At 38.4% G+C, this 144,179-nt stretch overlaps 2 long non-coding RNA genes and 1 other non-coding gene across 3 annotated transcripts; all 3 read left to right on the top strand.

Annotated features, from left to right (window-relative positions):
- The first annotated feature begins 40,004 nt into the window (after positions 1–40,004).
- On the top strand, positions 40,005–120,466 carry LOC132345185 (uncharacterized). Its single transcript, XR_009494378.1, has 3 exons — positions 40,005–40,327; positions 92,718–92,855; positions 120,436–120,466. It is a non-coding gene; the product is annotated as an uncharacterized lncRNA (long non-coding RNA).
- Positions 120,467–122,398: 1,932 nt separating this feature from the next.
- LOC132345094 (uncharacterized) lies at positions 122,399–142,135 on the top strand. Its single transcript, XR_009494222.1, has 5 exons — positions 122,399–122,509; positions 124,665–124,886; positions 126,345–126,406; positions 140,454–140,710; positions 141,930–142,135. It is a non-coding gene; the product is annotated as an uncharacterized lncRNA (long non-coding RNA).
- LOC112446515 (U4 spliceosomal RNA) lies at positions 134,042–134,178 on the top strand. Its single transcript, XR_003034521.1, has one exon. It is a non-coding gene; the product is annotated as a U4 spliceosomal RNA (small nuclear RNA).
- Positions 142,136–144,179: the final 2,044 nt, after the last annotated feature.

Below are 144,179 nucleotides of genomic sequence, written 5' to 3'. Positions count from 1 at the left end.
GTTCCAGAGTTCTGCTCCCTAAAATGATCTGATTGTGCCAGTATACATTTTTTTTTCATAAGAAATAAAATGGAAATCGTGATACTTTTTAAATATTCCTGATGTTTTTATTTCTTACATACATATGTTAGACTAAAACAAAGTAATCTTCATAGCCACTGCTTCAACACTCCTACTTATCTGAAACCAAGTTGATAACAAATTGTTTCACTCTCTATTAAGCATAGTGAAAGCGGAGAGACATCACAGTAATCTTCTAGAACTAATAAATGACACCATTTGTGCGTCTTTTCTCTCTAGCACCACACTGCCCTTGATTTTTAAACAATTGCCACTCTTTATTCTTTTCACAGTATCTAATGTTTCTCCTCTTAAGTTTTGTTTCAACATTGATATTTCCACATTCTTTCTGAGAGGCACAAAGCTGCAGATGATATAAATAACCTCACATAGATTTTTTGGATCAATCTCAAAAAATAACTTCTAAAACTCTTAAACTGCTGACTACTTTTATTTAGTCTTCAAGTGCTGATAGATGAATGATAAATCTATTTAAAGATAATTATTTGGCTTCCACATATTCCCATTGATGTTAATAGATGTTTAATTATGCACTGTGAGCATAGAAAACAAGGGCGGGCAAAATAAATGTTGGCATGTTCTCTATTTCTTTGTGTATTAATCATTGGTGGTACATGCTTTCTTCTCACAGTGTCTTGCTCTGTGAGTTTGAACTGCTTGTTCAGTCTTTCACCACAAAGCTGAGGAGAGTTTTATTATTTCTGCTTCTAAAGAACAAACATTTTGAATTTTGGTACAGTCATAAGAATACTGATTAAAAATGTTTTCCTCTCTGTGAATCATGAGCTGATTTTTAAAAATCCAATTATTGTTAAAAAATCATGGATGGACTTGGAGAATATTACGCTTAGTGGAAGACAAATACTGTCTGATATCACTTATATGTGGAATCTAACAAAAACACTAGTAAGTAAAAGAAAAAAGAACCAGACTCACAAATATAAAAAAACAAACTAGCAGTTACCAGTGGGGCAAGGGAAGGATGGGAGAGGCAAGATAGAGGACTGAGAAATACAAGCTTCTGTGAATAAAATCAGCTAAAGGATATAATGTAAAGCACAAGGAACATAGTCAATATTTTGTAATACTTATAAATGGAATATAACCTTTAAAAATTGTGAAAAACTATACTGTACAACTGAAATTTACTTAATATTGTAAATAAAGTATTCCTGAATAAAAAAAAAAAAAAAAAAAAACCTTAAAAATCTCTCCTTAGAGACTATATTAGAATATGGGTGTTATCCTATAGAGATGTTAAATGGATATGTGGCATTTCCCAACTTCAATATCAAGTACAAAATCTTTGTTTTTCAGAAGATGATTTTCAAATGCCTACAAAGTAGCTTGACAAAAAAAAAAAAAAAAGATAATAACACCAATTTAGGAACAAAAGATACTCCAAAATTGCTTGGTTGAACTTCATGAAATTCTTAAACGACAATCATTAACTAAAATATTTTTCCCTAGTATTTGTAGTATGCCCAATAAGTCAAAATTTTTAGCTAATTTAAATCAGTTTGAAATCAGTTGTCAGTTAAAATCAAGTAGTCAAATCAACTCAGAGGTTTGCTTTCATCATTATAGGAGTAGGTCATAATAGAAAAGTTGCTAATTCTGCACATGAATAGACTTTTAATTCCATGATACATCTGTATCTATAAGCAGAAAATAAACTGGAAAATATTTTAAGCATGTCATATGGCTCAATAGTGAGGTAATAGCGCATCAAGTTCCTCTGTCCAGGGATCTCCTGGGCAAGGATACTGAAGTGGACCATTTCCTTCTCTAGGGGATCTTCCCAATCCTGGAATTGAACCTGTGACCCCTGAGTTGGCAGGTGGATTCTTTACCACTGAGTCACCAGGGAAGCCCAAGTCTTAAATATCCGTATGCAAAATTAAGGACCATTTACCAAAAGGAGGTTTTATGACCTTTCAGTGTCTTTATATATTGAGGACAAATTGGGTAGATGGTCAGCTGATTATTCAGAGAAAATGACTAATGTGTCTGGACATGGGAGGAAAAATGGACAGAAATGATAGTCAATAACCTAGGTGCAATCCACCAGCTAGGTCTCATAGACTCATTTCAATATATATTGTCAGCTCCGAAGGCAAAGCTTCTTCACACAACATATATATTATTTATTTTGAAACATGGAGATCCCTAGCTGCTCTTTAAGGGGAAACTCCTCACATAGTGATAGAAAGACACCTGGGCTAAGCATGCCCAGCGTGCCAAGGCAGAGATGCCTCAGAATGCAATAAAAAATAGAATCCCTTCTTGGTTCCTTTATCTCTCCTTTGTGTTAAGTCTATTTGATTTTGCTACCAGTGTGGCTTATCATGTTCTGAGTGCAGTGAAAAATAATTCTGTGAATCTGTGCTCAATGTATAAAGGAGGTTTCAGACCAACAAGGGCAAAGGCTTTTCCCCCCTCTCTCCTGTTTTAATTGTCTGAAAGATATGCATAAACTGTCTAGAATGACTATAAGAAGTGTGCAAAGAAAAGTCCTTGTCAAGTGTTCTTCTCTTTGGTATTTTCCCAGGGATGGACAGTCCAGAGATAAAGGGGAAGAGGGGAGCCTAAAACACATCAATCCCAGAAATCTCTGGTAAGCAGTAACCGAGGGCAAAATAACGTGAGCAGACTGACATAAAGTGAAGCTACCTTGCAAATTTAGGGTTCAGTTCTCTTTGCCCATCTCTAGTTAAAAACCAAACAATTTTTTTCACGTAGCTTCCAATTGCAGAGCCTGTTGAAAACTCATTATCTTCAAATAGGATTACACTCCGTTAATATGAGAACATGCATATTACAATATCTGGTAAAAATCAAAAGTTCCAATTTGCTCACTACATGTAAATCCAATTCAAAATATTTCCATAACATATATCTGCTGGATGTTACACTATTTGTGTGTCACTCCGGAATGGATTAACTCCATGACAGGCTAGGCTCAGTTTTTCTGCATTTGGTGTTTTTAAACAGTTTATATTTGTTATCATATCAAAGACAGGCTTGCAGTTTTCAAAAGGAAGAAGAGAACACAGCGCCCAAGGCTCCTCCAGCATTACATTTCTTATTCCATTTTATCTTTCTTGGTTTTGACTAATGTCAGTAACAGCTACTGGTAATAAACTGCTTGTTACAGCCTGCTGTTGCCTTGAAGCCTGCCTTTGATACATTGTCAGCCAATCGGAAGCATTTCCTGATTACATTTCCAAATTGCTTGTTTATTGATTGAGAGTTAATAAAGCAAAAGACAACTTTACAGCTTAAATTAAATGAAAGTTTCCTTTGATGTTCAAATTATCCAATCAACCAATATACAGTGAAATGTAAGCATTTGAAAATTTTATCTGAAAAGAAGTAAAAAAAAATGTATGAGATAAATGGATCTCAGTATAGACATGGTGGCTAAGTGCTAATGAAAAATATGTGCAACTTGGCATACTGTGATTTCATTTATTTCCCAGGCAAAGGAAATGATGTTGTTATTCAAGCCACCCCACTTCCCAAACCTGAACAAGGAAAAGTACTTCTCGGGTGTCTCTTATTTGGTTGGCAATAATTTCTTAAAACTGGAACCACTCTAGTAAATGTAATGAATTATATTAAGCTTTATGAATTTACTAAAGTTCTGACATTTAAAAATGGTAACACAATTTGGGCTTCCCAGGTGGCTCTACTGATAAAAGAACCTGCCTACTAATGCAGGAGACATAAGAGATGAGTGTTTAATCCCTGGGTTGGGAGGATCCCCTGGAGGAGGGCATGGGGACCCACTCCAGTATTCTTGCCTGGAGAATCCCATGGAAAGAGAAGCCTGGTGGGCTATACAGTCCATGGGGTCACAAAGAGTCGGACACAACTAAAGCGACTTAGCAAGCATGCACAACACAATTTAGATACTATCTTTTGACTATCATAGTTGTGGCTGTTTTGATGACACAGATAGCCAGCTTGTCATGGAAAAGAAGTTGCCCTCTTCAAAATTTTTAGTAGTTTTTGACATTCCTTCCTCAGTGAGCCAGCAAGCCCTTATGAATGTAAGGAGGAATCAGACGTTTCTGTCAATGATGAAAATAAATAAATATTACAAAGGTTTAACAGTGTCATGACTCACAGGAGACCAGCACTTCATCATGTGTGACCTATAAGCTGCATGTTTGATTAGAGAGAAAATAGGGTTCCTTGAGATCGTGGGTAAAGTTACAGAGAGAGATTTTTTATTTCTCTTGATTGTGTTAAATTACGTGAAAAGAAAAGTAAACAAAATTGTATAAGCAGTGTTTTAACAAATCTGTTAAGAAAAAAGAGGAAAATTTAGTCAAAAGTATGCAAAGAAATACAGTAAAATATTAACTGGCTGTTTAGGGGAGATAATAAAGGTGTGTTTTTTTTGGTACTTGTTTTCTTTATTTCATTATTTTTTTGAAATAATGAACATGCATTATACTTAAAATGGGGGAAAAACATTCATTTAAAATTGAAGTTAATTTCAAAAAATGTCATTTTCTTAGCTGTTTCTTCAATAGTGAAATGCTTTGGTAGTTAAATAGCTTGGGAAGCTTTGGATATGTTACCTAGATGTTTGAAATTACATGCCAGATATTTGAGCTTCTTGCCTGTGTTGCTGCTGCTGCTGCTTCCTCCCCCTCCCCTTCCTTCTCTCTTCTTTTCCTTCTCCTTCTTAATCCAAACTTCTCCAAAGACAATTATTCAGTCTATGTTATGTTTCTGGATGGCCTAAGAAATGTTAATCAGCTGCAAAAGAAAAGTGACCAGTGTCAGCCCTTGACTGACCTCCATCAATCCAGTCATTTGCCACAGGCAGTCTTCAAGATGCAGTGTGACCACGTCTCACCTGCTTTAAAACTCCAGCTGTCTCTCTCTATAGGGCCCTGCAGAGCCTGCTTCCAGACCTCTCAGCCTCTTCATTGGCCACTCTGGTCCCTCGGCTCCAGCAACAAGGGCTTATTTTGGGTCCTCTTATTGCAGAAATTTACTTCTGTCAAGTTCACGCCTTTAGAATTTCACTCAAGAATTTCTTCTTCAAGGAAGCCCTCCCAGACTTTTAGTTAACTTTAGGGTTCTATGTTACTTGCTGTCAAAAATTTTTCTGCCCTAGCAGTGGCACTGTGTAACTGACAGATCTGCAGAGCACAATGCCTGGCATAAAGTAAGCCCTAAATAAATGTGTTCAAGGAGTTAAGGAGCCATAAGTGAGAGAACAAGTGAACTAATTGCTTAACAAAGCTAACCTCTATTCCTCTAGACATTTTCCTGAAATGTATAGAATGATTCTGGAGAAGGCAATGGCACCCCACTCCAGTACTCTTGCCTGTAAAATCCCATGGACAGAGGAGCCTGGTAGGCTGCAGTCCATGGGGTTGCTGAGGGTTGGACATGACTGAGCGACTTCCCTTTCACTCTTCACTTTCATGCATTGGAGAAGGAAATGGCAACCCACTCCAGTATTCTTGCCTGGAGAATCCCAGGGACGGGGGAGCCTGGTGGGCTGCTGTCTATGGGGTCGCCAGAGTCGGACACGACTGAAGCAACTTAGCAGCAGCATAGAATGATTCACATAGAAAACTTCCATTCAGCCATTCATTAGTATTTTCTTGAGTATTTAGGTGCAATGGAACACTTAATTACTGTAGGAGATGAAAAGATGGATTTGAAATGGGTTTTGTTCTAGGAGTTCATAATATGAATCAGCGTTTTCCTTTGTCCAGGTCAGTTGATCTTTGATCAAAGCATGAATGGATGCTTGAAAGTGGAACTGTGCTTCCATTTCAGTAATTGTGTTCGTAATACTATACATCCAATTTTGTACCAAACTCAAGAATTTTCATCTTCATTTCTCTCTGCCATTTACTCCCCACCTTCTCAACCTCAGAAAACCTTTAGCAACCCTGACAGCTTCCCTCCAAAACATGTTTTAAACCCATCTAATTCCTTCTGTTTCCCCTGCAGCCACCTGTCTAAGCAGTGCCATCTCTTTGTCCCTGCTGGGCTCCCACTTGCCTTTGCTTCTTTGTGTTATGTTTGCCACCCAGTCAGCTAGAGTGATCTCTCTAAACAGGATTCTCATTAAGTCATCTGCCTGCTTATTGTCCACATGCCTTCACTTTCTGCTTGTGAGCTCCAGTGCCCTGCTGTACCTGCCTGGTCTAATCCCATGGCTGTCACTCTCCCTCTCCATCATGGCTGCCAGCCAGCCACAGACCAAGCTTGTCCCCACATAAGGGCCCACATGTTTCCTCACATCATTTCACAGGTGCTGGCTTCTCTTCAGTCAGGTCAGAATTCACAGTCCAGCTCTTTCAAGAGCCTTGTCTAGAACAGCCAGCCTTCCCCACCCCCCCACTAACCTGTCACCCTTTTGAATTTGCTTTAGAGCATTTATCACTATCTAAAAATAACCAGTTTATTTGTTAATTTTTTAGAAAATTCTACTTCTCCCTTGCTCGCTGCTCCTTGACTATAATGTGCCCGCTGTGTTGTGTGTGTGCTGTATACATATTGGTTGAAAGAGTGAGGAAGTGAATGAATGAAGAGCCTGCACATTCTCAGCAGGTCTCTCTTGGTTGGTATTTGAGATTGAGCTATAGCCTGACTTTCCTTACTGCCTCCCTCCATCACCCCCTGCCCTGGTCATCAAGTCACCTTATAAGTCCTACTGGTTCTGTGAAGCCTTTCCCAACAGTCTAGTCTAAAAACATCATCCCCTTTTCCGTTGTATATAATTTATTATCCAACCCTGGTTACTTTTGAGAGTGAAAGGAGGCATTATGAGCACTTGTGCAGGGGCAACCGGCGTACACTGGGATGGTCCGGGAAAAACTAGGCTATATGATCGCTCTTTATTTGCCATTTGCTTTATTCTTTATTGTTACTTACTACATTCAGATCAGTAGTGCCAAGCCCTTCTTTTTCTCTGTTGCATTATGTCATTTACTTATTTGGGGGAAATTTTCTTAAAAGAGATTCTCTTATGCATCATACTGGATCTGATGATTGTTATCATCAACTAATTTCAGAAAACAAAAGACTATTCTTTTATATAGAATCCTAGGGCAAGCCTTGGACCAAGTCATTAAATCCTACAACTGTTCCTATAGTCAGGTGACCCTGTGCAGAGGGCTCAAGACATTTTTAGTTAGTTGAGTACTAAGAATTCATTGGGATTGCCTGGGGGCTCAGACGGTAAAGAATCTGTCTGCAATGTCAGACATCCTGGAATGCAAAGTCAAATGGGCCTTAGGAAGCATCGCTACAAACAAAGCTAGTGGAGGTGATGGAATTCCAGCTGAGTTATTTCAAATCCTAAAAGATAATGCTGTGAAAGTGCTACACTCAATATGCCAGCAAATTTGGAAAACAGTAGTGACTACAGCACTAGAAAAGGTCAGTTTTCATTTGAATCCCAAGGAAAGGCAATGCCAAAGAATGCTCAAACTACTGCACAATTGCACTCATCTCACATGCTAGCAAAGTAATGCTCAAAATTCTCCAAGCCAGGCTTCAACAGTACGTGAACTGTGAACTTTCAGAAGTTCAAGCTGGATTTAGAAAAGGCAGAGGAATCAGAGATAAAATTGCCAACATCCACTGGATCATCGAAAAAGCAAGAGAGTTCCAGAAAAACATCTATTTCTGCTTTATTGACTATGCCAAAGCCTTTGACTGTGTGGATCACAACAGACTGTGGAAAATTCTGAAAGAGATGGGAATACCAGACCACCTGACCTGCCTCTTGAGAAACCTATATGCAGGTCAGGAAGCAACAGTTAGAACTGGACATGGAACAACAGACTGGTTCCAAATAGGAAAAGGGGTATGTCAAGGCTGTATATTGTCACCCTGCTTATTTAACTTATATGCAGAGTACATCATGCGAAATGCCAGGCTGGATGAAGCACAAGCTGGAATCAAGATTGTGGGAGAAATATCAATAACCTCAGATATGCAGATGACACCACCCTTATGGTAGAAAATGAAGAACTAAAGATGAAAGTGAAAGAGGAGACTAAAAATGTTGGCTCAAAACTCAACGTTCATAAAACTGAATTTCAACATTTCAACATTCAGAAAACTAAGATCATGGCATCTGGTCCCATCACTTTATTGCAAATAGATAGGGAAACAATGAAAACAGTGACAGACTTTATATTTTCGGGCTCCAAAATCACTGTAGATGGTGACTGCAGCCATGAAATTAAAAGACGCTTACTCCTTGGAAGAAAAGCTATAACCAACCTAGACAGCTTATTAAAAAGCAGAGACATTACTTAAGCAACAAAGGTCCATCTAGTCAAAACTATGGTTTTTACAGTAGTCATGTATGGATGTGTTAGTTGGACTATAAAGAAAGCTGAGCACTAAAGAATTGATGCTTTTGAATTATGGTATTGGAGAAGACTCTTGAGAGTCCCATGGACTACAAGGAGAACCAATGAGTCCATATTAAAGGAAATCAGTCCTGAATATTCATTGGAAGGACTGATGCTGAAGCTGAAACTCCAATACTTTGGCCACATGATGCGAAGAACCGACTCATTTGAAAGACCCTGATGCTGGGAAGTATTGAAGGCAGGAGAAAGGGATGACAGAGGATGAAATAGTTGGATGGCATCACCGACGTGATGGATATGAGTTTGAGTAGGCTCTGGGAGTTGGTGATGGACAGGGAAGCCTGGCATGCTGCACTCCATGGGGTCACAAAGAGTCAGACCCAAATGGGCAACTGAACTGAAGAATTCATTATTTTCTTAATTTTTATTTTTGTGATATAAAGGGACTTTCTCTTTTGGCCATTTAACTATCAAAATTATAAGTGTTGACTTTCTGGTGGCAAGGGTTGAAATTAAAGTAGACACATTGGAATTTGTTTATGAAACTGTGTATTTTGTATTACAGTAGGTAGTTGTAATAATTCTTATACTGGATAATTTATAAACCATTATTATAAGATGAATCCAAAAATAAGTCCAGTCACCCTTGCTTCTTAATCATGCATTAAGAACTGCAGTGATAACAATTAGAAGTATTTTGAAAACCAAATTTTCAAAAAATGAAAATACCTCTGAAGCTCCTGCCAGTACTTTCAAAAGCAAAATCTCAAAGGGAATATAAAAGTTAATGTGTTAGTACTTGTATTTTTACATACACTTTTTCGGATGACTTTGAAACTCTTTAAAAGCATTATCTGATAAAAGAATTGTTCTAGTTATTAGAGAGTATATATTGAATGATTTAACTCCCATATCCTCTCTTTTTATGGTGGATCAGATTTGCTGATCTATAATGGCATTTGACGTAGTGTATGTCTGTCTTGAAGTTGTCTGAATGCAAGAGAAAGAAGTGATGATGAAGAGTAGAAGGAAGAGGATAACAAACACCTTAAAATATTTTCAATGTACAAGACAGTGATCTACGCATCTTACATGTCTTAAATGATTTCATAACACAATTCTCTGAGGGAGAGTCTATTATTATCTCCATTTTTGGATGAGGAAACCGAAGCCTGGAAAAACTAAGGGACTTGTCCAAAATCATACAGTTACTAAGTGATAGAATTCAGATTCAAGTCCAAGTTTGTCGGGTGCCAAGTTCTATATGCTTTTTATTATATCACATTCATTCCCAAAGAAGTTTAGACTTAAATTCCTTATTCAAAGGCAGTGTCATCTAGAAAAGCATATTACCACATGGATCCAGAGAAGGAGAGTGTAGTTAGATACTATGAGACTGGCTAAGCTCCAGGAGATGGTGAGGAACAGGGAAGCCTGGCATGCTGCAGCCCTGGGGTCTTAAAGAGTCGTACATGACTTGGCGACTGAACAACAACATCTAGATTGTACTCAGCCCTTCAGTTTGTAAATGTTTCATGCCACAGTATGTCATCTGAGATGACTTTGGCTGTAATTAACAGAATGCCTGGCAGTAACTTAGACAATGGGGGCAGTTATTTTCTTTTTTCTTCTTTGTCTTTTTTTTCTTGGTCACACAGCAAGAATGCTAGAAGAAGGTGGTAACAGTAATGGTTTGGCAACTCCAGGATTCCAGAGTGCTGGTTGTAGAATCTTACTTCTTCTCATGCTCACATGATGGCTGCAGTGGCACCAACAAAATATCCTCACATGACAGCAATTAAAGGAGGAAAAATAGGGATTTCTTCTCAGTTCCTTCCCAGAATCTCTCTTTCTGTGAGAAAGGAAAACATTCCCCAGAAGCACCCTAGAATATTTCTCCTTTGTAACTCATTGCCTAGAAGAGTGTCACAATAGCATAATGAGTACTTGGCCAAAGGATTAGCTTAATTGACCAAATCAAGATTCAGACCCTAATGCTGGGCACAGTGATATCTGAAAAACTTTGGTGTTCCTTGTATAAGATAAGAGACCAGAAAAGTCTGCCCTATATTTGCTCCTGAGAACAATACAACAGGAAAGGCAGAGAGCTACTATTTTATAAATGATTGGAAGAGAAGTTGTGACTTGTCCAAATTTGTATATACAGGATCAAGATCAAAGTTCAACCCAGAATCTCTGGGCTACTTCAGTGGTTTTCAAACTTAGTGCCTCAGGTTTCTACAAAAGTTTCATTAGAATGTCAATTTAAAACTCTTTATGTTTTTTTAAATGTGATTAAAAATACAATGCATGTGTAATTTTCTCATATATCAAAAGTTGACACAAGGAAATCCCTACCATACAAACCGTGTTAGCTTGTGCTGTCAGTTAACTCAATTTTTTGTTGTGATTATTTTCAACCTTGGAGTAAACCCCCTCGTACCATCTAATCATGAAGTCTCCTGGGATTGTTCTGTAGTCTATTAAAAGCTATTTGTAACCATTTGTCCATGTTAATCTGGATTTTTTTCATTACTGGACAACCACTATAAGGTAATCAATTGCATGTTGACAGTGATCTAAGACTACAGCACGTGCAAGCAAATTTGAAATAACCTCTAATTTGAAGTTGTTGTATGTATCAGAACAGCTAAATTATTCTCTTGAACTGACTTAACTCTCTCTCTGAACCCTGCTTACCTCTCTAGCCACTTTTCCCTGGCTCTCCCCACTTCAGAAGCATCTGCTTCAATGCTGGGGAGACTTTTCTGGCCCCAGAAGACTTTCTCACATGCCATGCCCTCTAGCAAGCATTCTTCTTGGTATTCCAGTTAAATGATACTTTGTTCCCTAACCTCTCCATTGAGTTTCACATTGCTTATGTACACTTATCATTTTATAATTATTTAATCCAAGCTGTCTTTTCTGCCAGGCTAAGAGCTGTCTGTGTGTAGCAACCATGGATGTGCCATTCACATCTCTCAGCACAGTGAAACCTCCATAGATGTAATCAATTATTTTTGAAGGAATAAGTGCTACATGTATAAACTGAATTTAGATGGGATATTGATTAAAAAGCGTAAATGAAATTTTTTTCTGTTTTTTTAAGGAAAAACTGATTAGATCGGAAGATGGCAAACAGTGAAACCCACAAATGTATTAACATTAAGTATACAACTAGATGTAAATTTCCATATATATATATATATATGTGTGATTAAGCTCCATCCACATGAAATATAAAGCACTTTTAGCACCCCATAGCTTTCCTAGTAATCACCCTAGTCATTTGTTGTTCAGTTGCTGAATTGAGTCTGACTCTATTTGCAACCCCATGAACTACAGCATGCCAGGCTTCCTTGTCCTTCACTGTCTTCCAGAATTTGCTCAGACTCAATTCCATTGAGTTGGTGATGCCATCCAACCATCTCATCCTCTGTCAGCTCCTTCCCTTCCTGCCCTCAGTCTTTCCCAGCAGAGTCTTTTCCAATGAGCTGGCTGTTCGCATCAGATGGCCAAACTATTGGAACTTCAGCATCAGTCCTTCCATATTCAGGGTTGATTTCCTTTAGGATTGACTGTTTTGATCTCCTTGCAGTCCAAGGGACTCTCATGAGTCTTCTCCCACACCACAGTTGAAAAGCATCAATTCTTTGGTGCTCAGCCGTCTTTATGGTCCACCTCTCATGTCCATACATGACTACTGGAAAAGCCATAGCTTTGACAATACAGACCATGATCTTAGTGTTTGAATGTTGAGTTTTTAGCTAGCCAGAGTTTTCCCTCTCCTCTTTTACCTTCATCAAGAGACTCTAGTTCCTGTTTGCTTTCTGCCATTAGAGTGGTATCACCCTAGTCATACTCACACCCTGTCATCCCATTCCCAGAGGTAAACACTGTTCTAAATTCTCTCCCCATCAGTTGGTTTTTGCCTGTTGTTAAATTTCATATAAGATTTTAAGTATGTACTCTTTGGGGATGTTTTCTTCCACTCAACATAATATCTATGAGACTGTCCATGTCATGTGTAATGTTTTGTTATTTTAATATGTTCTTTTGTATAAATATACTATGGGCAGTTCTCAGTTTCTTATTGATAGGTGTTGGGTTTTGTTCTCAACTTAGAGCTATAATGGAAACAGATAGAAAGAACACTCTTGTAGAGGTCATTCTGTGGACATTTGACAAAAGAACTCTGTTTTTTTCCACCCATCCTTAGAAGAAAAAATTGAATCCCCGTATGCTCTATTGATGTTCTGAAATATCTTTTCAATTCTTAAAAACCAAAAAGAAATAGAACAGCATTAGATATTACTTTAACAATAGAGGAAAATCCTAATTGAAGACTGGGGCAGAAGTTAGCACCCTGTCAGATATAGAAAGAAAAAAAGAAAATCTAATGAAATGGGAAAACTAATTATAGATGGTAATGTACCTAATAAAAATGTGTCCACAAAAAATGTATACAAAAATGTTTATACTAACTTTATTCATAATAGCCCCAAACTGGAAAAAAAACAGCAATTACAATCTTCAAAAGATTCTGCACAATTTATTTGGGGAAACATGTAAGATTCTGCTATCCTGAGAGTGTATCAACAATTCCTTAATTGTCCTGGATTCTAATAATGTCCTGCATTTATATAGAACTTTAAAATGACAAATTTCACATATATCACATAGCTAATAACTGGCAGAACAGGAACTCCAGTGCAAGACTTCTGATGCTAACTTTAGTGTATTTCCCCATCACATCCTGATTACACCTCATCAGGAAAAGCAACACTCCACATGATTACTTATGACAAAGTGTATTTAATTTTTAACATTTTTAAAACTGGGTTTTCTACTTTGGAGGGTTTTTCTAATTAGAAATAATTAGTTGTGTGTGCCTTCTGATCTACCCTTGTCAGTGAGTCCCAACCTTTCCTAGCTCATGCCTTGCCAATCACCCTATTAAAGAGCTTGTTTCTTGTTCACACACACTTTTCTTTTCACTAGGAAAGAAGTTTCTTCTTGTTTGTCAATTAACATTCTGTTATTGGTGTTCTCATTCATGGTAAATTCAGCCGAGCAAAAAACTACAATCATTTGTATCTTAGAAGATTTCTCAGAGCTTTTAAAATGCCAGTGAACCTGGTAACTATACAAAGAGCAAGCTAGAGTGACTATGCTTCCTAACTATAGCATTTAGAAATTTCTAGAGAAAATATTGGGGAAACTCCTTTCTAGACTTCTGTTGATTATCTCTTGAAAGCTTCACTTTAAACCAAGCCATTCCCACAAAGCTTTGTTAATTGACTACCTAGAAATTCTTCCAAAAAATGATGTTTATGAATGGTAAGGACCCTGTGTATTATATCCCCTTTCCAGATAGATTTTCACCTTGACTGGAATTATCAATACTAAACTGAAAATGACTGATGTAAGCTCAGACACTAGGCTGGCAGAGGAGAAATATGTGGTGGGGTTGGGAAGAAGCTTAAGCCAGAGCTTCAGCTGCTAAGGAGTAGAGACCCTGGAGCCTGGCTTGGTTTCTTTTTAGGGCCAGAGGTGTGTGCTCAGTGCAGAAAATGGTGAGAGACATGAACTTGCTGCGGTTTTGTCATCCTAAGGAGCAGCACATAATATTTATCTTTTCATCTACTTTGACTTGAACCACCAACATATTCAAGCTCTCAGGAGGGAAAATTGCTTTCTACTCTCATCTGTGTAGAAAACATTTTTTCTAAGCTTTCAGTCAGGGTCATTTGGATGACAGAATTCAACTGCAAATAGTTGTGTTTATTTTTATCAGCCATGAAAAATCACTCTTTATTCCGTCTGTAGTTTGAAATTTGGAGTCATGTTCATTTCTGCAAAAATGTATTACTTTTTTTTTTTTCCACTGATTTGTTCTCCCCTCAAGTGTGAAAAGGTTCTACTAGTACCTGTAGAACTGAGCTGGGTTTTTTCCCACTTTGGTTCAATTTGACATGCTAATTCCATGTTGATATATGTTTTAAATGGATATGTTATTGCCTCCTTAATTTAGAGTTGAAATAATTTCTTATTCCAAACAGTTTAATTCTAGATATATTTAAAAAGGAAGGAAAACACACAGCCACTAAAAATGAAATCATTATCATTTTATTTTAAAAGATTTTACAATCTGGGCATTGGGCTATAGAATGACTTTTATACTTTAAAAATACATTTTTGAGTATTCCAATTTCTTCAAAATGAAGATGCTGCATTCATATGTGTAAAATACATTTTACACTTGTAATTATCTTTGTATCTATTCCACCTGTTAATATTTTTGTTTCCAAAACAAGAAAGTACACTGAGAGTGATTAAACAGTATGTAAATTATATGAGTTTGGAGTCAGTTCTATCCTCCTGTTTTATGACACTAATTATTTCAAGTAGTGTGAGTGGCAATATTAACAACAGTTTTAATAGTCTGGAACAAGACCACTTAGGATTAAATTCTGGTTCCACCCCTCAACCAGCTCTAATTTGGGATTGGTTATTTAATTTCTTTGGGCCTTAAGTTTCCTCATCTGTAAAAAGAAGGATGCTTATAGAACCTGTTTCATATCTCTACTCTAAGGAATCAGTTAGGTTAATACAGATAGTGCTCTAAAAAGTTATTCTACATAACGAAAGTCAGTAAACAACCTGTTGTCATCAACATTATTTAAAGGAGGCAATAAACAAACTGGTCCGGTTATATGACCAGATAATTTATAGACTGGAGAACTCAAGAATAAACATTTGAAAAGATGTTAACCCCCACTTCTAATGATCAGGGACATAAATATAGAAATAACAGTACCATTTGTCATGCATCCAATTGATGATAATTTAAAAGTCTGAAAGTGTCAGAGGATTCCAGAAAACAAATTCTTACATACTGTGAGTAGGAGTATAAATTGGTGCAGTCACTTTGAATTGTCAAACAGAATTGAAAATGCTCATAGTTTACAATCCAGCATTTCTGCTTGGAAGTATATATCTACTGGAGAAAACTCACACATAAGCACAAAGAGTTAGGTGTAAGAATATTTATTATAGCATATTTCTTAAAAAAGGGAGACGATCTATATGTCCACTAGTAAGGGAATATATAAATACATACATATGTCATGGACTTGTTGCTGTTTAGTTGCTAAGTCATGTCCAACTCTTTTGCAACCCCATGTAACCTGCCAGGCTCCTCTGTCCATCAGATTTCCCAGGCAAGAATACTGGAGTGGTTTGCCATTTCCTTCTCCAAGGAATCTCCTGACCCAGGGATTGAACCCATGTCTCTTGCATTGGCAGGTGGATTCTTTACAGCTGAGTCACCAGGGAAGCCCATCATGGATTACTATATAGTCATTTAATAGAAATGAATTGGTGGGTTTATACTGAAAAACCTGAATGAAATTTATGGCCAACCCAGTATTTATAGTACAACATGGATCTGTCTCAAAATAGGGAATAGACAAGTTGCAAAATGATATACACTGTATAATATTACTTATGTAAGTAAATAGTCACACAAAACTATACTATGTATTGGTAACAAATCATTTTGAAATTTTGTAAGTTTAATTATTCAGTGAACTGGGATGATACACACCAAATTCATGGTTGTATTGTTTAGGTAAAAGGAGAATTGGAAATGGGAAGGAAAAAGGCAAAAAAGAAAGGACTTAAATTTGTTTCCTTTATTAAAAAGGCTTGACATATAACTATATAAATAAGGTTAATATTTGACACTTCTTGGTGGTGAGTACACAGGCCTTTATTGTATATGTCTCTGAATATTTCTGTATTTTAAAACTTTCTCAAAATGAGTGTATCTAGATGAATGTTTAAAAAGATACTCTTTCCCCAAAAAGACAGATACTATAAAAATGTCAATTGATTATCAAAAAGGGAATAAATGACTTGTTATTTTAAATTAATAAAGATGTTGAAACAGGCTGTTTGGTGAGATCCTTAAGATCAAAATCTTGCTTTATTCATCACTGTACCACTTAGACCACAGCACAGTACTTGGTATATGTAGGTTGGTGCACATAAATTTCATTCAGGTTTTTCAGTATAAACCCACCAATTCATTTCTATTAAACCACTCCAAAGTTTTACATTGTTAAACTTTGCTGTTTGATATTGGAATACATCCTTAGATAAATGCCATTATGTTACACGTCATTTTTCTCGCTTTATTTTTTTTACTAATGACTTATTACTTGCTGTTTATTTTACATTTATTTTAGACTAGGGAAATGATGTTAGCCAAAAGCAAATTTGAGTGATTTTCTTATTTGAGTTCAAAATGGGTCATATAGCAGCAGAGACAATTTGCAACATCAATGCTTTTGACCCAGGAGCTGCTAAGGAATGTATGGTGCAGTGGTGGTTCAGTAAGTTTTGCAAAGAAGATGAGAGCCTTGAAGATGAGCACAGTGGCCAACCATCTGAGGTTGACATGACCAATTGAAAAGACCGTTGAAGCTGATCCTCTTAAAACTGCAGGAAAGTTGCTGAAGAACTCAACATCGACCATTCTTTGGTCACTTGGCATTTGAAGCAAATTGGAAAGGTGAAAAAGCTTGATAAGTGGGTGCCTTATGAGCTGACCAAAAGTTAAAAAAAAAAAAAAAATCCTTGTTTTGAAGTGTTGTCTTCTCTTATTGTACGCAACAACAAATCATTTCTCAACCGGATTGTGACATGAGATGAAAGTGGATTTTATACAACTGGTGATGACCAGCTCAATGGTTGGACCAAGAAGCTCCAAAACACTTCCCAAAGCCAAACTTTTTACTACAAAATGGTCATGGTCACTGTTTGGTCTGCTGCCTGTCTGATCCCCTACAGCTTTCTGAATTCCACTGAAACCATTACACCTGAGAAGTATGCTCAGCAAATTAATGAGATGCACCAAAAACTGCAAGGCCAGCAGCTGGTATTAGTCAACAGTTCAGTCGTTCAGTCATGTCCAACTCTTTGCAACCCCATGGGCTGCAGCATGCCAGGCTTCCCTGTCCATCGCCAACTCCTGGCGTTTACTCAAGCCCATGTCCATTGAGTCGGTGATGCCATCCAACCATCTCATCCTCTGTTGTCCCCTTCTCCTCCTGCCTTCAATCTTTCCCAGCATCAGGGTCTTTTCAAATGAGTCAGTTCTTTGCATCAGGTGGCCAAAGTATTGGAGTTTCAGCTTCAGCACAGTCCTTCCAATGAATATTCAGGACTGATTTCCTTTAGGATGGACTGGTTGGATCTCCTTGCAGTCCAAGGGGCTCTCATGAGTCTTCTCCAACACTACAGTTCAAAAGCATCAATTAGTCATCAGAATGGGCCTAATTCTTCTCCGGAACAACACCTGACCTCAGGTCACACAACCAGTGCTTCAAAATTGAACGAATTGGACCACAAAGTTTTACCTCTTCTGCCATGTTCACCTGACCTCTCACCAACTGACTGTCACTTCATGAAGCATCTGGATAGCTTTTTGCAGGGAAAGTGCTTCCCACAACCAGCAGGAGGTGGAAAATGCTTTCTAAGAGTTAGTGGAATCCCAAAGCATGGATTTTTATGCTGTAAAGATAAACAAACTAATTTCTTATTGACAACAATATGTTGATTGTAACAATTCCTATTTTGATGAATAAAGATGTTTTTGTGCCTAGTTATAATGATTTAAAATTCATGATCCGAAACCACAATTAATTTTTAACAAACCTAATAATAAGTTCAAAAACCCTCTATTAAAATATCCTGGACTATTATTTATCTAAGATATAAAAAAATACTCATTAATTACTAATGGAAAGAAACAATGAGATATCATTTTAAATATGTTAGCAAAAATTTAAAATGACAATACCCAGTGTTGATGGAGATGTGGGAAAACTAGCAAACTCACACATTCCTACTGACAGTTTGAAATGGAAAGCACTTTTTAGAGACAAAATGTTCCTTAATCCAGTAATATCCAATTTTTGGAAATATATTCTAAGGAAATAATCCGAAGGTGAAAAGGACTATTATGCTTATATTTACCATAGGGTTACTTATCACAGAAAATGAGAATCAGTGCAAATGCTTGCTAATCACCAAGTGGCTAATTAAATTATGGTATAAAAAAGTATTAGAATATTCTGTAGCTATTAAGACAGTAATTATGAGGGTATAAAGACAACCCAGCTGAAACATCTGATACTCAATTTTTTGTTAAAATTGACTCATCTAGTGGTTATAAATATATGGGGGAAATTTATGAAATTATGCTAAATGAAAAAGCAGGCAATGAAAAACAATGTATATGTTCCTCATATGAACTATATAAAAATCATCTATGCAGACACCCAAGATGAGAAGAGAAAATTGGGGAAAGTATTTTTCCCTAATAGTTAAAATCTATTTTTGTAGTGTTTTAAATAAGAAAAACCATTTTCTGCTATCAGAATGCCTATTGCATATCTTCTGTCATGAAATCCAATATGACAAAATAAGAATGCTCTTAGTTGACAGTTCAGCACTTAATATGAAATATAAAAATGGACAGAATAGCTTATATTTACCTTGAAAATATACTCTAATTAAATCTTAAGAAAGAAAAGGGTTTGGCTTCTCTCAAATGATTTGGGCATCAGTTTATGACACAATAATGTCAAGCTGGCAATTGTAGTTGTTACTCGTGCCTTCAGTGTGTTTGGTTACATTTTTAGAAATCAGTACCTCTAGTTTTTTTGGAAAATGTGAAAAATTTTCTACGTGGAATACCTCTCTTCTCAATTGTTTAATTTGCTTATTGTGCTCCACAGAATACAAATGTGTCTCACAGACAGTTTCTGTCATGAAGTTCCAAAGTTTTGAGGTACATTGGCTAATGGGGCCAGAGAAAGACATGATTCTTTTCAGCATAAATATGATAAATAATATTAAAATACTAGGGGAAATGCTCTTATTTATGTATTTTGTGAGATCACTAAAGAAAGAATTATGTTATCCAGTATTAACCGAAGTAGAGAAATGAGAGAGGAAAACATATGCTTTATACTTTATATATAAAGTATATATACTTTATATATATATATAATATATATACATATATATATGTATATATATTATATATATATATACAGAGAGAGTGCAATGGAGATTTTCAGAAAATGTCATCCCCAGATGCTGCCTCTCATTTGCGCATTACCTGGGAGAGCATCGTGCGGCCGCATATTCTCAGCTGTTGAATGTGTTCTGCTCATTTTCCAGTGGGGAGGATGGGTTTAATGCGTTCTCAGCGGTATGTACTTTTGTCATTTCCGCTGTTTCTGTTTACCTGTCTTCTTGCTTGTTTATTGTTTGCACTTAGATTGCCTTGTAAGTGGTTCTGAGGGTTGTGGTGTGAATGGACAATACTCGTGCAGCCATACGCTTTACAAGTCTCTCTCATTTCGTTTTTACACTGATCTGTGTGGGGGATTCATTCCAGCTTACCCCTTTTCTTCAACTTGATGACATTTTCTAAAGAGCCATGCGTATTTAAACAGAATATAAAGGATATGGGTGTTCTTTTCTCTAATCAACTTTATTGAAACCTGCCGTTAGATTCCCAAATCCTTCCCCCAAAAGTTAAATTCTAATGAGTGATTTTGTCCTCCATATTTAAAACCAGTTCCTCTTTCTACTCACATAAAAAAAAGACAGTGTGAGTTCAAGGTCTTGGGCAAGTCACTAAACCTCTTTTTAGGCTCATCTGTAATATGAGAGAATTGGATAACACGAGTCCTATGGTTCAATGAAAGTTCAATGATTTCCAAAAACCTTCTACTTCATGAGCTTTCCAAAGAATAGCTGACTTTGAGAGATGGTGTTTGGTGAATAAATACTTAGCAAACAGTTGGAAGACAGACATGGGAAACAACCAGAGCCCTGGTTATATCAATAGCCATGAGCCATAGTAATGATTTTGGAGGGAAGCTCAGCAAAATGCTAATTTATTTAATAAATATTTAATAGCATATTATTTCAATAAATAAATTAGTGTTTACACAGTAAAGAATACAAATGTCTTATGCACACATTCTTGACTCACTTCCATAGTCCTTCTTGGGAATTTCCCAAAGAATTTTTTTAAAAAAGATCAAAATATTTCTGTTTAGAGAAGTTTATGATTGGTGGTTAAACCTATAAATAATCCATTGGTTTGTCCCTCCTATTTGAGAATGTTTAATCATCTTTGATATTTGCTTAAAATTAGCACTCTTAAATGTACATTTGTATAAAATCTCCAAAATCATGAAAGATTTATAATTTGGAATGTATTTGGATTATTCTCTAGTTAATCAGCTGGAGAAAAATTAGGCGTGCTGTAACTAGAACAATTAATTGAATTGATCTGAGTGTTATAAAAAAAAGGAAAAAAATTCATGGCATGCTTTGATTCCTTAAATGAAACTAAAAGCCTGTTCACTATCACAGAATTGATGTGATAAGAGAAGCCATGTGTATCCTTTTCCAGAACCCAGGTTCATAGTTGAAGCACAGATGAGAAGAATGGGGCAGGCTGCGGGGGGGTGGGAGTTGCTCAGGAGTGGTGCTTGTTATTAAGGCTATCGTTGTCCCTTTATGTGCTTGTGTAGATGAACTCATGAAAGAGTCAGTTATCATTCTAAGAAGTGTGATGAAAAACTGTCACTTGCCATTCAATTCAGCAACTAGATGTAAATGCTGATTCTAGTGGTGTATAGTGGCAAGGCCCTACCTGCCAGGGAGAGGCGACAGGCTGGGTGGGGAGGGTGTAGGCATGCCAAAGTAGGCCAAAGAGCGGTGTGCGCCAGACACTGACATACCTACAAATGGATTGGGAGTGAAGCCAGTCAGGTTGAGTGTGCACAGTCATGACACACTTCTTTCCTAAGAGGACTCTCATTTGTTCACGCGTCCATGCTCCTTGTGGCCATGCTCTTTAGGGGAGGTTTGAAGGATCGCTAGCCCCTTGTGCTGCCTTTTTCTTTTGGTTCACTGAGGCCTAGGAATACCAAACAGTTTGTGTCAATGAAGTACAAGACCAAGTTGGCTTGAGGATGGAGTAGGATGGCGGTGGTACTGGTGTTTCTGGGAAAGGATTTCCGCAATAGAGTTCCTTTACTGCCTTTATTCCTGCAGGATATTGAGCTGGGCATATCATCTCTGCTTCAGGCAACGAAGTCTTGTGAGTATACACCTATTGTAAAGTTAAGGGAGTTGTACACAAGAATCATCCTGCTCAGTTTTGCCTTAACATGGTCTTTTTAAAATGATTTTTATAAGGTCATGGATTTTCTCTTCTTGACTTCATGGTGAGACATATGTTGATATAGTTGCCATGTGAAAGAGACATTAAATACCTATAGAAGTAAAAAAAAAATTGTATATTGTAAGTGACTTTTTTTTTCATCTCAAAGTAAAAGAAAATATACCTTAAAAAAATCACATAAAAAATAAAATTATTTAAAATTAAAATTGAATCCTACCAAGATGGAGTAAAACTAACTGTGCTTCAAAGTTTTGTGACTGTTCATTCAACAGCAACTCTCTGATTCCAGTAATCCAAGTGCCTGAAGACATAAGAATTAGACAATTTTTTATTATAGGAAGTAAACTCTCAAGTACAGAAGACACTACTGAAAATATATGAACACTAAGTTACTATTAAACATACAAAACATTTCCAAGATCTTTTTGTTGCTGACATATACATAATACTTAATATAATCTAGAAAACCATTGATTTTTAAAGGCAGTATTCTTATTTTGAAACTAGCTATAGTTATTTCCATTTCTGTACATGATTTATTGCTTAAATATACCACAGTTTATCCATTCTAATATTAATGTCTGGTTAGATTATTTCCATTTTTGGCTACTACAAATAGTATTACTCTGAGCATAATTTTGCACACATTTGCACACAAATACACATTTCTGTTGGGTATTTCAGATGAAATTGAATCCTCAGGTTAAAATAGTTCTTACTAAATATTGCAAAGGGGCTATACCAATTTACTCCCTTACCAGCAATGTAGGAGAGTTCCATTTGTTCTTTATATTGTCTTCCAAGTTTTGCACAGTGGCAGTATCATAGCCAGTCTGGTTTATCTGAGGCACAATTATTGCTAATTGAAATCTGTATTGTCTTTTGAACATGGATACCATATATAACATCTTTCAGTTTATGGCTTGAATTTGTTTTTCTTTTGATAAATATAAAATGTGAATTTTAATACTGTGTAACATCAGTGTTTTGCTTTATGGTTAGTGATTTTTGTCTGTGCTGTGTCAGAAATCTCTGCCTCTCAAAGTTCAGAAAGATAAACTCTTATATTGTCTTTTAGAAATTGCATTGTCTTACCTTTTACATTTAGAGCTTAAAAATCTGTAATTTATTTTTGACCATGATGTGAGCTAGGGAAGAATCCAAGTTTGATTCTTTTCCATATGGATATCCAATGACCCTAGCATCCACCTGCAACGCAGGAGACCCAGTTTCAATCTCTGAGTTGGGAAGATCCCCTGGAGAAGGAAATGGCAACCCACTCCAATATTCTTGCCTGCAGAATTAAATGGACAGAGGAGCCTGACGGGCTACACTCCATGGGGTTGCAAAGAGTCGGACACGACTGAGTGACTAACACACACAGATACACATCCAATGATCCAGTACCACTTGTTAAAAAGACCACTCTTTCTCTCACTGCACTGCAGTATATGAATCAGTGACTAAATTTGGACAGAAAGACTATTGGAGTCTATATTCTGTTCCATGGTAAGTTTGTCTAAGCTTATCACTTTCTCATACCGCATGCAGCAACATAACTCTAGTTCAGTTCAGTTCAGTCACTCAGTCGTGTCCGACTCTTTGGGACCCCATGAATCGCAGCACACCAGGCCTCCCTGTCATCACCAACTCCCGGAGTTCACTCAGACTCATGTCCATTGAGTCAGTGATGCCACCCAGCCATCTCATCCTCTGTCGTCCCCTTCTCCTCCTGCCCCCAATCCCTCCCAGCATCAGAGTCTTTTCCAATGAGTCAACTTTGCGCATGAGGTGGCCAAAGTACTGGAGTTTCAGCTTTAGCATCATTCCTTCCAAAGAAATCCCAGGGCTGATCTCCTTCATAATGGACTGGTTGGATCTCCTTGCAGTCCAAGGGACTCTAAGAGTCTTCTCCAACACCACAGTTCAAAAGCATCAATTTTTCGGCACTCAGCTTTCTTCACAGTCCAACTCTCACATCCATACATGACCACAGGAAAAAACCATAGCCTTGACTAGATGGACCTTTGTTGGCAAAGTAATGTCTCTGCTTTTGAATATGCTATCTAGGTTGGTCATAACTTTTCTTCCAAGGAGTAAGCGTCTTTTAATTTCATGGCTGCAGTCACCATCTGCAGTGATTTTAGAGCCCCCCAAAAATAATATTTGGTATATGAGGTCTCAAACTTTATTTATTTGTTGTTGTTCATAATTGTTGGTTGTCCTCATCCCACTTATTTCCATATAACTTTAAAAATCACCTAATTGAGACATTACAAAACAAACACTCATAGACTTAGAGAACTCATAGATGCAGAACTTATGTCTGCAGGAATAGTTAGGGAGTTTGGGATGTTAATGTATGCACTGCTGTATTTAAAATGGATAACCAACAAGGACCTACTGCACAGCACATGGAACTCTGTTCAATGTTATCTGGCAGCCTGGAAAGGAGGGGAGTTTCAGGGAGACTGGATTCAGTGTATATTTATGGCTGAGTTCCTTCACTTCACTTGGAACTATCACGACATTGTTTGTTAATCAGGTATACCCCAGTACAAAATAAAAAGTTTTTCTTAAAAAATTACTTCTTTGACACACAAAAAAATGTTGCTAGGACTTTTTCTATTAGACTAAGTTGAATCTATATATTACCATGGGAAAAAATAAAATTGTTACACTAGTAAGGCTTCTAACAGGCTTCCCTGGTGGCTTAGATGGTAAAGAACCTGCCTGCAGTGCAAGGCTTCTAACATGGAAATTCATACATTTCCATTAATTAGATCTCCTTTAATTTTATTCAGTAATGTTCTGTGGGTTTTTTTGTAGATGTCTTGACAGTTGCTAAGGTTTATTCCTGGAAATTTGGTGGTTTTTTGTTATTATTTTAAATGACGTTATTTTATTTAATTTTTATATTATAGTTTATTTACAGCATTGTGTTAGTTTCAGGTACACAGCAAAGTGATTCACTATGCATATAGCTGTCCTTTGTCAGATTCGTCTTCCATATAGGTTATTACAGAATATTAGAGTCCCCTGTGCTATACAGTAGGTCCTTATTATCTATTTATATATATATATATATATATATATATATAGTGTGTGTGTGTATATATATGAACTCCAAAATGTTAGTTTATCCCATCAGTGTACCACTTAGTTTAATTGTGTTATTCAAATTTGCTAGACACCTAACACTTCACCTTTTTTTTTTTTTTCTGCCTACCTGTTCTATCAGGTGGTAAGTGGACCAAAAATCTGCTGAAAGTTTTCTGGCAAATGTAGCTTAGGAATAGAGAAACAAACTAGGAAACGTCAATTAGTTCTCCTAATTGAATCCTAGGCTATAGATTTTCAGAGCCTCGCACTCTGTCCTTATTTATTAAAGTGGTAATTTGTTTCCCATTTGGCTAATATTCCCTGTGTCTGAGCTCCCTTGATGTAAAGCCCTAAAAGGGAAGATGGACAGTGAAACACTTAAAGATTCTAACCTCTCTGTCCTCCAGTCCGCTCAACATTGTATTTGTAAGAAATATTTCTCAGTTTTTCAAAAGATGTCATTCTTGGGTGTACAATATAGTTCTCATTAAAAGATACTTAAAAAGACAAACATTTTTGCAAAATATTCATTGTTGTCTTTGAAAGTATAGATCATCAATATCTTATAATATTATAAAGTTCTTATAATATGAGCTACTCTCTGTAGCTGTGTACATCTACTGTATTTTCAACATGGTTAATGAAATGAGCCTTTGAAAATCCTGTGTACTAATGCAAGTTGATGTAAAGATCAACAGGTTAATAGGATGTCAGTCCAAGCCCATACATTCATCTGAATATTTGTATTGTTCTCAGAGGTTTAATGGAGATCAAGATGTTCTATTAACATCAAGTGGTATCACTTCAAAGGAATGGCCTTTCTGGTTATTTCAGTTTGTGTACCTCTTCTCTCTCAAAGAGTTATAAGAACTCCCTGGGCTGGCTCTCAGGAGGCTCTGTTTGTTTGGTAACAATGATATTACTTGCAGATAAATCTGTATAAAGCAGCATGCTGACAGTGTTCAACATTCCAGATGGCAGTTTATGGGAATGTCTTTAGGGATTTTATCCACACAAGGAGTTTCCAAAAGAAAGCACACCAAGAGGTGGTGGAGCAGGCTGGGATAGGTGTCACAGCTGATGCTGTATGGCGTGTGGGGCGGTGAGTGAGCATCACAACCCAGACCTGTCTTCATTTCCCAAAAGATGCTGTCAGCACAATAAGATGCTAGATGCTGAATATGAGAAAACTTGCATTGGGAAGATTCAGGTTTGACAAATTTAGACATGTGGACTGAACAAAACAAAGCTGGTTAAATGTCTAAAGAAGGGAGAGCTAGAGTGGCTGTTACTGAGAGAACACAGAAAGAGACACGGAACTCATAAATTCACACTGTGGTTAAATATCTCAGTTATCCCAATATTCTTGTTGTTTAGTCATTAAGTCATGTCCAACTCTTTTGCTCCCCCATGGACTGTAGTCTGACAGGGTCCTCAGTCCGTGGGACTTCCCAGGCAAGAATACTGGAGTGGGTTTCCATTTCCTTCTCCAGGGGATCTTCTTGACCCAGGGATCAAACCTGTGTCCCCTGCATTGGCAGGTGGATTCTTTACCACTGATGCACCGGGAAGTCCATACCAATACTGTTAGATGGCAAAAGAAGCTGGTTTATTTTTATTTCTTTTCTTCATAAACAATGTTTGTGAGGGCTTTTCCCTCCTCTTGTTTAAAGTAGGTTATATTGATTGTAGAAAATCAGGAAAATGGATAAGAGTACAAAGAACATAAGTTCACTGTAATCCCCAGAGAGGAGCACAGTTAGTAGTTTGCAGCACATACTATCAATCTTTTCCATGTAAATACATATGAATTTAGGAAGCCATTGGTCACATTATACACAAATGTACCAGATATAAGGCAGTTTATTTCTCCTGTTTTCATCCCTGTTTGGAGCCCTCAGCTTTCTACCTTGCCTGCACCACAGGTGGCAAGAAAATTGAAAAAAAAAGTTAAGTCTCTAAGATTTCTTTTCCATTGTCCAGCTCGTTTCTGATTATCTTATTTAAAACCACATATTTCCCCATTACCTTCCCCCCATCCTGCTTTTCTTTAATTTTTTCCCATAGCTCTTATCAGTATCTCACACATTATATATTTTGCTTATTATTTTTTTCTTTCCCAACTAGAGTGTAATTTCCAGAAAGAGAACAGATTTTTAGATTTTTTTTTCCTCAACTTTCTGCCCAGCACCTGGATCAGTGGCTTTTACAGAGCAGATCCTGAATCCATATTTGCTGAATAAAAGAATGAATGCAGAGCCATGGTGGGGTTTGGCTTCCACTCTCTATCCTCTGGACCTTATGTGGTCTTTTCTGCTCAAGTGGGACTTTTCTTAAACCTTTGTCCTGATCTTGGAACCACAACCCTCAGTTCAGTTCAGTTCAGTCGCTCAGTCGTGTCCGACTCTTTGCGACTCCATGAATCACAGCACGCCAGGCCTCCCTGTCCATCACCAACTCCCGGAGTTCACTCAGACTCACATCCATCAAGTTGGTGATGCCATCCAGCCATCTCATCCTCTGTCGTCCCCTTCTCCTGCCCCCAACCCGTCCCAGCAACTCTTCACATGAGGTGGCCAAAGTATTGGAGTTCCAGCTTTAGCATCATTCCTTCCAAAGAACACCCAGGACTGATCTCCTTCAGAATGGACTGGTTGGATCTCCTTGCAGTCCAAGGGACTCTCAAGAGTCTTCTCCAACACCACAGTTCAAAAGCATCAATTCTTCGGCAATCAGCTTTCTTTACAGTCCAACTCTCACATCCATACATGACCACTGGAATATCCTCTTATTTCAGGCCCGAACTCTTTGAGTCTTCGTCTAGTATCAATAGGTCTATATTTGGTCTCTGGGCAGGAAAACCTCAAGATCCTCTAGAAGCTATCGACAGGCCCTGGTAGAGATGGCAGGAGAGATTGTAGCTTACCTAAAGCTCGTTTTCTTCTCCTCCCTTGGCCAGCTTTGCACTCCTGATGCTGTGCCATTTAGGTCACGGAAAGAAACTGAGGATTGGTACTTTGCATGTGTATCTTATGATCATCTAAAGCTGTGCCATCCAACAAGTCAATCACCTGCCACTGGCACCTATTAAATAGTTGAAACATGACTGGTCTGAATGAAATGTCTTGTATGTGAAGGATACAGGATACACGTCAAAAACAATGTAAAAAAAAGTCAGTGAAAGGGTTACTCAGTCATGTCCGACTCTTTGTGATCCCATGGACTGTAGCCTGCCAGGCTCCTCTGTCCATGGAATTCTCCAGGCAAGGATACTGGAGTGGGTAGCCATTCCATTCTCCAGTGGATCTTCCCAACCCAGGGATCAAACTCAAGTCTCCTACATTGCAGGCAGATTCTGAGCCACCAGGGAAGTTCAAGAATACCAGAGTGGTTAGCCATTCCCTTCATCAGGAGATCTTCCCAACCCTGAGATTGAACCGGGGTCTCCTGTATTGCAGGCAGATTCTTTACCATCTGAGCCACCAGGAAAGTAAAAAACAGAACTGTCAGCTAGCTCATGAATAATATTATGTTGATTATATGTTGAAGTAATAATAATTTGGTTGACTTGGGTTAAATAAAATGTACTATTCACATTAATTTCACTTGTTTCTTTTCACTTTTTCATGTGGCGACTAGAATATTTCAAAGTAGAGAGGTGTAGCTGGCATTTGGGATCCGTGTGATGTTTCTCTTCCTGACACTGTTTTAACCAGCTCCCTCCACCAGCTGCTGAGGTGGGAGAAAGCAGCACCTACCCTGACCTCCATATGCTCTCCCTCTCCCCTCTTTCTCAGGAGACAGTTCAACTCAGGACAGGGCAGGGCCGGCCTTGGGCTCTCCTTCTCCTGTGGGTGGCATGGCCAGAGGCTTTTCTGGGCAAAAGAATCATCTTCCCTAAATTTATGGAAAATACTATGATTTAATTTTTTGGCTTGATCTTTATTATGCCAAAAGAATGCAGAAAATTCTTTTCCTTGCCTTCCCATGAAGCCTGGCTTTAAAGTTTTATTGTCTTTGACAGTCAAAGTTTTGTAGTAGCTCAGGTCTTCCAGCTGGTATTTGCCCTACCTCTGAAATACCCAAATTGTGTCCTCCTGCCCTTTTCTTTTCTTGATGGGAAACCCATATATATACATAACATATACATATATATAATATTTATATGAAATATATATGTATAATATATGAATATGATATCCTACAGTATTACACAAAAAATACTGTCATTATATCAATATTATTCCACTTTTTACCTAGTGAGATTTTTGTAATCTGAATTTTTCTCTCTAAGATTGTAACTTGAGGGAAGCAGGATGGCCTGGCAAGGACAGGATGTAAAAGAATATCATGATTGTCAACAAAAAAATTTCTATTTATTCCATTTACATCTGTGATCCCCTTCCTCAGCCCACCCATGATAGGAAATCTGATTCTTCACTATCCCTACCCCCTCAACCTCCCCCATCTACAGTATTGCTAGTGGAAATAGCATTCCAAAGCTGTTGACCCAGAAATGATTTGTTTTTGCTTGATTTGAACAGCTCCCGAAACTCTTACCAGGGCTTCCCTGGTGCCTCCCTGATAGCTCAAATGGTAAAGAATGTAATGCAGGAGACCTGGGTTCAATCCCTGGGTTGGAAAGATCCCCTGGAGGAGGGCATGGCAACCCATTCCAGTATTTTTGCCTGGAGAATCCCCATGCACAGAGGAGCCTGGCAGGCTACAGTCATGGGTCACAGAGTTGGACACGACTTCAGCAGCTGCAGCAGCGGTGTGTGTCCTGAGGGTGCGCCGCTTCACTTTGTGCTCGTAAATGTTCTCCTCAAACCACAGACACTTTAGATGGTCCATGTGCTTCCTGCAGTAAACTCTCCAAGCCGTGGAAATAAGTTAGTTCATCTTTACCTTCTGTCAGTGGAAATGAAAAATTGAGTGGCAGTGGAGAGGGGCCCAGGGGAAAGGGAGCTAGCCTTGGAACCATGGGTTTGAGTAGAACATTCTAGTCCTGGTCTAGGGACGAACAGGACAACAGCAGGGGTCCAGATTTCTGGCTACAGAGAGGAGCATGAGGAGGAAAACAGAGTCTGGTCAAGTGATGCCGGCCCTGTTCTTTCCCAGGGTGCCTGATCCTGTCTGCCAGTTCACCTGTGAGTGAGGAGCAAGTCCCCTTTCTTTCTATCAAGTAAATACATAAAAAGTGGTTTGGACAGAAAGTAGAACACTTCTCAGGGCTGCAGGGAGGGAAGTAGGGAAGAGAAGTTACTGTTTAATGGTCTGGAGTTTCTGTTTGAAATCATGAAAAAGTTCTGGAAATGGAAAGTGGGGAGAGTAGTGGTGGTCACAAAACACTGTGAATATACTTAATGCTGCTGGGCTTAAAAATTGATAAGGTGGTAAACTTTATGATATATATTTCTTAGCACAATAAAAATTGTATATACATATATGTGTGTGTATCTGTATATACGTACATACAATGAATTCTATAAAAATAAAAACATTAATGTGGTTGAGATTCATGGATTGCAAGTGCTAAGTGGGCAAAAACTGGACAACTGCTTATATGAAAGGAATGGAGATGGCAGAGGAAATGTCACAGGAGGAAAAGATGCAGCAGATGCTCACAGCAGCAGCACAGAGGAGCTGACAGACAAGTGACCCCTCGGAGAGTCCAAGCTGAATGACTAGAGGAGCCTCCTCCCATCAGAAATATTTAAGTCAGTAATTTGCAATTGATTGAGTAAAGCCTGAGAAAAATGCACGCACTTTGGCAATAGGCGGTACCTGTAACACTTCAGTGTAGGAACTTATTTTAAAATGAGCACATTGAAACTGTCTAATAATATCAATACCAGCTGTCTCTGCAGCAAGAGTAGTTTTGTAACACAGATTGGTTGGTTTCAAGCCTAGGAGGCAAGAAACCCAAGTTCCTTTGGTGTCTGACCCATATCTCACACCTGTGCAATGGTAGTACTTATGGCTCCCATCTCAGGCTGGGGCATGAATGAATTCAGCTTCGTTTGACAATAATTCAGAAGGTGGTGCTTCTATACAAGTGTACAATTATTAGATTTCTATCTCCAAAATATAATTGGCAGTGCATGCATCCAATATGGCTCTATCAGTAGACAACAAAAGATAAGGTAATAATGTAATGTGAACACAGAAAATAAGGAGGAATAGTAAGATTACCTGGCGAAAAAATATTGACTGAGTTGATTAGAACATATGGCAGAGAAATTGTATCCTTTTATTCAAATAGAGTGTTTACTATGACAACCTCCACACCAGCCAATAACTCCAAATAGCTTTAGGAGATATGTTGTGGAGGGAAATAAGTTCTCCTTCTGTGGCTTTATCATGGAGTCAGTACTACTGTTAGCCAGAGGCGGTCCTGGCCTCATAAATACAGAACTTTTGCAGGATAGCGTTGTCTCCATACATGAGCTTTAGAAGGTTGTCAAGGACATAATCACTTGACAGAAAAATTCCATACTACAAGTACCAACTTGCCCAAGTACTCCCAAGGCTGCCAGCTATAAAATATGTTGATATAAAACTGCCAATGCTGGCCAAGGCATGCAGGGAATCATTCAGACACGGTGTTGGACAAGGAGCATATAAAGACTGACATTCTAAATTGGACTGGCCCAATCTGGGAGCACATTTCACAGCTTCCCCACTTTGAGTGGAACAGTCCTAAAAGTGCCAAAAGGGAACCTCAATTGCCTGCAGTCCTGCACATGTGATCCTAGAACTACTGGGTGGGACCTGGGAAAGCCTTGTTGTATTTTCCTGGTGCTTGTTATTAGCATCATTCCTTTCATCCTCTAACACTTCCCCCCCCCCGCCACCATCATCCTCATAAAAGGCAGGAATCTCAGCTTGGGTTTAGGCTGTTCCTACTCCTCCTGTTTTCAGTTCAGTTCAGTTCAGTTCAGTCGTTCAGTCGTGTCCGACTCTTTGCAACTCCATAAACCGCAGCACGCCAGGCCTCCAGGTCCATCACCAACTCCCGGAATTTTCCAAAACTCACATCCATCCAACCATCTCACCCTCTGTTGGCCTCTTCTCCTCCAGCCTTCAATCTTTCCCAGTATCAGGGTCTTTTCTTTTTTTTTTTTTAATTTAATTTTATTTTTAAACTTTACAATATTGTGTTAGTTTTGCCAAATATCAAAATGAATCCGCCACAGGTATACATGTGTTCCCCATCCTGAACCCTCCTCCCTCCCCATACCATCCCTCTGGGTCGTCCCAGTGCACCAGCTCCAGGCATCCAGTATTGTGCATCGAACCTGGACTGGTGACTCGTTTCATACATGATATTATACATGTTTCAATGCCATTCTCCCAAATCTTCCCACCCTCTCCCTGTCCCGCAGAGTCCATAAGACTGTTCTATACATCAGTGTCTCTTTTGCTGTCTCGTACACAGGGTTATTGTTACCATCTTTCTAAATTCCATATATATGTGTTAGTATACTGTATTGGTGTTTTTCTTTCTGGCTTACTTCACTCTGTATAATAGTCTCCAGTTTCATCCACCTCATTAGAACTGATTCAAATGTATTCTTTTTAATGGCTGAGTAATACTCCATTGTGTATATGTACCACTGCCTTCTTATCCATTCGTCTGCTGATGGACATCTAGGTTGCTTCCATGTCCTGGCTATTATAAACAGTGCTGCTATGAACATTGGGGTACATGTGTCTCTTTCCCTTCTGGTTTCCTCAGTGTGTATGCCCAGCAGTAGGATTGCTGGATCATAAGGTAGTTTTATTTCTAGTTTTTTAAGGAATCTCCACACTGTTCTCCCTAGGGGCTATACTAGTTTGCATTCCCAGCAACAGTGTAAGAGGGTTCCCTTTTCTCCACACCCTCTCCAGCATTTATTGTTTGTAGACTTTTGGATCGCAGCCATTCTAACTGGTGTGAAATGGTACCTCATAGTGGTTTTGATTTGCATTTCTTTGATAATGAGTGATGTTGAGCATCTTTTCATGTGTTTGTTAGCCATCTGTATGTCTTCTTTGGAGAAATGTCTATTTAGTTCTTTGGCCCATTTTTTGATTGGGTCATTTATTTTTCTGGAGTTGAGCTGTAGGAGTTGCTTGTATTTTTTTGAGATTAGTTGTTTGTCAGTTGCTTCATTTGTTATTATTTTCTCCCATTCTGAAGGCTGCCTTTTCACCTTGCTAATAGTTTCCTTTGTTGTGCAGAAGCTTTTAAGTTTAATTAGGTCCCATTTGTTTATTTTTGCTTTTATTTCCAATATTCTGGGAGGTGGGTCATAGAGGATCCTGCTGTGATGTATGTCAGAGAGTGTTTTGCCTATGTTCTCCTCTAGGAGTTTTATAGTTTCTGGTCTTACGTTTAGATCTTTAATCCATTTTTAGTTTATTTTTGTGTATGGTGTTAGAAAGTGTTCTAGTTTTATTCTTTTACAAGTGGTTGGCCAATTTTCCCAGCACCACTTGTTAAAGAGATTGTCTTGAATCCATTGTATATTCTTGCCTCCTTTGTCAAAGATAAGGTGTCCATATGTGCATGGATTTATCTCTGGGCTTTCTGTTTTGTTCCATTGATCAATATTTCTGTCTTTGTGCCAGTACCACACTGTCTTGATGACTGTGGCTTTGTAGTAGAGCCTGAAGTCAGGTAGGTTGATTCCTCCAGTTTCATTCTTCTTTCTCAAGATAGCTTTGGCTATCTGAGGTTTTTTGTATTTCCATACAAATTGTGAAATTATTTGTTCTAGCTCTGTGAAGAATACTGTTGGTAGCTTGATAGGGATTGCATTGAATCTATAAATTGCTTTGGGTAGTATACTCATTTTCACTATATTGATTCTTCCAATCCATGAACATGGTGTATTTCTCCATCTATTAGTGTCTTCTTTGATTTCTTTCACCAGTGTTTTATAGTTTTCTATATACAGGTCTTTAGTTTCTTTAGGTAGATATATTTCTAAGTATTTTATTCTTTCCGTTGCAGTGGTGAATGGAATTGTTTCCTTAATTTCTTTTTCTGTTTTCTCATTATTAGTGTATAGGAATGCAAGGGATTTCTGTGTGCTGATTTTATATCCTGCAACTTTACTATAATCATTGATTAGTTCTAGTAATGCAAGGCTGGTGGACCCCACCCCGCCCCCTCGCGGGAAAGCTGTGGGGATGCGCCAGGGGCCTCCCAGTTATTCTACACCTCTCACATCTCTTCACCGTGCCAGACTAGAGTCAAGCTCAACAGGGTCTTCTTTCCCCGCTAATTCCGCCAAGCCCGTTCCCTTGGCTGTGGTTTCGCTGGATAGTAGGTAGGGACAGTAGGAATCTCGTTCATCCATTCATGCGCATCACTAATTAGATGACGAGGCATTTGGCTACCTTAAGAGAGTCATAGTTACTCCCGCCGTTTACCCCACGTTTCATTGAATGTCTTCACTTTGACACTCAGAGCACTGGGCAGAAATCACATCGTGTCAACACCCGCCGCGGGCCTTCACGATCAGGGTCTTTTCAAATGAGTCAGCTCTTCTCATCAGGTGGCCACAGTATTGGAGTTTCAGCTTCAACATCAGTCCTTCCAATGAACACCCAGGACTGATCTCCTTTAGGATGGACTGGTTGGATCTCCTTGCAGTCCAAGGGACTCTCAAGAGTCTTCTCCAACACCACAGTTCAAAAGCATCAATTCTTTGGTGCTCAGCTTTCTTTATAGCCCAACTCTCACATTCATACATGACTACTGGAAAAATCATAGCTTTGACTAGATGGACCTTTGTTGGCAAAGCAATATCTCTGCTTTTTAATATGCTGTCTAGGTTGGTCATAGCTTTTCTTCCAAGGAGTAAGCGTCTTTTAATTTCATGGCTGCAGTCACCATCTGCAGTGATTTTGGAGCCCAAGAAAATAAAGTCAGCCACTGTTTCCACTGTTTCCCCACCTATTTGCCATGAAGTGATGGGACTGGATGCCGTGATCTTAGTTTTCTAAATGTTGAGCTTTAAGCTAACTTTTTCACTCTCTTCTTTCACTTTCATCAAGGGGCTCTTTAGTTCTGCTTCACTTTCTGCCATAAGGTGGTGTCATCTGCATATCTGAGGTTATTGATATTTCTCCTGGCAATATGGATTCCAGCCTGTGCTTCATCCAGCCCAGCATTTCTCATGATGTACTCTGCATATAAGTTAAATAAGCAGGGTGACAATATACAGCCTTGACATACTCCTTTTCCTATTTGAAACCAGTCTATTGTTCCATGTCCAGTTCTAACTGTTGCTTCCTGACCTGCATACAGGTTTCTCAAGAGGCAGGTCAGGTGGTCTGGTATTCCCATCTCTTTCAGAATTTCCCACAGTTTTTTGTGATCCACACAGTCAGAGGCTTTGGCATAGTCAAAGCCTCCTGCTTTACTGCTTCCTAACTTCCTTTCTCCAACCTAGGGCATCTGGCCTCACTTAAGTGATGGCAAGAATGGTGGCAATCTGGCTCCTTATTACTTCTACCGCATAACATTATCCCAACTTAGATTTCCTATCTCCTAGTGGGCTGCCATCTGTGGGGTCGCACAGAGTCGGACAGGACTGAAGCGACTTAGCAGCAGCAGCAGCAGCAGCAGCAAAATACTCTTAAGAGATGAAGACAAAAGCTAAATCTGGTGTTGTTGGCCCTACAAAATCCACTTACACAGTTCTCACTAGTGTCATATTCATAGAGATAGTGTGTCCACAGTGACACACTATATGTTGCTATACCATCACATTTAAGACATGCATCTTAGGCTAAATTCACTGTACCATATCTTATAATGTGGCATAGGACTCTTTAGAAAAGACCCATTTTATTCTTTTCCTTCTTTGCTTAGTTGAGTAGCTATTTCTAGCTTTTTCAGCCATCCTCCTAATCATTGCCTCCCGTGTCAATAAAGAGCAAGAACCTAACATTCACTTGCTGGATTCTTGAATAATTCTCAACCCCTCCTTCTTTGTTACTTTCCAAAATGTTAAACTCATAAAACATAGGTCTTCTGATTCACAGCTGGATGTGCTTAACCCAACCTAGAAGCCTGTGCTTTGTGCTTTTAAATTATTTAGACCTGACAGAGAAGTCTGAATCTGTTTCATCTTCACCTTGTCTTTTTTAATATTTTTTTTTCATCTTACAGTGTTCCCATTAGTCCTCATGGGCATGCTTATGGGCTAATATAGCCCCAGAAATCACCTTCTGGCATTGAAAATTCTGCCTTGGGGCTTCTAAAGCACTGGAAAGTCTGCAGGGACCCCTCTCCTCCAGGCCAGTTGAGTCGACTCCCTGGATCTTTAGAGGAATAAGAAACACACCCTGACAGTAATTCCCTCCATCGGTACGCGGGTGCTATATGCCCGCAATTGAATGTTACATGTGGATTTTAGTTTATATTATTTCAAACATATACATTCATGCTATTGGAATGTCATTTTTTCCACTGTAGGTGCAAAGGTGATATGTGCTAAGTTAAAAGGGACTTGTGCTGTAGCAGTGAAGCAAATGAACAAATACTATTTGGTGTGATGCTGTTGGGACAGAGGCCTGGCAGTGTGGTGTTGCCATGCTGTCACAGGTGCCAGAAGCCTTGCCCTTTGGTTGGAAAACCTCAGGCCTTGCTGGATGACACAAAAACGTCAAACCAAGTATCGGATTCCTCCTATGCTTTGCATACCCTCTTAAGATAGTCTTCTCTGAGAAAGCAGGCATTTTCTGGTCAAATTAGTTTGCATCTGTATGTGACTTTCAGTTTGGCTGGAGGTGAACATTTTCTGATCTCATAGAAACAAAGAAACCTTCTTCAGGAAGAATACATGTCTGTTGCTTTATCAAAACTCTGAGGAAGAACACAGATCAGGTATAACATGTGACCAGAATCTCTCCTGCTTTTCTCACTGCTAGAACCACGCAAGGCCCTCTGGGGCTGGCCTGCCGGGTAGGGCAGCGCTCACACTGAAGGCTCTATCAACTGGGATTACTGCCCTTCAGACATCAGAAGACTGGCCCTATCGATTGTGTGCACAGGTGACTCTGCACAGACCTCTGCTAGAACTTTCTGCAGGATACCAAAACAAAACAAACTGGGAATTACATGTTAAAATGTTTACTAAGTATTTGAGGAGATGCCTTCATATAAAGCTAAGTGGGAAAGAAAGTTTACAAAACCGTATGTGTCATATTATTCCATTTTTATTTTAAAATACACACTAAATAAAAGACTAAAAGTAAATACAACAAAATGTTTATAAGAGCTCTGGCTGGTGATATGAAAATCATCATTAGTTTCTTTATCCTTCCAGTGTTTCTTTATGAAAATAAATGCAGATATAATATCAATGTAGTCTTTATTGGAGTATTGTTGTTTAACAGTGTGTTAGTTTCAGGTGTACTATGAAGTGATTTGGTTACACATATACAGATATCTGTTCTTTTTCAAATTCTTTCAGTTATTACAGAATACTGAGAAGAGTTCCCTTTGCTAAACAGTAGGTCATTGTTAGTTACTGATTTTAAATATAGCAGCCTATACATGGCTGCTATTCCCAAACTCCCAATTCTAAAATCCCAATCTATACCTCCCCCACCCATTCCCCTGGTAACCATAAATTCATTCTCTAAATCTGTGAGTCTGTTCCTATTTTGCAAATAAATTCATTTGTGTCATTTTTAAGATTTCACATATAAATGATACCATATGATATTTGTCTTTGGCTGACTCACTTAGTTTGATAATCTCTAGGTTCATCCATGTTGCTGCAAATGGCATTATTTTGTTCTTTCTAATGGCTGAGTAATATTCCACTGTATATATGTACCACATTGTCTTTATCCATTCATCTGTTAATGAGCATTTAGGTTGCTTCCATGTCTTGGCTGTTGTAGACAGTGCTTCAGTGAACAGTGGGGTGCATATATCCTTTTAAACCATGTTTTTCTCTGAGTATATGCCCAGGAGTGGGATTACTGGGTCATATGGTAGCTCAATTTTTAGTTTTTTAAGGAACCTCCATGCTGTTCTCCATAGTGGCTGTACCAACTTACATTCCTACCAATAGCATAGGAGGTTCCTTTCTTTCCAAGCCCTCTTTATCTTTTATTATTTGTTGACTTTTTGATGACGTCTCTGCTTTTTAATATGCTGTCTAGGTTGGTCATAGCTTTTCTTCCAAGGAACAAATTAAAAGACACTTGCTGCTTGGAAGAAAATCTATGACCAACCTAGATAGCATATGAAAAAGTAGAGACTTTACTTTGCCAACAAAGGTCCATCTAGTCAAAGCTACGTATGGATGTGAGAGTTGGACTATAAAGAAAGCTGAGTGCCAAAGAATTGATGCTTTTGAACTGTGATGTAGGAGAAGACTCTCGAGAGTCCCTTGGACTGCAAGGAGATCCAACTGGTCCATCCTAAAGGAGATCAGTCCTGGGTGTTCATTGGCAGGAGTGATGCTGAAGCTGAAGCTCCAATACTGTGGCCACCTGATGCGAAGAGCTGGCTCATTGGAAAAGACCCTGATGCTGGAAAAGATTGAAGGCAGGAGGAGAAGGAGCCGACAGAGGATGAGATGGTTGCATGGCGTCACCGACGCAATGGACATGAGTTTGAGTAAGCTCCAGGAGTTGATGATGGACAGGGAAGCCTGTTGTGCTGCAGTGTATGGGGTCACAAAGAGTCAGACATGACTGAGGGACTGAACTGACTCATTCTGACTGGTGTAACATGATACCTCATTGTAGTTTTGATTTGCATTTCTGTAGTAATTAGTGACATTGAGTATCTTTTCATGTGCCTCTTGAACATCTGTATGTCTTCTTTGGAGACATGTACATTTAGGTCCTCTGCCCATTTTTTGATTGAGTTGTTTATTTTTTTTATATTGAGCCATATGAGCTATTTGTAAATTTTGGAGACTAATCCCTTGTTGGTTGTATCATTTGTACATATTTTCTCTCATTCTGTGGATTATCTTTTTGTATTGTTTATGGTATCCTTTGCTGTGCAAAATGTGATATATATTCTTTTAAATATTTTTTGATATATATTCTTATTAATCCTCTTTTTTACACAAAGGATAGCTTACATTTTTACTAGATTATTCTGTGTGAATACAAACAAGTTCTAAACCTCAAGGGCTTTCAAAGCACACTTTCCTTTCTTACTCACTTGATATATGGGGAGCTCTGCTCCAATTAGCTCTGCTGCTCATTGTAGGTAGGCTTACTAAGTTATTTTTCTGGATCCAGACCAAAGGAGCAGCTGCTGCCTGAGACATGCTCTTCCTATGGTTTGGGGAGAAACAAACAAACTGGAAGAAATTCATGATGCCTTAGGGGACTCAGACATGACATGCATCACATTACTCCACTGGCTGTAGCCTGTCACATGGCCAAGCCCAACATCAGGGATGTATTATCTTACTGGAGAGCAATGCTTTGCACAGTGTTTTTCTTAATAGTATGGCCTCAGGATGTACTCATGTGAATATAGAAAGGGCTTCTTCACTTTTTAAATACCTACATGGTACTTCATCAGGAAGATATGCTGCTCTAGCTTATTTAACCACTCCTCTATTGATGGAAATTTGGGCTGTTTCCAGTCTTTTATAATGGCAAACAATGTTGAAATGAATAATCTTGTCCATGTGTCATTTCATATGTGCTCAGTTGTATAGTAGGATAAAGGCCAAGCTACCCTAAGAAAAGAATACTGATATACAGTGGCTTAAGGTTGTTTCCTTGAGGTAACAGTCCTAAGGGGCAGGGTATGGGGAGTCCAATGTGATGGTGTGTGTTTCTTGGGATCATTCAAGGGTATCTAAGTTCATTTGGGTGGCTGTAGCAAACTGCCATATAGACAGGGTAACTTGAACAATCAAAGATTTCTTTCTCACTGGAAGCTATGAAGTTCCAAATCAGGCATAGGCAGATTCAATGTCTGGTGAAAGCCTGCTTCCTGGTTCATAGACACCTGTTGCCTCGTGTATTCTTACATGGCAGAGAGGGCAATGGTGCTCTCCAGTGCATCTTTTATAAAGGCACTAACCCCATTCATGAAGGCTCCACCCTTATGACCTGATCACCTCCCAAAGGTCCTACCTCATAATACCATCACATTGGCAGTTAGGATTTCAACATATGGATTCTGAGGGGACACAAACAGTGCATAGCAAGGAGCTAGGTTCCTTCCATCTCATTCCTCCGACTTTTCTCAAAGTCTTAGTCTGCATCATTGAAATCATCATGGACACATCCATCTTTCAGGTCACAGGAAGGAAAAGTGAGGTCATTGAGAAGTACATGTCCAACCTGTGAGGACCCAGTCCAAGAAGTGGCGAATGTTGTCCCATCATGCTCCACTGACCAAGACTTAAAGACACAGCTACCGCTAGCTGCAAAGGAGGATGGGAAATGCAGCATGAAACTGGGCAGCCATATGCCAGATACATTCTTTCCTCAGGAGAAGGTGAGAATAGGCATATCCATAAGTGAAACTCCTAGGAACAGAACGAGTGCCTCAAAGGATAGATATGTTTGTAATTTTGGAATATAGTACTGAAGTGTACTCCATAGGAGTTGAACCATCTAGTGTTCCCACCAGCTTTGTAGGACAGTCTGTTTCTCATCTTCCCTCTGTGGCACAAAAGTGTGTTGTCAAACTTGTGTTTGTATTTTTTCTTTTTTACCAATTTACACATAAAACTATCTTAGTGTTGTTTTGATTGAATTTCTCTTATTTTGAATGAAATTAAGAATGATTTCATACATTTTGTATTTCCTTTTCTAAGAATTATCTCTTCTGATTTCTTGCCTATTTTTCTACTGGATTGTTAGTCATTTGCCTGTGATATGATTTGCAAGTATTACTTTACCCCCAGCTTGTCACTTGTCTTTTGACTTTGCATAGGATTGCATTTGTTACCATGTTTGGAAAATCTTTTCCCTTCTCTGACTCTAGTGTCTAAAGACATTTTTGATTGTCACAAATGGGAAGACAGGGTTGACAGGTATCTGGAGGGTAGAGGCCAAAGATGCTGTTATAGATCCTACAATGCCCAAGAAATAATCCTACAATAAGAAATTATCCAGCCTGGAATATTATTAGTGCTGAGTGGAGAAACCCTGTTTAAAGGAATCAGCTCATGATTTTTGGTAATAACTTAGAACATGTCATATTTTACATTTAAATCTTCAATCCACTTAGAATTTATCCTGCTTAGCTGTATAAAGTAAGTGTACCAGTTTATCTTTTCTAGATGAGTTCCCTTCAATTATTACTCCATGTTATCTATTGTTATATAACAAAATACCCAGATCTTACCATACTAAACACTAACATTTATTGTGATATATAGATTAGAAGTGTGAGAGTGACTTTTCTGGTTGACTCTGGCTTAGGATTGATCATAAAGTTGTAGTTCAGCTGTTGGCTAGGAATACAGTCTTTTAGAGGGTCAAAGATTTGTTTCCTAGATCATTCCCTGGGTTGTCAGCAGCCTTTGGCTTCTTACTCTCTGTGGGCTAGCAGCCCCAGTTCCTCACCACATGGTCCTCTTCATAGGGTACATGATGGTCCTCATGATACAGCATCTGGCTTCCCCAGAGAGTGATCCAAACCAGAAAGAGAACACCTAAGACAAATGCTGGAGGTTGTATGTTTGTTTGTTTTAATAGCACAGTCTTAGAAGTGACATGTGATCCTTTCTGCAATATTCTATTTATTAGAAGTGACTAAGTCAAATCCTAACTCAAGGACAGGAGTTAAGCTCCATCTCTTGAAATGAGAAGTATCAAAGAATTTGTGGATCTATTTCGAAAACTACCATACTCTGCTTGTCAGTATGCTTCCTATATTACATACTTAATTCCCAAGGGGACTGTGCTAATTTCTGTAGTTAATGTGCATTGCTTCTGACAAATTTTTGCTAGGTAATTTTAAAAATCATGCCTCTGTCCATATTTCGTGCTAAGGGATTTGTTCATATTCACAAACTATTTTGTGCACTTCTACTAGTCTGGTGGATCAAATGATATTATGGATGTGAAAGTACTTTGCAAACTCTAAAAGATACACGTTACCATAAAATTTTATTATTATTATTTTTGTGTGAAGATAGAGCCAAAAAATTCCATATTAGATTTCCTATTTGATTTGCTGAAATTGGTTCTTGGATCCAAGTTGGAATGTAAGTTGTGGGCCAGTTGTGGAATTTTCCATCATAACATTTCCTCTGGATTCAAACTGAACTGAAACTCAACCCAGGGAACAAACATAAAATATGTCAACTAGTGGATATTCACTGAGTCTTATCTGCCTCTTCTAGGGGTGTCAGTTTATCTTTTATGTTGTTTTTTGGGCAATCACAGTTTTTACAGGTGTGTATAAATGTGTGTGGCTGTATTTGGATATGAAAACAGGAATGTATGACTCTCACATGATAGAACACCAACAGGATTTGCTAAAGATCTGTTGCGTAATATGAGACACTCTAGTGAGCATGTCATCCAAACTTCTCTAAAATTCTGCCTATAGAATCTTTCCTTGGTTCTGTTGAACTGTTTTTATTGTTGTTGTTTGTTTTTTAATTGCATTTATATTTTTAGATACAAGTAATCCAAGGACATGTAATATTCAATCCTACTGATAATTGAAGCCTAGTTGAGGAGGAAAGGATAAAAGAAAGAGTAGTACCTTAGAGATGGGCAAGGAACCAGGAAAGGAGGAAACAAAAATTGAGATGAAAAACATTTTCTCTCATAGGCATTCATTGCAATTATTAACATATTTGGATTTTAAAAATATGAAATCTCCAGTTGGCAGTCCATGTGCTGGATTCAACACACAGACATGCTTTGTCCGACCCAAAATCTGTTGAAAAATGTGGAGATTTCCTTAAAAATTGCTGACTTTCCTTAAAAGAACTTGAGTATCTCACCATTCTGGGTCGACATGGTAGCAATCAACAGGAACCAAGTAGGGCCTGTCACCTTTAGCTGGGGTGAGAACCATCCAGGTTGCTCCCATCTCCACCAGTCCTTTATTCCTCCCCGTTGCTGAGGTCACATAGTACTTACCGTTTGTCCTCTTACTTGCACCGCTATTCATGGAGTGGGAAAACATTCCTGTGTGTACTTAAGAGCCTAATAAAAGTGAGACAGAAAAGACAGATTAAAAGGACCACGTATTTTAAGAAAATGACTAGCAGCTTCAGGGTGGGCGTCTACCCTGTGGGCATTTGAGTGGGCACCCCCAGAATTCAACAGTGCTCCAGTCTGTAGCATAATTTCAGTCCTCTGACAGTCTGTGTGCCTGTGTGTTCCTAACATCACAGGCTGCTCAAAATTACAGCAGGCTCTTCAGCATCTGATAGGTTGCAAGGTCTTTCTTTAGAATACTTTTAGTGTCACACCCTGCTGCTAGGAAGCAGGCGTGTGCACGGATTGACAGTTTGTACCAAATGAACCACATTCCCCATCACATTCTTCCTCTGTCCATTGGTGCTGACCTATCAAAGGAGACTGCCTTTGGATTGCAGATTGAGGTTTTTCCATGTGCCGTTCTTAGAGGCAGGTAGGTAGGAGCCTCATCCATTTCAGGTGCCATCATTGGAGCCTATATAGCCATTCTTTTCAGGCTTCCTGGCCCTGTTGTTTTTATTAAGGATGCTTTGGGTGACAGGAGTCAGGGACTGTTTTGTAGGAAATTCTTCAGCAGGGTGCACCCAGAAGGGTACTTACAGCATCACCCCCTGGCCCTTTCAGATGACGCAGTTGCCCTTGCTCAACTCCTGCTCAGCTACCAGAGGGGGATGAGGGACACAGCCTTGCTCACATTAATGAGTGACTGATTATTCCCCGAGGGACAGTGACAGTGTCCCAGGCACCTCATATATGAAGAAGGATGCTCACTCCATCCGTCTCTGCCTCCCTGCCCAGTCTAATTTGACCCGCTGTTCCTGGGTTTGGGCAAGCCAAAATCTGCATGTAGGTTTAGTTTCTCAACAAAAGCACATTCTATTATTCATGTGGCCACAGGTGGCTTTTCTATCCTGAGTAGAAGATAGAGATCAGGACAATGACACTCTCCCCCACCCCACCCCTCAAAAAAATCTTCATTGAGCACAATTTAAATATTCCTAAAGATTATTTGAACCACACATGACAGAGACGCTGAAGGCAGGTTCACTGTGGACACACAAATGTGTTTTGTTTTTCTGTTTTCTTTGTTTTAATCCTCTGCATCTCAATAACATCAGCTTAACAAAAAGGAATTTATTTTTCTCCCTTAGCAAGAAGTCAGATGTCATCAATAGCTCGTGCCCTGTCTTTCTGCTCCCCCAGCACTGGCAGGTTGCTTTCATTTTCATGGTCACGGGAAGGTGACTACATCTTCAGCCTTATCTATGCATTCCAGTGAAGAAGAAAATAGAAGAAGAAAAGAGAGGTGCCTGTATTGGTAAAGCAAAAACTCTCCCAGAAATCCCGAACAGAAGTTTTCTTATATGTCACTGGCCATATCTATGTCAGTGTAGCCATCTCTAGGGAAAGGAGGCCTTCTAGAGTGTTTTAACTGAGTGTATTTCTGTCCTCCTCTCTCCTACAATCTGCCTGTGTTATATGAATAAAGAAGGGATAGGAAGACAGGTAACTAGCAGTGTCTGTCCATTCTTATTAATTCCAGAAAAACATATAAGCATATTCTGGCAATTATTTTTCCCTATTTCCTTTCATTCTTAATTTCCTACTACCTAATGCCTCCTTTGAAATAGGAGAGTCACTGCTCTGTGGAGGTATTTGAAAAGAGGATTTGGGGTGTTTACAAAAATGTGGTCAGTCTAATAGCTAAATATGAGACACTTAGGGGATCTGGCCATTCTCTGAACCTTGTGTCTGTGCGGATGGAAGTGGAATGAAGCTGCGTTGTTCTCTACCAGGCACCCTTCCCAGCCTAAGAGCAATTTTGATATTCTTTGTGCTAACTACCCATTTCTGATTCTCCCAGACATTTCCCTCACCTTCTCTGCAGATCAGTCAAAGGCTGAGTTTTTTTTTTTTTTTTTTTTTATCATTATTAGTATTGGCTTTGGGACGATAGCCTGCTGCAGTGTGCAAACACAAGCAAAGCAAATACATGACAACATGAATAAATTCATTTAAAGTAAACTACATTCTCATAATTACTTTCTTGGCTATTCAGCATAGTTTTTTCTCCTCAGGCAGCATGGATAATCATGACTATCATTACTGCTCATATCATTAACATTAATAATAATAGCATTTGTTGAAGACCTTAGAATGTCATAGCTCTGTAAAGAACATAGCTGGGACCCAGATGATGGGCTTCTACTCTACAATAAATACGCATAGGGGGCTTCAAAATCCTAGGAGGAAATAATAAATTCTTTGTAGAAATTTTATGTACAGGTTGCATGAAAGTGAACGTGAAAGTCGCTCAGTCATGTCTGACTCTTTGCGACCCCATGAACTATACAGTCCAAGGAATTCTCTACGCCAGAATACTGGAGTAGGTAGCCTTTCCCTTCCCCAGAGGATCTTTCCATCCCAAGGATTGAACCCAGGTCTCCCACATTACAGGTGGATTCTTTACCAGCTGAGCCACAACCAGTGAAATTAGACTCTTCTAGAATTACATTTAGGAGAAGGCAGTGGCACCCCACTCCAGTACTCTTGCCTGGAAAATCCCATGGACGGAGGGGCCTGGTGGGCTACAGTACATGGGGTCGCAAAGAGTCGGACACAACTGACTCAACTTAGCAGCAGCAGAATTACATTTGGACTCTTGGATATTTTCCTAAAAGTTAGGTGTGTTCAGTTAAAGCCAGATATTTAGTCAAACCTTTTGGATGTCAGCCCATAATTGAATATTAAGCCATCAGTACAACCAGATTGCTGGATATTTTGGTAAAGCCAAAAAGTGATGAAGAGATAAAATATTGGCAGGTGGATGCTTGAGATGGTAGAGAAAGGAGCCATTGGCAAAGGTGCCATTATCTGGATTCCAGTCAAACTCATGTATAGAAATCTCCCCATGTATTGCTAAGGTTTGAAAGTTGGAGTTCATTATTTTTGTGGGGGTAACTTCACTCACAGTGGCAAAGTTTGGAGCTCCTTTATACCAGAGGTTGATATCCATCTTTGAATTTTAACACCCAGCCCAAAGTAGAAAGTGTATACTAAATGTTAGTTGAATAAATGGATGAGTGAAAAGGTAAGTAAACTTGAATTACATTAGCCTTAACTAATTGCTTGATTAACACAACCAAAATCTGAATGGGATGCTAGGGGAAGTGAATATGTAGGGTTAGATGTTTTCTTAAAGAATAAAGAGGATTATTATAGAAGATGACATCCCTGGTAGCTCAGACAATAAAGAATCTGCCTGCAGTGTGGGAGACCGGGGTTTGATCCCTGGGATAGGAAAATCCCCTGGAGAAGGGAATGGCAACCCACTTCAGTATTCTTGCCTGGAGAATTCCATGACAGAGGAGCCTGGCAGGCTACACTGCATGGGGTCGCAAAGACTCAGACATGACTGAGTGACTAACACTTTCACTTTCATAGGAGATGAAGGAGGAGCACTACAAGTCATACTCCATGACTCTGGGCAAGTTACTTAACATTTTTAAACCTCAGACAGTGCATACCTCATGGAACTACTATAAAGGTAAAGTAATATGTTTAAAGCATTGAGCACAGTACTTGGTGTTTTGTAACTTGTCGCTCAACCTCAGATGTTACAGGGTTGTTTTCATTCCTCTGGGTACTCAAAGAAATTATAGACCAAGGATCAACTTGAGGAGTGTAGTGATATCAGTGAGTCTTGTGATTTGTAGGGGCTGCTCTTTCTCAATTATGATCCCATCATCTGGTTATGAACTTTGCTCAAAGGAGCAGTGAAGGGAGGAGCACTGCAACCCTGAGGTCAGGCCGACCTTCGTAGCCCCAGCTACAACTCTCATGAGATGGAGGTGCTTAATGACAATGACACTGGGGAGTTTGGAGAGGAGAATTGCCCTGGGGGAAAAAAAAAATTAAGAAGATCAGTGGGGAGGAAATGGGAGGTATGAGGAAATTCTCTCTGAAGATGAGATTTGGGTTCATTCCAGGGAGAAATGGGAACCTTTTCCTGTCAAGACAGAAGTGTGGCTTCCTGGGTGAAAAAGGGAAGAGTTCCACTCCATGATTTTGGGGGGACATATTCGAAAACCAAGTCAGTGTGATTCAAATCACAGGGCACCTCTGAGTGCATGAAGTGGAATACTCATGGAATTTGAGTTGGCAAGAAAGAGCATTCTTCCCAATATCCTAGCAAAGACAGGGATCATTATCAAGACTTTCTAAGGCTGTCTTCAAACCTGCCATTAGCTCCCTGACTATCTGGTCTACGCCTCTAACATCTCAACCCCTAGCTACTCAGTTCAGTACTCCACTGACTCTGGAATGCATGCTTTTCATTCCTTTCATATCAGGATTCTGGGCTTTGCTTCCAATTCATCCTCCCCACAGCAGCCAGAGTACTTTCTAAAACAAAGCCTGAAGGTCTTATTTCCTTGTTAAAATGCCAATCCTTGGCTTTCCAAAGCTTTCAGGAAACAGTTTTCACTGGCTGCTAACATCACATCCCAGCAACATGGAAATGTGTATATATTCCTTTTCTCTCCACCTTTCTGCACCACATAAACAGTCTTTCCTCTCTTTTCCTACCTGGTGTATTTCACTCATCTTTCAGTAATTGCTCCAGCAGTCTTTTGGACCTTTTCCCCATCATCCATAAACTAGGTTAGATGCTCCTCCTCTGCCTACTTAATCCCAGTGCCCCTGCTTACCGCCAATCTTCCCAGGTCTCATTATCTTTTTATGTGTCCTTATCACTCATGGGTTTGTGTGTGCCTCGAGGGTCTTATTTATTTTATGTAGACAGTATCAGGTACTTGGTAAGTGGTGAGAAGGTTTTCCTAGAATAAAAAGACAAATGAATGAACGCATCATGACTTGAACCAGAATACATGCTGAAAAATCAGCCTCGGTTTAAGATGGTGTTCTATGAAATTCAAGAATTTTTTTTTCCTTGGGTCTGACCTTCATAGGTTCTTGTTTCTTGGGTCTGACCTTCACAGGTTCACTTATTGGTCTCCCCATGTGTTTCTTTTTCTAATTATTTATGGCAGCAAGCCTTTTCAGTCATTCTAGATTTGATTTCCTTAATTTATCCTTACTCCCATCCTTAGGATATTTATTGTGTAGCCAAAAGGGCAAAGGGAAATTTTTATGCAGGTCATGCTTCACCTGAATAAGAATTCTTCATGGCAATGAAGTCAGCCTCCTTCTAAAGAGATTAAAAGCCTTATATCTAGAGAGTCATTTAATAAGATGTGAACATTCATATGTTGTCTTGCTGACTTTTAAAGGTAATTAAAGTTGTAAGTCAGCTAACAGTGAAGGTTCTTCGTTGATAAGGAATGGTTGTTGTTCAGAAACACTCTGGAAGGTGACTAGTTAGAGAAGAAACTGTCCCAAAATCTCCCAAGCAAGTATCTGTGACATAACCAGGCAGCAAGCTCATAAATCAAATTTATCTCACACAGTCATCATGCTCAGTGAAGTTTTGAAGGTTAAACATTTCAGTTCTTAATTTGTTTTATTATTTTAAGTCAGATTATGTATAGATTTTGGTTAAAGGATTAGATACATTGCTAAATCAATAACATTTTCACCTATGAGATAAAAATTTAAAATATTCAGTTTTAAAAATACTTAGGAAAGCTATCTATTTTTATCCTTGTTACTGGTAAAGGAACAAGCAAAACTATAGGATTTCATGATTTCTTGATCTTAAGACATAGCTATTAAAGACTGTTTCTTTGCCACTATCTTTAGAACAGTGTATTTATACTGCTGTCCCCATTCACAGCTCAAGTGTTGTCATAATAATTGATAAAGTATTTCTAAATTATAATACATCTTAAAAAAAAATGTAATGTTGATTTCCTCCCTCCACTCCCTTTCCTGTCCATTCCCCTCATAGTTTTCCATTCTTTAAGTCTCTCTCTAGAAGTGTACCCTGAAGTGGAGAAGTGAAACAAATATTCTGTAATAATCGAGCAATTTTTTCTTCTATTGTGCCAATTTATTTTTAACTAGAATTTTTCTTGTATTTTCCCTCAACTGTGTACTTCCCACTGTTAATGTTAGCAAAAGCTGAGAATATTGAAAGAAGCTTAACACATCTGGTTGCCACTTTCTGGGAATGTAAAAGTCTACCATGCCTTTTCAAATATTCTGCTTTGGGTATTATTCATTTACTTTTTAATTATTAGCATTTATATCTTTTCCCCTTATCCTTACATGTTACTTAAACTTGTTCAAAGGAAATATTCCCTCACTGCCAATCTGAGGAGCTGCTTTTTGAAGACGTGAGCGGCATGGGGAGTCCCAGCATATGCTGAATTGAGCCAATCTAAATAGTTGGCAGTTGGCTGCTGTCGAAAGTAATTTTAAATTATACTGTATTTGCTTTTCAAAAACAAATGAAACATGTATTAGTAGCTTTTCCCCAAACAATGCTCATAGGAGTCTCTTAATTTATAACTGTGCCAATTTTTTTCATTTATCTATATGAGTATTTCCTTACAGTAAATCTTGAGATTTGTGTGATGCAGTATAATTGGAGAATGAGAGATACTTCACAAAGTGGAAGCATGTGAATAGGTGCTGAATGCTTTGGAGAATTTCCATGCATCCATCACCTCGGATCAGGCTGAATCCCAGGGAACTTCTGTCTTCAAAACTTAGATCTTTACATTTAACCAGCAGCCAACAAGAACGTTTTTGTGGCTTTTTTATTAATTTTAAATTTTTAAATTATCATAGTTCCCCAGTTATTTTTTTCTTCTTTTTAAAATTACATATCAGAACAAAAGAGATACCTACTTTTACAGACATGCATATACTTTAAAGTAGCACAGAATGGGATGAAATACCTCAATCTTTGTTGCTGCAGTCTCTTTTCCTTTTAGTAATTTTGCTTTAGGCTCAGAACTTAGCTTTCTGATAATCATGTTGGTACCCAATTTTATTTTAATATATAAATTAACATTTCTCATTTACCTGGTTGAAGAATAATATTAAGCACTGGAAGGTTTTAGAAGAAATGGATAGAAGTGCAAGTGGGTCTTTCCAAGTTAATTTTGCTTTACATTAGGCTTATAGTCTCAGGAAAATGATCATGGATATCCATTTCAATCAGAGTTTGGTTTGTTTTAGATTGACCAAATGGAGAAGGTAATGGCACCCCACTCCAGTACTTTTGCCTAGAAACTCCCATGGACGGAGGAGCCTGGTAGGCTGCAGTCCATGGGGTCGCTAGAGTCGGACATGACTGAGCGACTTCACTTTCACTTTTCACTCTCATGCATTGGAGAAGGAAATGGCAACCTACTCCAGAGTTCTTGCCTGGAGAGTCCCAGGGACGGGGAAGCCTGGTGGGCTGCCATCTATGGGGTCGCACAGAGTTGGACACGACTGAAGCGACTTAGCAGCAGCAGCAGCAGTAACTAATTAGCAGATCATCCTGAAAAAGTAGATCATCCCAGTGATTTTTGTGAGAGATAATTCAAATGTCCAAATGCCAGCTTTTTAATTTTCACCTAAAACAATCAGGATTAAATCCAGGTTTTTACTATTGTGAAGGATACCAAGTCTGTTGTTCTAAGGTAAAATGTCTTTATTTTAAAAATAGGTGTCAGTAAAAATGGGCCTATCAGTTTTGATAAGTATGGGGTAATTCCTTTCCTGGTGATATGTGACAATCACGAACAATTCTCCTGATATCTGTATGTGTTGATGAATTAGCCAATTTGCACTGGTAAGCCATGTCTGATCCAGTTATTTCAGTCACCTTAATAATCAATGCAGATCACTGCATCATCGATTCAGCAGTAGAGATGGGAATTAATCATAAAGACAGTTCCTGGGCTGTGGTCAGATGTTCTGCCCACAAATAGATGTGGTCTTATGACAAGGATTCTTTTCACAGGACTGTTTCCCAAGTTCCTCCTTTTTGGTCTTCCTTTTGTTGGTGTAGCTACACTCCAGTTCAAGTCTTAAAACATCCAAAGCCACATTGTGCTGATGACATCACACTTAGATGACAGCTGATTTGAGCTTTAGGATAGATAACCTGATTTTTTAAAAAAGCCATCCAAAATAATAGTTTTTTAAAAATTAAATCTTTGCGATGACTTGACAGGCTTTTTTGTTTCCTTTCCTGATCTGTTAAAATAGTTGATAGTAAATATTTGCTAAGCATGCAGACACACTTGTACAAACACGTGTTGAACTGTTTGATAACTTCCATTTTTTATTTGACAGACAATATATTTTAAATACAGAATTGGTGATTTTCTAAAGATATTTTTTTCTCAAGTTTGTGGTCTTCCTGGTGCTAATACTTTTTGCATGGCTCTTCCTGCAGTGCCTGCAAGGAGAATTGTTGCCTGAATCTTTGCATGGCCACATATACTCTGTCAGGCAACCTTTAGGCCCGCTGGCATAATAGTCCTTAAAGCAACTGAATTCTCTCCCTGTAAAGTTTGAGCCTGGACAAAGGATTTGAAATCTGAAGACATATATAGCTACTATGATACCTGTGACTTAAAAATATTCTTTCCTCACTGAACTTGAAGTAAGTGACTAAGTGAAACTGAGAGTCTATTTGAAAAGTTTCCTATTGTGAGTAAAATATGTGAAAGAAAGGACTTTATGGAAAAATATGATACCACAGGATGTTTTTCAAAGTTTTAGTTCCACTGAACACCACATGAGAAGCCGAAATTCCCCTGGAGAAGGCTGAAACCCACTCTGACATCTGCCTAGCCTGAAGCAGTGTTTTACAGAGGTTTCTTCACCTACCCTGAGTTTAACTATGGGGCGTGCATTGACTTTTTGGTGGGGTGTTCAGTAAATTTATCCTGTGTAGAATAAATAGTTTGCCATGTTCTAGAAAAGACCTTTTGAATTTAGCAAAGCTTCATGGAATGTGCTGCTCATACTAGTCACAGCAGGACAAGATTCCAGCTGGGGGCTTTGTACCTGGAAGGCTCTCAGCTGTCTTGCCTGATCATGCCTTGTGTACCTTCTTCTTCGGGTCTGTATATTAAAGGGCCTGACTTTTCTTTAGGCCCGAAGAGATAGTAGTTTATGATGACAGTTAAGTTTAAAGTGTACCTTGTGTTTATTCTGTGCATAGCACTAAGATTAGGTGTTATCATTTTTTCTTTCTTTCACATGTTCATAGAAGTAACAGAAGCAATCTGAAGGGCACAAACACAGTTAATGGTCACAAGCCTTGGACCTGAGACAGTTGGATGCTTAAGGGCAAAAATCTGAAGATTATTAAAGTTGAGAGCTGCAACCTCCGGAAGGCACCCTTACCTAGCCCTTATTACTGGCTCCTTATTCCCTCGTCACAGTGCTGCCCTGTCGTTTGTTTCCCTTCTGATACAACCAGCCACCAACACAGTGAATTACAAACCCAGGAAGTAAGACAACTAGTCAAGCCAAGTGGGCTGTTTTAAATGCAACTAGAGGATTTTTTTTTTTTTTTCCAAAAAAAAGGTTTTGTTTTTTTTTTTTTTAAATCTACAAGCCAAATTATCAGTTGTTTCTTTGAAATGAACATTTCAGTTGGTTGAGTGAACTAGGCCATTTTTATACATGGCTGTTGGTCTGAGTTGGATGGAGTAACATTTTTTCTTTTATTGGCTGCACTGGGTCTTCCTTGCTGCCTGAGGGCTTTCTCTGGTTGTGGAGAGTGGGGGCTGTTCTCTAGTTGTGGTGTGTTGGCTTCACATTGCTTTAGCTTCTCTTGTTGAGGAGTACAGGCTCAGGTCAATAACTATGGTTCATGGGTTTAGTTGCCCAATAAGTGTGGTTCATGGAATCTTCCTGGAGCAGGGATTGAACTATGTCCTCTGCATTGGCAGGCAAATTCTTATGCACTAGACGACCACCAGAGGAGCCAGGACTGACATCTTTTAAAATTCAAAATCTTCCATGAGAGCTAAACAACCAGGCAGACATCTCTTCTTACCTTGGCTGCTTTGCTTGCTCTCCTCACCACCAAGACTACGTGATTTTCCCACTTTGGCAATTTATCCATGTTTTTCTATCTCCTCCTCCTCATCTTTCCTGATTAGTAAAGCTTCTGTGGATCAAGTTTCACTACATCTAAATAACTTTGTTTCTTTGTGTGTTTTGCAATTTTCCATTGTGAGCCAAGTCCAGCAGAATCTTATTTGTGGGGATCTTTGAGGACCTGGGTTAAAGGCAAGTCAGTCTTTCACAAGAGGATTTCCATTGCTTTGGCTGAGTGTCCTGAACCGCTAATCTACCTGGGAACAATTTATCTTCTTGGTGTGGGATTCCCCAAATTTGAAAGGAAGTATAAATTTGATCCCCAAATTCAAATAAAGAAAATCTAAATTTACAGATTCTCAGAAGACTTTACCCAGAACTCAGACCTCATCTCTATTTGCCAGTGGAAGAATTTTTTTCTTAGTCCCCATTTTATTGACTTTCTAGCCCTTTGAAGGGCCCAACTTTACATGGGGAGTCTCATTTCTACTCCCCACTCTGTGTGAAGACCTAAGGCATTGTTCCTATCCTTATGAAGCTCTTGGTTATCATAAATGGCAAGTTCTCAAAATTGGAGTCAGCTTCCATTTGTCACTCTGGTTAAAAATTCTCCTTCATCTTGGGATCCTGAGAGTTACCTTTAATTTATTGCAAGCCCAGCTCTGAATTAAAAAAAAAAAAAAAGTATTTTATACACCATTTCTGGGTTTTCTCTGTTAGTAAGATTTTTAGGCTATGCAGCCAGTCATATTGCCAGAAAATAGAGGTTCACAGATGCTTAGAATATTTTCAGACTAAAACTACTCAAGTTGTTCTCCCAGCTTTAAAAAGCCTCAGGATACAAAATCTGTGTGAAAAGAATCTATAGAACACTATAGCATTTGTAGTTGAGGTTGTTATAAATTATCTTATGTAGCTGGCTATTAGGTGGTATGTATTAGTTGAGTCTGTTTGCTTATTCTCTTGAAATTCGTGGACTGTTTCTTGTTTTACTTCTGTATGTCCCATGGTGCCTAGGACAGTGTCAAGTATGTGTTAGTTGTTTAATAAACATTGATTGCTTGATTGAAGCAATCATCACCTTCTTTCTTGTGAGTTGAGAAAACCATTGTTGCCATCACTTTTTCTATCCTTTCTTTTTATTTAAACATTTGGATTTTTTTCCCTTCCAGTGGAAGGTACTGAATACTTATGATTCAGTAATCCCTCATCCTACTGAGGGCAGTCTTTTGCAAGCAATTAGTATGGAAACTGAAGACCTGATCTAATCTTTTTACCTCTCTCTCATTATTGACTGATATAACCCTGGACATTTCAATGTTCTAAATTTTGGTTATGTTTAGTCCAGTTCAGTTATTTTAATAGCTGTGATTAGATTTTTCAAAAAGGGTTTTTGAAGAGAAAGGTAAAGATGATCACTTGTGAAGAATAGACAAATGCTTTTTGAAGATAACCAGTGCAAAGGCCTAGTTTTATGTGCCAGTTAACCTATGAGAGCTTAGAAATTCTGAAACACATGTGATGCACACCATCAAATAGGGGATTTCTGAAATTATAGTTGTATGCTAATTAGTCATTTTAAGCTGTGGTTTTTTTGAAGCAGTAAATGATCCTAAGCCCTCTGTCTCAGTGAGGGGGAAAAAAAAAAACTTTGAAGTTGGGCACTGTTAGTCACCAATATAGGAACTGCCACTTTTCTAAACCTGAATAGAAATGAATTCAATAAAAAGAGACATAATGACAGATTTATAAAAGTAACGTTCCTTCACATAATGGGTTTCCTATTCTAATGTTTCTTTACTATAATCCTTTAAAATTATGCAAAAAATTATTATTAAGTGTTAGTAAAGAAGTCATTAAAAGATTAATAGTTCTGGTTTACCAATTCATTTACTAGGTCACTTAATTATTTAGTTCATTAATTCTGTAAATGTCAGACTTACCATGAACTCTAGTGATTTGCATAAGTAAGGTTATAGTTCTAGTGGTAATCACGGTCTAACAACTTCAAATAAGAATTTGGTATCATTTATACATTTCAAATAATTTTTTTTTCTTCCAAACCAACAAGAGAAATCCAACAGCTGAGAAATCGTAACAATGTAATCTAGTTTTTCAACCTCCAACTTTGTCCATTAAAAGAACCATGATGGGTGGCTGTAATGAAAAAAAGAATCTCCAAAACACAGGGCAGAAATAGCTTCTAGATTAAGCAATAGGAAGGCCTATACTTTTGAGATACATGCATTACTATTGAAAAATATTTCTCTCAATGAAGAGCTCTGAAGTATTCTAGGGACCCATATTTTATTTATTAAAAATGGTTACTCACTGGGAAAGCTTCAGGAGAAGCAACATCTCATCATAAGGGTCCTAGAGCAGAGCTGGCAGTTCATATCTTATGAATATCATTTACACCATGCTAATGCATTCACATCACTCACAGGCACTGTTTACATTTAATACAAGAGAATCTATACAATATAAATTGGCACATTATTAGATTTAACAATGGAATTGGTATACATAGCCATCAGCTGTTGTTTAAACTTCCCCAAAAGTCACTTGGACAATTCATAGAATAAGATTTTCTTTCTATTTTTTTTTTTTTCTTTATGCAGTTTAACATTATCTTAGCAAGTTTGAATACAGTCCCCTGTTTAATAGAGAAAATGAAATATTTGGAAACTTTGGGCTCTTTCACCTTTTTGGGGGTGAAATTCTTTTCCTAAGGCCCTCTAGGAGAAGTACAATTGTTTATTTTAGGCATGTTCCTCAGCAATAGCCCATTGGTTTTTCCCGTGACAGCACTCTATGTACTCAGAGTTTCAGATTTGTTAACAGTTACTAAGAGGGTGTTGATAAAACAGAGAAAGCAATGAAGAGTTAAACATGAAAAAGTAAAGAAAAATCAGGTTCTATTAGGATAATATTTTATATCACAGGCTAAGGAAAAAATGATCACAGTCATTCACAGATGAGGTTATAAACTGCCATTTCTACAAATGCATGAGACTATGTATTCTTAGCTAAGCATATATGTTCGTGAAGGTAGTAAAATCACAAGAAATGGAAACCTGCTTTCAGAGTTGTACTTTTTTTAAAAAAAGAAGCAGTAACCCAGTAACATACATATATGTGTGGTCATTTGCTGACAAAAGTATCTGCATTTGATTTTATTGAAGGAGCAACTGAAATTAAAGTTTCTGAGGAAAAGTTGGTAAGGGAAGCTCCTCATTTGGGCCACTCAATTTGCCAAAGATCTGGGAATTAATTTTCAGAATCAAAGCTGAAGCTGATGTTATCAGTTAGGAAGTTATCATCTGTAAGAAGCAGAACCACAAATCAAATGATCTTAAATAACAGAAATGTATTATTTCGCCTGTTAAGTCAGGAGGTAGGAAAGTCTTCAAGATTTTCAAGGCAGAAGTTTAAAAAACCATTGAGCCCTCAGGTTGCTTTCCATGTCTCCTTGTTTCAGACATCTTTATTGTGACAGCTTTACAGTTATGGACATAACGTAGTTAAGGAGTCCTGGCACACATTCAAACATAGCATCTCCCTCAGAGTAAATGGGGAACATCACTTCTTTATCTCTCTTTTAGAAACAGTCCATTCTGCAGATTCCACATGTGCCTCCTAGGACATTGGTCACATCCCTTACCACCTCCTTCCCTTGCCCAAATTCCAGTCACAAGCAAAGGCAACCAGACCCCCTTGATTTATCTAGAACAGTCAGGGTTCAATTAGGGTCATCCTTCCCTGAGTGAAGTCTGGCTTTGCCAGCAAGGAGAGGGGAATTGGCATTGGGAGACACCTCAGAAATTCTTATATCTGTTATCCCAAAGAATCTTGGGGGAATTGTGGACTTGTGAGCCATGGCCCTTGGTCATTTGCCATGTGACCTTCATCTGGGAAAACATGGTCCTTGAAAAATTATCAGGAGAGTATGGTTCCATAAAGCTCAGGCCATTTCATCTCCAAAGGGAATGGTAGCAAGGGAGCTTTTGTAACTGCCAGCATAGGATAGTGGAAGGCATGTTGACCTTGGCTGTAAAGTCACCTTAGCTTGAATCATTTTTCCAGCACTTACCAGTGGGTTCATTGGCCAAAGCAAGAATATCTCTGAACGTCAGTCCCCTTATCTGTAAAAAGTAGGTAATAGTACCAGCCTCACAGGGTTGTTTCAAGGATTCAGAAATGTAGATGAAACTGTTTTGTAAACTGTAAAGCTCAGGACTGTGTAATTGAAAGGTATGATTGTCTAATGAACCAGTCAGTTTTACCTCCGCATGTCACACTTTTCCAGCCGTTTAGTCTTGTTTTCCTGCTGGCTCACCAAAGTAGCTTCCTGCTGTCTCATTACCACCTCATGTTTAACATGGCAAAGATCAAGATTTTAATTTTTTACCGGAACATACTCTTCTCTTTTCAACTCTGCAGTCCCTGTGGGGAATATTACTCCAATGCCAATCACACAGACCCGAGTCTGAGCCCGTTTTAGAATTTGCTCTTTCAGTCTCTCCCTTCTCAACCACGAGTTCATTAAATCCTACCGCTTCTCTAATTTTTAGCCTTTCCCCTGCCCTCCCAGAAAAACAAGTATCTGGTTCAGGTTCCTGTGATGTAATACATAAACCTTCCGCAACCTTTTCGTCAGATTTGCTTCTTCAACTTCATGTGAAATCTCCTCAGACAGGATTTAAAAAGTGAGAATTCCTACAGAATATCTCTTCCCACGCTATGCACCTGACCAGCCTGCAGTTTTATAACAATGTTGAAACTACTGGAGGGTGGGATTTCTCCCTTCCTTCTGAGGTTCTTTTGGCTAGTCTAATATTAAATTGACACAAGACAGGTTAACTGGAGAAAAAAAAATAATTTGTGTATATGGTGGTCTTACAGAAATAGGACCTAAGAAGTGGCCAAAGCAGGAAGCTTTTATACTTTTCATAGATAAAAGAAAGAAGTTTGTGAAGAGCTGACAAAATGAAAAAGCTTAGGCTTGGGTGCTTAGAGAAGAATCTAAACAGAATTTTGTGCTTGGAGAAGTACATTAATGAAGAAGCAACAAGGTTTGTTTATATAGGCTGTTAGCCCTGAATGCTTTATCTTTGGTGATAAGGATATCTCTCTATCTCCTGATGTGGGTAGGATACTCTTCACAGAGACAGCTTATGTCCTGCTTTCATGAAGACAGAGAGACGTCAAAGTCATCTTCTTCCATTGGCTGCTGCTTAAGAAAATTTAATTCAAAATAACCAGTATGTCACTTAGGCATACTTGGGGGCAAGCTCCCCTAAGCCCCAAAACTATTGAATGTAGAAGCCTGAGGTTGGCATTTCACACTTGGGAAGCAGAGCCATTCAGCAAATCTGGGCCAGTGAGTTCTTTGAGAACTTTCTTTCCCCCTTTGTTTTGCATTGGGGAGGATGGGCAGGAGAAGTTCTAATCAGTGTTTGGGGAAATGAAGAAATTCCAAAGCAAATAAGAACATACTCTTTCTGTTCCAAGCCTTTGAATCAGTTCAGTTCAGTCACTCAGTCATGTCCGACTCTGTGACCCCATGGACTGCAGTGCACCAGGCTTCCCTGTCCTTCACCATCTCCCAGAGCTTGCTCAAACTCATGTCCATTGAGTCGGTGATGCCATCCAAATCTCATCCTCTGTTCAACGCCTCTTCACCTCCCACCTTCAATCTTTCCCAGAATCATGGTCTTTTCCAGTGAGTCAGTTCTTCTTATCAAGTGGCCAAAGTACTGGAGTTTCAGCTTCAACATCAGTCCTTCCAGTGAATATTCAGTACTGACTTTAGGATTGACTGATTGGATCTCCTTGCAGGCCAAGGGACTCCAAGAGTCTTCTCCAACACCACAGTTCAAAAGCACCAATTCTTCAGCACTCAGCTTTCTTTATAGTCCAACTCTCACAGCCATACACAACTACTGGAAAAACCATAGCTTTAACTCGATGGGACCTTTGTTAGCAAAGTAATGTATCTGCTTTTTAATATGCTGTCTAGGTTGGTCATAGCTTTTCTTCCAAGGAGCAAGCGTCTTTTAATTTCATGGCTGCAGTCACCATCTGCAGTGATTTTGGAGCCCAAGAAAATAAAGTTTGTCACTGTTTCCATTGTTTCCCCATCTATTTGCCATGAAGTGATGGGACCGGATGCCGTGATCTTCGTTTTTGGAATATTGAGTAAACCAGCTTTTTCACTCTCCTGTTTCACTTTCATCAAGAGACCCTTCAGTTCCTCTTCCCTTTCTGCTATAAGGGTGGTATCATCTGCGTATCTGAGGTTATTGGTATTTCTGCCTGTGACCTTTATTCCAGCTTGTGCTTCATCCAGCTTGGCATTTCACGTGTTGTACTCTGCATATAAATTAAATAAACAGGGTGATAATATACAGCCTTGACATACTTCTTTCCCAATTTGGAACCAGTCCATTATTCCATGTCAGGTTCTTACTGTTACTTCTTGACCTACATACAGATTTCTCAGGAGGGAGGTAAGGTGGTCTGATATTCCCATCTTTTTAAGAGTTTTCCACAGTTTGTTGTGATCTACACAGTCAAAGGTTTTGAATACTCATTTCGAAACTCTAGAATAGGACAGGGGTACCTCCTACTCCCAAGGTAAGATTGGAAAAAAAAAAAAAAGAGAGAGAAAGAGAGATTGAGATAATATTTGCTTTGAGGAAGTGGTGGACATGAATTACAATGATAGAGACACATTTGACCTACAATTTAGATGGGGAGAGAGCTTTGGAGATGGTAAGGAATTTATCCTAATTCATAATGGAATGGCTTGGTGAGTATAATGGCAAGGAAGAGTCTTGAGTGGAAAAGGGGAGTTTGACCATGGCACTGAGCTGTGATTGAACTAAAGGCAGGCCACCTGGAAAGTATAAGACATACATGTCAAGTTATAAGTGGGAAAACAGAAGATATGGAATGGACCGTAGAGATGTATGATTGCTCAGACTATTATGTGCAGAGTGAAAAGCAGTGACAAAATAAATTCAGATTTCAGAAATTGAGAGGAAGGAATGGACAAGGAATAGGACAAATATATGTTAAGTACATACTATACTCTTTAAGTACATCATCTAATTAAATCTTTGTAGCAATTCTGTCAGCTAGGCATTATTGTTATAGTTGTTAACAGATGAGAAAAATCTTGCTCAAAGCCGACAGAGCTGGAAATTGGCCTGACTCCAAGCACTTGCAAATTGCTGCCAAGTCTCTCAATTAATATATTATGTGATTATCTTTATAGTAAGTGCATGGGGCAAGCAACATCAAGTGATTTTAGATTTAAAAGGGACTAATGCTCAGAGTGGTTAAGTGCCTTGCCCAGGGCCACACAGCTTGTTTTCTTTGAATCTGGAGTTCAAAATCACATCAGCTTGGCTTCTGAGCTCACTAAATTATACCAATGAATATAACAAGAAGACAAAACAAACAGGACTTAACCTCAGCCCTAGGGCTTTGCACGTATTAGCTATATCACAAACATCAGGAAAGAGATTTCTAAAAGGTAGAAGTGAATCAAGAGAGTGTATTTGCCTTGGGTAAGAAATGGGGGTGCTGTGTCATCCGTATACTCTTCTGGGTTTGCATTTACTCAGTATCCACAATGATGCTTCCAGCATATGGACAACTCTCTCAGAGTGAAGTCTAGAACACAGTCCCGCCAAGGCTTCAAGAAGTTTAGAAGGAAAACTTTGCTCCTTTTTAGGTGCTTTCCTTATTCCAAGTGTCCGCCATTAGCAATGGCTGCTCTCCCCTCCCTTGTAGTCTTTTAAGTACTGCTCTCAGTTGATAAAGAGCATCATAGCCTCTGGAGTATGGAGGTTTTCTGAACTGATGGGGAAGGAATTGGCAGGAACAGGGCAGAAAACTGAGACTCAATGGCACATACATTCCTCCAACAAAGGTATGTTGAGCATCTGCTATGTGTCAGGGATGGGATGGTGAAAAAATAATAATGAGTGCCTTGCTTTACTTTAGAGCTGAGGTCAAATCCCTATCCTGCCCCTTGTCTCTGTGATCTTGGGAAGATATTTCACTTCCAGGCTTTCCATTTTATCCTTTTTAAGGGCACATGCACACATGTGTGTATGCACGCACATACAAACACACATACATATACATACATTATTCAGTGCTCAGGAAAACCATAGGAAAACCGTTATTGGAAAATCGTTTATTGGAAAACCATGTTATTTTTTATGGGTTAAAGTCTATATGTGTGAATGCTAAGTGACTTCAGTCCTGCCTGACTCTTTGCAATGCTATGGGCTTGTAGCCTGCCTGGCTTCTCTGTCCATGGGATTCTCCAGGCCAGAATACTGGAATGTGTAGCCTTCCCTTCTCCAGGGGATCTTCCCAACCCAGGGAGCGAACCCAGGTCTCCTGCATTGCAGGTGGATTCTTAACCTGCTGAGTCACATGGGAAGCCTAGATATACAATGCAGTGAGCTGAATGGAGAGGGAGGAGCACAGAGAAAACATGCAAATACAGATGTTTCTAAATGGTCACCTAGATTGTAATTATGTTGAGTAAGAACTCCCATTGCCAGGCTTCAGCAATACGTGAACTGTAAACTTACAGAGTTCAAGCTGGTTTTAGAAAAGGCAGAGGAAACAGAGATCAAATTGGCAACACCCACCAGATCATTGAAAAAGCAAGAGTTCCAGAAAAACATCTATTTCTGCTTTATTGACTATGCCAAAGCCTTTGACTGTGTGGATCACAATAAACTGTGGAAAATTCTGAAGGAAATGGGAATACCAGACCACCTGACCTGCCTCTTGAGAAACCTATATGCAGGTCAGGAAGCAACAGATAGAACTGGACATGGAACAACAGACTGGTTCCAAATTGGGAGAGGAGTACGTCAAGGCTGTATATTGTCACCATTCTTATTTAACTTATATGCAGAGTACGTCATAAGAAATGCTGGGCTGGATGAAGCACAAGCTGGAATCAAGATTGCCAGGAGAAATATCAATAACCTCAGATATGCAGATGACACCACCCTTATGGCTGAAAGTGAAGAAGAACTAAAGAGCTTCTTGATGAAAGTGAAAGAGGAGAGTGAAAAAGTTGGCTTAAAGCTCAACATTCAGAAAACAAAGATCATGGCATCTGGTCCCATCACTTCATGGCAAGTCAGTGGGGAAACAGTGGCTGACTTTATTTTTGGGGGCTCCAAAATCACTGCAGATGGTGACTGCAGCCATGAAATTAAAAGACACATAACTCCTTGAAAGTTATGACCAACCTAGACAGCATATTAAAAAGCAGAAACATTACTTTGCCAACAAAGGTACATCTAGTCAAGACTGTGGTTTTTCCAGTAGCCCTGTATGGATGTGAGAGTTGGACTATACAGAAAGCTGAGTGCCGAAGAATTGATGCTTTTGAACTGTGATGTTGGAAAAGACTCTTGAGAGTCCCTTGGACTGCAAGGAAGTCCAACCAGTCCATCTTAAAGGAGATCAGCCCTGGGTGTTCATTGGAAGGACTGATGCTGAAGCTGAAACTCCAATACTGTGGCCACCTGGTGCAAAGAGCTGACTCATTTGAAAAGACCCCAATGCTGGGAAAGATTTAGGGCAGGAGGAGAAGGGGCCCACAGAGGATGAAATGGTTGGGTGGCATCACCGACTCAATGGACATGAGTTTGGGTGAACTCTGGGAGTTGATGATGGACAGGGATGCCTGGTGTGCTGTGGTCCATAGGGTCACAAAGAGTCGGACACGACTGAGCAACTGAACTGAAGAACTCCCATAAAGAAATGCCTGGTGACTATAGAAGCGCATATCATGTTGAACAGGTTTATCAAACTAGGGTCAACTTTGAAAATATTGAAATGGCTGAGCCTCCCCTCAAGAATACTCATACTCCATCTAACATTTTCCCCTTCTGTTTATCATCATTATGCAAAGCTGCTAAGCTCTGTGTACCTATTGAACCACAGGGCTTCTCATCTCTATTTACATTGAGTTCAGCTAAAAGATCGCTAAGAAGACTGTGCCCCACTCCAGGACCAAAAGGGTATTATTGGTGCTCCTGGGCAAAGATCTCCTCAGCATTTATTGATCCACAGATTGGATTATTAACAGGATGCTTGGTTATTAATGATGACTCTAGAAAACATTTCTTTCACTCTGTGGACCAAAAATGAAGTGGCAAGCTTACAGGATAAACCGCCTCTTGTTAGGTTTTTCCCTCTGCTCTTCTAAACTTCCTGAACCCTACGCATCTTCCCAGTGTACAATGAATATTATATTTTCCAATAGAGCATCAACAAAAGAAGTTCACAAGGATTTTATAGAAAAACTTCTCTTCTATAAAAAGTATATTTCTTAGATATGGAGTCTCACTCACCACTTACCAGAGGCAAACACACTGTATCAGAAAGAGCAAGAAGGTATGATGTACGTTTGTTGTGTTTTTTCTGCTTAATACCTGGGCTACCTTGGGCAAGTTCATTAAATTATGCTGGCCCTCATTTATTAGTGTTTGGACTTTGAAACCAGACAAATCAAAGGCTGGTAAAAGATGCTATATGTAAATCTTCCATGGGCAGACTTAATTTATTTTACAATCCTGGACTGCAGAGGCAGTCTTTTATATTTCATTCACTAATTTGTTAGATTTCTCATTCATTTGAGAAACAAGTAATCAGCCTCAATTCTATACGAGACCAGCGATTTGTTCTTCAGATTATACAGATGAATGATTCAAGTTAAATCTTATCTTTAAGGAGTTCAACTCCTGGAGGATGGGAAGGAGCTCTATTGACAAGAGACAACATTAGACATGGACACCACCAGATGCCAATACTAGATTGAATATATTCTTTGCAGCCAAAGATGGAGAAGCTCTATACAGTCAGCAAAATAAGACTGGGAGCTGACTGTGGCTCAGATCATGAACTCCTTGTTGCGAGATTCAGGCTTAAATTGAAGAAAATAGGGGAAAGCATTAGGCTGTTCAGGTATGACCTAAATCAAATCCCTTTCATTATACAGTGGAAGTGACAAGCAAATTCAAGGGATTAGATCTGATAGAGTGCCTGAAGAGCTATGGACAGAGGTTCATGACATTGTATAGGAGGCTGTGATCAAAACCATCCCCCCCCAAAAAGAAATGAAAAAATGCAAAATGGTTGTCTGAGAAGGCCTTACAAATAGCTGAGAAAAGAAGAGAAGCAAAAGGCTAGGGAGAAAAGGAAAGATATACCTATCTGAATGCAGAGTTTCAAAGAATAGCAAAGAGAGATAAGAAAGCCTTCCTAAGTGAACAATGCAAAGAAATAGAGGAAAACAGTATAAGGAGAAAGACTAGAGATGTCTTCAAGAAAATTGGAGATACCTAGGGAATATTTCATGCAAAAATGGGCACAATAAAGGACAGAAATGGCATGGTCCTAACAGAAGCAGAAGATATTTAGAAGAGGTGGCAAGAATACACAGAAGAACTATACAAAAAAGATCTTCAGGACCCAGATAATCATGATCACTCACCTATAGCCAGACATCCTGGAATGTGAAGTCAAGTGGGCCTTAGGAAGCATCAATAGGAACAAAGCTAGTGGAGTTGTTGGAATTCCAGCTGAGCTATTTCAAGTCCTAAGATGATGCTGTGAAAGTGCTGCACTCAATTTGCCAGCAAATTTGGAAAACTCAGCAGTGGCCACAGGACTGGAAAAGGTCAGTTTTCATTCCAGTCCCAAAGAAGGGCAATGCCAAAGAATGTTCAACCTACTGCACTATTGTACTCATCTCACATGCTAGCAAAGTAATGCTCAAAGTTCTCCAAGCCAGGCTTCAACATTATGAAAAATGAAAACTTCCAGATGTTCAAGCTAGATTAAGAAAAGGCAGAGAAACCAGAGATCAAATAGCCAACATCCTTTCAGTTCAGTTCAATCTCTCAGTCATGTCCGACTCTTTGTGACTCCATGGACTGCAGCACGCCAGGCTTCCCTTTCCTTCACCATCTCACAGAGCTTCCTCAAACTCACGTACACGGAGTCAGTGAGGCCATCCAACCATCTCATCCTTAGTCAGCCGCTTCTCCTCCCTCCTTCAGTCTTTCCCAGAATCACGATCTTTTCCAGTGAGTCAGTTCTTTCTCACCAAGTGGCCAAAGTACTAGAGTTTCAGCTAACATCAGTCCTTCCAATGAATATTCAGTACTGACTTCCTTTAGAATTGACTGATTGGATCTCCTTGCCAGTCAAGGGACTCTCAAGAGTCTTCTCCAATACCACAGTTCAATTCTTCAGAGCTCAGCTTTCATTATAGTCCAACTGTCACAGCCATACATGACTACTGGAAAAACCATAGCTTTGACTAGGTGGGACCTTTGTTGGCAAAGTAATGTCTCTGCTTTTTAATTTGCTGTGTACATTGGTCATAGCTTTTCTTCCAAGGAGCAAGCGTCTTTTAATTTCATGGCTGCTGTCACCATCTGCAATGATTTTGGAGCCCAAGAAAATAAAGTCTCTCACTGTTTCCACTGTTTCGCTATCTATTTGCCATGAAGTGATGGGACCAGATGCCATGATCTTAGTTTTCTGAATGTTGAGTTTTAAGCCAACTTTTTCACTCTCCTTCCATTTTCATCAAGATGCTCTTTATTTTTTCTTTGCTTTCTGCCATAAGGGTGATGTCATCTGCATATCTGAGGTTAGATATTTCTCCTGGAAATCTTGATTCTGTCTTGTGCTTCATCCAGTGCAGCATTTCGCATGATGTACTCTCCATATATGTTAAATAAACATGGTGACAGTATCCAACCTTGATGTACTCCTTTCCCAATTTGGAACCAATCTGTTGTTCCATGTCCAGTTATAACTGTTGATTCTTGACTTGCATAAAGATTTCTCAGGAGGCAGGTCAGGTGGTTTGGTATTCCTGTCTCTTTCAGAATTTTTCACAGTTTGTTGTGATCCACATAGTCAGAGGCTTTTGCATAATAAATAAAGCATAAGTAGATGCTTTTCTGGAACTCTCTTGCTTTTTCAATGATCCAACAGACTTGGCAATTTGATCTCTGGTTCCTCTGCCTTTTCTAAATCCAGCTTGAACAGCTGGATGTTCATGTTCATGTACTATTGAAGCCTGGCTTGGAGAATTTTGAGCATTACTTTGCTAGAGTGTGAGATGAGTACAATTGTGCAGTAGTTTGAACATTCTTTGGCATTGCCCTTCTTTGGGACTGGAATGAAAATTGACCTTTTCCAGTCCTGTGGCTACTGCTGAGTTTTCCAAATTTGCTGGCAAACTGAGTGCAGTACTTTCACAGCATCATCTTTTAGGATTTTAAATAGCTCAACTGGGATTCCATCACCTCTACTAGCTTTGTTCCTAGTGATGCTTCCTAAGGCCCAGTTGACTTTGCATTCCAGGATGTCTGGCTCTAGGTGAGTGGTTACACCATCATGGTTATCTGGGTCATGAAGATCATTTTTGTATAGGTTCTGTGTATTCTTGGAGGACGTCAAGGCTGTATATCGTCACCCTGCTGATTTAACTTCTATGCAGAGTACATCATGAGAAATGCTGGTCTGGAAGAAGCACAAGCTGGAATCAAGATTGTGGGAGAAATATCAATAACCTCAGATGTGCAGATGACACCACCCTTATGGCAGAAAGTGAAGAGGAACTAAAGAGCCTTTTGATGAAAGTGAAAGAGGAGAGTGAAAAAGTTGACCTAAAAGCTCAACATTCAGAAAACTAAGATCATGGTATCTGGTCCCATCACTTCATGGGAAATAGATGGGGAAACAGTGGAAACAGTGTCAAACTTTATTTTTGGGGGCTCCAAAATCACTGCAGATGGTGACTGCAGCATGAAATTAAAAGACGCTTACTCCTTGGAAGGAAAGTTATGACCGACCTAGACAGCATATTGAAAAGCAGAGACATTACTTTGCCAACAAAGGTCCATCTAGTCAAGGCTATGGTTTTTCCTGTGGTCATGTATGGATGTGAGAGTTGGACTGTGAAGAAAGCTGAGCCCCGAAGAATTGATGCTTTTGAACTGTGGTGTTGGAGAAGACTCTTGAGAGTCCCTTGGACTGCAAGGAGATCCAACCAGTCCATCCTAAAGGAGATCAGTCCTGGGTGTTCATTGGAAGAAATGATGCTGAAGCTGAAACTCCAATACTTTGGTCACCTCATGCAAAGAGTTCACTCATTGGAAAATACCCTGATATTGGAAGGGATTGGGGGCAGAGGAGAAGGGGATATCAAAGGATGAGATGGCTGGATGGCATCACCGACTCGATGGACATGAGTTTGGGTAAACTCCAGGAGGTGGTGATGGATAGGGAGGCCTGGAGTGCTGCGATTCATGGGGTCGCAAAGAGTTGGACATGACTGAGCAACTGAACTGAACTGTTTATTATTGTCACCTCTTTTAATATCTTCTGCTTTTTTTATTCATGGATTCACCAAGCTAACATTCCAGGTTCGTATGCAATATTGTTCTTTATAGCATCAGACTTTACTTCCATCAGCAGTTAGATCAACAACTGGATATTGTTTTTGCTTTGGCTATATCTCTTCATTCTTTCCGGAGTTATTTTTCCATTCTTCTCCGGTAGCATATTGGGCACCTCCCATCCTGGGGAGTTCATCTTTCAGTGTCCTATCTTTTTGCCTTTTCATACTCTTCATGGGTTTTCAAGGCCAGAATACTGAAGTGATTTGTCATTCCCTCTCCAGTCAACATCCATTGGGTCATAGATAAAGCAAGAGAACTCCAGAAAAACATGTACTTCTGCTTTATTGACTATGCTAAAGCCTTTGACTATATGGATTATAACAAACTGTGGAAAATTCTTCAAGAGATGGGAATACCAGACTTCATTACCTGCCTCTTGTGAAACCTGTATGCAGGTCAAGAGGCAACAGTTAGGAACAAGGGACTGGTTGGAAATTGTGAAAGGAGTACATCAAGGCTGTATATTGTCATGCTGCTTATTTAACGCATATGCAGAGTACATCATGCAAAATTCCTGGCTGGATGAAGCACAAGCTAGAATCTGGATTGCCAGGAGAAACACCAGTAACCTCATATATACAGATGACACTGTCCTCATAGCAGAAAATGAAGAGGAACTAAAGAGCCTTCTGATGAAGATGAAAGAGGAGAGAGAAAAAGCTGGCTTAAAACAATATTCAAGAAACTAATAAGATCATGACATCTGGTCCCATCAGTTCATGGCTAATAGATGGGGAAAAAGTAGAAACAGTGACAGACTTATGTTTTGGGGCTCTAAAATCACTGCAGATGTTGACTGCAGCCATGAAATTAAAAGACACTTGCTTCTTGGAAGAAAAACTATAACCAGACAGCATATTAAAAAGCAAAGACATTTTACTTTGCCAACAAAGATCTGTGTAGTGAAAACTGGTTTTTCAGTAGTCATGGATGGATGTGAGAGTTGGACCGTAAAGAAGCCTGAGTGCCAAAGAATTGATGCTTTTGAACTGTGGTATCAGAGGAGACTCTTGAGAATCTCATGGACTGCAAGGAGATCAAACCAGTCAATCCTGAATATTTATTGGAAGGACTGATGCTGAAGCTGAAGCTCCAGTACTTTGGCCACCTGATGGAAAGAGCTGACTCACTGGAAAAGAGCTGACTCATTTCCTGATGGTGGAAAGATTGAAGGCAGAAGGAGTTGGATATTATCACTGACTCCTTCCATATACATGAGTTTGAGCAAGCTTTGGGAGGTGGTGAAGGACAGGGAAGCCATGGTGTGCTGCATGCAGTCCTTGGGGTCGCAAAGAGATGCGACTGAGTAACTGAACAACAACAAAGCCAGATTGATAAGAAAGAAACTGTAGTGCAATGTGATTGGTGTTAGAAGTGTGTGTAAATAATTGTGTGGATAGAAGGAACTCAATGATTAATTTTGCTGGGGGAAAAGTTTCAAATGATGGGTAAATAAGATGTAGGAACTGAGGGAGAGTGTTCTAGAATGTCTAGTAATATGAAAGAGGAGGATGACATAGAATTTGGGAACAGATAGTCTTTGAAGTTTTTTAAAGACTGGAGTGGAATGATGAGTAGGATGTCTCTGGAAGCTGTGTGATGAGGAAAGAGAAATAGTATGGGGTATGGGCTGTACTAGTTTTATTTTTATTTATTTATTATTATTTTGCATTTAAACTTATTTCTTTAATTTTTTTATTATTATTTTTACTTTACAATATTGTATTGGTTTTGCAATACAGCAACATGCATCCGCCACGGGTGTACATGTGTTCCCCATCCTGAACCCCCCTCCCATCCCCCTCCCCATACCATCCCTCTGGGTCATCCCAGTGCACCAGCCCCAAGCTTCCTGTATCCTGCATTGAACCTGGACTGGCGATTGGTTTCTTATATGGTATTATACATGTTTTAATGCCATTCTCCCAAATCATCCCCACCCCCCAACAGAGTCCAAAAGACTGTTCTATACATTTGTGTCTCTTTTGCTGTCTCGTATACAGGGTTGTTGTTACCATCTTTCTAAATTCCATATATATGCATTAGTGTACTGTATTGGTGTTTTTCTTTCTGGCTTACTTCACTCTGTATAATAGGCTCCAGTTTCATCCACCTCATTAGAACTGATTCAAATGTATTCTTTTTAATGGCTGAGTAATACTCCATTGTGTATATGTACCACTGCTTTCTTATCCATTCATCTGCTGATGGACATCTAGGTTGCTTCCATGTCCTGGCTATTATAAACAGTGCTGCGATGAACACTGGGGTACACATGTCTCTTTCAATTCTGATTTCCTCAGTGTGTATGCCCAGCAGTGGGATTGCTGGGTCATAAGGCAGTTCTATTTCCAGTTTTTTAAGGAATCTCCACACTGTTCTCCATAGTGGCTATACTAGTTTGCATTCCCAGCAACAGTGTAAGAGGGTTCCCTTTTCTCCACACCCTCTCCAGCATTTATTGTTTGTAGGCTTTTGGATCGCAGCCATTCTGACTGGTGTGAAATGGTACCTCATTGTGGTTTTGATTTGCATTTCTCTGATAATGAGTGATGTTGAACATCTCTTCATGTGTGTGTTAGCCATCTGTATGTCTTCTTTGGAGAAATGTCTATTTAGTTCTTTGGCCCATTTTTTGATTGGGCTGTCCAAATTGGAAAAGAAGAAATAAAACTCTCACTGTTTGCAGATGACATGGTCCTCTATACAGAAAACTCTAAGGACTCCACCAGAAAATTACTAGAGCTAATCAATGAATATAGTAAAGTTGCAGGATATAAAATCAGCACACAGAAATCCCTTGCATTCCTATACACTAATAATGAGAAAATAGAGAAATTAAGAAAACAATTCCATTCACCATTGCAATGAAAAGAATAAAATACTTAGGAATATATCTACCTAAAGAAACTAAAGACCTATATATAGAAAACTATAAAACACTGTTGAAAGAAATCAAAGAGGACACTAATAGATGGAGAAATATACCATGTTCATGGATTGGAAGAATCAATATAATGAAAATGAGTATACTACCCAAAGCAATCTATAGATTCAATGCAATCTCTATCAAGGTACCAACGGTATTCTTCACAGAGCTAGAACAAATAATTTCACAATTTGTATGGAAATCCAAAAAACCTCAAATAGCCAAAGCAATCTTGAGAAAGAAGAATAGAACTGGAGGAATCAACCTGCCTGACTTCAGGCTCTACTACAAAGCTACAGTCATCAAGACAGTATGGTACTGGCACAAAGACAGAAAAATAGATCAATGGAACAAAATAGAAAGCCCAGAGATAAACCCATGCACCTATGGACACCTTATCTTTGACAAAGGAGGCAAGGATATATAACAGAGAAAAGACAATCTCTTTAACAAGTGGTGCTGGGAAAACTGGCCAACCGTTTGTAAAAGAATGAAACTAGAACACTTTCTAACACCATACACAAAAATAAACTCAAAATGGATTAAAGATCTAAACATAAGACCAGAAACTATAAAACTCTTAGAGGAGAACATAGGCAAAACACTCTCTGACATACATCACAGCAGGATCCTCTATGACCCACCTCCCAGAATATTGGAAATAAAAGCAAAAATAAACAAATGGGATCTAATTAAAATTAAAAGCTTCTGCACAACAAAATAAACTATAAGCAAGGTGAAAAGACAGGCTTCAGAATGGGAGAAAATAATAGCAAATGAAGCAACTGACAAACAACTGATCTCAAAAATGTACTAGTTTTAAAGAGACTAGGTAATAAATGATTTGCACCAAATTAGTATAACAATCAGAAGGCTAAATCAAAACAGGAGCAATGGCCCTAGCAAATAGAGACCTATAAGTGGATGTTTTCAAGGAAGAAGCAGCAAAGGTTGTTCCTGAGGATGAAGCAGGAGGGAAGAGCACACATCTATCATTCTATTTGTTGCTATCCAATTCACACCGATTCTTCAAATATCAGCAAGCGTTTGACTCACGAGATCTCACTTGATAATTTATATATTGAAATACATTTTATTTCCCTGTAGATTACTTTCTTTTTATATCGATATTAGAACCAGAGCACTATTTTGATTTTTAAAATTGTTTGTAGGTGAGTTATGTTATCTGTGAATTTTGTAGTAATATAGTAATAGAAGTGTTGCCAAAATGTATTATGGAAAGGGGTATTGGTTCTTAGAAGGTTACAATTCACTGGACTAGAAGAAAGAGAAGGCCAGTTCAGATTTATCAGTAGCCTGGAAAAGTAAATGGTGCTATGTGTTAGATTCCTGAATTTCAATCAAGTGTTTTCTTAATCTGGTCTTGGTGAGGAGTTGAATGATTTTTGGTAAGCTTTAATATTCTAAAGGCCCTATAACATACTCTTAAAATGTTGGTCAATTTGATTCTTCATTTTTCTCCCCAACTATATTACAGATCGTGCGTGTGTGTGTGTGTGTGTGTGTGTGTGTGTGTGCATGGGTTTGTAAAACACATGGGTTCCTCTCAAACTATTTACATCAACCATAGCTACATGCCTTGGTCTATTCCTTGGCCCTCATTGTGTTAATGACAACCTTACTGCTAAGGAACCACATTCCTTTTCCTTCCCTTGGTCAGTTTCAAAGCATCCTGTAATAGTAACATTGCATTTCTCAATGACCATGTCTTAGCTGTAGACAGGATGACCCTAAAATTTGTTATTCAAATTGAGTGCTTTCGAGAATGAAAAGTGATGCTATTAATAAATACCTATGGGCAATAAGAATAAATTGGGACTTTCCTGGAAAACAAGGATATATAGTCATTTTACTTTCCAGGTGTGGTGAAGAATTTGTAGTTATATTTTCATTATGAATGTGACTGGCCATTTTTTCCTAGAGCAAATGGTAACTCAAAACAAGCCATTGCCAGAAAAGTAACTGTTTTTAAAAAATTCTTTTTTGCCTTCCCTGGGTCTTTGTTGCTGTGTGCAGGCTTTCTCTAGTTGAGGCGAAGGGGGGCTACTCTCCAGCTGTGATGCTCAGGCTTCTGCTTGCAGTGGTTTGCCTTGTTGCTGCATGCAGTCTGTTAAGTGTGCAGCTCAGTAGTTGTGGTGTATGGGCTCTAGAGCACAGGCTTAGTAGTTGTGGTGCATGTACTTAGTTGCTCCACAGTATATGGGATCTTCCTGGACCAAGGGTCAAAGCTGTGTCCTCTCTATTGGTAGGCAGATTCTTAATCACTGGATCACCAAGGAAGTCCCAGAAAATTAACTCTTGAAGCCAGGGGCTGTCAAATTTATCTTTGCATCTCCAGGGTTCAGTTTATATATGGGGAACAGTCAAGAGATTTGTATCAGCTTCTAATTAAACAATCCACCTGATGTCAAAAACATCACCCAGTGATCAGAAGACCTAATAATGCTAATAAATAGCTACCACCTCCCAGAGTCGAAAAGAATGTTTAATACAATCATGTAGAGTTTTTGCTTTTTTTTTAGTAAGTACAAGGTGTAATACTTTTACCAAAAAAACCAAGACTCTGAAGAAAAGAAACACAATAGTCAAAATCTGGTCCTTTCCTTAAAGCCCAGCCCCAAACTAAACCCTCCTAGAGCAGCACTTCTCGAACATCATGTATGTATGCGTTACTTGGAGCTCTTGTTGAAATGCAGATTCCAGTTCATAGTTTGAATACAGTCTGAGATTATGTGTTTTAATAAGCTCCCAGAAACGCCAGTACTGCTGGTCCCCAGACCACACTCTAAGCAGCAAAGGCCTTAGAGTATTTCAAATCCAGTCTAGGTATTCACTTCCTGGTTTTAATTGTTTGCTTTCTCTCACATGGCCAAGCACTCCTCTGAGGCCTTCAAGTATTTCATTCATCTTTCTGTCCCCAGGCCTTAGCACTGCACCTGGCATGCCTCTGTGCCTGCCATATGGTAGCAGCTCAATATACTTTTTTCAACCTGTGTAGTCTTACAGAACCTTTAGCCAGTAAATCACTCCTAAAGAAGGACCTAGTGGATGATATTGCCTTGTCTGTGTGTATAACACACCCAGCGTTCAGCATATTCTTTTCCCTTTCAAACCCAGTATCTGATTCAATTTTACTTTTAGAAAACAACTTCCACTGAATTGGATGGCCTGTCTCCAGACTCCAGCTAGTAAGTAAGCCCAGGTTAGTTTTAGCCCTTGACTAGGAATGTTGCCTAGACCCAAACTAAACCATCAATTCAAGAAACTGCTCTTTATGAATTTGCCTTTTCTGGATATTTCATAAAGGTGATCATAAAATATGTGACATTTGATGTCCAATGCTAACTATATTTCTTGTTGAACTGTCTCTCTTGTTATCATGTGAATTTTTGAAATTATAACCAATTCTTGGTAAAGTTCTGAACAAAACCTAAATCAATTTTTTTCCTTGAGTTACACACTAGTTGTAAACCTGGGAAATCTGTATGTATTAAAGCCATTTGTAGGCACTTGGTTCTTATTGAACAATAGAATTTTTTTTATCACAGATTATTCAACTACATGAATGTCTCTTAGGAATTTGATAATACTTCCTTGGAAGGAAAGTTATGACCAACCTAGATAGCATATTCAAAAGCAGAGACATTACTTTGCCAACAAAGGTTCATCTAGTCAAGGCTATGGTTTTTCCTGTGGTCATGTATGGATGTGAGAGTTGGACTGTGAAGAAGGCTGAGCATTGAAGAATTGATACTTTTGAACTGTGGTGTTGGAGAAGACTCTTGAGAGTCCCTTGGACTGCAAGGAGATCCAGCCAGTCCATTCTAAAGGAGATCAGCCCTGGGATTTCTTTGGAAAGAATGATGCTAAAGCTGAAACTCCAGTACTTTGGCCACCTCATGTGAAGAGTTGACTCATTGGAAAAGACTCTGATGCTGGGAGGGATTGGGGGCAGGAGGAGAAGGGGACAACAGAGGATGAGATGGCTGGATGGCATCACTGACTCAATGGATGTGAGTCTGGGTGAACTCCAGGAGTTGGTGATGGACAGCGAGGCCCGGCGTGCTGTGATTCACGGGGTCGCAAAGAGTCAGACATGACTGAGCGACTGAACTGAACTGAACTGAACTGGGACATGGAACAATCATCGTGTCTCATGAATCACAAGGTGTCTTTTCTCCTTGGTCCCACTTCAGTTGATTTCAGTCACTCAGTCATGTCCGACTCTTTGCGACCCCATGAATTGCAGCACGCCAGGCCCCCAGTCCATCACCAACTCCTGGAGTTCACCCAGACTCACAACCATTGAGTTGATGCCATCCAGCCATCTCATCCTCTGTCGTCCCCTTCTCCTCCTGCCCCCAATCCCTCCCAGCATCAGAGTCTTTTCCAATGAGTCAACTCTTTGCATGAGGTGGCCAAAGTATTGGAGTTTCAGCTTTAGCATCATTTCTTCCAAAGAACACCCAGGACTGATCTCCTGTATAATGGACTTGTTGGATCTCCTTCCAGTCCAAGGGACTCTCAAGAGTCTTCTCCAACACCACAGTTCAAAAGCGTCAATTCTTCGGTACTCAACTTTCTTCACTTACACAATGCCAATTGAACCTCCATTTGTTTTCCAGGCAAAACATTTCTATAAAAAATCTATAACATGTTCCCCACTCTGTTTGCGAACTGCTGCTTACTTAGCTCAGGAGCTGAAGCACCTGCTTTTCTTCCTTAATGCTCATTCCTTTATCAGTGCCCTTGTTCTTGTCCCTTGTTTCTTTTAGGTACTTATCCATGAATTATTATTTTTCAGATAGCTTCAGCCTCTCCATTTGTGGATTTTGCTTTGGCATCTACCTACTGTCTCTGTCTCTTTTATATTTAACAAGAAAGTACATGAGTGAAATGAGTTATATTCTAATGTTAGCATTCTGTTCACCTCCCACTCCACGCCCTTCAGACTCTCTGCCACCATGTCAGCAAGTGGTCTATTAAAGGCTCCAATGCACTGACTTCTCCATCCCCTAGCCCTTTATCCCACCAATCCTTGACTTTCTTACTTGAGATCTCTATAGATTCTGATACTGTACTCTGCTGGCTTCCCAGCCCTCTCTAACTTACTCTATTGCAGTCTACTTTGCTGCCTCCATCCTCCGGGCATACCTTAAATGTTTGGTGTAATTGTCTGTCTTTGTCCACAGGCTCATGATTCCTGCAGTTCTATTTTCAACTAGGTATTTCTCCAGACTTTCAGATTCTGGCATCCCAGACCTGCACAATCCAACTGCTTGTAGTCATTCCCATCTGGTTCTCCCACAGTGACATTAAAAAATACAATCACAAGTTAATGGTCAACACATTCAAATCTTTGCTTACCACCTCCGTCCTGGTTCTCTCTTACCCTCATTATGTGTTTTATAACCCCATCCAATTTGTATTCTTGACAGTAAACAAAGTCAATCTGATTAGCTTTCTGAATTGTTCTTAATTTTTTGCTAATCCCAAATAGATATTAAAAGAGATTATGGAGACCAAGATTTTCCAATGGGATTTCCAAATGACTGTCTTTCCCCTAGTCAGGAATTTTTCTTTCTCTGATCCCACTGTGGCTCAGCATTTTGTTCTGTGAGTATTTTCCCTAAGGTATGCAGTGCACATTTTTCTCATTTAATGTACAATTCTCAGTACTTTTTTTTTTAGCAACTTTTAAAATATGGTATCTGAGATAGATTGCTGTCTTGTCAGAGAACAATACTGATTTCAAGGAGCAGTATGATGTGATAAGTAGATTTATATATGATATTTACTGCATTCAAATCCTGGTCCTGCTACCTACTTACTTTACTTGGCAAATATGGGCAATTAATTTAATCTCTCTGAACCTCTGTTTTCTTATCTGTGAAGCAAGATAACTGATAGGTCATATTCTTCAGGATTCTTGTTAGGAATAAATTACAGTTGATCCCTAAACACTATGGGTTTGACCTGTGCAGGGTTACTTGTACGTACATTTTTTTCAGTATTAAATACTACAGTATTACATGATCCACGGTTGGTTGAACCCACAGAATCAGAATTGAGTATACAGTGGAACCAAATATACAACCACATATAAAATTATTGAATATTTGTGGATTTTTGTCTTCAAGGAGAGTCAGCACTCCCAACTCCCCATTGTTCAAGGGTCAACTGTAGTTAATGTGGTTAAATATACAGTCTGGCATGAAATAAGATGTGCTAAAAAAAAATTGTATATATAGCAAAACAGATAGAAACAAATCAGGCTTTAAAGCAGTATGTAATCCTGATACAAGTGTGTAATTCTAAGAGGAAGTCTACATATTATTTTCCAACTTAGTAATGCTGGCTTGCATTTCAACTTACTCCTGCTAATGGAGTGTGGCCAGGTGAAATGTGGTACTTGAAACTTTGTTGCCTGTAGGTGCCTTTTCCTGGGTGTCCTCATGGCTCCCGATAGCCCACTTCCTTTGGGGCTCTTCCCCACTGACTGCTTAGTGCACAGTCTTCTCCTCTTTCTTTCCTGTGCACCTACCCTCTGGTTTATGTCCATTCACCCTTCTATATATTCCCTGACATTACATGGGTTTAATGCATATGATCTATTAAACAAATATTTAAAGTCTGTCATCCACAACTAAAATTTTTCTTCCACAAAAGTAGTGTCTTTTCTGTTTACTGATGTATCCCTACACCCTGAAACAGTGCCTGGCACATAGAAATTGCCCACCAAATATTTGTTCATCAAGTTTAATATGTTCATAGCAAAACTCAGTGAATTCTGGAGAACAAACTGTTTCTCCTTTTTTGTGTAACATGTAAAGAGCAACGGTTCTTAACCTGGGGTCAGTAGATAAAATTCAGCATGCCCTTGAACTTGAGTGGAAAAAAAAAATTCATCTGCTTTCACTAACCCCTAATTGAAATTTAGTGTTTAGTTTTAGTGAATGTAGGCAACAAAGAGCAATAGTATTATAGGTACCTATCATTTTGTTATCAGTAGATATAACAGATATTTTTATACCACATTATAGTTGTTGCAAATGTCTCAAAACATTGTTTACATTCATCACTGCTTCAAAATTATAGTACTTATGAGACCTGTCTCTTGATAGTGACATTTAATATAATATAAAGAAACACACTTATTACTATATCAGAAAAATCATAATTGGATTCTTCACAATCCTGTCTTATTTTATGCAATTAAGAAACCTCCTTCTGAGGAAGCATCTATCACTTTACTAGATCATCAAAGGGACCCACAGCACACAGAATAAACTGAGAACCTTGGTATAGAAGCCTAGGAAGGGAGGTGATTTATTTGTCCAGTTCGTATAACTAGTAAGTGGCAGTTACGGAACTAGAACCCAAATCGGGTCATTTTGTATACCCTTGTTGCTCTTTGTGGTCAGCTTTGTAAGGGAAGGGGATGCTCACACACAGTGGCAGAAGAGGTACTTCCTAGAGTTTTGCAGCATAGTGACCTTGACAGAGTTTTAATCCTATGTCTACTACTCTTTCTCAATACCTGCTTCGTAAATCTTGTAATACTTATTCATATGAAAAGAATAGTTAAGTATTTCACATTCCCTTCCATCTAACTAGTATGTGGGTCAGTCAGCATTGCCCATTCCAGCCACCTGGGTTCAGTCATGCCAGAATGTGAGGATTAAAAAAATATCAAACTTGAGGAAAGCATCTCTCACTGGATGAAAGTTACAGCTCTTGGTTGCAATTTCTTAACTCTTTGGGTCACTGGAGATTTCATGGTCTGTGCTTTTGTTGATGTCCTGTCCAAATTCTCTTGAGTGTAATTATTTTCTGTTGACCTCTGATCCTGCATTTGTTTCACTTGGATATAACATCCTTCATTTAGGGTTCTAAATTGTTTTGTGGCATTTATATGCATAGTTAAACAGTTGGCACGCATCAGTGTAGATTTTTTTATTTCAAAGATACAAGCTCATGTATATTTCATATTACAGTTGAGTATATAATAATTCTAAAGTACACATAGAAAAGTGAATTAATAACTAAGAGACATGGATATAAAATACAGGGTAAATATATGTATGTGCACACACATGCATTTTATTTCTGAGTGAATGATGGAACTGAAACTTGGATCTGCATTATCAAATTCTGAGGTATGATACCTGCATCATCTTCTAACACATATGTGATGGTGGAAGCACTAAGCTATAGTCATACACAAATAGCTGTATGTGGCATGTGGGAGTGTGAGACGTTGGAAAAGCTGGAAAATCAAGAAAAATTCTTTAAAGATTAGTTTTCAGTATAGTTATTAATGCACATTGTAGTAATGCATTAGTTTACTCCTTGAAGAATGTTTCAACATAGGATCCAGACCTTTGGTAGAAATGACTAGGCATTTGCCTGCAGCTCCTGCCTAATTGTACAACCATAATTGTTTGATTTTAAAGGGGAAATTTCTCTGAATATACAGCTAGCAAGCTGGAGGTACCAGTAGGACATTTGATTGCATAAAGACAGGAATTGTTCCAGGGGTATAGTACAATGGGTGCCTTGTAGGGATGAGTCGCTTGTGGGATGATGGCTTGGCCTAAATGAAGTTCACTGGCCTATTTGTAGCTTCCTTCTTAAACAAATGCAGCATGTGTCTGTGCATTCTTGGTTTCAGAGTCAGCCTTTCCTTCTCAGGTACGCCCTTTTCCTACCTTACAGACCAGTATAGCTCACTAAAGGGCACTGAAATGACTGGTTAGCATGTGACTTTACCTGTTATGCAGTAATTATTTCTCCCCTTGTGTCTCCCAACAGTCCTTCCAACGTCATTTCTTCAGCTGGAAATAATTAATGTTGGTCATGGCCTAGTCTCTCTTCTCTGTAAGAGCCATTCTGTGTCCTGAGTTTTATTTTGATTAAAGAAATGCTTAAGTAAGCTAGGGAACCATTTTCTAGTTGTTTGGACATCATCCCCCCTCTGAAATGAAAGGATAAACTCAACCATCCCCCAGCTATTCATCATCAGAATATCCTCATGGAGTGTCCTCCATGGGCAAGTCAGGGTGACACATCAAATTTCTTTCCTTAAAGCACCATGTCCATAAACAGTTAGCTGGAGAAGCCACATGAGTTCAAAGGGTCATTGGAAGTTGGCATTAATTGCGAAATGTTCATGAAGGAATTGAAAACATTTGCAGCTAGAAATTCCATGTTTATGAAGGATGGAAAAATCTACTTAGTAGTAAAAGACATTTAAATGGATCTAACAATGACATGCTAGTAAAGTAATGCTCAAAATTCTCCAAGCCAGGCTTCAGCAATACGTGAACTTCCAGATGTTCAAGCTGGTTTTAGAAAAGGCAGAGGAACCAGAGACCAAATTGCCAACATCCGCTGGATCATCGAAAAAGCAAGAGAGTTCCAGAAAAATATCTATTTCTGCTTTATTGACTATGCCAAAGCCTTTGACTGTGTGGATCACAATAAACTGTGGAAAATTCTGAAGGAGATGGGAATACCAGACCACCTGACCTGCCTCTTGAGAAACCTATATGCAGGTCAGGAAGCAACAGTTAGAACTGGACATGGAACAACAGACTGGTTCCAAATAGGAGTACATCAAGGCTGTATATTGTTACCCTGCTGATTTAACTTATATGCAGAGTACATCATGAGAAATGCAGGGCTGGATGAAGCACAAGCTGGAATCAAGATTGCTGGGAGAAATATCAATAACCTCAGATATGCAGATGACACCACCCTTATGGCAGAAAGTGAAGAGGAACTAAAAAGCCTCTTGTTAAAAGTGAAAGAGGAGAGTGAAAAAGTTGGCTTAAAGCTCAACATTCAGAAAACAAAGATCATGGCATCCAGTCCCATCACTTCATGGGAAATAGATGGGGAAACAGTGGAAACAGTGTCAGACTTTATTTTTGGGGGCTCCAAAATCACTGCAGATGGTGACTGCAGCATGAAATTAAAAGACACTTATCTCCTTGGAAGAAAAGTTATGACCAACCTAGACAGCATATTCAAAAGCAGAGACATTACTTTGCGAACAAAGGTCCATCTAGTCAAGGCTATGGTTTTTCCTGTGGTCATGTATGGATGTGAGAGTTGGACTGTGAAGAAAGCTGAGTGCCAAAGAATTGATGCTTTTGAACTGTAGTGTTGGATAAGACTCTTGAGAGTCCCTTGGACTGCAAGGAGATCCAACCAGTCCATTCTGAAGGAGATCAGCCCTGGGTGTTCTTTGGAAGGAATGATGCTAAAGCTGAAACTCCAGAACTTTGGCCACCTCATGCGAAGAGTTGACTCATTGGAAAAGACTCTGATGCTGGGAGGGATTGGGGGCAGAAGGAGAAGGGGATGACAGAGGATGAGATGGCTGGATGACATCACTGACTCGATGGACATGAGTCTGAGTGAACTCCAGGAGTTGGTGATGGACAGGGAGGCCTGGCGTGCTGTGATTCATGGGGTCGCAAAGAGTTGGACACGACTGAGCGACTGAACTGAACTGAACTGAACCGAATAATGACACAAATACAGAGACAGTACTTAATAATTTATTAAAAGATGTCCTCAAACATAATATATATATATATAAACACTATATATATACATATATAAACATTATATATATATACATATATACATATTTTATATACACACACACACACACACACACACACACACACAATCAGCTATTAAAGAACACATTTAGTTTGGGAAAAGGAGAACAACGTTTAGAATCAGACTGAGTCTCTCTGAGAAATCTATCCTTGCTGGGACCTGTCACTTCAGGATAACCCTTGTGTGTTGTTCTGTACCCAGTAACTTTTACCCTATTCATAGGGTCAGCTTAAAAGATGAGGAAAATATAGACTGTAAGACAATGTTCAGTGTTAAAAAATGGAAAGGTTAACAAAGTCTTCTCTGCCCAATGACTCAGGTCAGCTCACTTTGCATTTTTTTTATCTTGTAAAAGAAATAGATTCAAAGTGCAGAAACAGAGGAAATGAGCTTTTAAGTAGGTGGTGGAAGAAAAACCACCCCGATAAAAATTATTAACAGTACTAAGAGGGCTCTGAATGCCCGACAAGGCATGTTTACCAGAAGAAAGATTGAGTTGGCTGGCACCTCCCAAATGTGCATACTCAGGAGTTAGGGACACATGTGCTTTTGTGTGTTTTCTCAGAGGAGTTTTTCAGATGCCTGTCTTTTCTAATCACAGGCATATTTTTAAATTGAACATAAGGGATTTCCATAGAGGACATAGAGATGTAAAGGTCCATTAGGAAGTTATCTCATATTTAAATGCAAAAAGACATTAAAATCCCACTACCTTTTCCATAGTTTGTTTTCTTTATTTGAAACAGTTGGGAATTTAAAAAAAAACAAAACTGATTAAAAAAATTTTTTTATAACCCTTTCAAGAAGTTCATTTTTGGACTGAGCTCAAACATACAGTGAGTAAGCCAAAAAATGGACTATTTTCACAAAGAGTTGAGTGATGGAAAGCAGAAACTGTCATGGAAAGTGTTATGTGAATACTCTCATTTAAAAAAAAAAAAAGAATGTGGATTGGAAGTAGGCATTTCTTTACTTTTTAAAAACCCTGGCAAGTTATTTCCCTTTGGAGAATGATCATTTGAGCTAATTTGCCTGCATTCCAAATATTATGGATCTTGTGACAGTATGCATGTATTTTTTTGACAAGTTTCCCCCTGGTCTGTGGGCAAACTCTGAACATATCTCAAGCAAAAGTCAAGGCTGTTCACACTGTAACTGGAGTGACTATCTTATTGATTTTGATTGACAGGCTTTTGTAATGTGTAATTCACTTGCTAATGTAAATTGTGAATATAATTTATATGTATACTTCCGTTAGCTCCCACTAAAATATGGCAGTAAGTTATATTCTTTGATGGACTATTCATAAATTATTTCAGCAGCTGTTGAAAAGCATAGGGCAGTGTTTCTCAAAGTTTGGTCCCCCTTCAGCATCACCTGGGAACTGGTTAGGAATGCAGATTCCCAGTCCCTAACGCAGGGTTACCAAATCAGAAACTCTGGGGGTGGATCCCAGCAATTTGTCAAGCTGTCTAGGAAGGGCTAACCATTGAGAACCTATGCTACAGAATATCATAGGAATTGCAGGCATAAGGCGAGCAGAACTATTTACTACTCTAAAAAGAACCCAAATATCTTTTGAAAAACTTTTTATCTTCGAACAAATTTGCCTGAATAAAAGGCCATCCCATCAGTGGTTTTAACATTTTCACATTCATTCAACATAATCTAAGTGTTTGAGAATTCCTTAAATATTCATCATATGGATTGTTTAATTTGGGATGATTCTGACATGCTAGCTACTATTAATTTTCCAGATGCTAATTTTGGATGCAGTGAGATTCAGAAAAAAAATTTAATTCTGTTAAACAAAACTCCAAGAAGATCTCTGTTAACTTCAGCATTTGAGAAATATCCCCAAAGTGAGGATTAATGGTAATATCACAATGACTGAAAAATTATGGGATTACTCCACTTGAAAACAATCTTCCTTCTGTCATTTGTAATTTTCTTCACATAACTTAGTAAAAAGGATTGAGAAATACTGTCAGATAATATCTATATCCTGACTAATAAGTATATATAAAACCCTTAAATTATATTTAATAAATGCCATTTTATTATGCTGGGACTCCATTTCTCTTGGCAAGCTTTCATTGATTTCTATTGCCAAAAAGAAGGAAAGAAAAACAGAGTTGCAGGGTACAAAGAGGAGTCAGGGAATGCAATCTTTAAACCTGGTTCTGCCATGGGCACCGTGTAGATGTGAACAAGACATGTGACCTCTCGAGGTCTCTCTTTTCTCCTCTCTGAAATGGAAAGGTGAATTAAGATCTCCGAATCCTGCTTCAATTAGCTCTTATAGTATAACAGACTGTTATAAACACAGGGCTTAAAACAGCAACTATTCACTATTTCTTATGAGCTGGTAAGTATTCTGGGTGGTTCTCTGATCTCAGTTGGTTTGACCAGTCTCAGCTGGACTCGCTGTGTAGGACAGGGGAGTGGCTGGAAGCTGACCAGTCATGATGGCCTCGTGTGGTTTTTCATCCTCCAGGAGGCAATCTGGGCTTGTTCTCATGCCCATGGCAGGGTTCCAAGAAGACAGAAGCATGCAGTCTTTTGAGGCAGAGATTCTGAACTGGCACAACAATGCAGCTGCCACATTCTATTGGCCAAAGCAGGTCACAAGGCAGAGAGATTCAAAATGTGGGGAAATAGATTCCACTTTCAGTAGAAGCCACCACAGAACTGCATGGCGGAAAGTATGTTACAAGAAAAAGAATTAAGGAGGCTTTTGCCATAAGGCCACCTTCCTAGTTTTACAATACTGTGAGATATCAGGAAATACGGTAAATACAAAGCTATAGAATGCTCACTGTGGAGTGTTTCAGGTGTACAGAAATACTTAGAAAAATGAAAGATGCAGAAAGGATATAACATATTTGTAAAAACTGGAGTAACCATGTTTTAAGCAATGCTTCTCTTTAATTATTGTCTGAATTTCATATAAAGTCTGCTTCATCAACTGGATAAATATTTGACTGCTGTTCAGTAAATTGCATTAGTTTACTTTAACTGTATGCTCAGCCTTATTCAGGCATCCTACATTAGGCAATGTAGTGTGTAATGCATCTCTGCAGGTGACCAGAGCTATTCTCTGTATGAGGTAAATTAAAACTCATATTTTAAAAATTAAACATTCTTGCACTTCATGATTTCAATATTTAATTATAACCTGTGTCAAGGCCTAATCTCTGACTGAGTCAGGCATGAAATTAACCAAAAAAAAAAAAGAAAGAAAAGCAAAAGCATAGGAGTTCTTCTACACTGTAAAAATAATGTGGTTTCTTTAGTTGCACAGTGATGTTTATACCCATTTTATAAAGAGGACTCCACTAGCCAAGAAGTTGGGAGACTAAGTTGCTATATGTGGTAACAGTGACCTGTTCAGAAAAATCAGTAACCTGAAGTGTTGTTTATTAATTTTCACAGGAAACCAAATCTGTGTTTTTAAAGAGATAAATTATTGACCTTATTTTAAACGATGATAGACAATAAAGTAAATGTGTTGATATCCAAAGTAGAACAAAAATGAAATATATCCAATAGTGCATTTGTTAAAAACGTCATGTTTGTCTCCATTTATACTTTCTGTTGGTTTTTCAAAAATTTCTTATATGAAAAAAAATCCACACAAGCTTTTTTAAGGAATATGTACTTATAAATATAATAATAAATGTTGCAAATTTTCCTATCTACAACAATTTTCATAGAATTAAAAGATTACATTGATCAGGAGAGGGATATACTGCATTAGAGGAGGCAATTGTTTGGAGGTTAGTAAAACTGGATAGCGATAGGCCAGTGAATTCACAGCATCATGTACAGGTTACCAAGTCATGGTGATACAACAGGTAAGTTATGAAGGATGATCACATTATTTTCTTCACCACAAGAGTGAGATGAACTGAAATGCTTCTAACGTTTGACAACATGGAACAGAGGGTTTAATTGAGCTTTGTTGGTTTAATTGTTTCCTTGGTTTAATGAGTCCCTTGCCATGCAGTCGTATTACATGAAAAAGTCACAGGTAAATAGTAAGCAGGCTTGGAGGCATATATGTCTGTAGGTCTACCTTAAGACATGGGTTTGTACAGTAAGCAGAGGATGTGGACACGAAGGGATGAATTTGTATACAAACAGGTTGTTCCAAGCCTGGGTGGTCAAGGACAGTTTGGATTCTGCAGTCTTGATGCTTCTTCACTAAGTTTGGTTGCAAACATGCCACCACTGATTTTATATATATTATGCATATAAATGTGTACATATGAAAAAGATTAAATATCTACAACATTTAAAATAGTTAATATTTAACAAACATTACCCAATAAAAATTAGCAAAACTTAGTAAGACTCTAAATGTTATTATGAAAATACAGATTTAAACAACAATGAAATATAATTTCATACCCAATAGGTAGGCAATAATATAAAATCTGATAATATTGTATCTTGTACAAGATGTTGAGAAATAAGAACTCCTAAACCGTTTTGGAGAGGAATTTGATGATATCCAGTAAATGTGAATATTTACATATCCTTAGATCCTGCTTTTTCGTATCTTTGTACTAGATTGTTTATCATACATTTATCTTAACAGTAAAAATTTGGAAATAGCAAAAAATATCTTTAGTTGTATTAATAGATTGTGGTAATTCTTATGTGAAATAATATATCTTTAGTTGTATTAATAGATTGTGGTAATTCTTATGTGAAATAATATATAGTGATTAAGTACATTAGAGCTATATATATATGAATGTGGATAAAATAATGAAAGTCTTCAGCAAATATAAAAATGTTGTAAAATGATGTGTCTGGTAGGGAATGATTAAAGACATTTAGAAACATGCCATTCTATTCATGGATACATATCCTTGAAATGTATTAAAATGTTCATGGAATTGTAAACACAAAATTGAACTACTTCCCTTCCTTCCTCCTTCCTGCATTCCATTTCTACCTTCCTTTCTCTTCTCCTTCCTTCCTTTTTCTTTCCTTTTCAAGTGAAACTGTAATGTTTTTTAAAATATATGAAGAAATATTACTAAAGGTTCAGTTTTGTTAAAAATGGGTGTAGTAAAAAGTATTTATCTTATTCTCCATATATTTTATAATTTAACAAAAATATTATTTCTGTTTTTTTCAGATTTAATGATTATTCCATATTGGTGAATCTTTAACATTTGTAGATTGCTCCCCTTCACTCCCCAGTTAGGTTTCTGCCTTGTATCTAACTATTTAGGACCCAAACAAGCACATATGGTAAATGCCTGTTTCAGTGCCATGTTATAAACTACTTACAGAGTAACAGTTCTGGCTCTAGCATCCGTATTATAAAGTATTCTACGGTGTTTTGAATTTGGCATTCAGAAGTTGGCTTCTCTGAGTAAACAAGAGGGTGAATCATTATGTAATGTTTTCATGCCAGGAATATAAGAAAGATTGCCTACTGGTTTTTTTCAGTATTTATACTATTAGTCAAAGATATTTCAATTAAAAACTGAGATATGCTCTCTGCTATATGAAAATCACTATTCTGTCTGTAAAAGCCTTGACCCAATAATCAAACTGGTTTTGGTGAATATTCGTATTATATGATTTGCCACTGATGAGTGACATCTTCATTGATGTTCCTCTTCTTTACAGGATGCATACCCACAGTGGGTGCTTTTGTCTATAGCAACTACCCTGATCACACTAACACATAACTGTCTGCTTGTAAATTTAGCAGTGGAAAAATCCTGGCTGTAAAATCCAGGTAACCTAATGGGAGATGAGACAAGTACCTGAGTCAACAAGAACCACTTGATCAGGTGGGAGATAGTGGCTACTTAGCTTCCCCCGCCTCAATAAATCTTTTATCGTCAAGTTTATGGAAAAACTGACTTGTCACAAACCTTTATCCAATAATTTTGATGGGGCATATAATTTATTAGAGTGTATTCCAGTGGTAAGTTCTGTAGTAACACATTATCTTAGAGAATTTGTAAAGCCCTCTAAGTTGTGAGTCTTGCAGATGAGGAAACTAAAGATTGGGTTTAAAAAATTGCCTTTGTTAAGCAATGAGGAAGTGGAAAGGTGGATTTCACCTGGTAAGGCTGATTTGAAAATCCACATACTTAATCTCTTTCCAGTGCTTTCTTCTGGTATCACTGTATTAGCAACAGTGAAACTCTCTACTATAGCAAAATATAGTATTACTGCTTATCATATAATGTTGGAAATTTTTAGTGCCAAATCCTAGGACAAACAATTTATGAAAGGAAAGGGAAGAAAAGTGAAAGAGATAAAATAATACATCCCAGGAGCCAACTCTTTATCAAGGCAATACAATAATAAAGGAACAATCTTGTTTGCACCTTTGTCATTTCCTCTCAAAGACTGTGTTGCTCAGATCATATTTTCATAAGCTGTCTCTGATACTTAAATTTGCACTCAAGAATACCTACATACATGAAAAAGCTTTTGAAGTTTTTAAATTTGTGATTAATAATAAACTTCAAAACTAGAAGTATTCATAACATACCTTCCTACACGGAGTTCCAGATAATATCTGTTTCAAGGTTTCTGGCATAAGTCAGGAAGACCAAGATGAGACCATCAAGTTCTCGTAAAATCCAAGTGACCTATTCATCTCTTTCCTTTGGTGACTTGAAAATTTTAGTTATCAATCTCTGGTTTAATCTGAATCAGTTGTTCTTTCATTCACAATTTGGGATTCACAATGAAAATACTAACTTCTGGTGCTTATGTTATATCTGTATCTCTCAAATTTTAGGTTGCTACTCATTAATGGTTTAGGGAAAACTAGTAGTTGTCAAATTAGTAAGATAGCAAACAGCATTAAGAAAGAAAATAAAAGGAAAATAGAATATGATAAACATCTTAGTATATGACTTATCATAAAGGCTTCTCTGGTGGCTCAGACAATAAAGAATCTGCCTGCAATGTAGGAGACTTGGAGTTGATCCTTGGGTATTCTTCATTTCAGTTCAGTTCAGTTCAGTCGCTCAGTCGTGTCCGACTCTTTGCGATGCCATGAATCACAGCACGCCAGGCCTCCCTGTCCATCACCAACCCCCAGAGTTCACTCAAACTCATGTCCATCGAGTCAGTGTTGCCATCCAGCCATCTCCTCCTCTGTCGTCCCCTTCTCATCCTGCCCCCAATCCCTCCCAGCATCAGAGTCTTTTCCAATGAGTCAACTCTTCGCATGAGGTGGCCAAAGTACTGGAGTTTCAGCTTTAGCATCATTCCTTCCAAAGAACACCCAGGGCTGATCTCCTGTAGGATGGACTGGTCGGATCTCCTTGCAGTCCAAGGGACTCCCAAGAGTCTTCTCCAACACCACAGTTCAAAGCATCAATTCTTCAGTGCTCAGATTTCTTCACAGTCCAACTCTCACATCCATACATGACCACAGGAAAAACCATAGCCTTGACTAGACAGACCTTTGTTGGCAAAGTAATGTCTCTGCTTTTCAATATGCTATCTAGGTTGGTCATAACTTTCCTTCCAAGGAGTAAGTGTCTTTTAATTTCATGGCTACAGTCACCATCTGCAATGATTTTGGAGCCCTCAAAAATAAAGTCTGACACTGTTTCCACTGTTTCCCATCTATTTCCCATTAAGTGATGGGACCGGATGCCATGATCTTAGTTTTCTGAATGTTGAGCTTTAAGCCAACTTTTTCAGTCTCCTCTTTCACTTTCATCAACAGGCTCTTTAGTTCCTCGTCACTTTCTGCCATAAGAGTGGTGTCATCTACATATCTGAGGTTATTGATATTTCTCCTGGCAATCTTGATTCCAGCTTGTTGCTTGCTCCCAGCTTGTTGCTTGCTCCAGCCCCGCGTTTTTCATGATGTACTCTGCATATAACTTAAATAAGCAGGGTGACAATATACAGCCTTGACGTACTCCTTTTCCTATTTGGAACCAGTCTGTTGTTCCATGTCCAGTTCTAACTGTTGCTTCTTATATAGGTTTATCAAGAGGCAGGTCAGGTGGTCTGGTGTTCCCATCTCCTCAGAATTTTCCACAGTTTATTGTGATCCACACAGTCAAAAGCTTTGGCATAGTCAATAAAGCAGAAATAGATCTTTTTCTGGAATTCTCTTTCTTTTTCTATGATCCAACAGATGTTGGCAATTTGATCCTGGTTCCTCTGCCTTTTCTAAAACCAGCTTGAACATCTGGAAGTTCATGGTTCACGTACTTTTGAATCCTGGCTTGGAGAATGTTGAGCATTACTTTGCTGACGTGTGAGATGAGTGCAGTTGTGTGGTAGTTTGAGCATTCTTTGGCATTGCCTTTCTTTGAGATTGGAATGAAAACTGACCTTTTCCAGTCCTGTGGCCACTGCTGAGTTTTCCAGTCACCTCAAGCACTCATAATAACTGACACTTTTGATTACTTATATGCCAAAAGTTGTGCTAATTCCCGTTGTAGCTGGATTGTAAGAATCATGGAGGAAGGCATTCAAAACACAATTCCCAGGCCCCTCCCCTGGACCCTATAATTCACTTCTGTTATGGGGCCCAGGAACTTCTTACTTAGAAACATCTTTGACAATACTTGTTCTTTCCCTGGTGGCTCAGATGGTAAAGCATCTGCCTACAATGCAAGAGATCTGGGTTTGATCCCTGGTTCGGGAAGATTCTCTGGAGAAGGAAATGGCAGCCCACTCCAGTACTCTTGCCTGAAAAGTCCCATGGAAGGAGGAACCTGGTAGGCTACAGTCCATGGGGTATCAAAGAGTCAGACACGACTGAGTGACTTCACACACATACAGTCACATGGGGCCCAGGAACTTCTTACTTAGAAACATTTTTGCCAATACTTGTTCTTTCTTTTTAAGTTAAAAAAAAAAAAAAACATTGTTTTAGTTAGTATAGTAGATGTGAAGTGGTTTCTGTGGCTTTGATTTGCATATACCTTATAGCTGATTTGTTCAGCATCTTTTCACGTGCTTTTTGGCCATTTGTATATCATATCTTTAGAGAAGTATTGATTAAAATCCTACATTTACGTTTTGAATTCTCCATGTCTCTTTTTGCACTTAGCCCTCTCTTTCCCTGCCCTCCTCATATGCAGTTATAATGGTGTTATTCATAATAACTGGGTAATGCCAGGCACAGTGCTAAGCACTTTAAATACATATGTTCTTTAATTCTACTAGGTTTTATTTCCATTTTAAAGATAAGAAAACTGAGGCCCAGAGAAGGTTAAGTTGAATGTAGTTCATTAAAAGCCAAGAAGCAGAGACTGATTTCAAAGCCAGTTCTCTCTGGTTTGAAAGTCCATGCTCTTAACCTCTGCATTGGAGGTCTATAGACTAGCGTCTGTTGCTAGCTTATACAGGGAAATTCTGTTTTAGATATGTACCATCTTATACATTTTTAATAATAAGTTTAAGTGACTGAAAAGGATGTAATTTCCCACATATTGTAAATATTATCATTTAAAAACATAACTGTTAGATCAGTCTTTTAAATGTTTCCAAGGGACTCTAAATGCCATGGTGATAAGGTATCCAGAACCACTGATTTAAAAAATTCATGGACAATTATTTTTTTCTTTTGCTTGAAATTGTATTTTTATTATATTACTTCCCCAGAATGTTATCATAATATAACATTTTTCATGCTTGAAAGTCTTTTATTGATCACTCAGACTTTCTGTATCAAAAATATGAATATAAATTAAAATTGAATTTTAAATAATTTCTTATAAATATAAAGCTGTCAGTGTTAAGGATTCCTTCTGATTGTGTTGTTATTATAATTATTAGTATAGCAGTCAGCTATTAAAATAAAAAATAGATTACAGATTTTGAAAACTTATCAATAACTATAACAAGTAAATTTCTATTGGAAATACACCTTTTTAGTAGGATAGATGAAGCTGTTTTGATACCTTGATTAAAGGAGAATCTGTGCATAACAGTCTTTCAACTTGTCCCTTTGACACTCCAGAGCATTGTAATTATAAAATAATGCAACAAATAATGCAAAAAAATAAACAACAAATAATGACATGTGAAAAGGATGCTTTTTCATTGTTGTTTTTCAGTTGAGAGGAGCTAATTTGAAAGGAGTTGTAGGGAAGGGAACCTGACTGGTGTGCTGCCTTTATCACATACACGAGCCCTCTAAAATAGGGCAAGTTTAGAAAAGGACACATATAGCAATAATGGACCTGGAAATTGATTCTTTAAAAATTATTCATCCATTTTACTCCTTACAGGTGCTCTGTGTACCCTGGGGGTTGAAGACCACTATACTGCACTAGATTAGTAAGTGAGGGAGTGACCTCTCAAGGCTCCAGCCCAACCCCACTCAGTTCAGTTCAGTTCAGTCACTCAGTCGTGTCCAACTCTTTGCGAACCCATGAACTGCAGCACGCCAGGCCTCCCTGTCCATCACCAACTCCCGGAGTTCACCCAGACTCACATCCATCGAGTCGGTGATGCCATCCAGCCATCTCATCCTCTGTCGTCCCCTTCTCCTCCTGCCCCCAATCCCTCCCAGCATCAGGGTCTTTTCCAATGAGTCAACTCTTCGCATGAGGTGGCCAAAGTACTGGAGTTTCAGCTTTAGCATCATTCCCTCCAAAGAAATCCCAGGGCTGATCTCTTTCAGAATGGACTGGTTGGATCTCCTTGCAGTCCAAGGCACTCTCAAGAGTCTTATCCAACACCACAGTTCAAAAGCATCAATTCTTTGGCGCTCAGCTTTCTTCACAGTCCAACTCTCACATCCATACATGACCACAGGAAAAACCATAGCCTTGACTAGACAGACCTTTGTTGGCAAAGTAATGTCTCTGCTTTTGAATATGCTATCTAGGTTGGTCATAACTTTCCTTCCAAGGAGTAAGCGTCTTTTAATTTCATGGCTGCAGTCACCATCTGCAGTGATTTTGGAGCCCAAGAAAATAAAGTCTGACACTGTTTCCACTGTTTCCCCATCTATTTCCCATGAAGTGATGGGACCAGATGCCATGATCTTCGTTTTCTGAATGTTGAGCTTTAAGCCAACTTTTTCACTCTCCACTTTCACTTTCATCAAGAGGCTTTTTAGTTCCTCTTCACTTTCTGCCATAAGGGTGGTGTCATCTGCATATGATATTTCTCCCAGCAATCTTGATTCCAGCTTGTGCTTCCTCCAGCCCAGCATTTCTCATGATGTACTCTGCATATAAGTTAAATAAGCAGGGTGACAATATACAGCCTTGATGTATTCCTTTTCCTATTTGGAACCGGTCTGTTTTTCCATGTCCCCCCAAAAATAGACTTGACTGTCTGCTAAGAATTTTGCACATGTGATCTTGTGTCATTGTTGGAACAATTTGGCAAGGTAGGATTATGTTTAGTGTATATATAAAGAGAGTAATTTGTCTAGATTACAGAAATTTTATGTAGCTGAGCAAAAATCTGAACTCATTCTGTCTCCTTTTTTAATTCTTTATTACTCATGTCAACTAGAAGCAATATAATTCAATTCAAATAATTCTTGTTTGACTTTTTTTCAGACTTCTACAGTACCATTACTTTGTCTTCTTTTTAATTCACAGGAGGAGTAATGAGCTGAACCTAAGTGTGTCTGTGTTTGATAGACTCTGAGGAGGAGAGTTTTTTGAATAGAGAAGATTTCTGGTATCCACCATCTGCCTTTGGCCATGGACCACTCTCTGGACAATTTCAGTATGAAGGTGGGCAAAATCACATACTAATTTTGAAAGGGTGCAGAGCTGAGGACCCTTTGCTCATACTTTTCTAAATTATAAGATTGTGACTCAGATTTTATGTAGGAGAGAAAACTGTCCATTGTTGGGTGGTGGGGCGGTGGGGCAGGGGGTGGGCAGTGTCACTGGATAAAAACATTTTCTTTTTTTAAAGTAAGATCATTGTGAAACTAAATCACTAAAATTTTGGATAGCTTCATTTCTAAGAACTCAGATTTTAAAAGTATATATGAGACCTGACTATGTAATTTATTCATGAGTTATAAGGTAATGTTAGGTTTAGCTTTCATTCTATAAATAGAGCAATAAAAGCACAGACCAACACCTTTCAGTTACCCTGTAAGTAACTTCATGGTTAGATGTATCTGATATACTGAGCATAAAGCCATTTTCTATCACATAATGAAAATATTTGGAAAACCACTAAAGCGATTAGAGTTATAGAACTCTTAACATTGTAATTGTCTGATTCCATTATTAGAGTGGATAGTATTTGGAAATGTTTTCATTTCCAAGTAAATGGCAGGGTATCATTCGAGATTACTAGTTGATTGTCCCACGCCTTTTCTTTAAAGACTAAAGTACAATCAGGTCAAAAAGAGAAAAAGGAAGGTCAAAAGGTAAAAGGAGAGGTTTAAAATTAGGGCCTTTTTTGACGTTGGTATTTCTTTAGGTGACAGATAAGTAAATAAAAATTATTAAAAAGTTCATAAACAGACAAGATGTTTGTAGAAAAATAATATTTGAATCGTTCCTTCCCCCAAATCTAATGCTTGAATAGTTCTTTCCCCAAATTCTTGCATGAACTTTATAAAGAAAATAAACATATACATAAACAGAAAATGAGCCTCTTGCTTGTTAGGTAAAACATTAATTACAGAAACCTTTTTTTTAAAGGATTCCTTTCTTAGACACTGCTGGCATTTCTTCCTGCTATCTTTTGCATCTTGCCTCTTATATAATTTCACTGCTTTTTAGAGGCTTTATTACAAAGCAGCCAGGCTTAAAACAATGAGATGAAACCGACTTTACTACTTTTTAAATACATTGTAGGAATAGGATCAGAAAAAGGTAGAACAGGAGAGTTTTGGATAATGAGTAGACTTCAATTATCTGAATTACCTGGACATCCCTTATCCAAGCAATGCACATTTAATTATGGCTTACCTCCTTATTCCTCCATAAATTTGTGGAAAAGCCCAGGAAAAAGGGGAGGCATATTCATGAGCCAAGAACTTGGTTGAACACACAGAAAGAGAAAAAAAATAGCAGTTCAACATCAGCTTTTATTCAGGAAAAATCCACTTAGTGAAGCTGCTTTGAAGGAGGGATAAACACTGGCGGACAAATTGGTCCATCATGGGACGGGTTTTACAAGATAAGTGAACACTTGCTTCTTTGAATCCGAGAGCTATGCTGCAACCTGACAAATCCTAGGCACAGTTTATCAAACAGCCGCAACAGGTTCCTTGGAGATCTCACAAATGACATTTCTTTACGTGCAACTTGATAAGTGTAATTCCCCATCTCCAACTTTTCCTGTATTGCTTCATATCTAATCTGATTCTTTCTTCAAGAATTGTTTTATGCCTCTTAATGTATTGTGGGGAATTTGCTTTTAGGCTCTTGGGTAACAAGGGGAAAATGAATTGCAATCTAGTAGAATCTTGACAATATAACCATTACATAGTGAGTGCTATAGCCAACAAAGAAAAGAAAGATGAAGAGAGCAGTGTTTGATTCTGGTAAATTGTATCCATCACAATTTTGCTTCTGTAGAATAAATAGAGTATATGAAATAGCTAAGGATAATCTATTAGTCATTTACTCAGTTGAACAGCAGAAGGGGGTCATTCCATTCTGGGAGAACTGTGAGTGTCCTTTCAAAAAAGATACAATTACTGTTATTTTGCAAACAATTATTAGATGCATTTAATAAATGATACTTACCAGACAACAGTTACAAAGTATGTCCCTGTAAATAAGAAAAACACACAACTCTTCTGATGAGAAAGCTACTTTTTTTTTTTTTTATTTCTAAGATCAGAGAAAGGACTGACCAAAAAAAAAAGTAATTTCACCTTTTGAAATACTGTATTTCTGAAGTCATTAAGCCTCTGTTATATGCATAATATCTAGTAATTACTGTGTTAGTACAGTTCAGTGGAAGGAAAATATTCTTTGCATGAACAGTCCAAGGAATATCACAAAACATTTCAGTTTTTGCCCTATTCAGGACGTCGTGGTTCTTCCAGTTTGAACCTTGGATCGGTATCTTGAAGCCCGTTTCCTTTCTGATCTACCTCCTCCTTGTTTTCTGCAAAATCTCACTTGGTCTCAGGTCCTCTGCCCTCAAGAGAAAGTTTGTCTTTCCATTGATGAAAGAGAAATAACTATAAACCATTTAGTGTTTTCTTTCTAATTTTGACCACCTCTCACTGATTTATCAAATGTGGGAAGGTCAAAGAAAGAAAATGGGGAGAAGAAAGAAAATCTCATCTTGCCAAATAACTCATAAACTAACATTTTAAGCATTTATACCATATTTTTAAACTTGACTGCAATTTTAAAATATCTTAAAATTTCCATGCACATTTAAGGAAAGAACCTACAAACAATATATATAGTAATGAAAGTTTGAGATGAATATGGAACTAAAATAGCATCATTTGACTTAAATTTTACTTAAAAATTATTTTTTAAGCATTATTAAGTTAAAAATCATGTATCTATTCTAATATGTTACTGTTCCAGTGATGATAATCATGATAGCTAATGTTATTGACCAGCTAATATGTGCCTGATACAGTTCCATACACTTCAGAGTTATTTCATAATGGAAGATTAAATAAATGGTCATTATTCTAAGATACTGGATCTGGGTGAGCTTAAAATATTGTGGCTTGTGTTTTTCTAATGGTTTCTGGGATTGGAACCTGATTACTGGAGTTCAAGGGGTAAAAGATCAGTTTGTGAAACTCTTGGGTTTATTACTCTTCTTAACATTTTAGAGAGACTGGAGTTGAAGAAAATAAATCCTAATGTTAATCTTCACTTGCTCACATTCATCTCTGAAACTCTTGAAAACATTGTTTTTCTGGAGATGAAGCAATCTTTTATGTGACTATTCCAACTGGTTAAGCACCTGTAAGCAAATAATGAACATGCTTGTAATTCAGTAATTCCACAGCTTGTAGAATAATGTGTCAGTGTCCACTCTGGAATGAATGTTGTTTATGCCACTTTTACTAAATCTTTGGCTCTGGTGTCCTGGACTGCATCTCCTTCCACCAATTATCAGGACACATATATCCCATGAATTTAAGTTGGATACACTTTCTTGGTATCTATGATTTGTCTAATCCTTCTTAAAACATTGAAACTGCTTTTGAGCTGTCTAAAGATCTTTTCAATAGCAAGAATTTAACTTAGAAATTCCAAGATGTACAAAGAAGACATTATGTAAAGATATTCCTTTAGAATATAAAAACAAAGATGAAATTATATATTAAATTCCAAAAAGGAATACCTATTGCCATGGATGCACGGTATTATATTGAAATAGTGTAAAATAGCCAGAAGCCATGATTTCTTGAATAGCACTGTGCTGATAGGCTGCTTTTGTGCACGCAACATCGCTTCAATCATGTCCAACTCTTTTTGGCCCCAAGGACACTGTAGCCCACCAGGCTCCTCTGTCCATGGGATTCTCAGGCAAGAATACTGGAGTGGGTTGTCATTTCCTCTTCCCAGGGATATTCCTGACTCAGGAATCAGACCCATGTCTCTTATGTCTCCTGCATTGCAGGTGGGTTCTTTACCACTAGTGCCACTTGGGAAGGATGCTTTTAGTTGCATCTTAAATTTAAATTTGCTCAAATGGTTAAAAAAAATCATTGGGTCATCTTTCCCCTCTGTCTTCAGCTAGATACCTGTTTCCAGGAGAATGCCAGGTACTGATTAACTTAAATGTATTGTAGGTTATTAAGACCAATCACAATGAAAGGGAAATGGATTTTGCTGATTGGTTTATGTCAGTCTTAGACCATATCAGGAGCTGGGGGTAGCATCACTTTTACCCAGAAACATTCTGTTCCACAATGAAAGTGGAGTAGACTTGATAATGGAGGTAGAACCATAATGTCCAGTACATCTGTATTTTTAGTTTTGGAAGTTTATTGCTGAGGGATTTTTCTCATCTGTCTCATATTTTTGTATCAAAGAAAAATAGAAGCAAGTATTATTGAAAGATTAGAAAGTCTAAATTAAAAAAAAATGTCAAGCTATCTGCAGTTGTTAGGGACAGTCCCCTTTGGATCTCTTGTTTCTGCATGTCTCATGGACAGAGGCACTGATTGCCTTTGTTCCACATCACATTTTCAAAGAGGTTTATACAGTAAACATCCTTGGAAAATGGAGATGGCATTACCCTCTGTGGCAAAGGTCAGGGATGCTTACTGCCCTTTATAAAATATGTGGATGCCCTAAACTTGGGGCCCCTCACTTGTTTGGCACCACCTGACCTACTTTTCTAGCTCTCTGGAATTGGAACTTGGGGAAATGGCACAAATACTGATAAACACTGGCTGCTGATATTGCCATCAGTAATATATGGTTCTTTGCCTCTGACCAGGATTCTCCTTTCTTCTATCAGCATCTATGAACCTGTGGCAAGGTAACCTGTTAGCCTGCAAGTAGGGTAAATTTCAGACTCTTCACAGTTCTTAACTGCCAAATATGATAATATGTGAAACAGACAAGTATTCCACCTTTGATATTTCCTTTAGTAGATACATGTAAAACTTTACCCTCTACTAAAACTGCTATATGGAAGCCACAAAATTACCATATTTGCTGATTTTCCTGGACTGCTAGCATTTCCAGGAGATTGCTACATCAAAAGAGTCACTCTCTACTCATGCAATGAATTCCAATCCAAGGTTCCTTGTATTAAGTCCATACCACACTTTTTGTATCATTTCATTATTTGGCTGGAAGAATTAGTCAAAAGAAAAATCGGGGTGACAGTTTTTCCCTGTATATAGATTCTCTAAGCAAAGTCTTACCAGGACTCCTGGCATTGTTCTAGGTAGTACTTTAAATTTTAGCAAAGGAAATACTTTGAGGCCCACTTTTTGCTTCAACAGTACCTGCCTTGCTTTGCTTTTCAATTAATTTTAGAAGCAACTGGCCTGAGGTTTGATTTGTACCCAAGTTCAACTACTTAAACTTATTTATAGTTTTGAATAACTGATCTTGCAATTTTACACTTAATATCCTAATACTATATAAGTTGGTTTATATAGTTAAATCACTGTGACCATACTTTTGTCAATTAGTAAAGAGTAATTTGATAGGCTTGCTTTCACTGTAACCCTCTTCTACATGGAACAGAAGAGAGGCAATTTCTCTTTGGGTCCTTAAATGCTGCCTTCTGTGTACTTTCTCCATTTACCTCTCTTCGTCTTCTGAGCAAGCTTTCCTTTGGGTTCCTAATACCTCCCACCCCTACTTACTCATTTCTCTCCCTTCAAGAATCAATTTTCAGAAGAACTTACACAAGTGTAAATTATTAATAATGTTTAGTATTACCATATAACATCTCCTTTCAAGTACTGCTCAAACCCTAGTCATAAGCATGGATTTTTAGTTAAACAAACACAAATTATAAATATCAGAAGAGCTTTTAGGGCTTGGGGGAGTATTCCTGGTACCCAGAAAACATACCATGTAACATCTACTTTTAACTTCTAATGATAAGATAATCTTACCTTATCTCAATTTTTCCTTCTATAAAATGAAAATACTGCTCTCTGCTTGTACTTATAATAAAGATTTTAAAAAAAAGGTTTGAGTAAAAATAAAGTATAACATTTTAAGCCTTGATTCTCTCCTAGAGGAAATTACCATTCTTTATATTAAAAAAAAAAAAAAAAAAAAACGTAATAGAGCTTTGCTTTTAGTTTGTGCTTTGTGACCCCATGAACTGTAGCCTGCCAGGCTCCTCTGCCCATGGGTTCTTCAGGCAAGATACTGGAGTGAGTTGCAATTTTCTACTCCAGGAGATCTTTATGACACAGGGATCTAACCAGTATCTCTTGTGTCTCTTGCTTTGGCAGGTGGGTTCTTTACTACTGTGCCACCTGGGAAGCAGTTTGTGCTACAGTAGCTTATGGTTTCTGGCTTGATGCTTTCTTTGTAGGAAGGTGTATTCCTGCCAGGCAGGCTCTCTGGCTGCCCAGGAGTGGGATGCTTGCTCTTGAAATTGCGAATTCAGTTGTTGTTGTTTTCTTCTTTTGTCTGCACCATGCAGCATGCAGGATCTTAGTTTCCTGAACAGGGATCAAACCTGCAGCCCCTGCAGTGGAAACGCAGAGTCTTAACCATTGGACTACCAGCGATGTCCAGAGAATACAGCTTTTGATAACTTCACAGACAACCTGTTCTTTTGTGAGTCTTGAGATTTAATAGATACTGGGATGCAATTACTGGCAAAGGTTAACAACAAATACAAAATAAAATGATCAGTGCTCGGGTATGCAACTTCAGTTCAGTTCAGTTCAGTCACTCAATCGTGTCCAACTCTCTGCGACCCCATGAATCACAGCACGCCAGGCCTCCCTGTCCATCACCAACTCCCAGAGTTCACCCAAACTCATGTCCATTGAGTCGGTGATGCCATCCAGCCATCTCATCCTCTGTTGTCCCCTTCTCCTCCTGCCCCCAATCCCTCCCAGCATCAGAGTCTTTTCCAGTGAGTCAACTCTTCACATGAGGTGGCGCAAGTATTGGAGTTTCAGCTTTAGCATCAGTACTTCCAAAGAACACCCATTGAGGTCATTATTGGAGGCAGAGCATAGGATAAATGGTTATGGCACAGGCTCTGGAGTCTGACTGCTGACATCACATCTTGGGTATGCCTTTTATTAGCTGTGTGACCTTGGGCAAGTCACCCACCCACCTTGCAGAATTGCTATGAAGATCAAATGAGTTAGCACACATAAAGTATTTAGTACAAAATGAACACAATATAAATATTGTTAAATAATTGAAAAAATAGTAAACCATGGAGAAAGAGAAGAAAGTTTCAAATATGGACCAAAGTCCTGAAGGATAAAATCTGATTTAAAAAAAAAAAAAAAAGTTAGTATGTTGATGTTTATTGATGTTTGTAATGAACCACAGCCCTGCCTTGAATTCACAAGAAGAAAGAAAATTTATATTAGAGACATTTACTCTATAGTCCTGAATGTAATAAAACTGAGCATAAAATGTTTTAAACTTGTTGATAATTCTCATATTAGTCTCGTATCTTTTATCTGAATGAGATAATATACAATTTTACATACCTATTATTGTGCCACATAGACTACAAATGCCCAGTAAATTCATAGATGTTCATGGCCACCCATGCAGAAATGAAATATTTAACTACAAGAATATCTTGTGCTTAGGAAGCTATTTGCTGACATCTCTTCCTCTGATATTTGGTGAACATGCAAAGTGATTTATGCACAACTTGAAGGAAATGCTCCCATAGTGACTTTCAGAATATTTTGAGAATACTAGTAATACATATTTTAAAAGTGCTTTCTACTGTGAAGTTTTTCAATTTTTTTGTTTGTTTTATCATGTAAAAGCACATTAGGCAAACTAATCATCTGGGGAACTCCTTAGTTTATCTCATCAAAAACAGTAAGAGTCTCCGGGTGTCTATTTTTAATAATAAAGCAGATAAATTGTGATATGTATTAATTATGGTTATTAATTTAACTTTTGTTAAAGGAAAGATTCATTGTTATGCTTTTTATGTAGAACAGTCCTTTATTACTTTTAACTAACATTAAACATTTCCATAGTAGAAATTTAGTTTAGTTCAGTTACAGCAGTTATTAAAGAAAATTAAGCATTTTCTTTTTGTATTTATATAAAACTAACTACAGTTGCCCCTTTTGGTAATAAAACCAGATATATCAGAGTTCAAATTTGCCAAAGAGATGAACAAAAAGATGACAACTTGTGTTCCAAGTGAGTTTTTAATTTTAAAAAGAGTTTCTTTAAATAGTTGCCCTCCTATTACATGTCAGCATTAGTTGTAGATCACTCTTCTTAACAAAATTTAGTGGGCCAAGAAATCTAAACCTTACATGTTAGATGTCACTGCTAATTAGAGTTCAAGCATGTATAAAGTTATAATGTAAGTCAATGGGAAATTATAATTTCCAGACTTAATTTTCATATTACATATATGATGTAAAATGAAGAAGGTTCATACCATATGCCTTTAAAATCAGATTTGAGGGACAGAATGTTAGGATATACTGAAGAACTCAGAGTTATTGGAGGGAAAATTATGTCAGTGGTTCCATCTCTAGCCACAATTGGTATTATAATGTTAGCAGTTTATGTGAACTTTAATATTCAAACATATTTTCACATGCTTGCTACTGCTGCTGCTAAGTCTCTTCAGTCGTGTCCGACTCTGTGCGATTCCATGGACTGCACCCTACCAGGCTTCTCCGTCCATGGGATTCTCCAGGCAAGAACACTGGAGTGTGTTGCCATTTCCTTCTCCAATGCATGAAAGGGGAAAGTGAAAGTGAAGTCGCTCAGTCGTGTCTGACTCTTAGCGACCCCATGGACTGTAGCCTACCAGGCTCCTCCATTCATGGGATTTTCCGGGCAACTCCAGTACTGGAGTGGGTGCCATTCACATGCTTAGATGGTGTTTATATTTTTCATGCTAAAAATTTGATGCTGAAGTTTTGTGAAATAATTAATAGTCACTTTTGCTGATTGCATGATGAAAGCCTCTCACCTGACTGATAACTCAGCCATTAAAACAAAATATATGGGGGTAAAGTTTTATATAAAAGCAAATTTTTCTCACTGGTGCATATTGGCTAGGCCACTTTGATATTCAAATGCATAAGAGTTAGAATTAATATTATAAAAATTGGGACCTAGAACCCAACAACATGATCACATTTAACATTATTGATTATAGCTGAAGTAAACTACATAGCTGAGGGTTAGAAAAGTTAAAGTTTGCTTTGTCAAGGGATCATTTACTATATTCTATGTGATTGTGGAATTTCTAATTTTTTTAGCTTAATTCCAAGGCTAGCAGAATTCTTCCTGCACATCTCAGTTCTTCCAGAAATGTTAATTGGCACACCTAAACAAGGAGGGTAAAACTATGTCTGAAAAAGGATATTAAAAACTAGTATTCCTATGTGTTTTATACAAGTGTAAATAATCACTTCATGGGAAATAGATGAGGAAAGTGTTAGACTTTATTTTAGGGGGGCTCTAAAATCACTGTAGATAGTGATTGCAGCCATGAAATTAAAAGACGCTTACTCCTTGGAAGGAAAGTTATGACCAACCTAGATAGAATATTAAAATCAGAGACATTACTTTGCCAACAAAGGTCCATCTAGTGAAGGCTATGGTTTTTTCCAGTGGTCATGTATGGATGTGAGAGTTGGACTGTGAAGAAAGCTGAGCACCGAAGAATTGATGCTTTTGAACTGTGGTGTTGGAGAAGACTCTTGAGAGTCCCTTGGACCACAAGGAGATCCAACCAGTCCATACTAAAGGAGACCAGTCCTGGGTGTTCATTGTTCATTCAGCTAAAGCTGAAACTCCAATACTTTGGCCACCTCATGCAAAGAGTTGACTCATTGGAAAAGACTCTGATGCTGGGAAGGATTGGGGGCAAGAGGAGAAAGGGACGACAGAGGATGAGATGACTGGAAGGCATCACTGACTCAATGGACATGAGTTTGAGTGAACTCTGGGAGTTGGTGATGGACAGAGATGCCTGGCGTGCTGAGATTCATGGGGTCACAAAGAATTGGACATGACTGAGCGACTGAACTGAACTGAAGTGAAATAATACTCTATTATCTTTTGAAAACTATATATGTATATATATAGTTACCATAGTCATATATAACATATATAGTTAGAGTTTTTCACCCAAATCAGGATACATAGTCTTAAAATATGATGACCAGCTTACTTCCATGCACAATCAATAATCTGTGAGTATCTAATTTGGGTGCTAAAAATAAAATCTCATGGAAAGAATACTATCCATGATCCTTTTGTTATCATATTTTCTCAGAGAATGTATCTGTTACACATGTCAGGCCTAAAGGTCATTAATAATTATAAGGGCTATTATAAAATCAATTTCATTTGCTAGTAATGTTGAATTACTAGGAAAAGAGTAAGTTAAAAAAATTATGAGATTTGATTTTAATTTTTTTGCAAAAATGATCATTTATACGTGTATGACTTCAGTAGTTGCAGCACATGGACTCAGTAGTTGCTGCTCCAGGGCTCTAGAGCACAGGCTCTGTAGTCATGGCACATGGACTTAGTTGCCCCCAGCATGTGGGATGTTCCCAGACCAGGGATCAAACCCATTTCTCTTGCATTGGCAGGCAGATTCTTTACCACTGAGCCACCAAGGAAGCCCCTGAATTTACTATTTGTAGATTTTTTTATTATGGCCATTCTGCTTGGTGTGGGGTGATATCACATTGTGGTTTTCCTTTGTTTTTCTCTACGAGTAATGTAGAGCATCTCTTCATGTGTCTGTTGGCCATCTGTATATCTTTTTTGGAGAAATGTCTATTTAGGCTTTTTGCTCATTTTTTGAATGTTTTTTTTGTTTTGTTTTGTTTTTATTGAGCTGTATGAGCTGTTTGTGTATTTTGGAAATACAGTGTTTGTTGGTTGCATCGTTTGCAAATATTTTCTTCCAGTCCATAGATTGTCTTTTTGCTTTGTTTCTGGTTTCCTTTGTGGTGCAAAGGTTTATAAGTTTGATTAAGTCCCATTTGTTTATTTTTGTTTTTATTTCTTTTGCTTTGGAAGGCTGACCCAAGAAATATTTGTATGATTTATGTCAGAGAATGTTGTGCTTGTGTTCTCTTCTGGGAGTTTTATAGTGTCATGTCTTATACTGAAGTATTTAAGCCATTTTGAGTTTATTTTTGTCTGTGACGGTATGTTCTAACTTCATTGATTTACATGCAGGTGTCCAACTTTCCCAACACCACTTGCTGAAGAGACTGATTTTTCTCTATTGTGTATTCTTGCCTTCATTGTTGGAGATGAATTGACTGTAGGCATGTGGGTTTATTTCTGAGCTGTCTATTCTGTTCCATTGATCCATATATCCTTTTTTTTTTTTTTTTGGCCAATATCATGCTATTTTGATTACACAGCTTTGTAATATTGTCTCAAGTCTGGGAGGGTTATGTCTCCAGTTTTGTTCTTTTTCCTTAGGATTAGAAACATGAAAGGGTTCTGGGGAGGGATCTGACCTAAGGATTCTAAGATTTTTTTTTCCTACTTTGTAAAAGTCTTCTGTTGCACTGTATATAAAGTACATCCACTCTTCCGGACAAATTATCAGACTATACAGTTTGATTTTCTTTAGAGCACTGCTGCTGCTGCTAAGTCACTTCAGTCGTATCTGACTCTGTGTGACTCCATAGACAGCCTCCCACCAGGCTCCCCCGTCCCTGGGATTCTCCAGGCAAGAACACTGGAGTGGGTTGCCATTTCCTTCTCCAATGCATGAAAGTGAAAAGTGAAAGTGAAGTAGCTCAGTCGTGTCTGACTCTTAGTGACCCCATGGACTGCATGCAGCCTACCAGGCTCCTCCATCCATGGAATTTTCCAGGCAAGAGTACTGGAGTGGGGTGCCGTTGCCTTCTCCGCTTCAGAGCACTAACCAAAATTAATTAGTAACCATCCTCACTTTTATACATATCTTCAGCTCAGTTCAGTTGCTCGGTCATGTCCAACTCTTTGTGACCCCATGAACCACAGCACACCAGGCCTCCCTGTCCATCACCAACTCCCAGAGTTCACTCAAACTCATGTCCATTGAGTTGGTGATGCCATCCAACCATCTCATCTTCTGTCGTCCCCTTCTCCGCCTGCCCTCAATCTTTCCCAGCATCAGGGTCTTTTCAAATGAGTCAGCTCTTTGCATCCGGTGGCCAAAGTATTGGAGTTTCAGCTTCAACATCAGTCCTTCCGAGAACACCCAGGACTGATCTCCTTTAGGATGGACTGGTTGGATCTCCTTGCAGTCCAAGGGACTCTCAAGAGTCTTCTCCAACACCACAGTTCAAAAGCATCAATACTTTGGCACTCAGCTTTCTTTATAGTCCAACTCTCACATCCATATAGGACTACTGGAAAAACCATAGCCTTGACTAGATGGACCTTTGTTGACAAAGTAATGTCTCTGCTTTTTTAATATGCTGTCTAGGTTGGTCATAACTTTCCTTCCAAGGAGTAAGCATCTTTTAATTTCATGGCTGCATTCACCATCTGCAGTGATTTTGGAGCCCAAAAAAATAAAGTCTGACACTGTTTCCACTGTTTCCCCATGTATTTGCCATGCCATGATCTTAGTTTTCTGAATGTTGAGCTTTAAGCCAACTTTTTCACTCTCCACTTTCACTTTCATCAAGAGGCTCTTTAGTTCTTCTTCACTTTCTGCCATAAGGGTGGTGTCATCTGCATATCTGAGGTTATTGATATTTCTCCTGGCAATTTGATTCCAGCTTGTGCTTCCTCCAGCCCAGCGTTTCTCATGATGTACTCTGCATATAAGTTAAATAAGCAGGGTGACAATATACAGCATTGACATACTCCTTTTCCTATTTGGAACCAGTCTGTTGTTCCATGTCCAGTTCTAACTGTTGCTTCCTGACCTGCATACAGGTTTCTCAAGAGGCAGATCAGGTGGTCTGGTATTCCCATCTCTTTCAGAATTTTCCACAGTTTATTGTGATCCACACAGTCAAAGTCTTTGGCATAGACAATAAAGCAGAAGTAGATGTTTTCCTGGAACTCTCTTGCTTTTTTGATGATCTAGCGGATGTTGGCAATTTGATCTCTGGTTCCTCTGCCTTTTCTGAAACCAGCTTGAACATTTTGAAGTTCATGGTTCACATATTGCTGAAGCCTGGCTTGGAGAATGTTGAGCATTACTTTACTAGCATGTGAGATGAGTGCAATTATGCAGTAGTTGGAGCATTCCTTGGCATTGCCTTTCTTTGGGATTGGAATGAAAACTGACCTTTTCCAGCCCTGTGGCCACTGCTGAGTTTTCCAAATTTGCTGACATATTGAGTGTAGCACTTTCACAGCATCATCTTTTAGGATTTGAAATAGCTCAACTGGAATTCCATTAACTTCACTAGCTTTGTTCATACATATCTTAACCTGATCTTTTTGTTAGTTCCTCAATTAACATGTAAATACCATGAAATCAGTAAACATGCCAGTCTTCCTCAGGCACATATGAATCAGGAACATATGGAAATAAAACAAAATCAACAATAATAAGAACAATAAAAGCAATTACATATCCTACAAATAAAATACCCCAGTACTCTTTCTAATTCATGATTCTTTCTTTACCAAGGTCACATCTAAAGTTTATCATGACTGTTAAAGAAGTTTAAAAATGCTATTATTTCAATTATTGGAATTTTATTTTTAGGATTTGTGATTATTGTTATTGCTCTGTGTCCATCTGCTCTTCTTTTGTATTTGACTGTAAAAGACAGTGAAAACGTTGGCTTAAAACTCAACATTCAGAAAGCAAAGATCGTGGCATCTGGTCCCATCACTTCATGGGAAATAGTTGGGGAAACAGTGGAAACAGTGTCAGACTTTATTTTTTGGGGCTCCAAAATCACTGCAGATAGTGATTGCAGCCATGAAATTAAAAGACACTTACTCCTTGGAAGAAAATTTATGACCAACCTAGACAGCATATTAAAAAGCAGAGACATTACTTTGCCAATAAAGGTCTATCTAGTCAAAGCTTTGGCTTTCCCAGTAGTCATGTATAGATGTGAGAGTTGAACTATAAAGAAAGATGAGCACTGAAGAATTGATGCTTTTGAACTGTGGTGTTGGAGAAGACTCTTGAGAGTCCCTTGGACTTCAAGGAAATCAATCCTGGGTGTTCATTTAAAGGACTGATGCTCAAGCTCAAACTTCAATACTTTGGTCACCTGATGTGAAGAACTGATTTTTGAAAAGACCCTGATGCCAGGAAAGATTGAGAGCAGGAGGAGAAGGGAATGACAAAAGATGAGATAGTTGGATGGCATCAGCGACTCAATGGACACGAGTGTGAGTAAACTCCGGGAGTTGGTGATTGACAGGGATGCCTGGTGTGCTGCAGTCCATGGGATCGCAAAGAATCCTACACATCTGAGCAACTGAACTGAACCTAACTGACAGTTAAGTGTCCTGGTTTGACAGCATTTGCATTTTATTTGGAGAAGCAAACAAAAAACTATGTTAACAAACAAATAACTATGAACATTTCAGATGATATTTAGTGCTTTGAAGAAAAAAAAGCAGTAGAGTGATGGGTAGTATGGTGATTTTCTTGGAAAAGGGAGTGGACTTTATGTAGAGAGACAGCAGAAAAGTTGTACAAATCTTAAGATGGAAGCAGAGCCCTCTCAGAGTCTTTAGGGCATATTCTCCCGGTAGAGCGCTGTCTTTCCCCTCAGATCTGATTTGCTGCTATTAGAAGGTCAGTGTACTTTACTTACCTCCAATATTTCAGCAAGTCTTACTTGTCCATAATGCACACTCCCACTCTTAGAGGGCTTCCCAGGTGGTTCAGTGGTAAAGAATCTACCTGCCACTGCAGGAGATGCAGGAGATGTGGGTTCCATCCCTCGGTTGGGAATACACCCCGGAGACAGATATGGCAACACACTTCAGTATTTTTGTCTGGAAAATTCCATGAGCACAGGAATGTCGTGGGCTACAGTCCATGGGGTTGCAGAGAGTTAGACATGACTGCGCACATATGCAAGCAAGCAAGCATTCTTCTTGGAGCTACATGAAGTGAAGTAAACCAACCATTTTCAAAGGAGAATACAATTTGCAGAAAGTCAGCTCACAAGACTGACCACTGTTTATGCAGAAAAATTCATTAACTAGAAGAGGATGGTCTCCATGACAGAATAGAAAACATTTTTATAGTCAAGTTTTACAGCTGAAAAACCTTTACTCTCCCTTCCCCCCGAAATAAAAGCTAAATTCAAACCTAAGATACAAGGGCAGTATTTTCCAAAATATTTTTCTCACACCTAGAGCTCAAGGTATAGTATTAGTTTAAAACACAGATTCCTAGTCCCAAGCCAGACTTAATAATTCTGGGAATGGAACCTAGGAATCTGTATTTTTGTCAGTTATCCACAATGAAACTTTGCAAGTATAAATTTCATAACCACTATTAAATAGTGACTCTTCTTATTTTAGGGTATCTGTTACTCAAATTTATTTCCTATGATTTAGATTTTACATGAGCTAAAGTTTAATCATGTAATGAAATGACTATGGTAAACTAAAAAAAATTATTCAGAAGTTTAAACTGAGATGAATTATAAAATAGTGGGTCGTTCAGTTTTCTTACTAGAGCTTTGAAAGCTATGAATTAGACAGGGAGGCCTCCAATCATAAAAACATATATTACTGCCTTCTGATGAATGCAAGATACTTACTGATTCTATTGTGGGACATTTTCATAACATGTTCAAGTTTCATTTTGAATTGAAAGAGTTAAGCATTTGAAGCACCTAATGGCAGATCTAATTCTCAAACAAACCATCTATAATGTAAAACAGAGGGTTCAAATCTTCTCCCTTTATGGTGAGATTCTTTTTTTAACGAAGTTCAGTTTTCTTAGTGCAAAGTACCGGGTAACCCCCCAAAGAAAACAAAGTGAAACTCCCAAAGTACTGAGTAAAGCCAGGTTCATGACTGCTGTCACAGAGTTTGCATTCTCATGGAGCGACACATCATAATCAATAAAAATCACAAATAAACATACAGTTATAAATTGACTTTGTCTACAGTTAATAATCTAAATTTTCTATGAACTCCATCTGACAAAAATGAATCCAAAGTAATCAGGCCCTTCCATGTGACAATAAAAATTACTACAGGGATTGTCAGCCCCATATTTTGTTTTGACTTAGTTTAATATTTATCTCCTGAAAGTGTCATGTTTCTCTCTCTGTCACATAATTTATCTGTAAGAACATCTGTTGTGTGTGTTCGAGACGTCTGTGAAATGATTAATTTGACAAAAGGTTTTGGAAATAGCTAATAACAGCAATGAGCCTGTAGGGCATGATCATTCAGTGCTGTGGTTAGAAATGGTCTTCAGTATTCCTGAAGGGTCTCATGGGTTGCGAATTTTATTCTGTTGGAAAGTAAAGCAGTAGTTTTATTTTTGTTCCTGATATTCCAAGACTCAACTAGCTTTTCCAAAATGGGGGATTTCACAAGCCAGTTTAAACCAGGTCTTCTGAAAACAATGTAGCTGCATCCTCTATGGGGTGGAAAGGCCGCTGCTTGTGCCTGTGAACTTCAGCCATGAGTCTGTGGAATTTCAGCTTTAGCAGAAGTGTTGCTGCTGCTGCTAAGTCGCTTCAGTCGTGTCCGACTCTGTGTTAGATTGCTTTAATTTTGTAGAAGCAGTGATTTGTGTTTTTAAAAATTGCATCCACTTATTTATAAAAATGTGAAAATCATGAGACTTGGGCTTGCCTGTCTTAATATCTTTGACTCAGAATAAACATGCCAACTAGAGGAAGCAGTTGCACCAGGAGTGATTATGAATTCATGAGTGCGCTAGGGCGATAAGCCATCTCTGAACCAGTCACCTAATGGCAGTTCCTATCTTGTTGCACATCCACTCACACTGTTGATACCGTGAGATGCACTCCTTCCCTTACCCTGCTTAGCACCCGCATCCTGAGTGCTAAGTTATGGATATTCAGGAAGAGCACTGGGAGGGTACGTGGCATTTCTGTGTCAGCTGAGACAAAAGATTTGACACATGCCGTCAGTTGGCATTGACTCAGGTGTTCTAGGCTGCCTTCAATAATGTGATGTGAGAGCAACAGTAAAAGCTGGGTCGGGGGAGAAATTGGGTTTTACAACTCCACGATTAAAAAAAGAGTTTGAACCTGTCAAAACACCTTTCAAACTTTCTCATAACCTGCTTCCTAAGTTACGATCCCAGAGGAAAATTAGCTGGAGAGAACTGTTCTGCTGTCCAATGTCAGTACTGGGGGGCAGGTAGCTAGTACCTGGCCATTTCTCTCTCTCCCTATTATGTACAGTTCAGTATTTGTATAATTTATTTCTTCATGCATATTTCATTGTTATTAATCATCATAAATAAGTTGCATCTTTTAATAACATAGAGGTTGAAGAAATAGACTGTGTCAGTGTGTGACAGTGCTGCAGTCATCATTAAGGGGATTTATTATTTTGGGGGAAAAAGCAAGTAAAAAAGACTCAGCTCAGTAGTCAAAAGTGCAATTTGGGGTTTATTGTGCAAAAACCTAAAGTGGAAACGGTTCTGAAACTGTTTAACATATATGTAATTCAAACAAGCTTCTTTACAAGGCCTTCAGTGCATTCATGCTAGCACAACAAAGTTCTCTGCCCAAGTTATTCCTTTCAAGCTTCCTAGTTTAAGCACAACATGAATACCTTGGCCATAGGAACTCAGTGAAGCAGCAAACACTGAGCTCAGTATCTCTCCTACAAATAGCAGGATTCTGGAAGCCTCCTTTTGCTCCCTTCAGAGGCAGTTAATAGTTTTGAATACACCTGGAGATTATTAATCCTGGGAGCGACCTCCAAGCAGCAGGTCACATTTCACTTTGGTAAGAAACCAATAAAAGAGAGAATTTTTTTAATGTAGGCAATTTTTATTTTAATATTTTTTGCCTGAAAACTGTTCTACCTTCCTTTGGCAAAGAAATAAAAATTTCCAGGCTAGGGAGCTTCAATGTATCCTATGAATATTACATTTTTACCTCGATTTAACTGTTTCAAACAGGGGGGAAAAAAAAAAAAAGCTTGAAAACCCACGTCAGGCAGGGTGGTTTTGTTCTCTGGAGTTTACCTGGAGAGATGGCCACCGTGGAAACAGGGCCAGCATGCATCAAGAAAGGCACTCTTTTCAAGGCTGCTGTATGATCACTGACTCATAGTCCCACCAGCTCAGCATGGGCTTAGGTACTTTTGATTTCTGGTTTGAGTCATAATTGAAGAATGGACAGAATGTATCATCAACTTGGTAAGGTGACTTCAAACTCTTAAAAATTGGTGTTCTCACTTAAAATTTAAATGCAGATTTCTTACCACACTGTATAATAGGGTTTACTATAAATCAATGCTCTTAACCCTGGCTGCACATTAGTATCGCTAAGGGAGCTTTTAAAACAGTAGGAATGTCCAGTCCCGCCCAGTATCTGATTTTAATTGATCTGATGTGAGGCTCAGAAATTTTTTTTAAAAGCTTTTTGGATGATTCTAATGTGCAGCCTGAGGTTGAGAATAACTGCTCTAAAAGCAGAATAAATATGGAAATTATTTTGATCATTTGCCCAAGTATATTTTATGTTTTAGTTTTTGAGACCTAGGGAGGGCATTCACTGATACATTACATCTTGAATCTTAGTTTAGAGAGTTTTGAGACCGTGAATCATTTGTATTTTTTTCTTATTCTCTCCATTTTTGTGTTTTATTTTCTTTTCCCCTGTCTCTTTGGCACGCACACACTCACACCCACACCCGCATACACCCTAACATCACCCCACACCCCACACACAAATAAGCATACACAAGCACTTTGGTGTTACAATTGTTGTTGTTGTTTTACTTTGGAAATGTATAAAATGTGAAAGTGCTTTGTATTTCATTCAGGTTAACCAAAAACTTATTCTTTGTCTTACTTCGGTCATCCTTTGTTCACCAAGCAAGCACTGGTAGGGCATCATGTAATTAAGAAAGGGGGGAAAACATTTCCCAACCCATGACAACAGCACATGATAATTGACATTTAAAAATATAGTACCATGCATAATATCGATATTTATCTCAATTCCCAGGTGAAGCAAGGAACTGAGGTAAATGCTTTAAAAATTCACCCAAATTGTCCTATCAATTATAATGAGCATGAGAACTTTTTGTTTGAGTATTTGGGTAATTTCATATTATTTTGACTAAATGCACAGAAGTAATATTAGTAGTCAAATCAAAGTGAAGGTGAAATAATGTCTGGTTCATATTAAAGGAGAAAAATAAATCTTCTGGATTCATAGGGAAGGAATGTCCCTTGAAAGTCAAGTCCATTCGCCTTCATTTTAGAAATAAGGAAGTTGAGGCTAAGAGAATTTCCAGTTTTTCCCTGTAATTTCTTTGCTTATATTAAGAGCAAAAGCAACTGGCTTCTCTAACAGACAAAAGCAGAGTTTAAAAGTTAGAGAAGTTTATAATTAAGTGATTTATTTTATTATGAGTCCAAATTAAATGATATCCACATGGCTCTGTCACTTAATTTTGTACCTGTGATGGATTTTAAACTGCAAGGAAAAAGTGAATATAGCCATTCGAAGATGTTAATATCAACAAAATTAGAAGTATTTGAAAATCTCTTACAACTCATGATGTATGAATATGTTACCATGTAATTATCTAGAGCTCTGTACCTTGAAACAGAGCGAAGGTAAGTGCCTGTGATTAGGCCTCATTATACATACTGAACCTATTACAACACATCTCATCTCAAAATGGATTTATAGTAATAAATATTCGTATCAAAAATGTATATGAAAAGTAAATATTTGACTTAAAAACTATAATGGTAAAATAAATTTAATCACAAATATGTTAGATAAATAGGTCCTATCTGCTAACAAATACTAAAATAAAAACGTGAGATGTTTGATATATGATCACACACTGATTTTTTTTCCCCTTTCATTAATACTAAATGTTCAAGAGTTTGGTACTATATTTCACTCTCTAATTGAACATTTTAATTTCCAAATGACAGAAACTTCAAATATATTGTTACCATAGTGAGCATTATTTAAAATATTTTAAACATCATGCATATCCAGGCAGAGACTTTTATTCAACAGCATGAATAAAAGATATACTTACATTTGCCAGTGAGATTTGGGCAAAGAATATTAAAACTGCTGAAAGACATTGTTTCTTGGTGCTCTGGAATATAGCTAGAAACACTTAAAAGACCCTAATGAAATGGTCTTCATCTTGGAGATCTAAATAAAATGTCAAAATAAGGTTAAAAGTTCCCATAGTCTCTAAGACACAAATATTGAAATACTTTGAGAAATTTGATTTAATTGGTGTCTGGCACCTACTCAACTGTGAATTATTTACATGGATCCATGTGAAAATCTGGGTATAGATACAGAACTAAAAACTTTTGAGAGTCCTTAGGAACAAGGTAGAAATGAGATCAGTATTGTTTTTTCAGAATAGAATCTTGGACCCATTCTGGAATATTCCAGGAGCCCAAGCAAAGCCTGGAATAAGACTGACTTCTGGGAGAAATTACAGCAGAGTCATCAAGAGATGGACTTTGGGATCCTGCAGACTTAAATCCTAGTCTGAAATCTAGCTTCTTTACCAGTAACCTTTAAGATATTGGCTAAATTACTTAATCTTCCTAAGCCTTTGTTTTCTCATCTATTAAACAGTAACATCTATTTTAAAAGGTTATTGTGCAGATAAAATAAGGTCAATCTATATAGAGGGCTTTGCATAGCACCCACCACATAGTAAATGTACAATTCTACCATTCAACATGTGCTTCTGTGGATCAGTAGGATGGGCTACACAATTTTTGGCACCCAGCAGAAAATGAAATGTGGGTTCCTTGTCCAAAAATCAGGGAAAAGTTCCATTAAAAGTATCAACTATAAAGTCTTTTCTTTCTTCATTCTTCTCTCTTTTGATGTGTCATTATTTTTTGTTTTTTTGTTTTGTTTTGTCTTTTTGCAATTGTTTTAATTAAGAAAAAATTAAAATATTTAATTAGCATGAATTTTACTCATCATTATGTTGTGCAGTGTCAATTTTAAATGAAAGTGTAAGAGCATTTAATCCATATCCAGACTACCCAAAATTTGCATTTCAATTCATATTTCATACCTCATGTATGCATATACTTTGTTTTTAATAAAACAGTAGAAATATTGCAGAGAACTAATTCAACTGTCTTTATTTCACTTCTTAATATGTGCACATTCTATTAGCACTGTCTCCTTTTGTCCTTAGTAAGGGAGGACCAAAGAGAGAAGGAACTGTGTTTTTCCTTATCTTCCCTTTCTTTGTACGTAATTTTCTGTGTTAAGTGATGGACTAGGGAAGTAACATGGTAATAGATTTCCTGGACCATTCATGTTTCTTAGAACTCCATTGTTCTTTGCATTTTTGAAGCGAATTCTGGCTTCTATAGAAAGTGTGGTCTCCTGGGGCGGTCAATGCCCCATTTACCTTACAAGTAAGTAAATAAGAAATTCACTTAATTCTAATAACTTTGAGTCTTCTTGAGTTCCATGTATGTGGGTCTGTCAGAATTTTCTGCTCTGGGACATCACAAACATAATATGAGAATGGGGCCGCAAAGAAGACATATTTTGAGCGAATTTCTTCTACTCACATCATGCTTCATTGTCCCATTACCCTTTACTTAAAAAGCACAAGTTCAAAGATAAAATTATTGTTGTCTAGATGGTGACAGCAGTGTTAAACTAAACAGAAGGCCAAGTGAAGTTGCACAGGTTATGTATCCATAAAGCCAGCCCTTTGGATCAGGTATTGTTTTATGTGCTGAGAAACCATGCTAACAGTTCAGTCCATGCCATTGTTTCATGGAACTTACTAGGAAATGAATAGTTCAGTGAAGAAAATTCAGAAGATGACGGTGTAATTAAGAAAGTAAAATAGGAAGAAGCATTGGTTGACTGTTACAGATCAGTGACTGGATGGGCCACTTTAGATAGGGTTATTAAGAAAGACTTATCTCCAGAGCTGACATGTGAGCAGATACCTGCATGACAAATCATGCTATACAAAGATGTGAGGGAAGCAAGTTGCTGCCAGGAGGAAAAACAGGCACTGTGTTTCTAAGTGGAGAATGTGCTTGGTGAATTTCACTGCTGCTCATAGTGCTGTGTCTGGAATGAGCTGGCACCTTGCTACTTAAAGTGTGATCCCAGGACCAGTACCATCAACATCACTTTGGAGCTTTTTACAAATATAAGAATTACATCCCCCTCTCCTGTGGACACGACTGAGTGACTTCACTTTCATGCATTGGAGAGGGAAATGGCAACCCACTCCAGTGTTCTTGCCTGGAGAATCCCAGGGACAGGGGAGCCTGGTGGGCTGCCATCTATGGGATCATACAGAGTCGGACACAACTGAAGCGACTTAGCAGCAGCAGCAGCTCCAAACTGACTAAATGAAAATCTTCACGGGCAAAATTCTGCATTTTTAGCAAGAACTCAGTGGTTTTGTTTGCACATTACTGTTTGAAAGGGACTTCTGTAAAGGACCAGAATGTGTGAAATCTAATGAATCAGTGAGATGAGCTTGGAGAGAATTTGAGGGCTAGATCTTATAGACTTATTAACCAGAGAAAGGAATTTAACTTTTATTCTAAATGTGAAAAACTATGGAAGAGTTTTAAAGGAGAGTATTTGAGGGCCATGAATAATTTTTAGGCTTGGGAACCATAGAAAGGGTATGCTGCTGCTGCTGCTAAGTCGCTTCAGTCGTGTCCAACTCTGTGCGACCCCATAGACAGCAGCCCACCAGGCTCCCCCGTCCCTGGGATTCTCCAGGCAAGAACACTGGAGTGGGTTGCCATTTCCTCCTCCAATACATGAAAGTGAAAAGTCAAAGTGAAGTCGCTCAGTCGTGTCCAACTCCTAGCGACCCCATGGACTGCAGCCTACCAGGCTCCTCCGTCCATGGGATTTTCCAGGCAAGAGTACTGGAGTGGGGTGCCATTGCCTTCTTCAAAGAAAGGATATAGAAATGCTTAAAAAAAAAGAAAAAAGAGAAATCTGAAACCAGTTCACCACTTTCCAAATTAGGGTTTCTCACTGTTGGAAATGGCATACCATAGTATGCGTGCATGCTCAGTCATGTCCAACTCTTTGTAGATCCCATGGACTATATAGCCTGCCAGGCTCCGTTGTCCATAGAATTTTCCAGGCCAGAATACTGGAGTCAGTTGCCATTTCCGACAGGGGATCTTCCTGACTCAGGATCAGACCCATGGCTCTTGTGTCTCCTGCGTTGGCAGGTGGATTCTTTGCCAGCTGTGAAACCCAGAAGCGGCATAGAACAACCATATACCTCACCCAGGGGTTCTGATCCTGCGCACAGAACAAAGCACAGTGGCTCATTGTGTCACAGTATTGTTTGACATTTACATTTCTCTCTTTTCTACTAGCCAAAAATTCTTCTATAACATAAACCACATTTTGACCTTCGTTTTACCCTAAGGTCCTTGTGTGTGCAATTATGTATTTATTGATTTATGTTGATTGAGAAAGTGTGATGCAAAGATACAGGGAATTTGGATGTTCTTACAGAATATTAGCCTATCCTCAGCTCTCCCTCATTTTCTCATGCTGTGGACATATCAACATAAATAATGCAGTAGCAGGAGAAAAATGATGAAATATTTGAACCTGTGACTTTTAGTTGAATAACCAATATATACTTAATTTTTTAAAGCTTTTTTAAAGGAGACTTTTTACAATTCTTTGTTACTATTTTGGAACTAAGCATTTGTTCTCTGAAATGTGTTACAGGGCCCAGGAGGGCAGTATTGAGAGGCCCATATACAAACCATGCAAATGACAAATGGTTGTCTTCCCTGGCATCCCCTGTCCTTGGACTTGTTTTCAGAACTTCTTGCCATCTTCTTAGACTCTTGGTTCCTAAACTTAGAATCCATCCTTGTCTAGAAAAATTCAAGAGGCTCTCATGCTGCTACTTCCAACTCTGCCCATGGGAAACTTGACCTCCCCTGCCCAGGAGGAGGGACAGGGTCTCATATGCTATTTTCAGTTGTTTCTACTAGTGATTAAAAGCTGAGTTACAGTCAAAGTTGTAACCCAGTATATAAAACTATAAAGGACTATATAAGAATAATTGATTACTATTTTTTTATTTATGAAATATTACAATATTTTGTTTCTCACTGGTTGATTGACATGTTAAACCTCCCTGGCATCCCTGTTTACCCTATCTGAAAGAGGATTATGACTTTTTTTTTTAATTAGTGAATTATAGTTTGATTAGATAGTCTGAATTACATTGTACTATATAAACTTTTATTAAATCTAATTTTATTTCACTGCTGACAACATAGAGAACAAAACAGGTTGGCTATCAATGTATTTATTAATGTGTCAGTGCTGGAATTTCCTTTGACTTTATTAAAAAATTATACTTTAAAGCTGAATCTCTTTGAATCACCCTTTAAAATATTATAACAGGCTCTCTTTTCATCAGTGAAAGTTTTTGGTTTGCCTACATGGATTCACTCTGAGCACATAATCATTTCAGTAACTTGTGAGTAAGTGTCAAACATTCTGTGCTGAAACAGGGTGCCAACTGTGATTGGCTTAATGGATGCCTCTTCCTGTTCCAGACATCCATCATCTCTACGGCTATCTGTCTTCACCAAAGGACTAGGACTTTTCTTCCTTTTTAGCCTAGTCACTAGGTACAATAAACATATTTCTCTTGGAGATTTTATCAGTGTCAGTTTATGAACACAAAATCCCTCAGGCAAAAGATAATCTTCACGTGCTTAGAAGGTTTTTTTTAACATATATATATATGTTTAAAATATATATATATTGATTGCGTTGAGTCTTCATTGCTGCATGCGGGCATTCTCTAGTCGCAGTGAGTCGGGCTTCTCTTGTTGTGGTCCAGGGCACATACGCTTCAGTAGTCGAAGCTTACAGGCTCAATAGTTGTGGTACATGGTCTTAGTTGCTCTGTGGCACGTGGAATCTTCCAGGACCAGGGGTCGAACCCGTGTCCCCTGCACTGACAGGCAGATTCTTATGCACTGTACCACCAGGGAAGTTCAGGAATTTTATTTGTTTCTTTTGCAATATAAATAAAAAATTGAGACTTCTTGCTATTCTAGCCATCAGAGGTGTACCTTTGCTTTTTGGTGCCAGATTTTTTTAAAATCTGGCTTCTCAGGACTTTATATACATCAAATTTTAAGCATTACAAAAGTAGAAATCATATCTGTAAGTAGTAAACTACTAGAAGAAAATAAGCATCAAAAGATGCAACAACCTCACCTAGCTATGTATGCCACCAGTGTAAAATCCTGAACGCATGACAATCCTTTGTGTTCCATTTACTTATACTACAGCTACTCTGAGTACTTTCAAATCTGTCACCATCTCTTGTATGACTTATAAAGCTACACAGCTTCTACCCCTTTACTGAGAAATTTTGCTGCTGAGGCCATTTAACTTCAGGCTAGATTCTGGACCACCTCTTTTTTCTCTTGGAGTGAAAATATCACTGGTTACAAATGAGTCCTGGATCAAGACTTGCCTAGGCCCTCTGACTTGCAGCCTGGAATCTTACTTTCATACCTGAACCTCGACAGTGACTGGAATCATTTGCCTTGGGCCCATATTTTTCTGCTAAAGCTTCCCTAAGCCCATTTGATCAAGCCAATCTCAGTCCACCCAACTTTCCCCACTCCACACAACTTTCCCCACTCCCTGGCAAATGCTGTCACTTCCTTGAGTGCCCATGCAAGTTTAATAAGAACTGATTCTTAGACTTCGTTCTATCACTTCAGCTAACAGTACTCATGTCCTTCCTGTCTTGTGTGGTTCTAGACTTATCTTTAGTTGAATATTCGTATTTCCTTACATTGAACACTAATTCTTGGCCTCTCTCCCATGATCAGTGCCCCGGCCTCTCTCTAACTGTATGAATACAGCTGGATTTTTTTATGGTTAGGCTCTTTGCACACTCATCCTATTGCTTGTGTTTGAACTATGAAGAGGTAGAGGGATTCTTGTCTTCCCTGGTGGCTCAGTGGTAAAGAATCTGTCTGCAATGCAGGAGACATGGGTCAGGAAGTTCCCCTGGAGAAGGAAATGGCATCCCACTCTAGTATTCTTGCCTGGAAAATCCCATGGACAGAGAAACCTGGCAGGCTATAGTCCATGGGGTCACAAGAGTTGGACAAGCACTTTTTCTAAATACCAGACACAAAAATAACTGGAATGGGTGAACATGTTTTTTGTGCTTAAAAAATTAATTTCCTGTTTAGATACAAATAAGATCAAGATAGCTTGTGACCTTAAAACAATACAAATGATTGGGGAAAAAAACACAACAGGAAATAGTGGTTTGGGGCAGAAGTTAAGAACCATAGCTAGTAGAAGCAAAAAGCGAATTCTGTGGCATGATGTAATTTTTATTGTTTCTGATCCTAAAAGTCACTATGAAGACTTGAGTAGTTCTCCCTTGTATTGATTAAAAGGAAGGACACCATGTTAAATCTTAAAGAGAGAAAAGATGACTGACATTTAGTGAATATCTACTTGGGCATGACTTCATCTAGGACACTTTTACATTGTTCAAACACATTCTACTAAGAGATGTCTACAAACTTCAATTTAGCACTTACTGAAATTATACATTTGTTCTCTGTGCCCTGCTAGACAATAAGCTCCTTGAATATAGAGATTTCTTGATCATCTTTCCTTATCATTCATTTTTCTGTTCAAATGTTCACCTCCTAGATGGTATCATTTCTGGCTATTGTTTCTAAAGCAGACATATTCCCCAAGTCACCCACTCATTCTGCTTTATTTTCTTCCTAGTGCCTATCACTTATTTGAATTTATGTTGAATTAGATCTTGGTTTCCTTGTTTATTTTCTGAATATTTTATTAAAATATAAGTTATGAGAATAAGAAATTTGTCAGCCTGGTTCAAAGATTTAACCTTAGTCTTTAAGACCAAGAGTAATACATAGTGTTTGCTCAAAATAAATACTGGGTCAATGATGAACTAATTTTTTATACCTGACTCCAGCACAAGGCATAGTTATGTAATAGATACTCTAAATGTTTGTTGAATTGAACTGAACTTCCAAAGTTATCCTACTGCTGAGGAAATTGTAATGAAGAAAATTAAGTAATTTTCTGAAGGTCACAGAGTTAGTAAGTGGAGAATCTAGAACATGAACCCACATGTGTGCACACATTGTGTATCAGGCAATACTGCTTCAGAGAGCTGTGAGAGTAAAGTCCAGGCATGTGGATTTCTGGTGATGTAGCCTGTGGGCTGCCGTCTGTGGGCTCGCACAGAGTCAGACATGACTGATGTGACTTAACAGCACCAGCAGCTTATTATAGGATGAAGCTTAGAGAATTTTGAGAGATGAATAGTTATTCTCAAATGAGTTTTATACAACGATAGAATGAAAGCCAATTCATGAGTTACTTCTTTGTATTACTAACTGAAAAAAAAAAATTCATAGGCTTTACCAACTAGATGTGAGTGATACAGAGTTAATATTATGTTATAAAAGTTGAACTCAAACTATATTTTCTTTCAGTGGGCCAGCTTGCACATGGAAGTGGACCAAGTGAGTACCTTTTAGAAGGCCTAAATTTTTTTCTTAAAAGGACTCTTGAAATTGCTCCAGTTCTTGAAAAAACTGTACTTGTAAAATGCTTCATTATACAACATGGAAAACGAATTTGTCCTAAAAAAACCGTAATGACAGATTTTAGTAATGGAAGTGAGTTGACCAGAAATGTATCTATGTGCCCTGTGAAATATTTAATTATTTTGAAAAGTAGTTTATCACGATGGCCAATGATGGTGAGTGGGCTGCAAAATGCAGCCAAAGTAGGTGAATGAACTGACCTGTTGAATGAGATTTTTGGTATTTGTTTACCTGAATAATAATGTTTACGAAATGTATGGTAATAAATTTTACTAAGCTGCTGCTTCTGACAATAATTAATAACTACTGTCAGCTGCTTCTGAAAGTCTGCTCTTAGTTAGACATAATAAAGAACATACATTACGAGAATGATTCATGAATTCCTGGTGTAGTGGAAATAACATATGCTATAGAGTCAATCCAACCTAGTTTGAAATTTTAATGATGCCACTTACTAGAGGAAGCTACCTCTCTCCTCTTCATAAAGTTGTGAAAAGGAAACGGAATAATACATGTGAAATATCTACCTAAATATCTACCTAAATCAGTAGATAGGATTCAACAACTCTTCTGTAGCCTGGACACAAACTCCACATTGTGTGCCCTGAGTTTGACTCCAAGCTATAACATTAGTAAAGAATCTGATCTTCATTTGTATCTCTATGGGGGTCGCACAGAGTCGGACATGACTGAAGCGACTTAGCAGCAGCAGCAGCAAGAACATGAACAATACTCTAATTCAAAGCTCACTTTAATATTTCCTAAACACTCTCTTGTTTCCTCCATATTTTTTAAGTTCTCACAGCTTCTCTGATGCCTGTCATTTAACACTGTTATCTCTCAAATAACAGCAACAAATGAAACATATATTTTTCTACACTGAGTTCATGTAATTACTGGATTTGTTTCATTCATGATTGCGTGTGTGTGTGTGCATGCTCAGTCTCATCAGCCATGTCTGACTATTTGGGACCCTGTGGACTGTAGCCCGCCAGGCTTTTCTGTCCATGGGATTCTCCAGGCAGGAATACTGGAGTGGGTTGCCATGGCCTCCTCCAGGGGATCTTCCCAACCCAGGGGTTGACTTATGTCTCCTGCATTGCAGGCAGATTCTTTACCACTTAAGATACCAGGGAAGCCCGGTGTCTGCTAAATGCTGGGGGTGAGTATCCAGTTGCTTATAGGGAATTTCATTGTGATACCTTCTGTGTAATAAAATTAAATCAAGGCATTCAGCCTTCAATCCAAAACTGGGCTGCGTAGGGTTGTTGGAAGTTTTATTTGAGCTTCTCCTAAGCTACCAGTGACTAGAAAACCCTTCCCATGCCAAATTCTTCCCAACATCTCGACTCCAAGCTCCATCACTCAAACTTGTTTTTGCTGTATGGCCAAGATAGTCACAGAGAAAATCAGAGAGATCTTTTGGGGTTACAAAGAAATCCAAATCCAAAGTTGCTTAATAAATCTTAACTAGAATTTGTTTCTTCTTCTTCAGTTTTGAAGTAGAACAAGACCAGTCCTTCAAGTCGTGTTGTCTGCTGATGAAAGGCTTATAGTAAACACAGAGCTGGAGCACTTCCAACCTTCTTACTGATTTTCAGCTATAGATCCCAGCCCCTATGCACTCTGCTGTGTATTTATTCTAGGTAATGTCCAACAAAGAGATCAAGTCAAGATCCCTTTACATCAGAGAATCCTCCCAATATATCCTTATTCAACCTCTGCCATTTCTCAGCATTTAGAAGCCAACACTTTTGCAGCATCTGAATTCCAAGAGTAGCTAATACTTTAAGTCTCTGCTCCTATCCCAGGCCCAGTGTTGCCTGAAATTCTTTGTTTCTGGCAGGAAATAGCCACTGTGAGTCGTTCCAAAGTCTACTTAGGTGCAGACCACAAGATGGCAGCCATGTTCCGGGCCTTTCACTTCTGCAGAAGAGTTGAGCAGCATCCCTGCACCAGTGTGAGTAGCTCTGATAGTGTGTCTTCTTTCCATCAAAACTATATGCCTATAGATATTGAGTTTAAAATTAATTTTCATCTCACAACTTCATGAGCAAATTTTGAAAGTTGTACATGACGTCATAAAAATCTGATTTTCTTCCTAAAAGAGCCATTCTTTCTTCCTAAAATATCCAAGCATTCTTCCTCCAGAACAGAAATTTCAACATCTGTGTTGTGTCACCATGTCTCTCTAATGTTGAAGTTGGATTCTTAGACGCATAACATTTAACGTTTGGACAATGGGCACATTTTCCCCCACAGAATTCTAGCAGTAAGGTGGATGATTTCTCTGACTCAAGCCTAGATGGTAATGTTTTAATCTGAGATGTATTTAAGCATATCACTGAAAAGTCAAACTCTTTAAGGAACATCCAAGACATAAGAGCTAGGATCCAATAAGAATCCACCATTTTTTCTTGCTTTATTGAGAAATACTTGATATATAACGTTGTATAAGTTTGAGGTATATGACATTATGACTTAGTGCACATATATATTGTAAAATGACAACCCCAACTTGGTTAGTTAACACATCCATCACCTGACAGAACTACTTTTTTGTATGGTGGGAACATTTAAGATCTACTGTCTTAGAAACTTTCAAGTATATAATTCATCATTGTTAACTATAATCACCAAGCTGTACATTGCATCTCCAGAAATCACTCATCATATAAGTGAAAGTTTGTGACCTTGGACCACCATCTTCTCATTTCCTGAAACTACCAGACCCTGGCAACTACCATTCCAGTCTCTGTTTCTCTTAGTTTGGCTGTTTTAAAAATAGATTCCACATGTAATTGTTTAGGGTCCCACCGTTAACAGAGTTGTATTCAAGGAAACACAATCACATTTTCAGAAATCCTTTCATTTGTATTTACCTTGCACCCTATCATCTGCTTCTCCCAGGAAATGTTAATAGTTGACTTAGAAAATATGTATATCTATATTCTGAACCCATGTCAAGATTTCATATTACTCTTCAAAGAGCAGGATGATTCCTAACTCCTTTGCCCTCAGAACAAATTTGAAGTCCTTTGTCCTAAACTCTTCAGTTAACCAGATTTATAATCACCTTACTCCTCCTACATAGTTCCCTCCTTTTGCACTCCTCTCTGTGTCTTCAGCTAAGGTACAGGAGGTGTTTGTCATTACTCTCAGATAAGGGACAGAGATCTGTCCTTCCTCAGTCCATGGGGGATCCAGAGTGTACCTCTTTTCCTGCTCCCTCTCTGGTCAATGGATGCAGCAGCATGGATGTGGCATGCATGCATATCGCTCAGCTGTGTTGCAGCTCCACAGTGCTGTCCTATTTTTTCCTTTTCATTTACCCTCTTTCATTTCTTTTCTTTTTCTATGGATATTTCTCTTTTGAACTTTATTTTTTGTTGTTGTTTTTTTTTTTTTTTGGTTGATAGTTGCAAAAAATAAAACAAGGTTGGCTTAATATGAAATACTCAGTTATGGAATAGTGGTTTCCAAACTCAAGTTCATTACCAGAATCTTAGTAAAAAGTTAAAGACTACATCTTGGCAGGTCCATTCTCATAGACTAGTATATCTAGTGTGAGGTTCAGATACCTGTATTTAAAAAAAAAGAAAAAAATACTCCATGGATGATTCTAGTGGCTAAACCCTGTTTAAAGCCTTTTAGCTTTCAATTCCTAGTACCTAACTCAGGGCCTAGTTAGTAGATGTTAAACATATATCATTGCACAGTTCTTAGTTAATTGATAGTGTAGCAAATAGGCCTGATAATTGGTGACATTTGCCACTATGTTGTAAGAGCAGAAAGTTAAACATTCCTCAAGAAAGTGCTTCCTTAGGGTTCAGGATGGGGAGCACAGGTGTGCCTGTGGTGGATTCATTTAGACGTTGGGCAAAACTAATACAATATTGTAAAGTTTAAAAATAAAATAAAATTTAAAAAAAAAAGAAAAATTTGGAGAAAATCTGCGTTCATTAGCAATAAACACGTCTACATACAGCAGAGATTCTCAGATCTTTTAAGATGCTAGGTGAACTTTGAATCTTCAGGGGTTTTGTGTATCATCAAGCTTAGTTGACTCAGCATCCATCCCTTTCAAGTTACTTTTTTATTTTATTTTACTTCAGGGAGCATCTTTGTCGACCAGTGTTATGCAGAAGACAGTTTGGAGAAAGATACTCTAAGACTGGGTGGGGCATTGACAAGGCTGTCTGCTGGTACACATCTGTGTGGGTTCTTTGGATCAAATACTTTCTACTTTGACTACATGTTGGAATTACCTGGGGGATTTTTAAAACTCAGGGAAGTCTGGGCGTCACGCAAAGCCAACTTAATCAAAATCTCTAGAGGTAAGGCCAAGTATTAGAATTTAAAAAATTCTCAGATGATTCTCGTGCTGATGAGGTTGAAAACCATTGCTTAGAAAGCAAAATGCTAGCTATATTCTAAGTTATTGGCTACCAGTAATAGTTAACATTTATTGTTGACTTTGTGCTAAGCATTTTCCTCCTATGTTCTTTAACTAAATCCTCATGGCTTTTTTTTATAATGCAGATCCCCTTATTATCCCCATTTATAGATGATAAAACTAAGGCATTAGGGAAAAAGAGCAGTTTGGCCAAGAACATGCAAGCTGTAAGTTAGGGGCTTCGTGTCTAGGCACTGTGATTCCAGAACTTGGGCATCTAACCAGTACTTCCCTAAACTCTTCTTTTGACAGACTCTGTATGATTAAAACTAATACATTATCTTCACTCACTATACAAAAATGCTAGCAGGAAATAAAACCAACTCTAGTGCTAAGTTCTACCCACAAAATCAAACACTTTAGTATTTTGACCATAGTAATATATTTTTGTGTTTTTTAATCTACTCCATCAGATGACTTATGTTAATAATTGCACATGTAGAACATAACAAAAGTTGTTCCCCATTCTCCCTCCCACATTTGACAGTGAAATATGGAATTGATTTTGGCCAAATCTTCATGCAAGTAAAAATACATTAAGGGCAATTCAGGTAGTCAAAATAACTCAGCCCTACTTTCTCTTAGGTCACAAAACTGTATATGCTGAATTCACATCAACTAAGTATTAAAAAAAATCCTTTAATCTAATTATCATTCCCTATTATTGCCAAACCTCAGTTGAATGGACTCCAAATAATGGAACTTTTAAATAATTGAGGACATTTTTAAACATTTTATTTCTTCCTCATTGAGAAATAAAGGAAGAGCAAGTAATTTGAAATCAGAAGCCTTCAAAGTTGTATGGCTATTATTCCTTCTGTTGAAATTCTATTCCACTAATTATCTGCATATTTAAATAGTGTTAGTTTTCTCTTGGAATCCTTTAGAAATCAATACAGAGCTGTCTGGTATGACCCCAGAACCAGGAAGACAGCTAATTTCCCATTTGGAATTTAGAACATGCAAACTTGTATTGTTGTTTATTATTCTTTCTCTCTTAAACATCCGCACAGCTGCTTCAATTAGACATTAAGTCCCTATGTTCTATACATTCTTTCTATTTTGATTCTCAGCTCCTAGCAATAAACACATAAGGATGGTTGGATTCTGTGGGAGTACAGAACCAATCTCCTGTGCAACTGGTTTTTACAGCTGTGACAAACAAGCAAATTGCTATTCTTAAGGAATTTTAAGGTCATAAATCAATAAAAACTACTAAATTATTATTGACATATGTTTACTATGCAGTATTTACAATGCTATTCTTACTATTTGTTTTGAAATATATAGGCTATAATGTGGCCTCATTCTCTGTGTTTATACTATATTTATGTTACAGGCTATATCCCCTCTCCTCAAATTCATATTTGAGCATCCGTGAAGAGATACCCCATGCCCAAGGTAAGAGAAACCCAAGTAAGACGGTAGGTGTTGCAAGAGGGCACTGGAGGGCAAACACACTGAAATCATACTCACAGAAAACTAGTCAATTTAATCACACTAGGACCACAGACTTTTCTAACTCAATGAAACTAAGCCATGCGCGTGGAGCAACCCAAGACGGGTGGGTCATGGTGGAGAGATCTGACAGAATGTGGTCCACTGGAGAAGGGAATGGCAAACCACTTCAGTATTCTTGCCTTGAGAACCCCATGAACAGTATGAAAAGGCAAATTGATAGGATACTGAAAGAGAAATTCCCCAGGTCAGTAGGTGCCCAATATGCTACTGGAGATCAGTGGAGAAATAGCTCCAGAAAGAATGAAGGGATGGAGCCAAAGCAAAAACAATACCCAGCTGTGGATGTGACTGGTGATAGAAGCAAGGTCTGATGCTGTAAAGAGCAATATTGCATAGGAACCTGGTATATCAGGTCCATGAATAAAGGCAAACTGGAAGTGGTCAAACAAGAGATGGCAAGGGTGAATGTCGACATTCTAGGAATCAGCGAGCTGAAATGGACTGGAATGGGTGAATTTAACTCAGATGACCATTATATCTACTACTGCAGGCAGGAATCCCTCAGAAGAAATGGAGTAGCCATCATGGTCAACAAAAGAGTCCAAAATGCCGTACTTGGATGCAATCTCAAAAACGACAGAATGATCTCTGTTCGTTTCCAAGGCAAACCATTCAATATCACAGTAATCCAAGTCTATGCTGAAGTAACTGAAGTAACGCTGAAGAAGCTGAAGTTGAACGGTTCTATGAAGATCTACAAGACCTTTTAGAACTAACACCCCAAAGAGATGTCCTTTGCATTATAGGGGACTGGAATGCAAAAGTAGGAAGTCAAGAAACACCTGGAGTAACAGGTAAATTTGGCCTTGGAATACGGAATGAAGCAGGGCAAAGACTAATAGAGTTTTGCCAAGAAAATGCACTGGTCAGAACAAACACCCTCTTCCAACAACACAAGAGAAGACTCTATACATGGACATCACCAGATGGTCAACACCGAAATCAGATTGATTATATTCTTAGCAGCCAAAGATGGTGAAGCTCTATACAGTCAGCAAAAACAAGACCAGGAGCTGACTGTGGCTCAGACCATGAACTCCTTATTGCCAAATTCAGACTTAAATTGAAGAAAGTAGGGAAAACCACTAGACCATTCAGGTATGACCTAAATCAAATCCCTTATGATTATACAGTGGAAGTGAGAAATAGATTTAAGGGCCTAGATCTGATAGGTAGAGTGCCTGATGAACTATGGACAGAGGTTTGTGACATTGTACAGGAGACAGGGATCAAGACCATCCCCATGGAAAAGAAATGCAAAAAAGCAAAATGGCTGTCTGGGAGGCCTTACAAATAGCTGTGAAAAGAAGAGAAGTGAAAAGCAAAGGAGAAAAGGAAAGATATAAACATCTGAATGAAGATTTCCAAAGAATAACAAGAAGAGATAAGAAAGCCTTCTTCAGTGATCAATGCAAAGAAATAGAGGAAAACAACAGAATGGGAAAGACTAGAGATCTCTTCAAGAAAATCAGAGATACCAAGGGAACATTTCATGCAAGATGGGCTCGATAAAGGACAGAAATGGTATGGACCTAACAGAAGCAGAAGATATTAAGAAGAGGTGGCAAGAATACACAAAATAACTGTACAAAAAAGATCTTCACAACCCAGATAATCACGATGGTGTGATCACTGACCTAGAGCCAGACATCCTGGAATGTAAAGTCAAGTGGGCCTTAGAAAGCATCACTACGAACAAAGCTAGTGGAGGTGATGGAATTCCAGTTGAGCTATTCCAAATCCTGAAAGATGATGCTGTGAAAGTGCTACACTCAGTATGCCAGCAAATTTGGAAAACTCAGCAGTGGCCACAGGACTGGAAAAGGTCAGTTTTCATTCCAATCCCAAAGAAACACAATGCCAAAGAATGCTCAAACTACCGCACAACTGCACTCATCTCACACGCTAGTAAAGTAATGCTCAAAATTCTCCAAGCAGGCTTCAGCAATATGCGAACCATGAACTTCCTGATGTTCAAGCTGGTTTCAGAAAAGGCAGAGGAACCAGAGATCAAATTGCCAACATCTGCTGGATCATGGGAAAAGCAAGAGAGTTCCAGAAAAACATCTATTTCTGCTTTATTGACTATGCCAAAGCCTTTGACTGTGTGGATCACAATAAACTGTGGAAAATTCTGAAAGAGATGAGAATACCAGACCACCTGATCTGCCTCTTGAGAAATTTGTATGCAGGTCAGGAAGCAACAGTTAGAACTGGACATGGAGCAACAGACTGATTCCAAATAGGAAAAGGAGTACGTCAAGGCTGTATATTGTCACCCTGTTTATTTAACTTATATGCAGAGTACATCATGAGAAACGCTGGACTGGAAGAAACACAAGCTGGAATCAAGATTGCCGGGAGAAATATCAATAACCTCAGATATGCAGATGATACCACCCTTATGGCAGAAAGTGAAGAGGAACTAAAAAGCCTCTTGATGAAAGTGAAAGTGGAGAGTGGAAAAGTGGCTTAAAGCTCAACATTCAGAAAACGAAGATTATGGCATCCGGTCCCATCACTTCGTGGGAAATAGATGGGGAAACAGTGGAAACAGTGTCAGACTTTATTTTTCTGGGCTCCAAAATCACTGCAGATGGTGACTGCAGCCATGAAATTAAAAGACGCTTACTCCTTGGAAGGAAAGTTATGACCAACCTAGATAGCATGTTCAAAAGCAGAGACATTACTTTGCCAACAAAGGCATGTATGGATGGATGTGAGAGTTGGACTGTGAAGAAGGCTGAGCACCGAAGAATTGATGCTTTTGAACTGTGATGTTGGAGAAGCCTCTTGAGAGACCCTTGGACTGAAAGGAGATCCAACCAGTCCATTCTGAAGGAGATCAGCCCTGGGATTTCTTTGGAGGGAATGATGCTAAAGCTGAAACTCCAGTACTTTGGCCACTTCATGCGAAGAGTTGACTCATTGGAAAGGACTCTGATGGTGGGAGGGATTAGGGGCAGGAGGAGAAGGGGACGACAGAAAATGAGATGGCTGGATGGCATCACTGACTCGATGGACATGAGTCTCAGTGAACTCTGGGAGTTGGTGATGGACAGGGAGGCCTAGCGTGCTGTGATTCATGGGGTCGCAAAGAGTCGGACATGACTGAGCGACTGATCTGATCTGATCTGATCTGAACCTCCAGTATTTCAAGATGTGACAGTATTTGGAAATAAGATCTTTAAAAAGACATTTAAATTGAAATGAGGTCATTAGGGTGAGCCCCAATCCAATATGACTGGTGTCTTTACAGTCATACAGGAGATTGGGATACTAATAAGCTTAAAGAGAAGGTCATGTAAAGACACCGGGAGAAGACAGCCATCTGCAAACCAGAGTAGACACCTCAGAAGAAATCAGACCTGCCTGCATCTTGGCTTAGGACTTCTGGCTTCCAGAATTGTGAAAAATTTCATTTCTATTATTTTAATCTGTGATACTTTAAGACAGGTCTAGCAAACTAATCGGAGAAGGCAATGGCACCCCACTCCAGTACTCTTGCCTGGAGAATCCCATGGATGGAGGAGCCTGGTAGGCTGCAGTCCGTGGGGTCGCTGAGGGTCAGACACGACTGAGCGACTTCACTTTCACTTTTCCCTTTCATGCATTGGAGAAGGAAATGGCAACCCACTCCAGTGTTCTTGCCTGGAGAATCCCAGGGACAGGGGAGCCTGGTGGGCTGCCATCTATGGGGTCACACAGAGTTGGACACGACTGAAGCAACTTAGCATCAGCAGCAGCAGCAGCAAACTAATACAATTAATTTAGCTTATTATAGTCTTATGAGCATACTTGGTGTTTCAGGTAAAATAATAATGTGTTACATTTCTTTAGTACTTTTAATATTATTAAGTTTTTCAGCATTCCATATTGTTGTCTCTTTGGGTCTTCATAGCCCCAGGACAGAACACAAGGTAGATCTCAGTTCTAACCTCCTTTCCTGGAATGCAATTTAACCCAAAATGAACAAAACACATGGTGACCTTCTTAATAAATAGGTGTGAGTTTATGTAAAGATGAATTTTTATTTGGGAACTTCTAAAAACTTTCTATTTTAAAATGAAAAAAGAGAAGATTTTTTCCCCAAATATATAAAACAAAATATAGGACTTTAGGAACTAAGTACAGTGGATTCTACTGTCACCCTAAAGCTCAGATGAGCCATTGGAGGGCTGGGTGCAGGGCCTGGCCCTCTTGGTAGGGGATGTCAGATCTAGAGACGTGTGTGGACTCCTTGGGTTTTGAACATTAAAGACTAGGATGCTGTACAAATAATTTTGAAAACTTTTACTGATAACAAACATATATTTTTAATTGGCCTTCAAATATGTTCTTGTAAAGGACTTACACTATGGATATCAATAAGTACCAATAATTTTAAAGGGTCTAATATTGTTGTGTAATAGACATTTTCTGTATTTAAGTATTTCATTTTCGCCCCTCTCTGTTATGCAGTGTCTTGGTTTAGCCCTTTTCTCCTTTGACAGACTTCACATTTCTAAACCGAGCTCTGTCACTTTATCTGTTTAATTTTATAACCTATAAAATGGGTAGAATAATAAACCATGCTTTAATTTAATAATATTGTATTAATAATAAACAGTAATGTTAATTAATATTAATAATAATAAAATAAATTTTATTTAATAAAGCAGTATTTAATAATACTGTTTTCAGGTTGCAAAGAATGAAGCATATCAAGTATTTACTAGCTTCCTAGTCATATTCTAGGAACTCCAATAATGTAAGTTTTATAACAACAATATCATTCAAAGGATCTCTATGTAACTATGTATGAATTCACATAAAGATATTATCTTGAAGATAATTTTCAGTTTTCTTGAAGTACATCTTCAAAATATAATTAAAAGACCTTTAGATAATATAAAGAAATGAGTATTTCAGATCATATAATGAAAGGCATTTATGTGCAATATTTTGTGCAAACTTCAGAAAAACTTTCTGAATAGGTATTCTTAACTCCTTTTTCAGTTCAGTGCAGTTCAGTCCAGTCACTCAGTCATGTCTGACTCCTTGCAAAATTCCAAAGCAAAAAAGAATATACTCTTTCTGTTCCAAGCCTTTGAATCAGTTCAGTTCAGTTGCTCAGTCGTGTCCAACTCTTTGTGACCCCATGGACTGAAGCACGCCAGGCTTCCCTGTCCATCACTAACTCCTGGAGCTTGCTATCACTCCTTTCCATCGCATCAGCGATGCCATCCAACCATCTCATCTTCTGTCATTCCCTTCTCCTCCTGCCTTCAATCTTACCAGCATCAGGGTTTTTTCCAATGAGTCAGTTCTTTGCATCAGGTGGTCAGAGTATCTGAACTTCAGCATTCGTCCTTCAAATGAATATTCAGGACTGATTTCCTTTCAGATTGACTGGTTTGATCTCTTTGCAGTCCAAGGGACTCTCAAGAGTCTTCTCCAACACCACAGTTCAAAAGCATCAATTCTTAAGTGTTCAGCCTTCTTTGTGGTCCAGCTGTCACACTAGGTGGACTTTTGTCCATATGGTAATGTCTGTTTTTAATATCCTGACTAGGTGGGTCATAGCTTTTCTTCCAAGGAGCAAGCATCTTCTAATTTCAAGGCTGAAGTCTCCATCTGCAGTGATTTTGGAGCCCAAGAAAATAAAGTCTCTCACTGTTTCCATTGTTTCCCCATGTATTTGCCATGAAGTGATGGGACTGGATGCAATGGTCTTTGTTTTTTGAATGTTGAGTTTTAAGCCAGGTTTCTCACTCTCCTCTTTCACTTTTATCAAGCTGCTCTTTTAGTTCCTCTTCACTTTCTGCCATAAGGGTGGTGTCATCTGCATATCTGAGGTTATTGATATTTCTCCCAGCAATCTTGATTTCAACTTGTTCTTCTTCCAGTCCAGCATTTCTCATGACGTACTCTGCATATAAATTAAATAAGCAGGGTGACAATATATAGCCTTGACATAACCCTTTCCCAATTTGGAACCAGTCCATTGTTCCATGCCCAGTTCTAACTGTTGCTTCTTGACCAGCACACAGATTTCTCAGGAGGCAGGTCAGGTGGTCTGGAATTCCCATCTCTTGAAGAATTTTTCACAGTTTGTTGTGATCCACACAGTCAAAGGCTTTGGCGTAATCAGTAAAGCAGAAGTTTTTATGGAATTCTCTTGCTTTTTCTGTGATCCAATGGATATTGACAATTTGATCTCTGGTTCCTCTGCCTTTTCTAAATCCAGCTTGAACATCTGGAAGTTCACGGTTCACATATTGCTGAAGCCTGGCTTAGAGAATTTTGAGTATTACTTTGCTAGAATGTGAGATGAGTGCAATTGTAGGGTCATTTGAACATTCTTTGGCATTGCCTTTCTTTGGGTTTGAAATGAAAACTGACCTTTTCCCATCCTGTGGCCACTGCTGACTTCTCCAAATTTGCTGGCATACTGAGTGCAGCACTTTCACAGCATCATCTTTTAGGACTTGGAATAGCTCAACTGGAATTCCATCACCTCCACTAGCTTTGTTGGTAGTGATGCTTCCTAAGGTCCACTTGACTTTGCAGTCCAGGATGTCTTTTTTCTCAGTTTTCTTTTCTAAGTTATTTGTAAGCCCTCCTCAGACAACCATTTTGCCTTTTTGCAATTCTGTGTTTTGGGGATGCTTTTGATCCCTGTCTCCTGTATAGTGTCACGAAGCTTGGTCCATAGTTCTCTAGGCACTGTGTCTATCTGATCTAATCCCTTGAATCCGTTTCTCACTTCCACTGTATAATCATAAGGGATTTGATTTAGGTCATACTTGAATTGTATAGTGGTTTTCCCTACTTAAATTTAAATCTGAATTTTGCAATAAGGAATTCATAATCTGAGCCACAGTCATCTCCTGGTCTCGTTTTTGCTGACTGTATAGAGCTTCTCCATCTCTGGATGCAAAAAATATAATCAATCAGATTTCGGCATTGACCATCTAGTGATGTCCTTGTGTAGAGTTGTCTCTTGTGTTGTTGGAAGAGGGTGTTTACTCTGACCAGTCCATTCTCTTGGCAAAACTCTGTTAGCCTTTGCCCTGCTTCATTTTGCTGAGTTTTCCAAAATAGCTGGCAAATTGAGTTCAGCACTTTCACAGCATCATCTTTTAGGACTTGGAATAGCTCAACTGGAATTCCATCACCTCCACTAGCTTTGTTGGTAGTGATGCTTCCTAAGGTCCACTTGACTTTGTAGTCCAGTGGAAAACTCCAAGGCCAAAGTTGCCTGTTACTCCAGGTATCTCTTGACTTCCTACCTTTGCATTCCAGTCCCCTGTGATGAAAAGAACATCTTTTTTGTGTTAGTTCTAGAAGGTCTTGTAGGTCATCATAGAACCATTCAACTTCAGCTTCTTCGGCATTCGTGGTTGGGGCATAGACTTGGATTACTATGATATTGAATGGTTTACCTTGGTTTGCCTTTTTATAGGTGTGACATCTGGGTGTCAGTAGGAACAACCACGAGCTGTCTGGCAAAATCAGAAGTTAGTGAAGCTGAGCTTTGCACAGTGGCTATATAATAGCCAGTGAGGTTTATCTGAGGTACAATTATTGCTGATTGAAAAGTGTCCCACTACACCAAAAGAACTTGAAATGTAGTTGGCATTGTCAATGTTTGAGAGTCTCTGTGGAGAATGAATGTTTTCAAAAAAGAAGAAGAAGTATTATAGTTAAGGAAATTGAAGGTCACACTAGGTTTTTGCTTCAATCTAGTGCTGTTTCCACTATGCCATAGTTGGATTTCAGGGACTTTAACTGGCCTTTCTTTCTTAAGTTCTAAAATGAATCACAACATAAATCATAAGATAAAAATCTTTGCACTGTACTGTTTATTTTATTACCTTTTATTTTTCAATAAATAACAAGCTGTAATGATGTACTTGGGGCTCTTAACCTTTCCTGCTTGGGCATCATATTGGTATTTCAGCACCTAGTTCTCTGCCACTCCTAAGGTTCCTCTTACAACACAGGCTTTGTGTTAGCTACCTCTTTGAGGGACATCATTAGACACTGAGAGGAAGTCCTTGCTAGGTCTCTGGTAATGATGCAGACTTATTGTTCATTCCTTTATAAAGGATTTTCTCTCTTCCTCTCAGATTGCAAATCAAAACTTGATGGACTTCTTCACTAATGCATCATTTTTTCCTCATAGATACTCTTCAACCCTGTAATTAAATACAGTTTTCTCCTTGATGGGTCCAGCTTACGGCTCATTTTGAGTTCATCCTTTTCAAGTGGACACCACCTCACGGATCCTGTGTCATGCCCTCACTCCTAGTTCCATCTTTCCTTCTGCCTTCATGTTATTTGCCTTCTATTCATCCTACAAGTTGGATATTAATTTTATTTTGCAACACTTCATCTTTTATATCCTGAAAACCCTTATGGAACAAATCAAGCAAGCAGCGTTGGCTGTTGTATGTAATTAACCATCTGATTTCAGAATACCTGGCTGTTGCAGGGAAAAACCCAGAGATGTCATGTTTCTTTTTGTTGTTGTTTGTTTTAATCTAGTTTTGATTCACCCAGCCTGCTTACAGGATAACAACCCTTAGGTTCTATAAGAGGTTCAGCACTGCTTCTGGGCAGCAAATAGGCTCATAACGTGAGTAGGTATCCATGCAGGAAGTTGTAAGCAAGTTTGTCTATGTTAGAATTATTAGGCCACAGAATATTTTGTTGAGGAAAAAGTAGGGAAAAAAAATAAAGCCTTTCTTATTAGTCATTTGAAAAAGAAGACTAAACAAGGCATTACAAATGATAGCATGGAAAAAATGCTGGGCTAAAAACTGGATTAACCAGAAGATTGAAGACTCTCAGTGAAGTCTCTCATTCATAAATCAAATGATTGGATGAAGATTCTGCTTAGAAAAAAAAAAAAATCATTTCTTTACATAATATGTTAGTCCCTTACAAAACATTTATTTAAAATATTTCAAATAGTGCCATCCAACTGCCTTCCTTTTTCACTGACCTCCTACCTAGCACCTTTAAATTGGGCAGCAGGAGATGCTATAGTGAACATATTACCTTTATAATTTCACAAGCCTCTCAGCTGGAGTCCAGGATCAATTCTCACACTTTAAAAATTCTTTGGCAGACAGGTTTAAACTACATTAACTGACAAATAAGCTGAAGTGTAATTTATGGATCTTTCCTCCATGGGAAACAGTTGCAGCTGGTTTTTAATACAAATTGCCTTCCAGTGCTGTAAAACCTAGGCAATCTTAGCAAAACTAACTGATTCCACAAACAAAAACAAAAAAAAATAAAACAGAAGAGCAACATCAAAACAGTTGCTAAGTCCGTGCATTTAATAAGAGACATTTTCTGGACCTAGCTAGTCCCTTTACATTTTTCATCCTCAGTCTAATTTTTTTGTATTTTTAAAAATTTCATCAATACTTTTCCATTACCTCTCCTCAAAAGGTATTATGGTTACTTCATTATTTATCTTTCCTGATTAGAATATTGTTGCTTCAGTAAAAAAATTTAATGTAATGCATTTAGATGGTGACCGTCTTTGAATTGCATGTGTAAGTTGAACTTTGAACAATGTGGCTTTGAATTTTGCTCGTCCACTTACACGTGGAATTTTTTTTTTATACTAAATACTATAGTACTTACATAATCCAGGGTTGAATCTGGGGATACAGAACCATGGATATGGAGAATGACTGTATGTTATATTTGGATTTTCAACTGCATAGAGTTGGCAGTCCTGCATTGTTCAAGGGTCAACTGGAAAAGATGTCAATTTTTTATCTCTTTTATGTGACGGACTCCATAATGTCTATCCAGACTATCTCATGCATCAAGTCTTTATTTGACATCTGCTGGATCATGGAAAAAGGAAGAGTGTTCCAGAAAAACATCTATTTCTGCTTTATTGACTATGCCAAAGCCTTTCACTGTGTGGATCACAATAAACTGTGGAAAATTCTGAAAGAGATGGGAATACCAGGCCACCTGACCTGCCTTTTGAGAAACCTATATGCAGGTCAGGAAGCAACAGTTAGAACTGGACATGGAACAACATACTGGTTCCAAATAGGAAAAGGAGTACGTCAAGGCTGTATATTTAACTTCTATGCAGAGTACATCATGAGAAACGCTGGGCTGGAAGAAGCACAAGCTGGAATCAAGATTGCCAGGAGAAATATCAATAACCTCAGATATTCAGATGACACCACCATTATGGCAGAAAGTGAAGAGAAACTAAAAAGCCTCTTGATGAAAGTGAAAGAGGAGAGTGAAAAAGTTGGCTTAAAGCTCAAAATTCAGAAAACGAAGATCATGGCATCTGGTGCCATCACTTCATGGGAAATAGATGGGGAAACAGTGGAAACAGTGTCAGACTTTATTTTTTTGGGCTCCAAAATCACTGCAGATGGTGATTACAGCCACGAAATTAAAAGATGCTTACTCCTTGGAAGGAAAGTTATGACCAGCCTAGATAGCATATTCAAAAGCAGAGACATTACTTTGCCAAAAAAAAGGTCTGTCTAGTCAAGGCTATGGTTTTTCCTGTGGTCATGTATGAATGTGAAAATTGGACTATGAAGAAGGCTGAGCGCCCAAGAATTGATGCTTTTGAACTGTGATGTTGGAGAAGACTCTTGAGAGTCCCTTGGACTGCAAGGAGATCCAACCAGTCCATTCTAAAGGAGATCAGTCCTGGGTGTTCTTTGGAAGGACTGATGCTAAAACTGAAACTCCAGTACTTTGGCCACCTCATGTGAAGAGTTGACTCATTGGAAAAGACTCTGATGCTGGGAGGGATTGGGGGCAGGAGGAAAAGGGGACGACAGAGGATGAGATGGCTGGATGGCATCACCAACTTGATGGACATGAATTTGGGTGAACTCCAGGAGTTGGTGATGGACAGGGAGGCCTGGCGTGCTGCAATTCATGGGGTCGCAAAGAATCGGACACGACTGAGCAACTGAACTGAACTGAATGCAGGTTTTTCAGGTCTTCCCTGGTGGCTCAGTCAGTAAATAGTCTGCCTGCAATGCTGGAGACCTGGGTTCAATCCCTGGATCAGGAAGAGCCCCTGGAGAAGGAAATGACAACCCACTCCAGTGTTCTTGCCTGGAGAATTTCATGGACAGAGGAGCCTGGTGGGCTATAGTCCATGTGGTCACAAAGAGTCAGACACAACTGACTGACTAACCCTTTCACTTTTCAGGCTTTTCAGAGGATGGACAACAGGTCTAAAACTGCCTTCCATCATCTTTCCCTGTATATAGACCTCTTTCCATGGTCCTGCTTCACTGAGTACCATGGCTTTTTGCCTTCCCTCACTGAGTACATTCAATCCAATACCTGGTGCTGCTGCTGCTAAGTTGCATCAGTCGTGTCCGACTCTGCGACCCCATAGATGGCAGCCCACCAGGCTCCGCCGTCCCTGGGATTCTCCAGGCAAGAACACTGGAGTGGGTAGCCATTTCCTTCTCCAATGCATGAAAGTGAAAAGTGAAAGTGAAGTCGCTCAGTCGTGTCCGACTCTTCGCAATCCCATGGACTGCAGCCTACCAGGCCCCTCCATCCATGGGATTTTCCAGGCAAGAGTACTGGAGTGGGTTGCCATTGCCTTCTCCGCCAATACCTCCTAGAAGGCTAGAAATTCATGTCTTCTTCCCCAGTGCTGCATGCGCTCCTGTGATGTTTAATTTTATGTAAATTTGATTGGGCTAAGGGATCCAGTAGCTGGTAAAACATCATTCCTTGGTATCTTTGTGAGGATGTCTCTGGAAGAGATTAACATTTAATTCAGTAGACTGAGAAAAGAGATTCACTGTCACCAATGTGGATCAGTATCATCCAGTCTGTTGAGGGCCTGAGTAGAATTTACAAAGGTGGAAATAGAGCAAATTCTTTCTCTCTTCTTCAGCTAGAACATCCATCTTCTTCTGCCCTCGGACATCGAAGCTCCAGGTTCTTGGGCCTTCAGACTCAGACTTACACTAGTAATCGACCCAAACCCTCGTTTTCTTGGGTTCTCAGACCTTTAGACTTGAACTGAATTATTATACAACCAACTTTCCTGGTTTTTCAGCTTACAGGCAGCAGATTGTGGGACTTCTGTCCTCCATAACCTGTGAACTGGTTCCTGTACTTAATCTCCTTTTATATAAATCTTCATATCCTATTGGTTCTGTTTCTCTGGAAAACCCTTACTAATGCAGCTCCCAGTCTTGACTCTTCTCCAGGATTTCAGTCTTCCATTCTTTCCATTCATTCTCCAAATGGAACTAGAAGGATTTAATCATATTTGGCCCCCATGTTTAAAACCCTTTGGTGTACTGGTTGATTTATTTCAATTCTTTTAGAAGTTTTAAGGTCCTTTCATAGTTACAGGGCTCTTACAGATTTCCTTTCTTCTTCAGTCTCACCCTTCACCTTCTGATGTCCATTATGCTAGTCTTACCAAGTTATTTTTAGTTTTTATGATGACTTGTATTCCTTTTGGCTCATTGTTGCTCCTTCTCAGGCAAGACATTTTCTTCCAATGGCCCTTCCTCTGTCAAGGCTCATTTAAGTGCCCCTGCAAGGTCTAGGATATGACTTTTCCTATTATAGTTATTGCCTCCTTGTATTTTAATTGTTTATTTCTTGTTTATGTCTGATCCTCTAGACTATAAGCAATCTGTGTCCTGTTCATCTGCAATGCACAGCACCCAACATGTTATTCAAGTCCTACATTTTCAATAGTTTTATTTCTGACTCTTCAGCTTTCTTTTCATATTTATTCAATGACAGTTCATGTTATAACTTCATTGTTTAAATGATTTTAAAAAGTACTAACAGATATATGAAAGATTCAACTGCATATGAAATATAAAATCTACTAGAAGGCTATTCAATTTTGGCAAAAATTTAAACATTATCCAATTATGGGGACATCAAAAAGAAGCTATAATTTGCTAAAGATATTTATATCTACTAAAAAACAAACCTTTCAAAATCTTAGATTATTTCCAGGTTATGCAATTTCTTTTGTGGCTTTTTTTCTCTTTGGCAAGATTTTTTTTTTCTATTGAGCATAATATGTAGTGACTATTAACTTGATTATATGCTGCAAATGATAAAGCTAAAAAGAGACTTTAAGAAGTTATTCTTCTGCCCTTGGATAAGGCTGCACTTAAAACTTTCCAAAAGTAAATCTGTTTAATTTAAGAACAACCTTAGAATGTATGTTTTAGGAACCATATAACATGAACATTAATTATATCTAAGACTTATGTGAAGATAGAATGCAATTCATTCAAAAATTTTATTCTAGCAATGAGTAATGCTGCTTAACATTGTAAAATAGTACAGTGCATTTTATTGTAGACCCCTGAATAACTTCTTTTAAATACTGAAATATTCATGTATATATTCAAATAGCAAAGATAAAATATCAGTCACATTTTTCCATTTGGGAAACTTTAGTGTTTCTTTGAGCAACATGATAAAAATCTCAGTTTAACAAATAGTGTAAGTTTGTAGTTCATTCCCTGCTCTGTGACTTTTCCTGTTTAGTTTTTAGCTTACTTGGTTACATAACCATTGCTTTTGCTTAAAGGTCAGCCAAAAGTAAAGTTATATCTTGCTGGAGGTGAGATGTAAACAATGTCTGATCTTGCCCTGCCATTTTTCTTAAATCTTCCACAGAGCTGGGTGAAATTGTGCCAGTATTCATAAAAGAAGATTATGTTTTAGAATCTGTATTGTATTATTCAATAAATATTTCAAGGTGTCTGCAAACAGGGATTAATGGGTATTATATTTCAGGAAACCAGAAAGGTATCAACCTGAAGAATTAAATAAAACACTCATGTTTGATGCTCATATAAACTGTAACTTAAAATAAAATGTGTGTAAACTTCCTTTTCCTTTTGTTTCATTTTTCTGTCACAAGGTAATACAGACTAAAGTGAAATGAGACCAAAATGAAACAAGATTTAAAAAAAAAGCTAAATTTGACCTTCACTCTGAAAAGTAATACCGCTCTTCAGTCATCATTGTTATTATGGCGCCTTCATGCAATTAAAATATCTGGATGAAAAAAATGCATGGTTCAAATTCTCAGTGGCACACTGCACTTTAGTCCAATTGGAGGCATCTGGACATGGAAAGACAGTACCATAAAGTTTTTCAACTGAAATTAGGGGTGAGGTATGTATTAAAACTTTGAATCATATTAAAAATGATGGGATTCTATGGAAATTTCTTATTTTTAAAAAAAATTCTGTATCATTACTGTATATATTAAGTTAGATCTTCATTCAATACTTAAGAGAATCATTAGTGATCTTAAATGGATATTTTATCTGCTGTAAAACTCTAAAAAGAGCCAAGCTAAATGCCCCATTCCTGTGTTTCTTCTCTAAAGATAATTCTGTAAATAGGGCAGCTACTGCTGCCTAGAACATCCTTTAGTCATTTAAGATGTGTTTTATCCTGGTATTAATTAAATTCATTTCTAATTTTAAATTAAAAAAAAATTAAAGGTTAGCTCCTCTCTCCTTCAGTTGTAACCTAGACTTTGAGCAGAGTAAAAATAAAGTATGACCTAAAATCTCTTCTCAATGTTATTTTCATTGTTTGTTTTTTTTTCCTTCTAAGAAAAGTCATATTTTTTTTAATGATCCAGGTCACATTCTAGGCTAGAGTTAAGAACTTCAGGGAGGGCTGCATCCTAATTCTCCTTTTTGTATTTTTTTTTCTTTTTTGGATCTCCAAGTAATTTTTTATTGACTTAATTGACATATAACATCATATTAGTTTCAAATGTACAACATAATGATTCCATATGTATATATGTTGTGAAATGATCATAACATCAAATCTAGTTAACATCCATCCAAGTGATTTTTATGCACATTAAAACTTGAAAAGCAAGTGACTTTCAGCCCAGGCTTCCAATTAGGATCTCATGTGCTCAGTCACTCAATAGTGTCCGACTCTGCGACCCCCCACAGACTATAGCCTCCAGGCTCCTCTGTCCATGGAATTTCCTAGGAAGAATACTGGAGTGGGTTGCCATTTCCTCCTCCAGGGGATCTTCCCCAGGATATCATATAGTTTTAAGAACTGTTGTCACCTGTGCCCTCCCCCACAGATTCTGTCCATTTGTCTGGGTAGGAACACCTGTGTTGTTTACATTAAGTCTTCCAGGTGATTCTAAGGTGAGGCCAGAGTTAAGGGTGAGAGGTCACAAGTATATTAGGAGAGTTGAGCCTGCGGTCCTAACAGACTTTGCTCTGTGTGGTCTGGTAGGGGCAGGTCTGTGCCGCCTGCATTATCTGGGCTGTAATAGAATTTGGGGAGTCTATGGGAGAAGAGGGTCCCTGAAGACAGAAAAGAAGAAACTCAAAGTTTAATCTTCATGTAGGAGCTCAGTGTTCCTGAACCTCTCCTGAGACAACAAAAAAGAGGGTATTTCAAGTCTCTTCTTCCTGTGAGTATGAGACCAACAGAGGGTCTGTGCTGAAGCCTTTAAAGGCACATTCTCCGGATGCATTTGTGACTTCACCTTATCTCACCTGAGAAAGAAACCCGGCGGAGGAAAAGGAAGAAATGGAAGTTTCTCAGGTAAATGTCATGTCCTGGATCAGGGGCAGGTTCTCTTTTCCTCCTGAAGTGCTATGGTCCTAGAACATGTGAATGTTTACTTCTGTTTACTCTGTTGGTAACAAATTTGTTTTCAACTACTGTTTTTCTCTCTTTTCTGACAGTCAAGTGCTCTTAGAACACTTCTCCTCTTTATGCTAGAGCCTTCTCGTCGTTTTCTCTGTTCAAACTTCTGATATGTTTTGAGCAATTCTCACTTCTAATTAATGACCTGAAACTACCAAAAATGTTCCCTTTGTGTCAGATCAATTTGGGAATGTGCTGATACCCAAGATTCCTATGTGGGATCAGAGGGGAAGGGACCTGGGACATCAGTGAGGAAGGAGACTGTATAGTCTTTAGGTCCCATCCAGATACCCCATCAACTCTCTGTAGATGAGGATTTAAAAAAGTCATATCAAACAGGATGGCATTAATGGCCCAGAATAACTCAAAACTTTCTAAAAAAGAAGACTGATTAGCAAAAGACAGGATCTCTAGAACCCTCAAGATTAGTGATTTAAATGAACTATTAGGGATTACAGATTATAGGCACTCTATGTAGCACTCTATGTGGCTAGATGTTTGGATAAAACTGGTGTTTCATGATTAGATTTAGGTTACAATTGACTTGTTTTTCTGGGCAATAATGTCAGCAGTGATTGTGTTCTTTGGAGAATATTGATATCAATTTGTCCCATTACTGCTGATGTTAACTCCATACACTTGGTGCAAATGCTCTCTGCCTAACATCTCTGCAACTCCTCTTTGTACTTTAAGGATGTATATATATATATTTAAATTATCTAACAGTGTTCAAGGCAATGGACTGATGTTGAATTTTAAGATGCTACTTGTCCGATGGGCTTCCCTAGTGACTCAGTAGTCGAGAATCCACCTGTCAGTGCAGGAGACACCAGAGACACGAGTTTAATCCCCAGGTCAGGAAGATCCCCTGGAGGAGGAAGTGACAACCCACTCCAGTATTCTTGCCTGGGAAATCCCATGAACGGGGAGCCTGGTGGGTTCCTGGGGGGTCGCAAAAGAATCATACATGACTTAGCAACTAAACAACATTTGTCCTATGAGAAATAGATTTTTCTGTGGTAGGAACCATACATTTTGAGCTTATTATTAACTGGTAACAGTATCAGTGTACCTATCCCAGGAAGGTTCTACTCCTAAATCTTTCTCACACATGGTAATTTACTTGCTCAAAACGGGGGTTCTAATGGCACTTGTTTTAGGCTGCTATTATCTTAGATGTCCCCTCAGCTTGGTCTTTGGCTTCTATTAACTACATGTGAGCCTTGCTGACAATAGTTTTCCAGATCAGCATCTCCCCAGCATCACATCTCCAGAGTGTCAGAGAGATGCCTTTGACAGAATCCATTAAGGTTAACATTAAATTTTAACATTATAACTTGGCATGAAAAAGAGAGTCTAGGAAAAATACTTCACAGATTTGTTGTTTTGGCTCATGGATAAGAAGCAAGAAAACAAAGCAAATAAGTTTGAATTTGAGAAGCAATTAACTTTGCCTAAACTTTGACTGCTTTTCTTTTCATTTCCTATTCCTTGAAAATGAAATTACTGTTTGGGAAGCTAACAGTTTCCATCTACAGTTAACACAGCATATTAGAAAGTACCATCCTGAGCTAGTAGTAGTGTTAAAATCAGCATGACAGATGAACTTTCTCTATGCCTATGCAGAAACTTTACTGGCAGTTTCATTTGTCAATTTCCTTAATTAATATAGCCTAACCTACTGCAATAGAATTTTAAACTCCTGAGGAAGAAACTATGTATTATTTCTTAATATCCTTTCTTCCCTTTTTCTATGGTGATACAATTTGTGATTTTTAACTGAACAGATGCTATCCGGAAACTAAAAATTACATTTTCCCGCTTCTGTTATCTAGGAGTGATCTGGTACATTTAGGTTCTGACAGATGGAATGAAAGGAAAAGTGGTGTGTCAAATTTCTAAGATATTTGCTTGTTGAGAGAAGGCATGCTTTTCTTCCTTTTCT

The sequence above is a fragment of the Bos taurus genome, chromosome 4 (assembly GCF_002263795.3).
Source record: "Bos taurus isolate L1 Dominette 01449 registration number 42190680 breed Hereford chromosome 4, ARS-UCD2.0, whole genome shotgun sequence".
NCBI lineage: Eukaryota > Metazoa > Chordata > Mammalia > Artiodactyla > Bovidae > Bos > Bos taurus.
The sequence above is the reverse complement of the archived record's forward strand: the minus strand, read 5'-3'. Positions and strand labels throughout refer to the sequence as shown.